General features: G+C 38.8%; 1 protein-coding gene across 4 annotated transcripts; it reads left to right on the top strand.

The window, feature by feature from the left end:
* Positions 1 to 38,631: 38,631 nt before the first annotated feature.
* Positions 38,632 to 128,726, top strand: LOC124719997 (zinc finger protein 160-like). 4 transcript variants are annotated; one of them, XM_047245225.1, is made up of 6 exons: positions 38,632 to 38,785; positions 40,454 to 40,540; positions 55,502 to 55,588; positions 100,319 to 100,411; positions 111,749 to 111,786; positions 124,534 to 128,726. In XM_047245225.1, the coding sequence occupies exons 1-6, from the start codon at positions 38,708 to 38,710 to the stop codon at positions 126,137 to 126,139; spliced, it is 1,989 nt and encodes a 662-aa protein (XP_047101181.1). In that variant the 5' UTR covers positions 38,632 to 38,707; the 3' UTR covers positions 126,140 to 128,726. The 4 variants fall into 4 exon arrangements, with proteins under 4 accessions (XP_047101181.1, XP_047101182.1, XP_047101183.1 ...); XM_047245226.1 differs by having other exon boundaries at positions 38,652 to 38,823; XM_047245227.1 differs by lacking the exon at positions 38,632 to 38,785 and adding an exon at positions 38,835 to 39,023.
* The last annotated feature ends 15,453 nt before the right edge of the window (positions 128,727 to 144,179 follow it).

Below are 144,179 nucleotides of genomic sequence, written 5' to 3'. Positions count from 1 at the left end.
TGCTATTTGGGGAGCAAAATAACTGATGATGGTCGAAGTAGAGAGGATATAAAATGTAGGCTGGCAATGGCAAGGAAAGCGTTTCTGAAGAAGAGAAATTTGTTAACATCCAGTATTGATTTAAGTGTCAGGAAGTCATTTCTGAAAGTATTCGTATGGAGTGTAGCCATGTATGGAAGTGAAACATGGACGATAAATAGTTTGGACAAGAAGAGAATAGAAGCTTTCGAAATGTGGTGCTACAGAAGAATGCTGAAGATTAGATGGGTAGATCACATAACTAATGAGGAAGTATTGAATAGGATTGGGGAGAAGAGAAGTTTGTGGCACAACTTGACCAGAAGAAGGGATCGGTTGGTAGGACATGTTCTGAGGCATCAAGGGATCACCAATTTAGTATTGGAGGGCAGCGTGGAGGGTAAAAATCGTAGAGGGAGACCAAGAGATGAATACACTAAGCAGATTCAGAAGGATGTAGGTTGCAGTAGGTACTGGGAAATGAAAAAGCTTGCACAGGATAGAGTAGCATGGAGAGCTGCATCAAACCAGTCTCAGGACTGAAGACCACAACAACAACAACTGAAGAAGTTAAATAATGCAAGCAATTCTAGTTTGTTTAGAAATATTAGTGAGCTTGAAGTAAATGACTGGTATTACATTAGTGATTGTGAACATTTAAAAACTGGATATCGCGAGATAACAAATTTAAAATTATTTACCCAGAAAGGTTTAATAAAATAATAACTGACTGGGACTTTTAATTTTTTGAAGATGGTGACACTAAACTAAAATATAAAGGAATGAATAAAACTAAAAATAATGAGAACAAATTTCACGATCTGGAGTTCGTTGTATGATTTTGAAGTAGCTTTTCGGAGGGCCTCACAGGGCTCGTTGAGGATCTTTTTTGAATTTTCATTTGCGAGTGTGTTGGGTTTGCTCGCAGACAATCTTCCGATGGTTAATAGTTTAGTCTGACTGTCAAGTATAGCTTCTACCCACACTATTTTGCAGGAACTATCTACTTCAGTTCCACTACAAGGCAAACTACTTCTGACAGCAATAAATACTCCACCAACAACTGAATTTAATCTATCCTTTCTGAACACTGCTAGATCGTTTGACAAAATTTCTGCCCAACTCATTTGCAGCTTTAGCCAGCTTTCTGTACCTATAACTATTTGAGCTTCAGTGCTTTCTATTAGGGCTTGGGCTCTGGTTATTTTCCCAACACAGCTATGACAATTTACAACTACAATACCGAACGTTTCTACAGCTAACGTACTGTGTTTCACCTGCCCCCTTTAAGGTGGACGCCCTTTCTGTGGGTCCCTGTGGCCCTCTAACGTAAAAATTCGCCCAGTCCCTTGCACACAGCCCCCCACTACCCGTATAGCCACTTCCTGTGTGTACTGGACTTCTGACGTATTAAGTAGAACCCGTAAACCCATCACCAGATGGCCCAAGTCAAGGAATCTGCAGCCTACATGGTCACAGAACCGCCTGAGCCTCTGATTCAGATCCTCCACTCAGCTCTGCACCAAAGGACCATAGTCAGTTCCATCGACGATGCTGCAGATGGTGAGCTTCACCTTAATCTCTGAAGCAAGACTGGCAATCCTTACCATTTCCGCCAGCCGCCCGAAACCAGAGAGAATCTCCTCCGATCCAAAACGACATACGTCATTGGTACCAACATGAGCCACTCCTGCAGTTGGCTACACCCTGTACTCTTCGTGACATCTGGAGGCATCCTTTGCACATCCGGAATGACTCCCTCTGGTATGGACATGAAGTGCACACTGGCTTCCTTCCCCTCCTTGACAGCAATGTTCCTAAGGGGCCCCATAAAATTAATTAAGTGGAGACAGATGTAGAATAATTACTGAATAGGTGTAACCACTGTTAGACCGCATTGATTGGTCATAGTTTGAACGATGATGTCTTCCTGCTTCTACTGAAAAGTACTCATGAGCTGCCACACAGTACAAATAAAGACCTCTTCAGCAGATCTAAGGAAATGTAACACAATATGCTACTTTCAATGAGTGCCTAAGAGTTGTAAGCCATTATTTGAATTTTGAAGAAGTAAGCTTTTTTCGAGTACGTTTTATTGTGCAACTGCTTTATTCCATAAATAGCCACATGAGAGTTATGCATATGTGCATTTCAAGTGCTGTGGAAACTGGGAGACTGGTTTCTATTCCCTAGAAAGCTATTTCCGAGATGGAACTCTCACTGCTGATGGCCTTATCAGTGGGATGGTGTACACGTAAAGTTTAATACTTTCATCACCCAGTCGATCAGTAGCTTCATCTCACTGCACTGTAGCTTATTAGTATCGCCCAGTGTTTATCTTCTTTTTCTGGGAGCTATAGATCGTTCTTAAGCACTAAAATCTCGAATATTCTGGTCACAAAATATAAATTTAATTTTCTACTTTTCATCTTACAAACAAGTTCTACACTTCAATTAATTTTTCAAAGATCTTGTCATTATGAAGATATTTTTTAGTTTTTTACATGTTTGTGTTTAACATCCGTTTACAATACAAGAATTCATTCTATTAATGCTGACAAGTACGAACGAACAATGCATGTCTTGAGGGAAATAGCAAGACTGTATCAGTACATGTTGTAAACAAATTCATGGTTTAACTGCTTAGTTCCATTATAGTGTCACTTGATATCCTTAACTAATACCTGTTATGGGACCTGAAACGAAATCTCGAATATTCTGGTCACAAAATATAAATTTAATTTTCCAAATGGAACGTTTATTTCTGAAATATCATATCCTGATTCTTTGAATTTGTTTTTGAAACTAAAAGAAGATATTAAAGTGCAAACTCCAATTGTTTTAACAAATCCAAAAAATTTGGTAAGTACTAGCATTCGCTCACCTTCAAGAACCACTGAATCCTATCATCCACTGTATTAGCTCTAAGATGGTTATCCAACAGTTTCGTACACAATGTGAAGGACAATTTAAAATCAGAGATGGTGACATTGTCTATACTAAACTGAGGGAAAGTCCAAGTCCACAGTAGCTGTTTATTGTGTTTTCACTGTATGACGACCGTTTTCATACCTTTAAAGCTTACATTCAGGTCATATCTGCATATAGAATGAAACTATGTAAGTAAAAGAGCCGATAGCCAACATCACCTACTGAACAAAGTACACAGTAAAGCGGTGTACTCACAAAACAAACAGTTCATATGCCATGAATTCTAAGATGCAAATGTGCATAAAAACATGTCACTCTTCTGTAAAACCTTGGATGAAACAGCAGATGGGCATCTGATCCAAGCCATGCAAGATCAGAAATACACTCCAAACATAGTAAAAAGAGGAACCCAGGCAGCATATGAGAATATTCATATGGTAGGATGAAACCTATGAACCCAAAACATTGAAGAATGAACGTGATGTAAGTTAATACACAGCTCGCAGTTCTCGGTAGAGTATGAGAGAGGAGAAACCTGCCATCGTCAAAATCCGTGTGACAAACAAAGAATTAAACGACAAACAATTCTTGGAACTTGTCAATATACTAAAATATGTTGGCAAGCGTCAAATAGAACTACAAGTTGCAGCACTAGCCACACACTGAATACTGTGAAGCCAAAACACGTCATCCGATTGCAGCTTGAAGATTGCGACATCTAGCAGCAGAATCCAAAATTAAAAGGACACATAGACTGGACCTTCGAAATCACAATCACAAAATGGATCTCAGTGTTAAATAACAATCCTCTAAAAGAGACAGAAAATATTAACCATTACATTTATGAGAAGTAAGATAGACTTAAAATTGCTTACAGCTAGGTAAACTGAACTACCTGGTTACAGCCACAACAAGATAACAGATCCCAACTGAAGTCCTAGTCCTAGATAGCAAAATATATTAAATCAATAAAAATATAAAAATATGTATAAAATTCATAAAAAGTATAAGAGATATAAAAATATAAAAAAACAAAATATCTAAAATGGTGCTAAGTAATGCTAGACCAGGTCCACATAAAAATCGACCCCTACCCTTTTTTAATTTATGGCCACTGTAAGAATGGATGATTTTTGGTATAGCTGACGTTAGTCGACCAGGGTCCTAATCGTTGTCAGTTTGAGTATCTTAAAATAAATATTACACTGACAGGCTGAGTGACACCCATAGCCACAAATGTAAGGTTAAAAGTTCTGCATTACATACGAGATTTAAACACTTGAACTGAAAAGATAAGGAAGACATAGAAGCCCAATTAACGTTCACGGATTTGTTCAGTGTGATGGGTCCATTACTAGCGATGCCTATAACGCAACATAGGATACCAACACGATTGAATATTCCAGAGTATAGGAAGTCATATAGCATCCCAAACCATTTACAACCATTGGTGGAGGAATTCATCCACCAGCAATTAACTGATGTAATCATTGAACACAATGATATCCCTGAGGTGTTAGCATTGTCATCACGCTCAAATATCATTGGATGGTACAAAGAACTATAGATTATGTTGTGAGTGTGACCGCCTAAATGGAAGGACTGTCCCTGATGCATACCCATCACTAAGATTAGGAAATATTCGACAATTTGGGTCAATGTAGACACTTTTCAACCATGAGTTTGAAGAGTGGCTACCACCAACCTAAAGTAGTTAGAAAATATTGGCCAAAAACGGCCTTTTCATGGAGGAGTTACCAGTACAGTATCATAGGATGCCATGGCTGGCTGTATCACACCAGTCGGAAGACTGACGAAAAAAAGAAGTTGCCTTTTGACCTGAAGAATGCGCTGGCTAAATTCCATAGACTCTTGGATGGATTGTTTCAGCAAATGAAACCCAAAAAGAAGTGTGGTCTTCCTTGATGACGTAATTGTATTTTCAAAGGTCATGGAAGAACCACGGTCAATTAGAAAAAGTTTTTAAAAGACTGCAGGTAGCACATCTGACACTGAGTGCTCATAAGTGCCATTTCACTAGACTTAAAGTAAACTATCTCGGCTATTTAATTAATCAGGAAGGAGTAAAACCTGATCCACAGCTATATCAGCAGTTCGAGACTTTCTGGCATTGCAAACTATGAAACAAGTACACTCATTTTAAGGTCTCTTCAATTTTTGACGAATTTTGCACGAACTTCCAAGCCCTTGAATCGTTTATTGAGAAACAAACGAGTCAAATTCGAATGGTCAGCAGAGTGTCAAGTTGTATTTGAGAACTTAAAACATGCATTGATGTAAGTCCTGTGTCGATATTTCCTGACTTTGAGCGAGAGTTCATCCTATCACGTGATGTGATCAATACAGCAATTGGTTGTGTTTTGAGTCAAATTGTGGATAACAGGGAACTTCCAATGGCTTATGTGTTAAGTCAGTAGAACAAGCAGAATGCAACTGTTCCACTACAGAGAAAGAAATACTAGCTGTCATTTATGGCATTATCTACTTTCAGTGTTATTTATATGGACAAACGTTTAAGGTAGTTATGGATCATACTTGCCTTAAGTGATTGTTGAGAGTGAAAGTCCCTTCCAGTATGCTGACACAATGAGTGATGAAGCCAAGTGGATTCAGTTATGAAGTGGTACATATACGTGGGAAAAAGCACACAAATGCTGACACACCGAGTAGGAAGATTGGCACACTGCAAACACTAGATGAAAATCTGTTACAATATCAGAAGGCACAAGCAGCTGGTGTAGACTGTCAGGCATTTAGGTCACAGCCATAGTTTGAGAAGCCTGAAGGTTTGGAAGGTTTGTTATGCAGACGAAGCACGAAATGCAGACCACACATCGTGGTTCCCGCATCATTTAGAAACAAATTATTATGACAGGCTCGTTACCACGACCATCTTGGTGGACATATGACACTAGACAGGTGTGAAACTGACAAGTTTTGGTGGACCACCAGAAAACAAGATGTTGAAGAGTACATGAAAGACACTGTGCCATGTGCACAAAGAGCAGATCTTTGTCACCAGTGTGTTATATTGAACAGATTGTTGGAAGTGTTAAAACCTTTCGAAATGCTTGGTTTTGCTTCGTGTGGATCATTTAATAAGACAGCAGTAGGAAATAAATATATTCTGTTAATACTAGCCACTTTTCGCGGTTTGTAGCAATGGTAGTGATTCCACCAGTGAGTGAGCACATTAGCAAACGGATGGTTACAAATTGGATATAAACATTTGGTATTCCCAATGCTATAATTACAGATCAGTGTACAAATATTGTGTCAGATCTGTTGAAGCAGCTGTGTTGCCAGCTTCATATTAGAAAACTGCACACGAGCTCTTTCAATCCACAGCAAATGGACATACTGAGAGAATTGACCACATAGGTTTTAAAATTTTGAGTCATTATGTAAATAATCAGTGTGATAATTGGGACATGTGTTTTCAATACGTCTTCCCAGAGTATAATTCTAAAGAACACACAGGTACAGGTCTTTCACCGCTCGAGGTAGTATGTGGTAGTAAGATGCCACCTCCTTGTGAGCTTAGGAAACCTAAATTAGGTTCTAATGAGGAATCTGTGAACAAGGTCGTGAAACAGTTAAGATAGGTTCGGTAGAAGATCAAATAGACGAAAAGAAAGGCACTTGAACATCAAGAATGGATGGTACCACTAACTGGAAAATTGCTGCTATATTGAATGGCCCAGTGGGTTTTAGTGAAAAACCCTTACACACCAAAGTGTAGAAGAAAGAAGTTTTCAGTCTATATCAAGCGATAGAACTGATATAACTGGTAAATGTGAAGATGTAGCTTCCAATGAAGATATCTATTATTCATACCACACAGGTCAAACCCGTCAGTGGAGCAATAGATGATTTGCTGCAGATTCGATCACTGCAGCGGGTGCAAAATGAAGTGTCTATGAGGGCAAAGAAGTCAGTATTTTAGAATGATCAGTTTAAATGCAGCATGCCGGATACACTAATACTGCATGATAGGTAAAGAGTATTTAATTCCTTTAGTCTCGATATGTATTATTGTGATGTTTGTGAAAAACAATAACTTATCACTACATCAAATTCCAATTGAATGGCTGCAGAAATCCAGAGCATACACGGTACTGCTAAAATGTATGTGGAGGTAATTGTTGCTTGCTACTTCATTGAATTGTTACTGATCGTCATTCTACCATATTTCTAACATTACTTTCCGAAGATATCTTAATACTGTTGTATTTCAAGCTATTACAGAATGAAGGTATTATATATATAATTTTGCTGATGTACTAAGGTTTCAGCTTTGTTATTGTTTCTTGTTTGTTAGTCATTTGTAGGTGAACATAGGAGAAAATTCGAAGACAAATTTTCCTGGCCAGATTAGGAATGCAGGTTACATAATAATTATGTGTTATTTAAGGTTTGTGTAATAATTATGTATTATTTATGGTTGTTAAAACAGAGATCAGGCAGAAAAATACATTAAGACTTATTATAGGTTGTGTGAACATTTTAGAGACTTTAGTATATTAGGCCACAATATTCAGAAGCAGCCACAGGTCGAATCAGGAGGCCGATGACCAGCAAAGTTTGCACAGCAGCAGTCAGCACTTTGACAGATCAACGACCCAGCAGATGGATAATGCTTCCAAGGAGAACAACAACCAGCACAGTTCACAGAACAGCGGTCAATGGTCCAGGAACTTTTAACATAGTGAACTCACGTGCGTTACGTATCTGGAGATGCAGAAGAGGACGACAGGACAATGCCCGACCACACTAGCATAGGGGTAAAACAAGGAAAGCCGGCATATGTGTCGACATTGGTGACGTTACTGCTCAACGTGAGAAGCATAGATCAATGACCAAAGAGTCTGTCGCTAACCTAGAAACTTTGTGACATTGGCAAAAACACCAAATAAATAGCACTGACAAACGGGCATGAGGGATTGTTTGAGGGAAGAGAGAAAAGACGAAGGAACATCACCTGGATAGATGAACCGATGGTTAGTCAGCAGACGTCATGCTAAGCTGCAGTGACTTACTGGATACACCGCTCGACAGAAGAACTTGTTGGTACCACACCAATAGGTCAGCCTAGAAGATGCCATCCTAGATATTGCCAGAAAGAAGTTCGCGTGGTACTAACCCAGGTGAGGACGAAGGGACTGGGGCCTCACCAAATGGGTCACGAGTGAATCTAGAGGCTGATGATCTCTGCCAGAAGATGCTGACACTGAGGGTCGCTGGTTCGGTCCTGGGATGGAGCGTGCCATGCCACGCAGTAGCTTCTTGTTAAAAACGCAACGAGCGAATTCACAAGCAGCCACAGAGTGTCACGGACGTGACACTGAGGTAAGAATACGCCGCCTGACCCTCCGCTGAAATGAAATGTCGTGTGACGAGGGCCTCCCGTCGGGTAGACCGTTCGCCTGGTGCAAGTCTTTCGATTTGACGCCACTTCGGCGACTTGCGCGTCGATGGGGATGAAATGATGAAGATTAGGACAACACAACACCCAGTCCCTGAGCGGAGAAAATCTCCGACCCAGCCGGGAATCGAACCCGGGCCCTTTGGATTGACAGTCTGTCGCACTGACCACTCAGCTACCGGGGGCGGACACCCTCCGCTGAAACACGAGCCGTCACCGTATCAGCAGTCACTGAAATCTACATGCGACGACCCCATTCCGTTCTGCTGCTGCGAGGAATTGAACGAGTCACAACACAATATATTACTCTGTTTGTTCGAAGGGTCTTATGTCTCAATAAATGACTGTTAGTGGAACCACCAATGTCTCACTCTCACCCACTGAGCCAAGGAAAGAGCCCATCCAATGCCCACAAAGTGTCGCTTTCCGTCTCCCCATCCCTGGTAAAATAAGGACCTTTACTTCAATCTGTCACTAACGATTAATATCTAGTGTCACAAAACCCCGACTGGCTACAGTAGTAATGTTATGTAGTTTAGTAGGCATGACCAGCCACTCATAATAAAAGACGATAAAAGTACACTATATGTATGAATATAATAGTTGTCACATGTTCATTATAACTGCTTGTATGTCATGAAGAAAAACGGCTAGAAGGGGCCGTAGGCAGAGAAGGCAGAGTATGTGTGTGGGAGAACCATTTGTCTGAAGAAATTGAGGTTTCATTTGAGCAGAGAACTTTAAATACCGCAGTCAGCTCTCTGGTGCATCCTACACAAAAGTCTGCACGTAAAGGGGCATCAGAAGATGATCCGCCAGTGACAGCATGTGTCTAGCATGACTATGTAAGTTTCACATATTAATCATATGCCAAAAATCTTGTTTCGATACCTCAAACCATTTATGAGATACGAGGAAATTTTGAATATTTCGTTCTAGTTTTTTCACTAACGCTTGGGTTCGTGATGGAGAGCTTTACATGCTGTATACTTTCTTGAGATTGGAAACAGACAGCGATATCGTTCAAAGTTTAAAGAATGATTCAATATATTATCTACATTTAATACGCATCAACATCTAATCTAACAGGAACCAAACACAGATTCATAGCGGTTCCTATTTTTCACTGCAAAATAAGAATTTCTTGCACAGTTTACCTACTATTGAAATATCACAATAAATGTGACCATTGACGAAATGATAGGCTGTTCATCATGAAGCTGGCGAATTAAACTATAAGATGCTCGAGAATGAGTTTTTATTACTGAATAGTTTCTTTGAAATCATTTCAGAAAGATCGCAGATTGGCCGCCTCGCGCGGCTTGCTGTTCATGCAGTTAAGCGAGCCTGACTGGTTCTGCACCAAGTGGGCCTTTACTGGCGTTACACTGCGGTCACCTGCCCACCCGCTCAGCACACACTGGCGAACTGCACTTCCCTCCACTCGCTCCATACTGAACTATCAAGAGTTGCAACTTATTTTAAACGCTCTTAAACTTTAGGTTTCCGTATTGTAAATTTTCCATATTTTACAGCGATTAAATTTTCATGAATGTAATAATGAAACAAAAGCGATCTTTTTGCCAACAAACTTTCTTTTATACAAAGTGTTACCGGAAAACATTCTTTGTACTTATTGTTTCGCATCCCACAAATGGAAAGGAAGAGACAAACATTAAGCGGCCTAATTCATGCATTTTGTGAGGAAGGATGTCTGTATGGTCATCACAAACAACTGTATCATAATAAAGTACGTCAGCAAACGTTTAGTTCTGAGTAATTATGCATGTAACATTATATCTGTACTTTAGATTTCTATATGTATTGCCACAATTGACGAAAGGTCACATTTGATTTGATTTTACCTTTTGCTACATTTCAACATGCTAGGAAGTAGAAACTTACAATAGTAGGTGAGAGTGCTCGATTACAAAATGAGTAAACAAATGGTTTAAGTCTTACTTCTGACTAGATGAAAGTGTCTCTAACATTACTGTACCACTTGGGTGAATTCCTTCCTGTATCATCGACAGCAGCTTGTCGAAATAAGCCACCCCATTCTCACAAAGTTCCAGAATTCCTGCAGGTCTGCATCAGTTTCTTCATCAATAGGGAATACATGCCATCACCTTCCTCCCTTTTTCACAGCCTAGTTTGAACCCAACGATATCTGGCTTGTGCTCATCATTTTACTGCCCTAATCCTAAGAGTGACAAACATTGCCTGTACAGTTGCTCCAAAAACAACTGCATCCTCCATGTCCATAATGCTGTAACAGCGCAGTTCATATAAACATATTCTTGTGATGCCATATGTCATAACTTAAAACAAACAGTTGAGCCCATAATTCAGAACAGAAGTAATGTAGTTCCATGATAGCTGCATAAGAGAACAACAATTACATAATAAATTATAATAACAATTAATTAATAAATAGAAACTTATAGTTCTCAGATATTTTTAATTTTCATGTACAGCTTTACAAGAAGTCAGGCAGCCTACTTCAAGATTTGCACAGAATTACCATCTAGTGTGACTTTATCTTTTGGATTCCTTTTTGGACTCTATTTATAAACTAATTTGTAGTAAAAATGTGAAAAGGAACAGTTAAATATTCATCTAATGCACTTTGGCCATTTTTAACACAATTATTTTCTTTCAACATTCTAATGTGTTGTGTCACTTTTAGCACTTTTTTAAAGACGACGTTTAAGCTTCATTTGTCTTCTTATTTTTGTCCTGAGGATCGCAGTTCCATGTGACTTTTCAATATAAATGTGTACATCAGTTGTAACAATTATTAACAAAAGGTTTACATGAAATAATTGCATTTCGAATGCTATTAATCGCTTCCTGAAGCAAAAGTGAATCAATCCAACAATAATAACATTTACCAACATATGAAACTACATACAGTTTCTGTTATGCCAATTGCTGTGGTGTCACTTTGGTTGCAAGTCACTCCTGCACCCCACATCAGTTAAATAAGACCAGATATTACAGTTACTCTATAACGAATTTGGAATGGTGCTTCGCACAAGTGCACTTAAAGACAGTCTAATACAATTCACTTGCGTTGTTAAGAACTACACTTGATCTCTCTAATATCGTTGATGTCCTTTTTTAAAGGCTATTTTTAATCTGAAGTTATACTGTCACCAGAAATCTCCTTACTTCCTTCCTCAAATCCTCTAGGCCAGTGTCTAACGCTTTTTACTCTGTAATGGAGACACAGGGCATCTGTGTACACTCACATTTAAATCGCCACCACCTGCTGGCGAGTGCGCCACAGAGAATCGCATAAGCCTCTTCGTGGGAACAGTAAAGTCACTGACCAACAACTAGGGCATACATTAAAACAGGAAGTGCACCTTCATGCAAGCATCTTTACATAGGCATTATAATACAAGACTTTTCATTGTGTGATATATTTTGAAACTCTTCAGGGTGGACTGTCCCCATTATCATTTTAATCGAACAGTTTACAAATGAGTCACTGTGATTATAAAGACCATTGTCATGGAAATCATTGATGTGCTAGTTTCCACTTAGATATTTCTGTATAAAATCTCCATTTTCTTCCTCAGAAAGGATTGTGTATGAAGAACTAGCCATGTCGCACCTACTTACTTGAATGTGGTAATTACAACTTTTCTCTCAACATTATGGCCATAGTTCGACACTGAGTTAACACAGGCTTCCCAAGATGGCAATACTATGCAGCATTGAGGGCTAGTGTAGTCAGGTTCCAGAATGTAAGAGCTACGAAATACAATATTTGGAATATAGAGCGCCACTGACCATTGGAGTGGGAAGGATTGAGAGCATTGAATCTGTCTGCCCTATAATCCAAATATACTGCCAGTATTATATTCAGTTTCAGCACTTGTAGAATTGAGTGAGCTCATGTGAAACTACAAATCACCTTCCACTAACTATCCACTAATAATACTTGCTTACTCAGAAAGAAATCTTAACTGTGCATCATATAAAGTGCAGAGTTTTACATTTCTAAACATTTAAAGCAAGTTGCCAGTTCTTGTATCCGTTTGGAATCTTATCACGATCTGACTGAGTATTTACACGGCTTCTTTCAGACAGTACTTCATTATGGATGACTGCATCATCTGCACAAAGTCTGAAGTTACTATTAATATTGGCTGCAAGCTCATTAATATACAACATAAACAGCAAGGATCCTAGAACACTTCCCTGGGGCACACCCGATGTTATTGCTACATCAAACGACGACCCTTCATACAAAATAGCGTGCTGCATCCTCCCTACGAAAAATTCCTCAATCCAGTCGCAAAATTCAATTAATACCCCATATGACCGTACTTATGACAACAAGCACAGGTGTGCTAATGAGTCAAATGTTTTTCGAAAATCAATAAATACTGCATCTACCTGACCGCCTTGATCCAAATATTTTAGTATGTCATGTGAGACAAGAATGAGCTGGGTTTCACATGATTGCTATTTTCGGAATTTCATTCTGGTTGGCATGAAGGAGGTAATTCTGTTCGAGATACCTCATCATGTTTGAGCTCAGAATATGTTCTAAGATTCTACAACAAATCGATGTCAAGGATATTGGACTCTGCTATCCTCTTATAGATGGGCGTGACCTGTGCTTTCTTCCAACTACTAGCCACAATTTTTTTGAGACATCTGCAACAGATTACAGTTAGAAGAGGAGCTAACTCCGCTGAAAATTCGATATAAAATCTGAAGAGGATTCCATTGGGCTCTGAAGCTTTGTTCAATTTTAACGATTTCAGCTGTTTCTCAACACCACTGACACTAATACTTATTTCCCTCATCTCTTCAGTCTTATGAGGATTAAATTGCGGCAATTCTCCTGGATTTTTCTTTGTAATGGAAAATCTGAAAACAGAGTTAAGCATTTCAGCTTTTGCTTTACCATCCTCAATGTCAGTTCCTGTTTCATGCGCTAGGGACTGGACACTAACTTTTGTGCCGCTAACAACGAGAATTGCTTTGGGTTTCATGAAATAACATTTGACAACAATTCTCGACAATTCCTGCCCATCAGTACATGAGGTTTGCCTGGCCTCGGTTAGCTTTGTTTATTCCTTCACATTGAAACGTCACAGGTTTACGCTTCATTTAACTAACTGATTAATTTCTACATGTTTAATAATTCATTTTACGCCGAGAGCGTCCTTTCAATGTTTCGCCTAGTTAATTAACCTTTGGATTCAAGAATGCTTCCGCGTATATTTTATCTTCTGTTGGTATCGCACTTCCTCTCTCATCCTTTGATCCCGTGATGTATGTGGATGGATAAACGTAATTATGCATGGAATTTATAATAATCTGGGTTAGTCAAAGATGGTAGCAGTAGGGTAGCCTAGCACCAACATAACAACGTGAGCAGATTCGGCAGAGAGTTCGTGATTCCAAAGATAGTGGGGATGAGCAGGGCAGAGTTTGTGAGGTTTGTTCTCACTGAGGTCCTACCCCCACCACCAGTTTTTTTGAACGATTGGCGGTTGGTCATGGAACGCGCCATGTTAGGACACTCTGGGGCCGCCGATTGAACGAGACGGACGCAGGGGTGCGGCGCTCGTCATGGATGGTGAGAAAAGTTATTCATAATGTAGGTCTTTTGTGGTAACATTGATTATGAAATATGTTCAGGTGTGAATTAATACCGGGAAACGTTCAGGAAATTGTTTTTGTAGAAATTTTTCGGATTAATATGTTTCAACTAGCAGACTTGGGCACAAGGTGATTGAGGGCATGAACCAACGGTTCTTGTTCTTAGATCAATAGCAGATAGGTTCATTAATGTTTCATTTGTTGCATAGTTTAGTTCCAGATACAAGCAATATAACTTTTCCATGATTCAACGATTTATTTTACTTGTTTCTTTGTTGTCGAACTTGGCCACGTGTTGCCAGCATTCATAACGGTAGTCACTAAATTTGCCTTTCTTTAATCATAGCATGAATAATGTGGAGTCATGAAGCTTGGGCTGGTTTGCTCACGTTACATTGCGGCTGCATAATACGCGGTTTCAACATGAACTTATCCGCATGGTACTGCATGTGAAGTAACACAAGTAAAGTTTGCGAGAGTTAAAGGTGGTATCCTTCCCTTCTCTGCGCGTTAAATAGGTGTGACAATAACTAAATGGTGTTAAGAGGCCACCATTCAGTAACATTCATTTTTACCCATTTTAATCATTAGTGGATGTAATTGACAACGAAGTGTTGTCTATGTTTCCGGTATGACGAGATGCAAGAGATAGTGAGTGCTTCGTGAAGGTTTTGTCACTGAGAGTGATAGTTTTCTTAAATATAATAGACTTCCTGTATGTTTTGTCACAGAAATTAAATATTATCGAAATAAATCAGAATGATAATTGAAATTCTCTCTTAGCGTTATTTAATATCCTTCATCCACACCACTGAGACAATGACTATATTCTATGAATTTTCAATCCAGGCATTTTCATTTGTAGGGAAGCAGCATACTCACGCCTTATAAAATTCACATCAGTCTTTCCATTGTGTGCCAACCTAGTCCGCTGTAACTAGCTCTGACGTCATAAATATTGTGCAATACTTTAAAATGAAGTGAATAACATGAAACGTTTCTAGCATGTCAGGAGTAGTACTAAATCAATATGTTCCCTTAGCCATCCGCACCGCTGCTTTATATGTAAGAAAGCTGCATGAAGAAGAGAAGGCCTCAGTTCTCTCCAGACACTGATTAGCGCACCACCTGTGCCGGGAGTCGCGTCGCGTCGGTATCGTTGATACAAAAAGCCTCGGATGCAGTAATAAGTTACTCGGGATACGCGTAACCATGAAATCGTTTTCGAGTGAAGTGTTAATTTTGGGATGACGTTAATGATCTATCTTTAGTTTGCATATGACGTATTTTCACATTCTGCCAGATGGCAGACATTCTACCATTATTAGCGTGGCGTTTGATGAACATTATCATCAAATTATGACGAGCATTTACTTAAACATTTAATTTGAACAATTATAGTTGCATCAGCGCATTAGACTCTGAACTGCTCTGGTAGTTGGATTGTGGTCTGTAACTTTCAGAATATAGTGAACATTTTAGAGAGAATGGTTTTTATTATGAATCCCAGACATTCTCCTAATTCCTCAGAGCTATAAGCTGTAGCTATAGATGTATTTCTCAGATGAAGTGGGCACGAGTAATTCTAATTACATGCTACACATTTTGCTAATCACTTTCTGGTTGTCAATATTGTAGTTAGAGAGCCAGTGTTGAGAACGGCAAACAACAGCATTAAATAAATAATAGGAACATTAACAATTATTCCATCCGCCGCCCCACATATGGTGCCAATTGGCTGGGAAAGAAACTGAGTAAAAGTGAAAGTGATTATTAAATATTCGGATTCGGGATTGAAATGCGACACGCAACTGAGTAATAGAACAGTGATAGTGTTACTAGTGCATGTGGACAACGCAATTGGATTAACAACGCATCTGGATTGACGGAGCTGGCACTGAGTCTAGCAGCGCTGCCGGCATCGCGAGAAGCCAGTTTCGGTTCACCGCAGTCATCCGCTGGAGCAACCGGAGCCGCGCCTGCAGTTGTGGGCCATGCAAACACACAGCAGCCGCCAAAGTGCCGTCTGCAGTTCAATGTGCCGCATCGCATCAGTAACCCTGGTACGCCTCGCCGACAACGCCATACGTCGTGCAGAAGGAACTAAGTTAAGTGAAAAGCAGTTAAAATGTTTACTAACCTGCACTAAACGACTGTCGGCGATGGAACCGCCAGAAGAAACTGAGGTTAAACTTATATCAGGACCTATGTCTGTTGAGGGAACTGTAAATCCAGACAATGGTTCAAGTGTAAATATGCATGGAAATAGTAATGTTAAAGTGAAATATGAAGTATTGTCTCCTGACAGTAGTGTGAAAAGGGGCAATGATTTAATAATAGAGACCCCTGTAGTAAAGCAGAAATCAGAAATTGTTTATTTAATGGATAATAGTTTATCTGATGAGTTAAAAACGAAACAGTCATCAGAGGTGGTAGCGTTTAAAAAGGAAAAGTTAGATATGACTGATCAATCAGATGTTTCATTTCGTTTTGATGATTCTGGTATTGGAGCTAGTTTTTTGTCACCTGAGTGTGATAAAAAACCAGCTAGTGAGCAACACAAAGATACTGAGCTATTGATTTAAATGTTATATTACAAGCAATAGCTACCAGTAATGCTAAAATGACAACTGAATTAAAGTCTGAAATAACTGAGGTCAAAAGCAGTAATGCTGAATTAAAGTATGAGATTGTGTCCAGCCAAACTAATTTTAATAAACGATTGGAAGTAATGGACAATACCTTCAAGGCTGGTTGCAATAAGTTGAAAGAGGATCTGGACAGTTTGAATTATAAAATTGATTACAATCATGATGATATTAAGAAAAAGGTTGCTCAACAATTTTCTGAAATGTATAAAACAGTAAAATCCGAAGTTGCTGAGGTTCACAAAGACTTCCAAATGGAAGATGCGAAGCTGGAACACAAGTTAACAGAAAAGATCAAGGCGGAATCTGAACTGTGCTCAGATAGGTTTAAAGATGTTAATATAAAAGTAAGCATATGTCAAGCAGAAGTAGATCCAATCAAAACTGATACTACTCATATTGTGCAAAGAGTAGATAATATTGAAATGAGAGTAGAAAATATTAGTACTAACATTGCTAACATTGAGAGTAAAGTAGCTTCAGTAACTTCTGGTAATGGTAGTATACAACAAGTTGTAGCTGCAAACGCCGCATTTATCGGATGTCGCCAGTTCTTGCGGTTCGATCCAGACAAAAATATCCACCCGCTATAATTCTGGAACGATTTTGAAGATGTGATTCTACCAACTTGGTCTGAACGAGAGAAAATCTCATTTATTAGAAGGCATTTAGCAGCTGACGCCATGCGTTGGTCAGCTGATGTTATGTTGAAGTGTAAAACATTAGCAGAATTTAAAACAGCTTTCATTAATGAGTATTGGTCTAACAATAACCAAAAGGAAGTGTTGAGAGAATTTTGGAGTGGAAAACGCTTCAATGCAGGCAAGGAATCTATTAAAGAGTTTGCTAGGTCATGGATTTCACGTTTGTCACATTTGGCGGAAAAGCTGAAACCTGAAATGATAATACTAGGTCTTGAAGCCAAACTGCCATGGTATTGGCTAACTAGAATTATATCTGCCCCTAGAGACAATCTTGAGCGTTTCATTGAGTATTTGGAACGTGTAGAGCGTGTTGCTGCCAATGAGGAGCTAGCACGTAATAACAGAAATGGTAATAACACTAGTAGTAATTTTAAGAACGAGCAGAATGGCAATGTAAACATCAGAACAGTAGGTGTTCGCCATCCTAAGAGAGGTAGGAATTGGAGAAATAATTATCAGAACCAACAATGGCATCCAAATGATAGTAATTTTGTTCCGAACAAAATTATGCAGGTAAACACCAGTGCAGAAAGCAATGCTGTGCCAGTTAACTATAATGGAAATAAAGGAAACAGTAGTAGGCCGAGGCAGGAAAACTAGTTCCCATCTATGAGGACAATGGCGCTCACCAGGTGGTTACTTTTCCTAAGCCAGTAATTACAGTAATTGGTAAGACAGATCAGAATACTCAGACTGAACATGTGGATGAGGGGTCGGTAGCACCTAAGGATACAGCAGAAATATTAGATCACTCACAGTATTTAATAGATACCATGTTAGAGACGCTTTCTAAGTGGGAAGAGAAAGAGAAGGCGCAGCAGTGTAACGGTAGGGAAGAGCAACAAAATACTGAATTGTCAGGTGAACAAGCAGAAGAAATTCATGCTTATATTTGCGATAAGGATGATGTGCTCTTATCTAAAGTGCCTGTGCAGGATGTTGATACCGTACTAATAGATTTAGGACAAGAGGTAAGTGAGAATGTAGAGGATAGCCTGTTGTGGGTCAATGAACCCAGTAGCTGTGACCAATTGTCACTTGAGAAGGAACCCGACGATAATAGTGAAAGTGGTTTAGCTGTAACTAGTGTTATGCCCGGTCTGGAGGCGCAGAATCGCTCAGACTACAGTAATTTGGGTCATGTTCAGCAAACTAATTGTAATTAAGTCATGCGGTGTTTTGATTTAAAATTAATAGACCGACTGGAAAAGGCAGCTTAAAATGTAATTCAGGAAACCCTTACACATTTTGACCTAAATGTAATGAAGACAGATGTCGATCACTTTAGTTGGAGACAAACCCAAAAGGAACTATTGGATGAGTTTGACGGACCACCTGTACAACCTAGAATAAGCCACCCTATAATAATAGTGAATATGTTGGGTATCAATGTACGTTGTCTCTTAGACAGTGGAAGTGAGGTGAGTGCGATATCTCAGTCCTTCTTTGATGCATTACCTAGTAAAGACAAGCTTACCGTAATGAGGGTATCAGGACTAAGAATAATTGGTGCTACTGGCAAGGTGTCAAAAACCGTAAAACAAGAAGTTTTGCTGCCCTTTAACATTAATGGTAATTTAATTGATCATCCATGCTTAATTGTAAATAATCTCAGTATTGAGGCTTTAATTGGCATAGATTTCTTGTCAAAATATCAGAGTGTTGTTGAAAGAAGCCAGTTAAAAATGGTCTTGCCGATAACCGGAGTAATTACGGTACCTTTTATTGATAAACATGTAGTAACTAATGATGAAACTTGGGAGCTGCCTATACGAGTTCTGAAAAATAGGAGATATTGTGACGAAGGTGTTAATCTTAGTAAAAGTAAGCTAAACACAGAAGAAGAAGAAGAAGCAATTATTTTGGACAAAATAGAAGCTAAATTGCAGGAAATCGATAAAATTTCAGCTAATCAGAAGGAAGAACTGAGACAGGTTGTAAAAAGGTATCATAAGGTATTTTCAAATCGAACTGGCGTTGTCAAAGGTTATGAATGTCAATTAAAGGTGAAACCTGGCCAAGTGTTTTTCAGGAAGCCATACCAAATACATGTAACTTGGAAGGAGGCAGTTCGAAAGGAGATACAGAGAATGCTAGAGTGGGGTGTGATTGAAAAAGCGGTCAGTGAGTACAATAGTCCTCTTGTTGTTGTACCAAAAAGAGATGGGAGCGTCAGATTGGTCTTGGACGCTCGTTGGTTGAATGAAATAATGATTAGGGAAAGTGACAGACCGCAGAACATGGACGACTTATTGCAAAAGTTCCAGAGAGTAAAATTCTTAACTTCTATGGACATTACGTGTGGATATTGGAATTTGCCACTGGCGGAAAGTTCAAGGAAGTACACAGCTTTCTTGTGCGATGGAGTTTGTTACCAATACCGTGTGGTACTTTTCGGACTTAATATCTCTGTTTGCCTTCGTACGTGTGATGTGCCATGTTTTAGGACCATCCTTAATTAATAAAATCACAGTCTACGTAGATGATCTGTTAATACAACTCCTACCTGGGAAGAACACATAGTTTTATTAGAGGAAGTGTTAGAGGCTATTGAGAGAGGTGGCATGAAACTAAAGATTGAAAAGACAGAGTGCATTAAAGAGGAAATAGGTTTCTTGGGATATATGATAAGTGGAAAAGATATTCTGCCTGACCCAGGCAAGCTAGCAGTAATTGAATAATTTGAGGCTCCCAGAAACAAGAAGCAGTTGAGATAGATGTTCGGTCTTTTCGGCTTCCATAGGCGTTTTGTTATTGATCAGGCTTTTAATGCGCCCTGTCTTCACCTCCTGCTGAAAAAGAATACCCCTTGGGTTTGGACAGCAGAATGCCAACAGGCGTTCGAGGTGCTTAAACAATCTTTAATTAATAGTCCTATTTTACATCATCCTGATTTTGAAAAACCATTCTGTATGTCTGTTGATGCTAGTGGCTATGGTATAGCTGTGGAGATATTCCAAGTAGAAATAGAGAATGAACAAGACGTGCACAAGACCATAGCTTCAGCAAGTCGATCTTTACAGGCAGCAGAGAGAAATTATGGCATCTCAGAACTGGAATCATTGGCAATTGTATTTGGGGTGCAGAAATTTGAGCAGTATCTATTAGGTCACAAGATAATTGTTTACAGTGACCTTTTTAAAGACCTGTAAGTTGAGGAATGCTCGTTTGGTAAGACGATCATTGTATCTCCAGCAGTTTCACCTTGAGGTTAGACATATTCAAGGGAAAGACAATCTGGTAGCTGATGGGTTATCTAGAAGTGCGGAGCTCTGTGATGACGCGGGAATTACAGCAACAGACCTAAGTGAAGTACGAATGTTTGCGTTGCACGAAGTAAAGGAAGAAAGTCCATTAAAGAGGGTGATTAAGAACTTGAGACGTGAGCAGAATGCAGATGACCAGCTGAGATTAGTAAAGAGCTATTTGGGAGATGCGAACTATCATAAGGTTTCGCAATACTACCGTCTGCATAAAGGTATTCTGTTTAGGAGGAAAAAGGTAGGTGTTTCTGAGTGGAAGCTGTGCTTTCCCTCACAACATGTAGACTTACTAATCGACTATGTACACCTGACGTATTTGGCACTATGGTGCAAAGAAGTGCATTGCAAAATTAAAAGAGAAAGTTGTGTTTGACAACATGTACCGCCGTGTTGCCAAGCGTCTAGCATCTTGTGCAGTGTGCCAGAAAGTCCGTGCTGCTAACACCAGAATACAAGGGGATATGCATTCAGTAGAGCCTACTGAAACCCTAGAATTACTGGCTTGTGATTTGTTTGACCCTCTTCCTGCTTCGAGAGGTGGGTGCACCCATGTTTTTGTTGTTGTGGATGGACTTAGTAAATATGTTAAGCTATACCCAATTAAAAGAGTGAATGGAAGAACGTTGGTAGAAAAGTTGGAAAAAGATTTCTTCATGAACGTTGGCGTTCCGAAGAGTTTGCTGTCTGACAATGGGCCTCAATTTACTTCTGATAGATTTAAAGAATGTCTGGATGAGGCTGGAGTGAAACATCAGAAAATATCTGCGTATTTCCCCCAAGGAATTATGAGTAAACGTATTTTGAGAGAATTGAATAGGCTTTGTAGGACTTATTGTGCTCGGAAACACTCAAGTTGGGCAGAGCACATGAAGTATTTTGAGAATGTAATTAACAACTTAAGGCATGATGCAACTGGTTTTGCACCTTGCGAATTGATGTTTGGTCAAGAACTGCACAATGTGATTGCAGATATGGTAGAATTCCCTATTCTAACGCAAATATCCACGGACGAGAAGAAGTTAAAGGCTAGGGCAAATATAAGAAAAAGAGCATTGGAAAGGAAGAAGCGTCATGACGCAAAAGCTGTACCCACCAGCTTTGAAATAGGTCAGTTAGTCCCTGTCAAAACCAAGGAAAAATCAAAGAAAATAAATGAAACAAAGAAATTCATGTTCGTATACCAAGGACCTTTCAGGATCATAGGAAAACCACATGTCAATGCATATAGACTAGAGTACCCTAAGAGTAAAAAGCTATTAGGTCTCAGGAACGTGATCGACCTAAAGAAGTTCATAGGTAGTGAATGCATTCTGTAGGGAGGAGGTTGTTCTGTAACCTCTACACAGTGTGGCAGCTGTGCAGTCCCAGCTGTGTGAGATCTTCTTTCCCATTTCAGATTTCACTCTCTCTTCATCTTTTCTATCCACCTAAAATTTCGACCTCTTCTTTCCAATACATTAAATTTTCCGTTATGGTTATCAAGCCAGCATTAAGCTAATGAGTTCTGTAGGGAGGTGGTTGTTCTGTAACCTCCACACAATGTGGCAGCTGTGCAGTCCCAGCTGGGTGAGATCTTCTTTCCCATTTCAGGTCTCACTCTATCTTCATCTTTCCTATCCACCAAAGTTTCGACTCCTTCTTTGCAATACAAAAATTTTCCGTCATGGCTATCAAGCCATGAGTTCTGTAACCATTCTATCCACCGATTAGTGAAGAAAATACCTAATGTGACAAACCTAACAGTGACATAAACAACAGAGAAATATGATGTAATTAAGATACAAAGGTATTTAAGTAACAAGTATGTATAGAACCCTGGTAATCTTATAAGTACAAAGTTGTTGTTTTATTGGAAATGGTCCAGCAACAGTAATTTAAAAATATATACAAATTCGTGTACAAGCAGGATCTGAAGTGGCAGTGAAACCTATTGTATGCTGTAGAGCTAACTAATTAATAGTAAAAGACATTGCTTAGTGTTACGAAAAATATGCAGATAAGTTGTAAGAATGAACTCACCTTGTGTAGCAAGGAATGGCAGTGTAATGGAATTGAACAGTGTTTGTGGTTGAGACGTGAAGGACATGTCCTTGAAATATTTATAGGGTTGGAGCTGGCCGTTATTTGATGTAGTGTGTGACAGGACACACCTACACGTATTGAGGTTATGAGTTGGAGGCGTGAATGCGACCATACGTGCCGGCCGAAGTGGCCGCGCGGTTCTGGCGCTGCAGTCTGGAACCGCGAGACCGCTACGGTCGCAGGTTCGAATCCTGCCTCGGGCATGGATGTGTGTGATGTCCTTAGGTTAGTTAGGTTTAACTAGTTCTAAGTTCTAGGGGACTAATGACCTAAGCAGTTGAGTCCCATAGTGCTCAGAGCCATTTATTTTGCGACCATACATACCCTTATGTTAGATGAGACAGAGCAGCTCATGGTGTCCTATAGGTTTAAGGAATTTAGCATTACGCTTGGCCATAATTACTTAATGCACTTTAGTGGTAGGTCGAGAGAGACTACCTATGGTTTCAGTGGAAATGGATTGCAACGTGAGCAAACTGATCAGCTGCAATACACTATAGATATGAAATAGATGTGCTATCCTATGCGTTAAATGTTAATAGAGTGAGTGTTAAATAAGTACATACACTAGCAACATAGTTGAGTAACATAATGGCAGACGTGAAACATTATTTATAGCTCAGCATAAATACACTTCGATGAAGTAAGTACATAATTGCAGATGTGGAACTGACATGGCGGCAGAGGACCAATAAGTGGATTTAGTAGTCAACTAAACGTAGTGTGTTTTGAACACGCAGAACTGTACTATTACCACAAGTTACTCACATGTACAAAGAGGCTGAGAAGACAACTGCTAATCAAATATACTCATACTATCTGTAAGAATAAGGTAATCGAAGATGAGTCAGTTAAGTAAATAAAATACAGATTTGTCAGGAAATAACCGAGCATTGGTTCAGTGTTCTGGCCCAGCGGGAGTAAAATTGAAAAAGTTCTTTTAACTTTGTTCCAGTAACATATTGAAAGGTAAAATGTATGTATATATCGCCATTTCATTGTGACCCACCCTTAGATATTAAGTGAACAGAGTCTGAGGCACTCTTTTTGTTTGTTCTACAGGACAAACCAGATAATGGCAGCCTGGTACCTGCGTGAAAGCGTGGAGTGACTTGGACACAACTCACAGTGACCCCTCCCCTTTCCCCATGTAATTTAGAGTGAACGTGAAGGATGCACACCATAGCAACTTTCCCTCCCCTACCCTTGTGAATGGAAGTGTTGAACGCCAGCCAAAGTGGCTACAACCATGTGTGTAAAAATGAAATTGTCATGATTTGTGAAATTTTCTTTCAGGTTTAGAAAAGACTGCAAAGATATAATTATCTGTTTATGTATCATGAATAACTGTGTTATTTTCTATGAGTTTGTGTTCGTAAAAATATTTACAGACAATTTAATGGATTTAAGATTTTCGAAATTTTACATATTTTTATGTGTTTGTCTGTCTAAGGCAATATGTATGCCAAAGTGTTTCACTGATTTTGCTTAAACTTTGAGTGATAATGTTGCTTAAGAGGCAGTGAACATGCCAGCAATTTAAAGTAATAAGTTTTCTTTTAATATTTCTATATGTTTACACATTTCAATTTTAATTTTCATAGGGAGTTAAGCTGTACTCTTGCTTCTCTTTTTTGTAATTAATTATTTTGCATTTACATTTAAAAAAATCAAGTAGAGGGTGATGTAGGGGAGCTGTATACTCACGCCTTATAAAATTCACATCAGTCTTTCCGTTGTGTGCCAGCCTAGTCTGCTGTAACTAGCTCTGACGTCATAAATATTGCGCAATACTTTAAAATGAAGTCAGTAACCTGAAACGTTTCTAGCATGTCAGGAGTAATACGAAATCAACATGTGTCGAATATCAGTTCAATAACTTTAACCATTTTCGAAATTTGGACGTTTTTCTGTAAAAATCATTGGCGCAACAGAAAAGAGCTAGAAACTTAAAAATTTATATGTTGATTCCTTTTGCATAATAATTTAGTAGAAACAGTATTCTGGATCTCACAAATTAAAATTTTAGTTGAAATTCACGATTTTCTGGTTTTTATCTTAAAAATTAAGGAAGCAAGATAGATTAAGTAGGCGAATAAATAAAGCTAGGATATTTAAATTTAAGTAGAAGGGAGATCCGCTATAATCATAAAGATGTGAGAATTTTCAACCGAATAACTATAAAACTATAGCGATAGCGTATCTCCAAAGGGCAAGTTCAGAGCTCGTCTACTGCGTGTAGTGTAATTAAATTAATTATCTTGCCCAAAATATTTGACTTAGCCACGTCAGACTTTTATTATGATTACTTTCCTGTGTGCTGATTGCACATTTAAATTGAGAGCTTCATCAGCCATCAGCAAAGGAAGCAATGATTTATTCGATAACTTAAAGTGGTTCATTACTAGCCCAGTGGCTAGTCGGGAGAGCAGATTTGATCAGGCGTTCCCTTAGCCATCCGCACCGCAGCTTTATATGTAAGAAAGCTGTGTGAAGAAGAGAAGGCCCCAGTTCTCTCCAGACACTGATAAGCGCACCACCTGTGCCGGGAGTCGCGTCGCGTCGGTATCATTGATATTAACAGCCTCGGATGCAGTAATAAGTTACTCGAGATACGCGTAACCATGAAATCGTTTTCGAGTGAAGTGTTAATTTTGGGATGACGTTAATGATCTATCTTTAGTTTGCGTATGACGTATTTTCACGTTCTGCCAGATGGCAGACGTTCTACCATTATTAGCGTGGTGTTTGATGAACATTATCATCAAATTATGGCGAGCAGTCACTTAAACATTTAATTTGAATAGTTATAGTTACATCAGCGCATTAGACTCTGAACTGCTCTGGTAGTTGGATTGTGTGGATTCTTTTTGGTCTGTGAGTATCAGAATATAGTGGACATTTTAGAGAGAATGGTTTTTGATTATGAATCCCAGACAATCTCCTGATTCCTCAGAGCTATAAGCTGTAGCTATAAATGTATTTCTCAGATTTAGTCAAGTTACGTGATGTAGGCGAACAGGAAATGGCCGCCAGTGGCGACTTTCCCTCCCTGAGCGCAGGTCGTTGTCCCAACGCTGGCAGCGTTGTTTATCGTTAGGCGAAGCCGCTGCCGAAGAGCGCGAGACGGGGACACGTCTCACCAGGCTCAGGTGCAACAAATCGTGATGTTCCAAGTGAGGCTCATGTCAGTGATGGGCCAGCTCAGATGAGCGTTCTTCTGAAAGAAATAGGACAGAGGTTTGAAGAGATAGATAAGAAGTCTAGCCAGAGGTTTGAAGAAATAGGACAGAGGTTTGAAGAGATAGATAAGAACTGGCCAGAGATTTGGAGAAATAGAACAGAGGTTTGAAGAGATAGGCAAGCGGTTTGACAATTTGAGGGAAGAATGTAATAGACAATTTCAGGAACAAAAAATTATAATAGATTCAGTACAAGAGAGGGTCGAGGGGAATGAAAGGACAGTTAACGAAAGATTAGAGGCAGTGAACGAACGCATAGAAGGCGTGATAGCAGAGGGCGTTGTAACGACGACTAGTGTCGAAAAGAAAATTAACGAATATGGTAAGTGACTAGACGCGCTGCAGGCGCATAATGTAGTAAAAGATAGTGAGGAAGTGCAGTCGTTAATGAGTTTCCGTCAGGCACAAGAAGATATTAAACGCCAGAACAGGGAGGCGATATCGATACTGTTGAGAGATGAGACGGCACAGCAAAATGAAGAGGCAAATTAGATGAATGCTGATGATCCAATGGGCGCTCATAGGCGACGCCACACTGAATTGGAGGAGATAAATGAATTGGAGGAGCGTCTTTGCGAAATAAGAGAGCCAGCAGCAGGCCCCACTGTGGGAACCCGTTCACGAGAAGTCGATCAAGATGAGGAGGAATGCCGCAGGCACTTTGTGTCAGTACTAAATTACTCGGTATATCCTGATAGAATAATCCACAATACCCGCGTGGTTGGTTGGGGCAATTTCAAGATACGATGCCGACTTTGTGGGGTGATAAAATGAAGATACGCTTTGTGTGCACTCACCTTCGTGACGAAGCAAGTGCCAAGATGCAATTAGCGATAAGAGACTGTGTGATGTATCAAGATTTTTGTAAGGCTTTTCTGAATGAGTTCTGGTCGAAGAGCATACAGAATAGGATAAAACTGAACATTTTAATGAAAGAAAATTGCCAGAACCATATTGAGAAGAATCCGGTATGGTGCTTACAAGAAATGGTCAAAGATAACCAATACCTGGATGTGCCGTATGGAGACGGGGAGTTGATCAGAATTTGCCCGACGAAACTACCGTATAGACTACGTAGGGAGATAACAATCGCGGGGAAGAGCACGCATGAGGTGGCTGTTTTTCAGCAATTGTTACAAGAATTAGGGGAAGAAAGTGTGCCGAACCAAGCACAAGAAGTGCGGAGAAATGAGCACGAACGCCATGAGCATAACAGCCATCAGCAAAGATACAGGAATGTACATTATGTGTCATACCCGCAAAACAGTAACGGACGTGGGAGAGGTTTTGGCCCTTTAAATAACCAGGGACGAAATCAACGGTGGCGGAACTATTATGGTAATGGAGCGAGTCATACTGGCTACTCGGACTCTCCTGTTGTCGAAATAAGGCCAGCAGACCCATGACAGGATATTAAGGAGAACGATGCGGCAGTAGTGGCTAGCGAAACAATTTGACAGGCAAGCGCGGCTCCTGAGTCTGATGATAAAGGGGATAATAAGTTAGATTTGTACATAGATTATGGTGAGATGAGGGAAGTTCTTTTGGAAGAACCGGAGGTATTTTTGGGATTTAAATTACCAATTGTCAGCGTGGATGTAAATAACGTAATAATTCCTTGTATCTTAGACTCAGGGAGTCAAGCGTCTGTTATAGGGGAAGACGTACTTAATTGTTGTGGGGGAGATGTGAAGTGGCCGACGTTGCCACTACAGCGTACGAATGTGCGAGGTGCTGTGCCTGGGAAAAGCATCGAAGTAAAAAAGCAAAGTCAAGTTGAGTGTGTGTACAAAGAGAAAACTATTAGTGTTGTGTTCCCGGTTGTAGAAAGAATGACGGTTGAGGCCATATTAGGGGTTGATTTTTTCGGCCGGTAACAAGCCACCTTGGATCTGCAACGTGGATATGCCACCATAAAAATTGGTGACGAAGAAATTAGGATGGGATTCGATGACGCTATAAAAGTAGACGCGCATATAGTCGAGTCTCTTAGACTGTCAGTGGACACAGGACCTTTGGCCCAAGGCAATGCGAGAATCAAACTAAAGACACAGGATGACAAAGAATCAGATGCGACAGATTTGGAGTCTGTAATGAACGAGAAAGTGGGTAACATTAAAGATGATGGGATCCATAACAATGATTAGATGGTTGTTGTTGTTGTTGTGGTCTTCAGTCCTGAGACTGGTTTGATGCAGCTCTCCATGCTACTCTATCCTGTGCAAGTTTCTTCATCTCCCAGTACCTCCCGAGGAGATCACGAATGTAAAATTAGAGAGATTAGAGCGCGCACGGAGGCTTTCAGACAGTCATTCTTCCCGCGAACCATACGCGACTGGAACAGGAAAGGGAGGTAATGACAGTGACACGTAAAGTGCCCTCCGCCACACACCGTTGGGTGACTTGCGGAGTATAAATGTAGATGTAGATGTAGTACCTACTGCAACCTACATCCTTCTGAATCTGCTTAGTGTATTCATCTCTTGGTCTCCCTCTACGATTTTTACCCTCCACGGTGCTCTCCAATGCTACATTTGTGATCCCTTGATGCCTCAAAACATCTCCTACCAACCGATCCCTCCTTCTAGTCAAGTTGTGCCACAAACTTCTCTTCTCCCCAATCCTATTCAATACCTCCTCATTAGTTATGTGATCTACCCACCTTATCTTCAGCATTCTTCTGTAGCACCACATTTCGAAAGCTTCTATTCTCTTCTTGTCCAAACTAGTTATCGTCCATGTTTCACTTCCATACATGGCTACACTCCATACAAATACTTTCAGAAACGACTTCCTGACACTTAAATCTATACTCGATGTTAACAAATTTCTCTTCTTGAGAAACGCTTTCCTTGCCATTGCCAGTCTACATTTTATATCCTCTCTACTTCGACCATCATCAGTTATTTTACCCCCTAAATAGCAAAACTCCTTTACTACTTTAAGTTTCTCATTTCCTAATCTAATTCCCTCAGCATCACCCGACTCAATTCGACTACATTCCATTATCCTCGTTTTGCTTTTGTTGATGTTCATCTTATATCCTCCTTGCAAGACACTGTCCATTCCGTTCAACTGCTCTTCCAAGTCCTTTGCTGTCTCTGACAGAATTACAATGTCATCGGCGAACCTCAAAGTTTTTATTTCTTCTCCATGGATTTTAATACCTATTCCGAATTTTTCTTTTGTTTCCTTCACTGCTTGCTCAATGTACAGATTGAATAACATCGGGGAGAGGCTACAACCCTGTCTCACTCCTTTCCCAACCACTGCTTCCCTTTCATGCCCCTCGACCCTTATAACTACCATCTGGTTTCTGTACAAATTGTAAATAGCCTTTCGCTCCCTGTATTTTACCCCTACCACCTTCAGAATTTGAAAGAGAGTATTCCAGTTAACATTGTCAAAAGCTTTCTCTAAGTCTACAAATGCTAGAAATGTAGGTTTGCCTTTTCTTAATCTTTCTTCTAAGGTAAGTCGTAAGGTCAGTATTGCCTCACGTGTTCCAACATTTCTACGGAATCCAAACTGATCTTCACCGAGGTCGGCTTCTACCAGTTTTTCCATTCGTCTGTAAAGAATTCGCGTTAGTATTTTGCAGCTGTGACTTATTAAACTGATAGTTCGGTAATTTTCACATCTGTCAACACCTGCTTTCTTTGGGATTGGAATTATTATATTCTTCTTGAAGTCTGAGGGTATTTCGCCTGTCTCATACATCTTGCTCACCAGATGGTAGAGTTTTGTCATGACTGGCTCTCCCGAGGCCATCAGTAGTTCTAATGGAATGTTGTCTACTCCCGGGGCCTTGTTTCGACTCAGGTCTTTCAGTGCTCTGTCAAACTCTTCACGCAGCATCTTATCTCCCATTTCATCTTCATCTACATCCTCTTCCATTTCCATAATATTGTCCTCAAGCACATCGCCCTTGTATAAACCCTCTATATACTCCTTCCACCTTTCTGCCTTCCCTTCTTTGCTTAGAACTGGGTTGCCATCTGAGCTCTTGATATTCATACAAGTGGTTCTCTTCTCTCCAAAGGTCTCTTTAATTTTTTTGTAGGAAGTATCTATCTTACCCCTAGTGAGACAAGCCTCTACATCCTTACATTTGTCCTCTAGCCATCCCTGCTTAGCCATTTTGCACTTCCTGTCGATCTCATTTTTGAGACGTTTGTATTCCTTTTTGCCTGCTTCATTTACTGCATTTTTATATTTTCTCCTTTCATCAATTAAATTCAATATTTCTTCTGTTACCCAAGGATTTCTACTAGCCCTTGTCTTTTTACCTACTTGATCGTCTGCTGCCTTCACTACTTCATCCCTCAGAGCTACCCATTCTTCTCCTACTGTATTTCTTTCCCCCATTCCTGTCAATTGTTCCCTTATGCTCTCCCTGAAACTCTCTACAACCTCTGGTTCTTTCAGTTTATCCAGGTCCCATCTCCTTAAATTCCCACCTTTTTGCAGTTTCTTCAGTTTCAATCTGCAATTGTCAATTGTTCCCTTATGCTCTCCCTGAAAGTCTCTACAACCTCTGGTTCTTTCAGTTTATCCAGGTCCCATCTCCTTAAATTCCCACCTTTTTGCAGTTTCTTCAGTTTCAATCTGCAGTTCATAACCAATAGATTGTGGTCAGAATCCACATCTGCCCCGGGAAATGTCTTACAATTTAAAACCTGGTTCCTAAATCTCTGTCTTACCATTATATAATCTATCTGATACCTTTTAGTATCTCCAGGATTCTTCCAGGTATACAACCTTCTTTTATGGTTCTTGAACCAAGTGTTAGCTATGATTAAATTATGCTCTGTGCAAAATTCTACAAGGCGGCTTCCGCTTTCATTCCTTCCCCCCAATCCATATTCACCTACTATGTTTCCTTCTCTCCCTTTTCCTACTGACGAATTCCAGTCACCCATGACTATTAAATTTTCGTCTCCCTTCACTACCTGAATAATTTCTTTTATCTCGTCATACATTTCATCTATTTCTTCATCATCTGCAGAGCTAGTTGGCATATAAACTTGCACTACTGTAGTAGGCATGGGCTTGGTGTCTATCTTGGCCACAATAATGCGTTCACTATGCTGTTTGTAGTAGCTAACCCGCACTCCAATTTTTATTCATTATTAAACCTACTCCTGCATTACCCCTATTTGATTTTGTATTTATGTATTTGTATTATTAGATGGTAGGGACGTGAAATCAAGGAAAGACACATATTGAGTCTGGAACTAAGTCAATATTTTAATTATTTTTTCAAGTAACTACCATGAATGAAATAGTTTGCCAATACCTTGTAATGATGCTGTGGTAACTGTTCGTACAACTATTGTGTTGGTTTAATTTCATTTATTGGGCACATCTGAACCATAAATTTTTTCCACATTTAATTCTTGTATTATCTTTGACGTCTCTGGTTACAGGCGTCTAAAGCTAGCAAAATGAGGGATGCTCAACTACCGGACCTACCGATAGATGGCTCCACCAGCTGATTACTGTCGTCTGTATTGCCCGCCATATTTGAATTTGGCAAGAAGTTTCTCTCGGTCTGTACGGTGTATAAGGAATTACGGACTATCGAAATGGTGATTTCTTGTTCCGCTTTCAATTGTACGAAGCGATGGAGTAAGGAGAGTGACTTACCATTTCACAGGTAATACGACTACCGATACAATACGATAAAAATACAGACTTAGTGCGTTTGCTAATTCGATGTTTTTGAACAGGTTTCCTCTAAAGCACCCAGAGCTACTAAAGACATGGATTCCTTCCGTGAAGCGGAAAGATTTTAATCCTACGTCTTGCAGTTTTCTTTGCGGAAACCGTTTCCGACAAGATGATTACGTAGTGAGCCCTGGAACGTGGGAGAAACGTTTCAAACCCAAGCAGTGCCATAGTTTTCGACTTTCCGACACATTTGATGCACCAAATAAACAGCCACGACGACATGTTGTTAGGATTTTGAGTGACAACGATGATTCTCCACTTGAGGTAGCTAATTACTTTCCTTGCTGTGTGTGCGCTTTTTACTGTTGTGAATTTATTTCGTACGCTACATAGGTCTAAGCCATGTTGTAATACGGGTCCATATTTTTGTTTTTAGCGTTCTGTCATGGAATCCGTGCTCGATTTGCCCACTGCAGAAGCTACTGATTGCGTGGAGAATGTTGTCAATGAGAATTCTTCCGTGGAAAGCATGTCCCACTTATCCAATGCAGAAGCTGCGAATTGTGTCGAAAACGTTAGTATAAGGATGTTTTCACACCCCCAACGTTTTCTTATAATATTTTTTCATCAAACCTTGAGTTATTTCAATCGTATATAACGAAATTATTTCCTTATTTAGAGTGCAGTTGGTTCTTCAGTAATTGACTGTGGTATACAGTCGAAAGTATAAATGGAAGACAAGGCGACCGAAACTGGCATTTTTTTTCTCAGACATTGTGCACGAATTAAAACGTAAACTGAAGTGTGTCCGTGAAAAAATTCGAAGAAGAAAGTGTTTTCCGTGGATGACATCATAAGTTCATTGAAGGAGAATGGGCATCTTCCTGAGAAGTTACATAACTTCCTCAATCATCAGAAAGGAACACAAGTGGAATTAGTGTGCAATTTAGTGAACAACTCTCTCTCATCAAAGGGTAATAGATACACAACAAATGTGAAAATGTTTGCGATGACCGTGTACTTTTATTCACCAGCAGAATATGAATACCTGAAAAAATTAATGCCTCTGCCCCATTGATTTCAAAATGGGTGGCAAGTGTAGACTGTGAACCTGGCTTCTTAAAAGATGTTTTCAAGTACATTGTAAGGGACCAGTTCGGCGATTCATGTCTAATTGTAGACAGTGTGGCAATTAGGAAGCAAGTAGTTTGGGACCAAGGAACTAAGCAGTACACAGGTTTTTTAGACTTTGGTGGGGAAGTGCCTCAGTAAAAGAAGTAATAGAGCCATCTGAGGCTCTGGTTTTCATGCTTGTCTCTATTAAAGGCAAATTTAAATGCCTGATTGCATATTTCTTTATCAACGGTGTACAGGCAAATAATCAGGCCACACTGATTAAATCTGCTTTAGAGAGGCTGCATAGTTCTGGCATTAGTGTTTCGTGTTACATGTGATGGCTGTAAGGTAAATATAAGCACTTTACATTCACTTGGCTGTACTTAAAATTTTTACAAGGGTGATTTTAGAAGCTACTTTCCTCATCCTGTGGAAAAATACAATGTTTAGTGTATCTTGGACATGTGCCATATGATTAAGTTTGCCAGAAATGCTCTAGCAGAAGTATCTGCTATTGAGTCTCCAACTGGAAATACGGAAGCGTCCGATCCCACCCGTCTGCTTTGACCCATGACGTCACAAATATGGCGGAAACAAAAACAAACACACACACTTTCCACAACAAGCCTAATGACACTAATGGGACAAGCGCGGGAAATGGGGTGTTTTGGGTGGGGGGCAAACTAAATATAAACAAATTTAGACACCTTGCGTACCTACAACGTGTAAGTGAAGACAGCCATGCATGAATACCGACCCACCTCCCCAGGGGTCGTAACCCCTGCAACCCATAGAAGATAAAGATGCTTCAGTAGCTGATTAGTGTTTTTTGTCTTTAAAAAAAAAAATCTCACGGGATAGAACGAACAGATCAAAGATAAATATAATAAACTAAAACAGAAACTCGAGGAAACAGATAATTAAAAGAAATAATAAGTGTTTTTAAATTTAAAAAAATCTTACGAGATAGAACGAACAGATCAGAAAAGTAAATAAAATAAGATAAAACGGAACTGGAGACAGCCACACTCAAACCAAACTCCGCGCCGTCATGACGTCACACGCGACACCCTTACGTCACGGGTCAAAGCCGACGCGTTGGATCGGACGCTTCTGTCGACCCCTCCAACTGGCATTATTACATGGCATTTCATTGACCAATTGAACAAGGTACAACAAGAAGGTATGACATTTGCGAACAAACTATCAGGACAACATATAAGTAGTGTAAATAGAAAAATGAATGTTTCATTAGCTGCACAGACTTTGAGTTCTAGCGTGGCAGATAGTATAGAGTTTTTGAGGAGGGTTTGTGATCCAAATTTTAAAGGAAGTGAAGCAACAGTAGAATTTTTGTATTATATTGATAGGATTTTTGATATTCTGAACTCTAGAAATCCATTAGGTAAAGGGTATAAGAACCCCCTGAGACTTGACAACAAATCTTATTGGCTTGGTATTTTCAGACACTGAAAATTATATCAAAAGCTTAAAAATCATTGGTGTTCCATTGCTGCTCTATGCAAGAAATGTTAAATCTGCATTAGAATGTATTTATCTCTATGCTTTTCCCAATATGGCCAATAAAAATGCATTTGTAAATTTTGTTAACTGGGGAAAACTGTTAAAAACAAGTCACTGCGTGTACTCTGTTGTAGAATACTCAGAAACTGTTTCAGATGTTTGTGATTGCTGGGGATATGCGACAGAAATATATACAGGCCAAGATTTTGCATTGTGTTAAAATTAAATTCGTAGATTACCCATTTCCTGCTCCTGCTCTTGGTCATGATTACCATTATGAAATTGGGTTTGTAAGATTGCATCCCTGTATTCCAGCACATGCTTAAAAACATATGGAAAAAAAAGCCCGCCGAGAAAATTTTAAACAACAAATCGCATATAAGGCAGAAGTTAAATAAACTCATATTGTTTAATCATGTATAGTGCTCAAATTGGAAAAGATTATGTATTGGGACATTTCATGCAGATGGGTGTGACATTTTGACAGGTATTTTAAAACTAATTTGTCCATAGATTTGTTGTTGTATAATGATGAACTTCAAACGATGAATCACATTGAAGTAAAATTAACTCTTTACATCCTGTGTAGATATTGTAACAAAATTATAATTATTTATTATATAAGCTTATTTTAAGATGTTAGGTGTTACAAAATATGCACTTGCATTAAAAACAGGTGATTTGTGTGAAATTAATGAAAAAAAAAGTTCTGAGACTTATTTGACAGATAGCTTTCAGTGTGAGAAAATATTTCCCTCAATAACTATGTTACCTTGAATTTTTCACTTTAAGAAAGCAGTTTAACCACAGAATGGGTGTGATCTAATGGAGTATGCAGTGGCCCTATGTTTCAAACAGTAATGTTTGTGGATACTCTGCAACATAAGAGCAATAAAATTGTTACTCTCTTAATTCTTGTTTTAATACTTCTTAGAATGAACACAATGTTCCAATTGATTGTAAGCATTCTTATTACTTTAGAACCATTCTAGAATAAGGGGGCCTGATTCAGGCAAAATCTAATTTTCTTAATTTTGTCTTTATTTTGCTAGGAGGTCTTTCTAGTATATTTTCCTGTGTTGAGGGAGGGGGGAGTGGAAGAGAATGCAAATAATCGTATAGAATTATCTTTCTAGCACTACAAAGTACTGAATACAGTGATTACAGTTACACTTGGAAATCTAGGAAATTTCAAAAAATGGTTCAAATGGCTCTGAGCACTATGGGACTTAACATTTATGGTCATTAGTCCCCTAGAACTTAGAACTACTTAAACCTAACTAGCCTAAGAATATCACACAACACCCAGTCATCACAAGACAGAGAAAATCCCTGACCCCGCCGGGCACCGAACCCGGGCGCGGGAAGTGAGAACGCTACCACACGACCACAAGTTGCGGATTAGGAAATTTCAGTATTCATGTTACATGCCTAATTTTCATCAACATTTACCTTAATTATACAGTTACACTTTTTGCTGATTTGAACTGTGTACTACATGTTAAAAAGATTTTGTTTGGTCATAGTAATAAAAGCATTTCATTTTTTTTGTGGGTCATATGTCCCATATGGAACTGAAATTATCAAGTTACAATGACAAAGGAAGGAATTAACATTAAGGAATCTTACTTCACAGAAATTATGTAACAATGGTTACACTTTTTGCAAGTTAACTTTAACATAAACCATTTAGTTTTCCATTAAGAGTGAAAGCAGTTGCACGAGTCATGTAAAGAACAAAGTTTCCCATAGGGAACTAAAGTATTTTACGTTTGACTTATTGCAGACCCAAAGTATTGTGATCTTCATATTTCTATTTAAAAAAGTTTGTAACTCAAATTCACAGACATTTTGGAATCTGTACATACATGTGTGTAACAAGGTACTTTTCATGTGTCATGTGGAACCTTTAATTTTCTGGTTTAAATATAATTTATTTCATGAATTACCTTTAATACCGACAATGTCTGAATGCAATATTTACCATTTAGAAGAAGAAATATTAGTGTACAGAATAACAAACCTCATGAAAAATGCGAGAGATTGTAATGTACTGAACTTGGAATGGCTCTTTATCAATAACAGGTAAAATAAAGGCTTCTATTAAATGTTCAACGAAACCAGTCAGTACCTCTTAATTCACCATAGAGGTGATACAGTAATAAAAGAATTTACTTTTTTCAGAATTTCTGCTAAGTATTAAAAGTGTGAAGACCTATTCAATAAGTATTTGCTTTACCAATAACCTGTAGTACAAGCACATGTATAAGCAGGTAATTAAGGGAGTCAAGACTTATGTTAAAATTAAAGATACTGACTGGTATTACTTGCTCACAAAACATTGTAGTTGCTGTACAGTTTATGCTGTAAGTGGTGTACCCAATGTGATTCCTGGAGGACATAATATTCTGTTATCCTAAGGGAATGCACTGCTACCACACCTGTTGAAAGTAAGCTTTGCTGTGGAATAGTTGTATCAGCCGTCTGTATCAGAAAACAAATCTCCACTGTGACACCCTCATGTTCTTGGTATGCTATTAGCTATAATTACAGGAATACTCTTCACATGGAGGAGGGAGGGAGGGAGAGAGAGAGAGAGAAAGAGAGAGAGAGAGAGAGAGAGAGATATGGGAGAAAATCATGTTCTTAGGAGGAGCAAGCTTTACAGCAGCATATGCTGTTAAAAGCATAGTGAGATTTTCTTTTTCATCATTTCCAACATTGTACACAACTTTCTTGCACTTTTATTTTATCACATTTTTCCCTTGAGAATGGAGAAGAGAGAGGAAGAAGAAAAAAAAGAAAAAGTAAGCGAGCTTTCATAAGAACTGAAAACTCTACTTGTGTCATTTGTTATTTTCAAAATGTTACTCTCTTTCCAAATGCTGTTCTATTTCTTCAAACCAATTCTGAATGTCTCAGGTTATTACGTGTTATTTACTGTACATTGTCCAGCAATACTTCTGTTGTTACTGGATAGTTTGTAATTTGGCACTACCTTTGTACCACTGGTATTGTCTAGTGTACTTTTGCAGATAAGAAAATCGACTGGACTAGAATGTCCTGTCAGTATAGGACAAATTCAGACAATATGGAACTTTTTACACAAAATTTGCAATATAATGTCACCCTTGTCTAACACAGATTGTAGCAGCCATTGGGGTGCCTGTCTGGCCAGCTTCTACAGCTTTCGCTTTCAGGTTTGTTTTTTGCTTGGGCCATATCATGACAACCAGTCATTCCAGTGATTGACACCATGTCAAAGACTGGAACCAACATTCACAGAAATAAAATTCCATGGTTGTAATTCATAGTCTAATTTTGCTCACTGACATGTTTTGAATTCAATTTTAAAATAAAACCATGGTACCAGCCATTATTTGGGTGTCAGAATTGAAAATTACAGTTTTAAGACACCCCCAACCTTAAAATTAACAGCTGTGATTGATGTTATTTTCAACAAGTTCCTTCCCTTCCTACATCATGGATCAGTCCAATATAATATTATTACTACACTTAACTTCCAAATGATACGAGTTATGCATTTAAGAGGAGCCTTAACATTAGCCTTTGTGTTTGTCTCATTTAAATGTATTTCTTGTCTCGTATCGAAGACTGAAGCACTGTCAAAAACTGGTGCTTCTACCTTATCACTCAGTTGAAATACACTGTGTCATGTACAGGCGTTAATAAAATTATGGCATTTAAATCTCTGATCAAAGAGAGAGCCTAATTCGTAAGTGAATGTTGCAATTACAGTGTCAGCATATATGCAGATCGGTAATGCATCACTTCAGATAAAGAAAAATAACAGTTTTTCCGTTTATAACTAAGTAATACTTTAATAGTTCAGTTGTAATTTCTGTTGTCAGTAAAGATACCCCTAAGCAAACGATGTCAACTTTTTTTCAAGACACGTCTTCACTGTTTTCCACACTTGATTTTCCGAATTATACCTGTAGTTAAAAGCTTTGGCAACCAAGGTAATTTGTTGAGCTCCATTGAATATTAAATAGTATTTTAAAACGGGTAAATAAGTAAAGCACTCATAAAATTAATAGTAAACAATTTATAGGTCAGCTTGTCAAACTTCCGAAACACACTCGAATTTAGGAATTTCATAGCAGAACTGTCACTGTTTTTTCTAACTAGATAAGAAACACTTCATTATGTTGAAGTGTAGATATCTAGAACATCCAATATAAAAGACTTATCAGGGCGCAGAACGAAAAACATTTTCATCTGTGTTTTGACACTTCGTTTTCGCCAAATTCAGATATGGCGGACACTCAATTATATAATCTTTGGCCGGCACGCGCTAGAGCCATCTATCGGTAGGTCCGGTAGTTGAGCATCCCTCATTTCTCTAGCTTTAGACGCCTGTTCTCTGGTTAGTGGTTATGATTTGGAATGCCTTTGAATTGTATAAGTAATGATTTCAGGTTATGTGTGTAAGAACCAAGCACTTGTTATTTTCAGAGAGCCTGTGTTTCCGCATTCCGAACCGGAGGTGATTAGTGTTTAAACAAACATATTAGTGCAAATTACGTACGTATGCTGTGTGTCATGTACGAGAAATACCAGATCGATTTGTTAGTATGTCATGTGCTTGCTGTTTACGTCCTGTCTGATAAAATTGCTAAATGTCTCCCGTGAGTTAGCAAAAGAACCGGCTGAAATTTTGACATGTTGTCTGAAATTACCTGGAAACGTTTCTATAAATGGTATGGTAGTTAGAGAAAGTGAAGGTCAGTGTGAAATACTTCGTGATTGACAGAAAAAAGGCGCTTAATGAAACTCGCACACACGCTACATTAGTATTGTTATATTGACTTTGGGTTGTGCATGCGATGTTCTGTAACAATATTTGTGAAGGGATGACTAGGAACATTAATAGAGTTCATTGTAATCCGGTGCGTAGCTCGTCCAGGTTGTAGCTTGAACAGTTGTATTGTCGATACATCCGATTCATTTGCCCATGTTAAGACAGAACTTCAGGGATTGATTATGTTGGGATGAAAGAGAATGCTGTACAGGGGATTCATTGTGTTCCGTTTTCCGTGGGTTTTCAATGTGCTATGTGCTCCATAGTTTAGCAAATATTGTTAACTGCTTATTGTAGTAATGTGCACGTTGGAAACTATTTTTGTGAAAGAGTAGTGCATCACCTTTCTGGAAGGATATGGGAAATGTAATCGACTGTGTAAGGCCTAAAGGGTATGTGTATTTGCCACTGCCAAAATACGGCACATCACAACTCCACATAAGATTGTCATGGATACTCTTATGTAAGAAAGTAATTTCACTAAGTCTTGTTAGAGGAATTTAATAGGTGTTAAATCTTGACAATAAAAAATCATTTACTTTTCTATGCAACCCGCAGGCTGCAGTGTGCGTTGTTTTTGTAGTGCCTGGGTAAAGAGTCCAGTGTTGCTCTAAACTGGGTTGATAACTTTGATAATAGATGACTGTATAAGGAATCAGTTGTTAAACAGACAAAAAAAATGAACTGTCTGTAGGGGTGGATTTTCGTGTTGTGCTTTCCTAAATACCATGAGCAAATGTGGGTCTATAGATTAAGGATTGAAAGAGCAGCCAGTATGATTGAGAAATAATTCTCTTCTGTTCTCGCATACATTGCTGAGAATATAATTCTGAACATATTACATTATTCTATATATTAAGGCATTTGCAGAATAGATTCTGATATACCTCAAGAGTGTAAGCTCAAGACTCAGTTTAATCTTTTGTTCTTCATTCTTAAAATTGTTGTTGTCTATAGTAAATAGACATATTTGCTAAATTCGCATTGTCTTAGTTGCTTCGCTTGACAGTTAGAAATTTATGTGAAGAAAGCAAGATATGTCAGTTACCGTATTCAGAATGGGATTGTATACCACATGCAACTGTTACTAAGTAACAGCAGCAACTAATAATCTTTTTTCCATGTGTGTGTTGGTTTTGTTTTCTCTCAAATTGAGTTTCGTTTTCCATTAACGACAGTGAGACTTCAGAGTCTTCATAACAAGCAAGTTGTAAACCAGTTCTTTTCATCAGCCATTTTGAAATTTTCCATATGCATTGACTCATTTGCTGCAGCCAGAAAATACCACCTGTGCACCATAACAAATAGTAACAATGCAAACAATATGACCACTTCTTATTTCTCGTTTTTCAGTGGCTTACTAGGGCAATCATGGACTGCAAGGGAACTAATTGGCTGAAAAAAGAGAAGAATGAAGTGTATGCTGAATCAGGCTCGTTGGTAAATAGCTTCATGTATTTCTTACCATTGTTTCATTAATTTTTATGTGCTATGTGGTGTGTAAACAAGCAGATTACGTGTCCTGTTGTTTGTCAAATGAAACATTTGGTATTGGCTGTTGGTTTTGATACATGAGCTGACATAGTTGTGTGACTCTTGGTTGTTCAACATATTTGAAATGGATTGGTGTCCTGTAGTATATGATGCTGCTCTCTAGTATTTAATTTATTTCAAAATTTCTGTAGCATATTGTTAGAGTGTGATGTTGGCATGTCAGCAGTTAATGATTACAGGTCTGTTGTCTACTATAAAATTCACATGTTCTTAAATTGTTGTGGTGTTAGCAATCAGGTGTTACAAATTAATTTTCTAATTCAAGATTGTTTGGTGTGGTGTTGAAGTCTAGATAGAAAGTGGTATTATTGATGGATATGATGAAGTAATATGTGGGTAGGACTTAACTTGCTAAAGTGCAGATGCTATGGCTAGTACGGTAGATCAGTTCTATGGTCTGTTGGATGAACTGATCAGATGCTATATTTGTGGTCAATTTTTAAGTTGACCACAGTTGCTGTCTCAGACAAGAGGAAGGTATATGTGGATTTATTGCAAATACAATATTTGGCAGTCTATCCATCATGGTGCCTGGTGGAGAAATCTAAAGTCATGACCCCTACAATATTCTCTTGGTGTAATTGGTTTTATACCCTCAAAGTTCTTGTCAGCAGTCTTAATATTCTTGGTCGGTTTTTGTTTTTTTCAGTAGGTATTCAGAATCTATTAAATGTAGGGAAATGGTAGGTGGACCAAGAGCTGTTGTTGAAAACATTTGAGGACCTTAAATACCATTAAATGAAAGTGTAGTTGGTAGTAGAATTCACAAGCTTAAGAAGGAAATGGTGCTAATGCTGATTCTAAAAGAATAAGTGAGTGCTACAGTTCTAACTACAGAATGTTTGCAGTACTGTTTAACCAGTAGATCTTCCCATTACCACTCTAAATATTTGGTATGATACAAATTACTTAAATGTTAATGTAATCACAGAATGAAACTGTGCGGGCTCAAACATGACACACCTGTAACACAAAAAATACACCTACAGATTTGATGCTCATCAAAGAAGTAATTATAATAGAATGTCACTGTTAGCTTCCGGCAAATTAAAACATGCCTTAGGCATGGCAATCTCCTCTTATCACTTTTTTGGAACAACCACAGAAGTGAGGATTACATTGCACCTTTATCTCAAGTTACATCTTTATTGTTAACGTATCTGTCTTTCATTAGCTCAAAGCTGTGTAACTGAGCAATTGCTGTTCTACCTTTTCATGTGAGATTGTATCTGAAATGGTCCTATGATGACAGACAAAACTCAGTTGCCTCAGTTATGTTTTCCAAAGAACAAAGAAAGTGAAATCACACAAGAGAAATGTCGGGATAGAATAATGATATACAAAGGATACATTCCTACTCACCATATTGAGGAGGCCTTAGGTTGCAGGTAGCTAGAATGAATTGACTGCTAAATATTTAAGCTTTTCGACAGTCATTCTTATGAAGTACAAAACACACACACATGGCACTAGGGCATGACTTCAGGTAATGCGAACAGAAATCGGTTGAAGTGAGTGGTGGGGTAAAGAGGTGGCATAGGGTGGGGAGGTGAGGGATAGCAGGGTAGGGGTGGGGCTGATGCTGTGCTGCCTGTGGGTTTGTGCAAGGACATGGGGGTGGAGGACAGGATAGGGCTGCGAGGTGCAGTGTTGGGAGTCTGGAGGGGGGCGGGGGAGTTGAGTGGAAGTTAGGCTAGGGGGGTTACGGGGATGAATGATATGTAGCAGGAAGAGTCCCCATTTGCACAGTTCAGAAAATGTGGTTGCATGTATGCATTTTTTTTAAATTTGCTCCCAAAGATGGAATCTTTGCTCTAATGGGGCAACACCTTCAGCCTTTTACAACATACCGTACCACAAAAGACACCAATCATTTACTACACTGAATCTCCACAGTTCCTGTTCCTTTACCACTCGGCGCCCTGCTATGATTATATCCCCAACACTCATGGCTTTCTGTTACTGAACACTACTTTTCCCAGTGTCTGCCACCAAACCTACAGCCCCTTTTTTGTCACCACGACCAACTACATCCTCACCTATAATTACTTCTCCTTTGGAGGCATGGCCTACAAACAAATCTGCAGTATGTAAAAGGGCATTTGTATGGCACCATATTATGCCAATTGATTTATAGGCCACCTAGAAGATTTATTTCTAGCCACCCAGAATTGCAAGCCCTTCACCAGATAAAGATTCATTTATGACACCTTTCTGATACTGTTGGTTTGTTTAGTGAACCTGATCTGATTACGTCCATCAGGCCCTCTATTAAATTGAACCACAGTTTCACATATACAGTACCCTTTTCATATCTTATTTTTCTGAAGATAACAGTTATAATATGACAAATAGTATTAAAATGACGTGAGTGTCTGAAGTAGCAGTGAGAGTAAATAATACTATGATCTAAAAGTTAATATTGGCAGTAGTGGTGATGAAAGAATTAGTAGGTGTGCAAGGTATTTTTTTTTTTCTGGTATAGTGAGTTATGGTGAAAGGAAATTCAAGTAGACTCCACCAGCTAAGAATACTGGGAAATAATGTGGTTTGAAGGAATATGCTAAGGGTCTGTCTGAGGCATGCACAGTCTAAAATTTCCTTTAAAACATTTTCCAGAAAGGGATCTCCCATGCTTTGTTTCGTCAGTCACCTACAATCTCTCACACAACCACTGTTGGCCATAAAGGAACACTCCCATTGCAAATCAGTACCACCCAGGATGAGTAACTGAATCATATTCTCTGCCAGGTTTTACACTACCTCTTGTGCCCCAAAATGAGAAATAATCACTTCACCTTTCCCAGTTGTATTTTGTAACCAACAGAACTGATGAAATATCCGGGTCAAGGGAAGTGTTAGATTCCAGTGGAAATAGTCTTTAATTCATTTTGGGAAGGTTGTGCTCATTTTATTTTATCGTTTGGTTAAGTGGCATGTGTTCATTTTTTGTTTGTCCCACTCAAAAACCCCCAATTCCCTTCCACTTGTCCCATTAGTTTCATTATATTTTTTGGAAGAATATGAATTTGATGGTTTTTCGATCTATTTTTGCATTGGTTGTCATGTTTATGTAATGACGTCATAGCTGCGATATGGGAGTTGTGAATGGTCGTTTCCACCATATTGGTGACGTCATTGGTCAAAGCAGATGGGTGGACTCAGACGTTTCTGTTAACCCCTACATGCAGGACATGCTTGATCCCTCCAGCCCTGTCGGACGTCTCCAACACAAATGCTGGGCTACCTGTGAAAGCAACCATGTCATTGGCAACTACCAGCCTGAAACCACTGTGCTGTTTTCTACATAGCCATGACAACTAACACGCTCTATCTGCATGAGTGACCACTGTGGCCATGAGAGAGCTGGACCACCCACTTGCTGAAAGTGCCCCCAGCATGTTGTTCTTCAGTTCAATGACTGCTTCATGGCCAACACCATCTGGATTCTACCTTCTAACACAACCTATCACTACTTCCTGTAACCCCTCTGGACTTAATTTATGCTAGTCCATGTCCTCTACCCATATGCCCTTCCATGCTCTCACTACTTCAGTACGCCCCCCCCCCCCCCCACACACACAAACACTCTTTCTTGATTTCTCTCCTCCCCTTCCCCTTCCACAGTACAGCTTCCCAACACTGCCTTTAGCATCCCATACTGTCTCTGCCACATCCTTGCATTCTCTCACAGGGAACACAGTATCTTCCCCCTCCCCTCCTCCCACCCTTACACTTCTATCCCTCTCTCCCCCTGCCCCATGTCTCCTCATACCTCATCACGTACCCTAACAGATGGTTGCTCATGCCAGAAGCAGATGCTGTCATGTCCCAGTGCCTGCTGACTGTGTGTGTGTGTGTGTGTGTGTGTGTGTGTGTGTGTGTGTGTGTGTGTGTGTGTTTCCATTCTTGCAAGCATGACATATTAATTGGGTGGTCTGATAAAATTCACACCTGTCAGCACCTGCCTTTCTTCGAATTTGAATTATTACATTCTTGTTGAAGTATGACTGTATGTCAGCTTTCTCATATCTTGCACAAAAGTGGAATAATTTCGTCATGGATGGCTTCCTCAAGTATATCAATGATTCTGAGGGAATGTCATCAACTGCAATGGCCTTGTTACTTCTTCACTCTTCCAGTGCTGTATCAAATTCTGCTCTACACCTACTTCCTTTCCCCTTTCTAGAGCAAGTTCGTTTCCCTTTGCTTTACAACCATTCTTGTTTAGCCATACTGCATGTCCTGTCAACATCATTCCGTATTCCTTTTGCCTGCTTATATAGCTGCAGGTTTGTATTTTCTCCTCTCATCAGTTAAATTCGGTATATCATGAGGTGCCAAGATATTCATATAGGTATTCATACTAGGTCTTACTTTTTACATATGTTTCCTGCTGCCTTCACTGTTTCATCTCAAAGCAGGCTAATCATCATCCACTGTATTCCTTTCCTCTATTTATCACTTGTTGCCTAATGCTCATTTTGAAACCATCAGTGAGTTTTGGTTCCATTAATTTGTCCAGATCTGCTTAAATTCTACTTTTACCATTTCTTCAGTGTTATTTAGCAGTTAATAAAAACAACTCTAGCCAGTCCACATCTATTACTGGTAATGTTTTGTAGTTTAAAATCTGGTTTTGAAATCCTTGTTTTTGCCTTTACATAATCTGTTTGATATCTTTTGGTGTCTCCAGGTTATTCCACATACATAAACTACTTTCATGATATTTGAAACAAGTGTTCGCAGTGATTAATTCATGCAATGTTCAAAATTCTACCATGTGGCTTCCCCCTTTCATTCCTTTCTGCTATTGGTTATTTTCCTGCTATTATGCTTATTCTTCCTGTTCCTACTATTGAATTTCATTCCCTTCTAGAATTGGTTTTCATCTTCCTTAGCTACTGAATAACTTTTTGTCATCAAACTTTTTCCTCTTCCCATCTGCTGGTCTAGTTGCCGTACAAATTTCTACCACTGTCGTATTTTCTTCATTCCTATTTCAACTGTGGTAATTTATTGGCATTTCTGTTGATAATAGCTTACTCATGTTTCTATTTTCTTATTCATTACTAGGCCTGTCCATAGATGGCACCTATTTGGTTTTTTGTTGGTAATCCTGCACTGACCTGACTAGGAATCCTGTCCTTTCTGCCACTGTGTTTGAGATCCTACTACAACTGAGTACAACCTATCCTTTTTTCCTTTCTAAACTCTCCAACCTTCCTACGCTGTCGTCGTCATCTTCTTCTTCTTCTTCTTCTTCTTCTTCTTCTTCTTCTTCCGTCTAGAGACTGGTTTGGTGCAGCTCTCCATGCTTCCCTATCCTTTGCAACCTTCTTCATCTCAAAGTACGTGCTGCAACGTGCATCCTCCTGAATCTGTGTAGTGTATTGATCTCTTGGTCTCCCTCCATACTGTCCTCCTATACTAAATTGGGGTCCCTTGATGCTTGAGAACATGTCCTACCAACCGATCCCTTCTTCTCATCAAGTTGGTCCACAAATTCCTCTTCTCCCCGTTTCTGTTGAGTGTCTCCTCATTAGTTACGTGATCTGCCCATATGATCTTCAGCATTCTTCTATAGCAGCACATTTCGAAAGCCCCTATTCTCCTCCTGTCTAAACTATTTATCGTCCATGTTTCGCTTCCATACATGGCTTTATACAAATACTTTCACAAACGACTTCCTTACACTTACATCTATACTCAATATTAACAAATTTGTCTTCTCCAGAAAAGCTTTCCTTGTTTTGCCAGTCTACATTTTGCATCCTCTCTACTTCGACCGTCATCAGTTATTTTGCTCCCCAAATAAGAAAACTCATCTACTACTTTAAGCGTCTCATTTCCTAATCTAATTCCCTTGGCATCACTGATTCAATTCAACTCCATTCCATTCTCCTCACTTTGCTTTTGTTGCTGTTCTTCTTACATCCTCCTTTCAAGACACTGTTCATTCTGTTCAACTGTTCTTCCAGGTCCTTTGCTGTGTCTAACAGAATTACGATGTCATTGGCAAACCTCAAAGTTTTTATTTCTTCTCCATGGATTTTTAATTCCTAATCCAAATTTTTCTTGTTTCCTTTACTGCTTGCTCAATATACAGGTTCAATAACATTGGGTCTCTTTTCTTTCCCAACCACTGCTTCCCTTTCATGCCCCTTGGCCCTTATAACTGCCATCTGGTTTCTGTACAAATTGTAAATAGCCTTTAGTTCCCTGTGTTTGACCCCTGCCACCTTCAGAATTTGAAAGAGAGTATTCCAGTCAACATTGTCAAAAGCTTTCTCTAAGTCTACAAATGCCAGAAACATAGGTTTGCCTTTCCTTAATCTATCTTTGACGGTAAGTTGTAGTGTCCATATTGCCTTATGCATTCAAAGATTTCTATGGAATCCAGACTGATCTTCCCCAAGGTCGGCTTCTACCAGTTTCTGCATTCGTCTGTAATGAATTCGTGTTAGTATTTTGTAGCCATTACTTATTAAACTGATAGTTTGGTAATTTTCACCTCTGTCAACACCTGCTTTCTTTTGGATTTGAATTTATATTCTTCAAGTCTGAGGATATTTCACCTGTCTCATACATCTTGCTCACCAGATGGTAGAGTTTTGTCAGGGCTGGCTCTCCCAAGGCTATCAGTAGTTCTAATGAAATGTTGTCTACTCCCTGGGCTGTGTTTAGACTCAGACACTTTTAGTGCTTTGTCAAACACATAACACAGTATTATTTCTCCCATTTCATCTTCACCTCCGTCCTCTTCCATTTCCATAATAGTACCCTCCAGTACATCGCCCTTGTATAGACCCTGTAAATACACAATCAACTTTTCTGCTTTCCCTTCTTTGGTTAGAACTGGTTTTCCATCTGAGCTCTTGATTATCATGCAAGTGGTTCTCTTTTCTCCAAAGGTCACTTTAATTTTTCCGTAGGCAGTATTTATCATGACCCTAGTGATATAACTGGACTCGCATTCAGGTTTTCCGTGGTTTCCCTAAATCGCTCCAGGCAAATGCCGGGATGGTTCCTTTGAAAGGGCACGCCCGACTTCCTTCCCCTTCCTTCCCTAATCCGATGAGACCGATGACCTCACTGTTTGGTCTCTTCCCCCAAACAACCCAACCCTAGTGATATATGCCTACCATACTAAGATATCTAATACTCCACACTCTGACATATAGGCTGCCTGTCTTGCTTTTCCTGATAACATTCTCCTGGGTAGTCTCTGCCTGTAGATCTGAATGGGGGATTTTTTATCTCCAGAATGATCCTAAGATAATTTTGTACAGTAGAGATGCATGATCTTGAGAACAAAAACACACAGCTACAGTTGCCCTTTACTTTCAGCCATTTCCAGTATTGGCAAAGGAAGTTATTTAATGCTACAAGGCCAGGTCAGTTGATTATCCAGACCATTGCTCCTGTAACTACTGAAAAGGATTTTATCCCCCTTGAGGAAGCATGGGTTAGCTTGATTTCTCCACAGATAATACTTACTTGTAGTTGCACCTAACATTGTTTTCAGTATCATTGACATGCAAGCAACACTACCTCAGCAATGTCCATGGTATGTTTGGGGTGGGGGCTGTACGCTATATTGTTTAAAGTACTGTCTTTGAGCAGGAGAAATTGTTCTAGCATATATATTTGTAGAATTACTTCCCTATCTATATAAACATAAATAACAGTTCTGAGAGACTTAATTGATACACATACACAGATAGATATGAAAACTGTTGCTATGTCTCAGATTTAAGGCCATAACTCCTGGTTTATGGATCAGTTACTTTAACAATTACTCTAACCAAGCATGCCTCCAGGCCTGCCAAGGGGACGTCACTTGTTTCCTCATAGGTTTTCATCTTAGGTAAAGCAGTGTGACACAGTTCTCCATGAAAGTAGAAACAAGAAATGCATTTGGACATTGGGTGATATAAAATTTATTACATCGTTGTCTGTAGCGGAGTGCATAGGATAATTCTATAACAATCATAAAGTTGGTGGTTCAGATCACACTAATAGAAACCAGTTCTTTTAGTTTGATTTAAATACCATATGTAAAACGAATGGTAATTTTAATTCATGCTGAATCATACTTTATGAAAAAGTTATTTTAATTAAAAATTACATAAAAATGCAAGTATTGTTAAAAAATTAAATTTGGTATAAAAATGGAAATCATCAGATAGAAAATGAAGAAATTGCCCATAAATGTATCAAAATCTTTGTTTTAAAATGTCAAGTAGGCCTAATGTAAAAAGATGTAATTTTTACTAAACCATTACAATTCAGTATTTGTTAAATTTGCAATTTGTTAGTTGACATTGGAGTTTTTAAAAAGTAGTAGTAGTTCCTGCTAGGAGATTTGAACCAGCAACTTTTTCATTACTGCACTTTTATGATATACTCTCAATTACCAGCAATTGTGTTAATAAGTAGGAAATATTTTGTAGTTGACAGCACTCAAAAATCTTCTGATTTTCAAAGTAAATTTTTTTAGTTGTTTGGTAATGGCATAGTACTGGCTCAGGAAATTGATGGTCCAGCACTAAACTCCGTATACTATGAATCTGAAGGAAATTGAAGAGGATGATCTGTAAGATCCCCTTTTCAGTCTAGTTATTATTGTCACAGTGATGTGTCCATAATGGCTAGGGGACAGACCACAAAACGCAAGAAATCAAAGTTTAACTCATCAATGTGGCCCAAATAAATTTTTTCATGTGTTACATAGAAGATTTTCTAATGTTAAACATTCACTAGATCACTTTGTGGACGTTCCTCATTAGCTGAAATCATCTGGTATTCAAAATTGTGTTGGCTGACTGCATTGCAGCAGCACTGTGAGTGAACAGAGCAATCAATGTTACTTGATCAATGACTGTAGGATCCATTTTTATTCTTGCAGAGGAACTGTTTCCTTTCCAAAATCGTTATATTGGTGAACAATTATCTGATGTTAAGGTCTTCAGCTCCAAACATGTTTCCTGCGCCTCTTCTTACAAACCGAAATGACGTGCATTTCTCTATTCCCTTGTGAAGCCATTGTCCCATAAAGTAACACTTCCATTGACAGAGGTGGTTGTACAACATCCACGTGTTTTATTTAATCTGATGGCTGCCCTTTCAGGTCTAGCGGTCTACTCTGTGTAGAATAACTTTGGTTTTTCCTTCTCCCTCCTGTCCCCACCTTAGTCAATTATATATCTGTCATTTTGGTATCGATGCTGTAGTAAAAAATGTGAAACGCAATTTTATGTTCTGAGGTAAAGCAGTGTAATTATGTCTTTCTGTTCCTGTCTTCTCTTTTGCTTCTGTGTGCAACAGTGTCAACAAGCATTTGTAGAGATGCTTTTAGTCCATTTTCAAACATTTTTTTTCAAAAGTTCTGGGATTTCTTTTTCCATTTAATTTTTTGCAAGATATGGTCTTCCTTATAAATTAGTGGAACACTTCTTATATAAGCTGACTTGATGATTCTTATGTTCAGTTTTGGTTGGCAGTGGAGATCCAGTAGATTTGGCTTCATTTGAATCTGTTATACAGATGTCTGCGGCCGTGTAACTATGTTATGTTGTTGTTGTTAAACAGATGCAGGTCCTCACTGTACTCCACATCATTCCCCATAGCTGGGTGTATTGGTTATTATATAGTTTCTAATAACTTTAACAGGTTTGTTAGGCAGAAGTATATTCCTTTCTTTAAAAACTTGTTTTTGACAGTCGTGATCTGTGCTGATTTAGTAGTCCAGTGCTCAGGATCCAATCTCTGTATTTAGAGAATTGATTATTTTGGGCATGTCTATTGCTAACAGAAAAAACATTTTCCTGTTGTTTTTGTTCTCAGAGCTGTGACACCGTCACAGGACATGATTTTGAGATGAATGAGTTCAGATTGTCCTCTGGAAATTTAGATCTTCATTTTCTGTGGATTCCCTAAATCTCTTTGAGGAAATGGAGGGACAGTTCCTGATAAAAGGACGTGGCTCATGTTGTCTGTTTGCATAACCTCATATCATATTGTACATCATTGATTTAATTGTCCTCCACATCTTTCTCCCACTCTCAATGCATGCAATTCCAGTTACGTAGTTCACAGGATATGATGGGTGGATGTTGGAACTCAAATGGTTATTTTTCCACCTCACACTTAAAAATAATTTTTTCCTCACATTTGATAGTTAACAGCATGCAGATTATTTCAGATTTCAGTAACATGCAATGAGATAAATGTAGATTTATCTCATTGCACATTACTGATTTTTCATGATGATAAATGTGTTACTGCCAGTGTTCTGTGGTGCATCTTTCTGATGGGTCCTCTGTATGCAATATGAGATTTTGTTGCTAATTATTTCTCGTTTTCCTTCCAGTGTTGTGTGTGCAGTGCTACTGTTAACGAAACTCTAGATCTTGTCTTGAATGCTTACACATTTTTCTAAGAGTAAGACGATTGCTTATTGAATGTATAAGTGTGAGGCTACAAATTCAAGTGTTTTGGGTTAAGTTCCAAGTATCACCTGTCACTTTTTCACATATGGAAATTGTCTATGTGGAAAATGACAATTTCCATTCCAGGGTGACGCTGTAGGTCCTCGTGTAACTAACTGTGTTAGTGAGTTCAGAAGTTGGAGGAAGCCAGTGGCATACTGCATCCAGTAAGACAGTGCCTGCTAGAGCACTATTGTGTTAATAACTACCTCCAGGTTGAAGAAAGCTTTACTTTTACTTTGCATTTGCATTTAGTTTTTGTGACATTTGACATGTATTTTCCTCAGTACCAAAATTAGGTGACCCACAATGTATCTGCAGCTACCTGCTTATTGTCTTTACCGGTGGTTTTCTAACCTAAAAAATTCATTCTGCATATAACCTACTATTTGGTTAGCATCTTCTTGACCACAGTACCCTCATGGTCTTTACAGGTGTACCCTATCATCTTCCACTGAATAACACAGGTCAGAAAATAGGGAGCTAAGATCACCATAAAATAAAATAAAAAGTTCTTATTGGAGCCTTCAACTTGGCACAGGCATAATAGATAGTGATTGGGACATGAAGATAAACATTGTTTTCCATAAAGTAAAGAAGTGTAGCTTGTGAGTGGAGTTCTACAAAACAGACATGACATTTTGTTGTGCAAAAACATTGTTTCATAGGTAGAGATGTGCTGATCAGCCAACCTAACTCAAAGGAACATAATTTAGTTGCAGATGATGATCCATCAGTACATGGAAAAATATTGAGGGTCATACATAACCCAGCCATGTAGAAAAATTAGGTAATGATGGAACACCACATCTCAGATGGAACCATGGCAAACACAAGATGTTGACATGTCTCTTGTGCCATGTACATTTATACTCAATATATTTTGTTTCTCTAATCTTGTTACACAAATAACTTCTAGTTGCAAGTATCATTTGATGATGTAGGGATATGCATCACTTCTCTGTAGTGGTATGTATTGCCACATTTCTTCATAGTGGTGTGTATCACTACACAAGGCTGCTGTTTGCTTGAGAGTCTTGGCTTTCCCAGTGATGAGCAACCCCTCACTGCTTGATTGGATGCTGCAAGGAGGTATTCTTCAGGCCCAACAGGTGGAGTGAGTTGTGTTGGTTTGGGTGTCCAATCAACAACACTCAGCACATCTTGTCTTATAATAAGGCAAACACGAATAATCTTGCAGCCAGTGTCCTCCCTTTCCTTTTTGGTGAAAAAAGTCAGCAATGTCAAGCACATTGGAAAGCTTATGGGCCTGTGGCATCTTGACTGGAACCCCAGGGGCTTCTGTTGTTTCTTAGGCATTGCCATGGAGACCTGGTAAGTGCAGGTACTTAAGAGATACGTATGTTACTTTGAAATGGCTTTAATGTGCTCATATTAATAACATAGTTCCTCAATCCAACAACTTCTGTGGAGAGGTTTATTAGCTAAACTTTACAAATGATAGTCCACGTACCGCACATGGTTATGGTAAAAAGAAGATATTTGTAAAACGTCTCTGAAGTGGTTTGGTGACAGGCAATGGGAGGATATTATATAATAGACAATGCACAGGTGTTAACCAGCTCAGTCATGCTGTTAACATACAACATAATAATTTTGTGTGTGGCTTTTCCTTCACAGCGTGCTTTTGACACACGCTGATGATTCTGTTAATGTTATATAATCATATATGTGTGTATACAGAACAGATGTGCAACTTTGATTTTGAAATTTTATTAATTATTTTATGTGGTATACAAATCTTGGTTTTGGTGAGTGGTATTGTGTGGATAGTCCTGTCTTCATGTTCTTTTGCTGCTTACAAGTGGTTCTTGTATTGGGGTGTAGAGCAGGTAATAACACTTTCCTCTCAGAGATGGAATCTATGTTCTGACAGACTGACATATAGCCTTCTGTGAGGTTTCAGTTAGCCTAGAAACTGACAGTTTTCTTTTCCATTATTTCCTGTTTTTGTACAGAGCCCTGCAGGATACAAATAAATATCAGAAACAAAAGAGCAAAAATAGTTGCTGAAAACCCAGTGTTATATGACTTTTTGTTTTACTCCCTGCCGGCAGGTTTTTTCTTTGAAAATTCAGTTTGATCCCACTCTGGCACTTGAGATGTCAAGGTAGTTGTTAGGTTGAATACTGTGTTTGTCTTGCCATCGAATAAAAAATATTATGTCAATGGCTACACAAATTGGCTTTTCAGCCATCATAGCTTCCTATTACGGCCTGCAACAGTTCTTACTAATATACACTTTGGGGTTAGAGGAGGGGGCGTGGCCCATCAAAAGTTGTGCCAACTTTTGTTGGATTGTCATATGTTCCTCCAGTGTTGAAGGTGCATAACTTCATTTCTTGTCTGAGGTGTTTTTTAACTTTATAAGTAACAATAACTTTGCAAAGAACTTATTTGGCTTCCTTGTGCGAAACAGAAGTGAGATGCATTGAACTAGCTTACTGCGTCAGTGTTTCCACATTCACACTGCACAAAAACAAAGTGCCATCTTCAAGCTTGTAGCTGTCAAGGCATCTGCTTGCTGCACTCATCTACATTGCACCGTGACTCACCCTACACTGCTGTTAATACTAGTTTTTTCTATTGTGGTGGTTTGTGACATCATTACATGGTGTCAAATGACCCCTATGTCATAATTATAATCTGTTTTATGAATCAAATTAAATTTCATGTAATTTAAGGTTCTGGTGTTAGACAACTGTAATGGATACATTCAAATGTCTAAATGATATTTGGAGTCCTCATAAACAGGCAGTTCTGTTTTCATGTAAATTTTACTGATAGTATAGTGATTGAACTAGCCTGAAAGGGGGGCTGGAAGGACTGAAACCATACAAAAATGAAGTTAACTTGAATTCTTAAATAAAAATCAAGAAATGCTATTGTGATGTATGTCAAGAGATTTGATGTGAATTCCATTTCAACTAGTTGTAGTTCTGACTTGCAAGAAATATTAGTAGTATCAGGTATAATATCTAAAAAGGAAACAGAAAGTGAATATTTGCAGTACACAGTGAGATCTGACATAGTAAAAATAATTTAAATAACAGGGTAGAGGAATAAATTTAAAGCGAATCAAATACTGTAACAAAAAGCTTGGGTTACATAGAACTAACTAATGTTTTGTAAAATTTTACATTTTACTTCATGAAGAAGTTTCCATCTGAATCAATCAGTCACATGTAACGAGAGAGAGCTTGCAGTTGATCTTGTACTTACGAAGAGTGTGGAGAGTTCAATCGAGTTGCATCACAAGCTTGAAGCCATTGACCACACCAGACACTTCACCAAGCATTTTACAGACAATTGGCCAGTTTCGCGTGCTCCTGTGCACTTGGAACATGAAAGGTTTAGGATTTGGCTTCATACATGAGGCACACAGTTCAGTTTAGTAATGTTACTGGAGTTTCTCTGTCATGCAATTGCAAATATATTAATAATAATTCCTGTTGTCATCTACATAAACACTGCGAGTAATCAGCATCTTCCATTCATCAGCAAATATAGTGCATTTCTATGCACATAAATTTATCCAATTCCTCACAATAATGAATCAACTTTGCAGTAAAACAGTAGAAATTTTAGAAATTTGTCACATAGCATGATTTACTCAATGATACAGAAATTTCTACCTGCTTACACAAATCCTGATGTGCTCAGTGGCCTGTGTCAATGCTGGTGACTGCGACCATCCCAGCAAAAATGCCTCAAATAAAATTACAATGGTGGCACACTATTTAAATATTCAAATAAAGCATGAAAATGGATGATAGTGGTACTGGTGAAAAGGAGAAAATTGTCATGATATTTTAGATAGTGTGTGTAATTTTGTCTTGAAATGAAATAGTATTGTATTAGTGCGTTTATCTGCATGAACTGTCTACCCACAATAACATGTCTCCCTTGCAAAGTGAGGAAAACTTTAGTTGAGAAAGATAAGATATCCTGTGCGTGCGTGCGTGCGCGCGGTGTGTGTGTGTGTGTGTGTGTGTGTGTGTGTGTGTGTGTGTGTGTGTGAGAAATAATTTCTGTTGATTTGGTTGGTATATCTCTGATGTGTCTACCTCTAAATTAAACGGTGCTTTAGTTTCAAATGTTTGTCGTGTATTATTGTTTTTCTAACATGTTCCGCATCGTGTAGGACCTCAGCAATATGGCTCAATTGGAATGAAAATAAATCTAATCTAATGTGACAGACGTTTTCTTGTTACCTAAGGCCAGTAAGTGAATACATCTGACCAATAGCTTTTTAGCCCTGCATGATGTGTAACCACCACTCAAGTGCAAGGGACGGTTGCTTTGAATATGCCATCATTCTTTCTTTTTTCAGTTTCTTGAAGATCCACTAACGATGCCTAGTGTTCGTATAAAGCATGACCCAGAACTGAAACAGGATTTGGATGGCACTGAACATCATGTAAGTTTTCACATCAGTGATTCATCGTGCATGAAGTACAGTATGAACATCTTGTAATGCAATGGGTGCAGTAAATCTCAGTGATCATAAATGATGAAACATTAAAACGTAGGATAGTAGCACTTCTCCAGAATTTTTATAAAATTTCAATTGACTGTAGGTATGTTATTCTCTTGTGTTTAATGCGATTTGAATAAAACTTCTAGGAAACTAAGTTTATTAACTGTAACCCATGGTAATTTTATTGTACATGTAAATAATGAATGCCTCAAATTCGTACTTGGAACAAATGTACCAAAGAAGACTCTCCTTTGCAGCAGCTGTCAATTCATTTGTCTCTGTCACAGTTCTACAATAGAAATAGTGTAAGAGCAATCATCCATAAGCAGTAAGTTATCTGATAAGTGTTGTATTTGGCATACATTTCTATTTGCTGAAGTATTTAAAGAAAAACAGCCTGAATTACTGGAATTGTGTGTTTGCCCTGTGTAAAGGCAATGGGTTTATCCAGTACACATGGCATAAATTTACAGTGTAATGGAACATTACTTATCCAAAACAATTTTGCAAAGAGAAAACATCGTGATAGCAAGAATGTTTGTAAATAGCATTAAAATTAGTACAGTATGGTGATGGTCTGTGAAATTCCATATTTATTTGATTAACAATCACCATAGTGTACTAAATTTAAGCTCCTTACAAAAATTTGTAACACCTCTTAGATATCTATTTTAGGTGACAGTAACCAGCTCTGTGGACTAAGATCAATTGTGGTGAGTGTTGATATTTTTACTAGGTAGACGTGATTGGAAAATGAAAAGAAGTGAAACATTTGAGATGTGGCATAGAAAATGCTGCTGAAAATTAGGTGAACTTACGAGGAATATGGAGTCCTCAACTGAACTGTCAATGAAATAAATGTATGGGAAAACTGATTAAAGGAAGGGACAGAATGATAGGATATGTGTTAAGACATCAGGGAATAAAGTAGTGAGGTGTTTCCGTCTCAGTTGGGGGAAAAAATGTTGCTATTACACATATCAAATAGGAACTTTAATGGAGTTTAGTTAATTTCTATGTTCGTTACGTACTCAATAGTGGAACCTCGTCAAGCACCGACAACTCTAAAATAGTAGATTTTTTTAGAAGGGTATAGTGTACTTCAGTACATGGCAAGATTTGGCAGTATACTATTTATTCCGATATATATATTGCAAAACGATTCTAGAAACAAAATAGGAGGCATTAGTGATAATATAGATGCTATCTGGCAATCGTTCTTCCCAAACACCACCTTCAAATGCAATTGGAAAGTGTGAAGTAATGCACGTAGTGGTACCAGAAGTACCCTCTGGCATGCACCATTAGGTGACTTATATAGTGTGTATATATCTATGTAGGCAGTGATATGTACTATAATTACACATTTATTATGGGACACATTTGGGAGAAGTTATGAAAGAATAAGGAACCCATTTCTTAAAGATCACAGTACTTACAGGCAATGATTGCACAGCACTGAGAGTGTGTTGCAAAACAAGAAAGTTAGGTATAGTAAGCAGATGGGCAGGGACAATAGCAAAGGTGATAATGAGAGTGAGAGATGTACAGTAGATTTAGTGCACACACAAGCTTGGAGAAAGGTGGTGGTGGTGGTGGTGGTGGTGGTTGTCGTCGTCATCATCGAAGCACGTTCAACATAGTACTTGAGAAATTAACAGTGATATATCGAATGGGGGACCCTGTGCTTGGCGCAACCATGGCAAATTCAAAAGCTGAAATGGTTGTTTGCAGCATCCATGAAAGTTGGTGTGTAGAGCATTACCTGAGGAAACAGATACGGTGGTTCTTTCTTCTGGAGAGGTGCAGTGTGTCCCACTACACACTGAATTTCATGTTTGCCACCCTGGAGAACTGTTGATACATAGGTACAACATACAGCTGAATATAAAGCACTAGAACCTTAGTACATCACTAACTCCAATAGTATGAAAATGATTGTGTGTAAAATCACAATAGGTACAAGTAAGGAAATTTGTTTGAAAGTAAGAAGAGCATTTATAACATTCACTACATTATAATTCCAACAATTATGATGTGAACAATGAAGATTTCTTTAGTGTCATTAGTGCTGAATTCCTGAGGTGCACTTCATTTGATTGTAGTTGCCAACAACAGCCTTCTTAGTAAGAATTAAAATTTATGAAAATATATCTGCTCTGCAGGTAATTACACCACACGTTCCTTGGTAATGTTCCCAACAGCTTCATTACTGAGTTCCCCAACCGCGGACAGTGTACATTTTTTACTTGTTTCATCACTGTTTTGCAACATAATCTTTAATTTGGGTCCATTTCAAATTCTACTGGCGTTGTCAACCTGTCAATTTTTCTATCTAGGCAACTGTAGTTTATGTAGAGAAATTGCATTTATATGAACAATCTTTTTAAAATTTTTGACTTTCACATTCGGAAGATGAAACCAGTAATTTCCTCCTTTTATTTTGGCATAAGTTTCTCATCAACAACAGTACATTTGGGAGCACTATCAAGAACAGATGTTGATGGTGGAGGCAGATTATGCACAAACTATTTCTCTCAACTGATTTTGATTTTGTATAGCAGTGCTTTGAAAAAGAGTGATATCGATATATCCACTGAATAACATTTGATGAAGCTGCTTTTGGCATTGTTAAGCACTGCACAGTCCACAACAAATAACAGTAAATACAGGTAAAATTTCAACCCTATAACTGTACGAAATGAATGCAAACAGTGTCATAGTGCACTGAATGATTCCTTAGGACAGTAAGCTGCCAAAAACTGAACTACACTGTGCTTGGGAAGTATTTTGGCAGTGTGGTGAAGGTCTATCCCTTGGAATGGACTGAATGTGTGCCCTGCTGGCATTGCATGCCTCACCACACTATTTCATTTCTAGCTGCAAGTCCTAAAGTAATTTAGAATAGAGTTTAGTTATATTACCCTGTTGCTTTCTAGAACCAAGTCCTTGAGCATCATACAGGCAGGGAATGCAAAATAAATTTTGGAGGCTGAAAATCTTGGACATGATCTTGAGTCCAGTGCAAGACACTAATGGGAGGGGAAACCAAAGATTGCCAGAACAAGAATACATTGTCCAGAAATATGTGTCAAATGCCTGAACCCATTTGAGCTAAAGCTGTGAGTGTGGAAAAAGTTCACTTGATAAATGTGGGCAACAGTAGGGAGGCAAAGGCTGAAGACCTGAGATAACAGGTTTGTGGATAGGAAAAGCACAACACTACAACTCGAGGCAAACTGTTAGGTCACAGATGATTGTTAGGGTCAGTAGGTGCTATGCTGTGAAGTACGCAGTGTAGGAGAGAGCTGTTAGTGTGTCTGCAAAGAGCACAGTAAAATGTACCACAAGGTGGAATCATGGGAATGTGTGTTAGAAAAGCTGATCACCAAATTAGGTCTTCTTATGTACAGATTTACACTAGCTGTATTAATTCGAATATTCTTTAATATTCTCGAAGATCCATTGGGAGTATATTGTCAGTGATTCTAACAGTGAGGATGCTAGACTAAATTTGGGGTGGGATGATCTTGAGAATATTGCAAGCATTCACATCACAAATATTGCATGTAGAATGAGAAAAGTCATTGGCTAATTGAAATAAACATAGATTGTGAATTTACTAGTGATCAGCAGTATATTAGTACCCATTTGAGTACATTGCGAGGGTACCTATTTATTCGAATCTGGTAGGCCATCTTCTCCTCCCACACTCATTACATCTTTCCTCTGTTACTCTTTCTGTCTCTTCCTCGACCACCATTTTTCTGTCTCCTTCTCGCCTGCTCTCTCTGACTACATTGTCCTCACCCTTTCGCTCTGCCCCTCAACTCCTCCTTAAGGTGTGCAGTCCACCTACGAGCTACCTTGCAAGCAGAATGACATTCCTGTCTTAATTACAATGTTGTGTAGCCATAGTATTTAAACTACCACATTGAAAAATAAAGTAATGTATTAGTCAGCAGTGTAAACCACATACCTGGCAGTAGTAGGAATCAACTATTTCTAATGACTAGACACAGCCACATTAAAGTTGTACTCAATGCTATGGGATGGTCGAAACTTGTTGTTAAAAATTAAATTTTTTTGTTGATGAGAAAGCAAAGGCATCACAAAGACAATGGGTGACAGAATACACAAAGCAGATTTTAAATGTGCATTTTTCTGTATGCAAGTTATGGCAAGAAGTATGTAATACTGAGATGAGTGGAATTAGAATATCTATGCCAAAGGAAAACATGAATGCCTGGGCAATGTGATAAATGTGTTTTATGGCAGAAATTCTGTGAGGTTATGAAAATACAAGATATACCAACTTTGTTAGAGGTTGACAGCTTATGTTCAAGAGAAATGGACTTCAGAGCTAGTAAACAGTCTTGACACGGATAGGAGAACAGACTGATGCTGCTGCCATTTAAAGTGCTGGGTATCTCACCCAAAAACCATTCGTCATGGCGGCGTTTATTCCACATATATCAACAAATTTAAACCCGTTGAAAAGATTTCAAAAAAATGGCTCTGAGCACTATGGGACTCAACTGCTGAGGTCATTAGTCCCCTAGAACTTAGAACTAGTTAAACCTAACTAACCTAAGGACATCACAAACATCCATGCCCAAGGCAGGATTCGAACCTGCGACCGTAGCGGTCTTGCAGTTCCAGACTGCAGCGCCTTTAACCGCACGGCCACTTCGGCCGGCGAAAAGATTTCACCTTGTGAAGTAGCACAGAAGAGGTTTGTGGTTTTGATCCTACTCCACAATGAATTTTTCTTCTCTTTTCCTCTATACTTTCTGTACTGTCACACTGGATGACAATTGATAGTGTACAGGATGGGCATATAGGCAGGCGGTGGGCGCTATGGAATGATTGTTTATTTTTTAGAGAAAGGCCATTTATTGGCTAAAGCATGTTGAAAGGGGCTACATAGGCCTAGGGATGTGAGGGCGAGCCAGAGCTTAGAGTTTGGCGAAACATAGTTCGCGAAGCTACCGAAAGTGGTTGTCTGCCAAAAGTAAGTCCACAGCGCCGCAGGACTGGGAGAAGCGGGAGATGTTCACTGCTACAGGGCATGCATCCGACTTGCGGGTAAGCAAGAATACAAGAGAGCGGGCCTGGCGACGGGCAGCCGGGTATATTCAATGCTCCACGTGGCTTCCTCCGCCCTGATTGGTCAGGACCGAGCAAACCGTGTGGGCGGCATGGAACATACCAGAGCGTTGTGTGCTAAGCGACGCCTGGGGCGGCATTACCTCATAAGAACATGAGAGAGGTGCGTGGTCAAGGTGCCCTTCCTCGGTGCTGACTTCCTGTTACTAGACAGTGGGAAGAAAGAATTTACAGGCCGCTAAAACTGCGGGCCGTGGCTGGGCCGTAACTGAAAAATGAAGTTACCGTTTGGAGTCTCATATAATAAAGTAAAATCGCCTATTGTCTGGCTCATCCTTTCCAATAGCGATCTTCAGCATATGTCATGATAGGAAAATCACTATCTTACTTTTCATTGCACCATGAACATTGCATGAAGGACAGCTTGCCACAGGTGCGTTTAATTTTCAATAAATTTAAGAAACAACTTACATCATGGACATTCTGCATCATTTATTTTCTGTATCAATTTTACAGGTATTAACTGGTATCAGATTCAAATTCAGCATTCTTAACCCTTATTTTCAGTCATATCGGCCAACACATGATTTCACCAAGAAAAATGTGAAAGTAAGTATGAAAGTAGCATCAAATGTACGAGCTATGGAGCCCCATTGTGATACTACAGCACTCTTATCAGTGTTAGTGAGTTTACTGCACTGTGCGTGATTACGGGATTAGCCATGAATTGTGCGGCTGGTGTGTGTGTGTGTGTGTGTGTGTGTGTGTGTGTGTGTGTGTGTGTGTGTGTGTGTGTGTGTGTACATTTGAACATTTTTGCATTTACTGTTGTAATAGGTGGTAGATAATTTCATCTCATGTGGTTACCATGCATGAAGTTGCTGCATGACACTGAACAGTGAGAACAGGTTTATTGTAAGACAGCTGGCAGCTTAAGACACACTACCATCTATTCTTCTCCAACCCCAATATGATCCACGGCCTCCACTTGTGAGGAAAATTGTTCCATGAATGAAATTTGTTTACACAGTGTACCTGTGTGAACAAATTATCATGCATAAACAAGGCAACACAGTTTCCAAACAGACGAATTACAATAGATTTTTATGAAAATATTAGGCATATTACTGAAGTGGCAAGTGGCTTATTTTGACAAAGTGTGGATTCATGTAAATTGTTCTATGATTAACTACTGCTAGAGCAATAACATCTAAAGATGTGTAGGGTGTTGCATGCTTTGCTTTTTACAGATACCACACTTTCACCATTATGTCCACACACTTCAGTTCTTAAAACATAAACATGGCAGTACTATGGAATAGACCCTGAAGAACTGGATCTCTCTTTCCTCGAGGTACAAGAGCTGTAGACACAATACCTGAGCAGTCGGTTGCAGACCAGTTAGTGACCGACATTGAACTCGGGATGACAGTATTTGCAAAATGCAGTGCAACTGTTGCTGTGATGGTTCAGCAGTTGGCTGCAAACAAATAAGAATTATATAGGGCAGCACACAGTAAGTGGACCAAACATTAAATATAAGGTGGCAGTTACTGGAAGATGTGTCATTGTCTGTTGGAGATTAAACAAGATTTTGGGTTTCTGACATAAGCTGCATTTAGGGGGAGGTACTGATTATCACAGAGAGTATGCTTTCCCAGGCAGAAATCACTATAAAGGTGACCTCAAGTGTTTGATGAAGAAATGGGACCTAGAAAAGGGCTATGTGGGGGTGATCAACATACTACTGTGGGTCAGATGATTACCAGTTTGAATATAAAGGCAGCAGGGCCCTCTGCTGCCAGAACTGTATGGAGACAATTGTAATGCCTAAGACTTGGCACCTAACCACATCCAGTGCCTACCCATGACTCTTAAGTCACTCCGGATATAAGAAGATACCAATTTTGCAAAATTTGTAATAAAAAGTTGTTCTTGTTAGTGTTCAAGGTACAATAATTGCCTTTCAAACATTGTTAGTTTTGTGGCCATCTGGTGTATGTACATACCCATGGTTGATGTTCATTCTATTTATACATCTGTATCTGTACTCTACACTACATGTGAGGGGCAGTCTTAAAAGTTTTTACCACCGCCTCAAAAAAAAGTTGGTTACATAATTAATTTTTGCCTACATGTCTGCCTTGCTGGTACACGTTTTAATTTGCCTATCACAGTAGGCTGTTTTGACGAAAAAAGAAAAACGATGGAAAAGATTTAGTGCAGAGTAATTTATTTACGGCAGCAGCAGGAATGGTTGAGCTGTGTCAAGCTTATCCAGATGACTGACTTAGCTGTGTGGACTGGGTCCCGTAGTGGGCTTCCACTCTGGCAGGTTTGTGCTTCACTACGATGGGGCCCCAACCTTTGCAGCATCTTTTCCCTTCAGTGCTCCCAGTCTAACTTTTAGTATTCTTTTTCCCCTCCCTTGAGGAAAGTGTCTGAGGTGTTTCTGGGAATTGTCCCTAGCTGACATAAGAACAGTCCCTCACTGTTTCTCGTTGCCATCATCTTTCTGCATTCACCTTCTCCTATCCTTCCTCCTCGTTGTTCATTTTCCTCTGTGTGCACTCCTGAAGGCCGGTCCATATGCCTGATGCATAACAGGTGTCTGGGTAACGAGTAATTCCCAGCCCTGAGTCAACAGATTGGTTTTGCAAGTACAAGCCAGGCCCAGGAAGGGGTGGTTGCCTGATCTCCTACGTTCCCAAATTGCCAATTGGTCTCTCTATCAGGTGTTACCTGAGGTGTGAACAATCACCTAAGGTGAGGATGCCCCCATGTGAAGGGGACCTCGAGTTGGAAGGAGTGCGCCCTTGCAGACACTGGCAGTCATGGGGGATTTCTTCACAATCAGCCAATCACCTTCACAATCAATGTCTACTGTTTGTTATGGTCTTCAGTCCAGAGACTGGTTCGATACAGCTCTCCATGCTACTCTACCCTTGCAAACTTCATCTCCCAGTACCTACTGCAACCTACATCCTTCTAAATCTGCTTAGTGTATTCATCCCTTGGTCTCCCTCTACAATTTGTACCCTCCACGCCGCGCCCTGTAGCAGCACATTTCGAAACAATCTATTCTCTTCTTGTCTAAACAATTTATCGTCCATGTTTCACTTCCATACATGGCGACACTCCACAGTAATACGTTCAGAAAAGACTTCCTGACACTTAAAACTATACTCAATGTTAACAATTTGTCTTCTTCAGAAAAACTCTCCTTGCCATCGCCAGTCAATATTTTATATACTCTCTACTTTGACCATGATCTGTAACTTTGCTCCCAAATAGGAAAACTCATTTACTGCTTTCTCTCATTTCCTAATTTAATTCCTTCGGCATCACTGATTTAATTTGACTACACTCCATTCTCTTCACTTTGCTTTTGTTGCTGCTCATCTTATATCCTCCTTTCAAGACACTGTTCATTCTGTTCAACTGTTCTTCCATGTCCTTTGCTGTATGTAACAGGATTACAATGTCATTGGCAAACCTCAAATTATTATTTCTTCTCCATGGATTTGAATTCCTAATCCCAAATTTTTTGTGTTTCCTTTACTGCTTGCTCAATATACAAGTTCAATAACATCAGAGATAGGCTACAACCCTGTCTCACTCCCTTTCATGTCCCTCTACTCTGACAACTGCCATCAGGTTTCTGCACAAATTGTAAATAGCCTTTCGCTCCCTGTATTTTACCCCTGCCGCCTTCAGAATTTGAAAGTGAGTATTCCAGTCAACATTGTCAAAAGCTTTCTCTAAATCTACAAATGATAGAAATGTAGGTTTGCCTTTCCTTAACCTACCTTCCAAGGTAGGTTGTAGGGTCAGTATTGCCTCAAGTGTTCCAACATTTCCACAGAATCCAAACTGATCTTCCCTGAGGTCTGCTTCTACCTGTTTTTCCATTCGTCTGTGAAGAATTCGTGTTAGTATTTTGCAGCTGTGACTTATTGAACTGATAGTTTGGTGATTTTCACATCTGTCAACACCTGCTTTCTTTGGGATTGGAATTATTATAGTCTTCTTGAAGTCTGAGGGTATTACGCCTGTCTCATACATCTTGCTCACCAGATGGTAGAGTTTTGGCAGGGCTGGCTCTCCCAAGGGTATCAATAGTTCTAATGTAATGCTGTCTACTCCCGGGGCTTTGTTTCGACTTAGGTCTTTCAGTGCTCTGTCAAACTCTTCATGCAGTATCATATCTTCCATTTCGGTTTCAACTACGTCCTCTTCAATTTCCATAATATCATCCTCAAGTACATCGCCCTTGTATAGACCCTCTACATTCTCCTTCCACTTTTTTGCTTTCCCTTCTTTTCTTAGAACGGGGTTTTCATCTGAGCTTCTGATATTCATACAAGTGGTTCTGTTTTCTCCAAAGGTCTCTTTAATTTTCCTGTAGGCACTATCTATCTTACCCTTCGTGATATATGCTTCTACATCCTTACACATGTCATCCAGCCATCCATGTTTAGCCATTTTGCACTTCCTTTCGACCTCACTTTTGAGACGTTTGTATTCCTTTTTGCCTGCTTCATTTACTGCATTTTTATACTGAATTTTCTCCTTTCATCAATTAAATTCAATATTTCTTCTGTTACCCAAGGATTTCTACTAGCCCTCGTCTTTGTACCTACTTGATCCTCTGCTGCCTTGACTATTTCATCTTTCAAAGCTACCCAGTCTTCTTCAGTGTCCGAAATGAGGCTAACAACTCAAAGACCCTACCAGCTGCACCATGGTTCCTCGTGGTTTCATGTACTGAACATGGTCAGTCCTTCACAATGGTAAATCCATTTCTAATTCAGAAAGGTGTTGATGCAGTTGCCAGCCCTGTGAAATCCTGCTCTGTTATGGAATGACACTTCACTTTTGGATAGTACTCCTTATTCTCAAGAATGTCAACTGCTTGCCGCTTCGCTTCTCTGTGACATCCTGTTTGTGCTGAGGCCTATAGAACTGTGAATTCTTTCGGTGGTTGTGTAGGCTGCTCAATGATCTGACCGAGGTCGAAATCCAAACATACCTCTCTGACCAGGGTGTCATTGCCATCAATTGGGTGATGAAAGTAGGTGCCTCCTTAGTACACACACACACACACACACACACACACACACACACACACACACACACACACTTTTTCTCAGCTTTGATAGTGGTGCTTCCGTCCAAGATCAAAGCAGGCTATGAAGTTACCACAGTCCAACCATACGCTCCAAACCTGATGCGCTGCTACCAGTGTCATCATTTCAACCACTCTCGAATGTCTTGCAGACATCTGGCCAAATGTGTAACCTGTGGTAGGGATGCGCACAAGGGCAATTGTCTGCCTTCTTCTCCTTGCCGTATCAACAGCATTGGTCACAGTGCTGCTGCCTCTTGAAACTATCCCATGTATCTCAATGAGCAGGCTGTCCAGGACATCCAACTAAGGAATATGTTCCTCACTCAGTCGCTCAAAAGTTATTGGCCAGTCACAAACCCTTTGTTCTACTGTCTGGTACTTGCAGTACTGTTCTTGCTAAGTATCACTCCATTAAGGACACAGCCACGCAGACATGATAGCTGAAATTCATCTCTGAGATTGTGAAATCGCCCAGTGTCAAGGGAGCATCGTCATTCCCTTGTCAGCCGGCCGGAGTGGCTGTGGGGTTCTAGGCGCTACAGTCTGGAACCGAGCGACCGCTACGCTCGCAGGTTCGAATCCTGCCTTGGGCATCGATGTGTGCGATGTCCTTAGGTTAGTTAGGTTTAATTAGTTATAAGTTCTAGGCGACTGATGACCTCAGAAGTTAAGTCGATAGTGCTCAGAGCCATTTGAACCAGCCCATTCCCTCGTCCAGCTGTGCAACAAGCCACCAAACTCTTGCCTCATGGGGTAAAGTCACCAGCTACACAACTGGCAGGCTGCAAAGGACAGAAGGAATATGCCGGTGAAGACTTCATACGTTGTTCCAGCCAACCACTTTCTGAGTCTTCCTCTGCTAAGCAGAAAGATCTGAAGAAGGCCAACAAAGGCAAACGGTATTCTCTGTCACCAACGCAAAGATCCTCTTCAGCGGTGTCACCACATAGTACCTTGGCTGGCCGGCCTGTGTGTTGCTGGTGTGCACCACCGGCTATCTCTCTACGTTGGACTCTGAAGGCCGGCAGCATAACAAAGCCGACACTTCCGTAGACTAAATGGAACAGGATCCTCCTGGTTCTGTGCCCTGTAGCAGTGAGTCTTCACAGGATGGCACTCGGCAGTCTCTGAGATGACTTCCCTTCATTGTTCCTTTATCCTGACACCAATGGATGTTCGTGGCCCTCAATCCTACTAAGCGGATTTACGGCTGTTTTTAGAATTGCAGCATCCATCTGTACTCTGCCCTCAGGAAACAAAATTGTGTCCTCATGACCGCATTGAGGCTTCGCATTTCTTCCTGGTTTGTTTTGACCTCGCCCCAAGGTCAGCATTCTATCTCATGGGGGAGTCATGCTGCTCATAAGGGAAGACGTTCATAGTAAACCCATCTCCCTTACTACTCGTCTTCAAGCTGTTCCAGCTCGCCATTTCCTTCCTCACTTGACCTTCTTCCTTTGTGCCACTTATATATCGCCATCGTTTCGTGTCACCAGGGCAGACTTCCTCAGCTCAGTGGGTAGCTACCTCACCCATTTCTGCTGCTCAGTGACTTCTATGCACACCATCCCCTTTTGGGTTCTCCCAGAACCTGTCAGAGAGGTGCCCACTTGGCTGACCTTAATCAACTCAATCTCTTTTGTCTTAACACAGGAGCACCCACATTTTTTCCGACTTCTCGCACACCTATTCCCATTTGGACCTATACTTCTGCACTGCCCAGCTTGCCCATCATCTCGAGTGGTCTGTTCTTTCTGACACCAACTTGAGTGACCATTTCCTGTGTGCTGTCCATATGCGTACTCCTACCTCACCTGCATGCACACCCAATTGGCAGCTTACTAAGGCAGACTGGCTTCACTCCTCCATGGTGACCTTTGATGAACAAGGTTTCCCCAGTTGTGATGACCAGGTAGAATACCTCACAACCGTTATCCTTACTGCTGCAGAACGTTCCATTCCTCACACTTCCTCTTTACCACACTGTATCCTGGTCCCTTGGTAGACAGAGGCATGTCAAAATGGAATTCGCATGTGGAGACGTGCTCTCCGCGTTTTCACCCATCATCCTAAGATGGCAAACTGCATTCATCTTACAGAGATGTGTGCACAGTGTCTTGTTCTTCAGAATAGCAAAAAAGCTTGTTGGATTTCATTCACAAGATCTTTTAAAAGTGGGTCAACCTGTCTGGGACCAAGATCCATTTTCCAATTTCTGGCCTGACAGTAGCAGATCAAGCTATCATGGACTCTATTGTGATTTTGTAACACCTTGGTCCGCCATCTTGCGGAAATTTCGAGCTTTTACCACTATTCATTTTCTTTCCCCCATCTGAAACGAGCAGAGGTGGCTAGGGCAATACCCTTCTCTTCTGAAAATCGGGTGTCCTAGAATGCCGCCTTTAACATTAGGGAGGTAGTTCATGCTCTCACTTCATCCCGATCCTTTGCCTCGGGGCCAGATGCTGTTCACGTTTACATATTGCAGCACCTTTGTCTTGCAGGCAAGCACTTGCTGCTTAATATGTACAATCGCATCTGTGCAAAGGGCACATTTCGCAGACAATGGAGTGAAGTCACTGTCGTACCCATACCTAAGCCTGGTAAGGACAAACACCTTCCTTCTAGCTATGTCGTAAATGGTTTTCTGCAGAAATCCCAAACTGTAGCTGTCTTTTTCAAATTGGAGAAACCCTACCACACCTGCTGGAGGACTGTTATCCTCTGCATTCTCTACACGTGGGGCCTCCATGTCCACCTGCCCTATTTCCATGAGGAATTTTTAAAAGACATAGTTTTCAAGGTACATGTGGGTTCTATTTTGTCGAACATTTTTTTCCAGGAAAACGGTGTGCCTCAGGGTTCCATCCTCAGCGTCGTCCTCTTTGCTATTGGCATTAACCCTACAAGGCCTGTCTCCCGCCAGGCACCTCCAGCTCCATTTCTGTTGAAGATTTTTCCACCCATTGCCGTTATCCATAGACGTGTCTCGTTGTGTGGCATCTTCAGTGATGTCTCGATTGTTTTTTCTCATGGAGCATCGACAATCGCTTTTGTTTTCCACTGACAGAACAGTTCGTATGAATTTCTAGCATGCAGTTGGTTTTTTCCACGGTCTTTACATCTTGGCCCTGCTGCTCTTCTGTTCGTTGAAACTATGCATTTCCTGTGGCTCTTGCTTGAGAGGAAACTTGGTACTCCCATGTGTCTTTCCTGCAGCCTGCTGTATGCAGTCCCTCAATGTCCTACATGTCCTCAATGGTACTCTCTGGGGTGCAGATCACGCCACCCTCCTCGATTTCTACTGGTCCCTCGTCTACTTGAAATTAGACTACAGGTGCTTTGTTTATACATCTGCACATCCATCCGTCTTACACCCTTTCAATACTATCCACTAGCATGGCATCCATTCTGCCACTGGACATTTTACACTAGCCCAGTTGAGTGTCTGTATGCAGAAACTGCCAAACTACTGTTGTCCTACTGCTGTGGCTTTCTCCTCAGCAGGTCTGCCATGTGTGGCCACCCATCCTGTCTTCCTTCATTGATGACTCATTTGATTGCCAGTATGGGTCGTGTTCCTCTTCTCTGTTACCTCCTGGAGTTCGCTTTTGACTCTTGCTCTGACAGCTTGACTTTGCACTACCTGTAACTTTCCCAGTGGGTGTGAATCCTTCACCATCTTGACATTGTGTGGCAGCCCATGTTCATCTTGGCCTTCATTCACTTCCTGGGGACACTACTCCAGCCTTGCTTTATTGCCTTCAGTTTCATGACCCTCGTATGGTACGTCATGATAGTACCTTTGTGTACACTGATGGTTCTCAGGCCGACCATGGTGTCGGTGCGCCATCATCATTGGCAATGTATTTTAGTATCGGTTTGCAGCACACTGCTCAGTAGCTACAGCAGAGCTCTGCACCCTGTATCAAGTGCTGGAGTATGTCCAGTGACAAGAGCCTTTTCGATTGTCATCTGCACACCCTGTCAGCGCCCTTCAAAGCCTCTGTGCACTGTACATTGTCCATCCCTTAATGCAATGGGTCTAGAAAAACTGTCACTTGCTCACTCTTGATGGAGCCATGGTGATGTCTATGTAGGTTTCTGGTCATGTCGGTCTGACAGGAAACATGGCTGCTGATGCTGTGGACAAGTCTGCAGTCTTCTTACCTCAGCCCACTAGTACTTACATTCTCTCTGATGATCTCTGTGTTGCCGTGTGTCATTAGGTTGTCTCTCTTCAGCAATGTCACAGGTCCTCCCTTCGTGGGAATAAGGGCCAGGTTATTAAGCATCAGGTTGGACAACCTCCTCTCGATCATCCTACCATGAGGAGGTCATTTTAACTATGTTGTGTATTGGGCACTGCCTTTGTAGCCATCAGCATTTGTTAAGTGGCTCTCCCCCACCACTTTGTGCACATTGCGCCCAACTTTCAACTGTCTACCATTTCCCAAGGGAATGCTCTTCTGTAACCATTTACGTGGCCACTTGGGTTTGCAGTCTGAGTTATTGGCTGTTTTTTTTTACTTAGCAAATGATGTGTGTACTGTTGACTACATTTTACTTTTTATCCAGCATAGTGATATGGCAAAGGCCATTTAATTTAGACATCAGTTTCTCTGGGGTGTATTTTGTACTCCTTTCTCCATATCTTCTCTTCCGTCCATTGGGAGTGGTGTGTGGTCACTTCTATCTATAGTGAAAATTTGTTCACTTGCCTTTACAAGAAAGGCACATGATCTCCTGCAAGTCAGGAACTGCAGTCACTGGCAACTGGCATGGCAAGTCACATGGAAATGGCTACAGATGGACTGCTTACCCTTCATAATTGCCACTGTGTCTCAGGAAAGAATTACCTCCATTGGTATAATGAATGGAAACACCATATGGGTCACTATCTTTTTAAAATTACTGATGACATATTTTGATCTGACCAGTAGATCACTTTCAGATCTAAATTGGGAAAAGGAAAAATGAGGCCTAACAACCCAAGAGTGTGATGCTACAAATAACAGAAACAGCACTACTCCAAATAACATTAATACTTCATATACTCATTCACAATCAGTGCTGTATTGTGTAGTTCGTTAGTGACAAGAATGAACATAAAACTATGTAAACAGTACAGAGGATGCAAGGGGAAAAGTTGCATAGTCGGTCATGTGAGGTCTGTACACATCAATACCCAGAACATTAATACAGTGTCAAGAAGATTCTTGTAAAGAGAAAGTATGTTGATTTAATACATTTAATCGTGAACAATTGACTACATGATTCTTCTTTTTGTTCTTCTCCCATGATGTGTTAGGTGATTTCACCTGTGCTGGTCAACATGTTCTAACAATCTCTTCTGTTGTCTTCACCTCTTTCTTGTCACTTGTGGTTTGTAATCTAGAATTAATTTTGGAAGTTGCTTTCAGGCATTCTGTCTATATATTCCCACCATCTGTTTCTATTTCTTGTGCATTGAATCATCTTGCAATTCATTCCTACTGTCATCATTTCTGAAACTATCTTCTCTGTTTATATCCATATGATCCAATAGTAATTTAAGGAAATGAAGAGAATCTTCAGAGAGCTGTCTATCATCTTGTTTTGTTGGCTTCTAAATGTAACATTAAAATCTCCACTAATAAAATAAGTGTTACAGTAGTCAATGGAAAATCATCTACCAGATCAAAAATTGTTATAAATAATGTAATACTGTAACAGGTAACTCACTTTCATGACATGGTTGTGGCATAAGATGAGATTTTTGCAATGACATTGATAGCAAGATACTGAAATTTGAAACAATGTGCCTCCCATGATAAAAGTGAAACCATACATTTAACAACCAAATTGTATGTTTTTGTGTACATTTAGGTATTTTGTGAGATAGAAATTGTACTGTTAACACACATTTCAGATTTATATTGTTCTGATGCTTAATTTCTTAAAACAGAACTGGAAACACTTACCATTTGTAGAATAAAGGAGTCTTACTTGAAACTCTGATTTAAGTGGGAAACAGAATCTGGTTATAAAAAAGCCATGTTTTAGGAAACAATTATACTACGCATTGATTGAGTTGGAAGATAATAGTGATGGGAAACAGAATGGCCACAGAGATGTACCACATACTACAGCAGGTTCTGTGACAAATGAGAAACCAGTGTGTTTAAGCAGGCCACAGTCTGCGCCAACCATCATCTTACCATGGCCGGCTGACATGAAAAAACATTCTCGTTGACAGGAAGAGTGAGCCACTGGGGATTGTACGTTTACTGGAGAATATTGTCATAAATATCAATAAGTGGTGTGCAAAAAGTCATTTTGTTCATTAATATTGTTTTATATTCGAAGTACAAATTTGCTGCTCTTGAAGCAATCAAGATATTGCGTCATGTCAACTACATAAAATCACCATGTTGTTGTCAATACTCGTGATTTTGTGATTGTTGACAAATGTGTACAAAGTGCAGTTTTACTTTGTGTAGCATTATGTTTTATGTTACATTTTTATCACGAGTGACGAACTGCAGCTGGCTGCAACACATACAAATAATTTCATGTTTTAATATCATTTGCAGTACCATTGTCAGTGTCAGTGTTATAGTGGTACACTCATATAACGTTTGGTGTCGTTTCACCTCAGTATTCCATACACCAACCTAGATCTTAAGATGACCTGCTATTCAAACTGAAACTGGCCCTTATTAAGAAAAAAAATAGTGATCCAGATAATTTTATCATTGATTAAAACAGCAATAACATTTGTTTATTATTATCAGTTTCAGACTGTTAAAGCCATGCTCAAATTTTTTTAGGCCTGCTATGGCTGGTGGTGTGCACAATCATGGTATCATGAACTGAGCAGCTGCCAGCACCAGCCATAGGGGGTCTTAAGAGTTTGAAGATGGCTTTAACAAAAGCCAAAACAGGTAATAATAAACAAATGTTAATGTGATCTCAACTGTTGTTATGATCAGAGTTAGCACCAGATTTCTGTGCTCCATAGGCAATGCTGTCTAAATTTATAATGTTTTTTAATCATTACACTGGTGACACCATGTCTGCTGACTCCTGAGTGGGGGAGGGGGGGGGGGGATGCCAAATTGTATCAGAAGTTATTTCCATTTGAGTAGTCCCAGGTGCAGATCCCTTGAGAGTTTTGAGAGGGTTACAAGCCTACCTAGCTTCAATCCTGCTAGCCAAGGTTAAAAGCTCACAAATGTAATGCTTTTAGTCCCATCTTGGTAGAGTCCCCAAGTCTTGACGTGTATCTACAACTAGAGCCAAGATGCAGTGTGTGATGGTGGATACCTTATTTCACCACTGATCATTAACATTGTGTCCCACTAGCAGCTGGAGTGATGGAGAATTGACTGGTTATGGAAATGGAGAGATTAAAGATCGATATAGTGGGAATTAGTGAAGTACGGTGGCAGGAGGAACAAGACTTTTGGTCAGGCGAATACCGGGTTATAAATACAAAATCAAATACGGGTAATGCAGAAGTAGGTTTAATAATGAATAAAAAAACAGGAGTGCAGGTAAGCTACTACAAACAGCATAGTGAGTGCATTATTGTGGCCAAGATAGACACGAAGCCCACGCCTACTACAGTAGTAAAAGTTTATATGCCAACTAGCTCTGCAGATTATGAATAAATTGAAGAAATGTATGATGAAATAAGAGAAATTATTCAGATAGCGAAGGGAGACGAAAATTTAATAGTCACGGGTGATTGGAATTCGGTAGTAGGAAAAGGGAGAGAAGGAAACGTAGTAGGTGAATATGGATTGGGGGTAAGAAATTGGAGGAAGCCGCCTAGTAGAATTTTGCACAGAGCACAACTTACTCATAGCTAACACTTGGTTCAAGAATCATGAAAGAAGGTTGTATACATGGAAGAACCCTGGAGATACTAAAAGGTATCAGATACATTATATAATGGCAAGACAGAGATTTAGGAACCAGGTTTTAAATTGTAAGACATTTCCAGGGGCAGATGTGGACTCTGACCACAATCTATTGGTTATGAACTGTAGATTAAAACTGAAGAAACTGCAAAAAGGTGGGAATTTAAGGAGATGGGACCTGGATAATCTGAGTAAACCAGAGGTTGTACAGAGTTTCAGGAACAGCATAAGGGAACAATTGACAAGAACGGGGGAAAGAAACACAGTAGAAGAAGAATGTGTAGCTTTGAGGGATGAAGTAGTGAAGTCGGCAGAGGATCAAGTATGTAAAAAGACGAGGGCTAGTAGATATCCTTGGGTAACAGGAGAAATATTGAATTTAATTGACGAAAGGAGAAAATATAAAAATGCAGTAAATGAAGCAGGCAAAAAGGAATACAAACGTCTCAAAAATGATATCCACAGGCAGTGCAAAATGGCTAAGCAGGGATGGCTAGAGGACAAATATAAGGATGTAGAGGCTTATCTCACTAGGGGTAAGGAAGATACTGCCAACAGGAAAATTAAAGAGACCTTTGGAGAAAGGAGAACCACTTGCATGAATATCAAGAGCTTAGATGGAAACCCAGTTCTAAGCAAAGAAGGGAAAGCAGAAAGGTGGAAGGAGTATATAGAGGGTCTATACAAGGGCGATGTGCTTGAGGACAGTATTATGGAAATCGAAGAGGATGTAGATGAAGATGAAATGGGAGATATGATACTGCATGAAGAGTTTGACAGAGCACTGAAAGACCTAAGTCAAAACAAGGCTCCGGGGGGTAGACAACATTCCATTAGAACTATTGATAGCCTTGGGAGAGCCAGCCCTGCCAAAACTCTACCAACTGGTGAGCAAGATGTATGAGACAGGCGAAATAACCTCAGACTTCAAGAAGAATATAATAATTCCAATCCCAAAGAAAGCAGGTGTCGGAAGATGTGAAAATTACCAAACTGTCAGTTTAATAAGTTACAGCTGCAAAATACTAACACGAATTCTTTACAGACGAATGGAAAAACTGGTAGAAGCCGACCTCAGAGAAGATCAGTTTGGATTCCGTAGAAATGTTGGAACACGTGAGGCAATACTGACCCTACGACTTATCTTAGAAGAAAGCTTAAGGAAAGGCAAACCTACGTTTCTAGCATTTGTAGACTTACAGAAAGCTTTTGACAATGTTGACTGTAATACTCCCTTTAAAATTCTGAAGGTGGCAGGCGTAAAATACAGGGAACGAAAGCCTATTTACAATTTGTACAGAAAGCAGGTGGCAGTTATAAGGGTCGAGGGACATGAAAGAGAAGCAGTGGTTGGGAAGGGAATGAGACAGGGTTGTAGCCTATCCCCGATGTTATTCATTCTGTATATTGAGCAAGCAGTAAAGTAAGCAAAAGAAAAATTGGCAGTAGGAATTATAATCCATGGAGAAGAAATAAAAACTTTGAGGTTCGCTGACGACATTCTAATTCTGTGAGAGACAGCTAAGGACTTGGAAGAGAAGTTGAGCGGAATGGATAGTGACTTGAAAGGAGGATATAAGATGAACATCAACAAAAACAAAACGAGGATAATGGAATGTAGTAGAATTAAATCGGGTGATGCTGCGGGAATTAGATTAGGAAATGACACACTTAAAGTAGTAAAGGAGTTTTGCCATTTGGGCAACAAAATAACTGATGATGGTCGAAGTAGAGAGGATATAAAATGTAGACTGCCAATGGCAATGAAAGCGTTTCTGAGGAAGAGAAATTTGTTAACATCGAGTGTAGATTTAGGTGTCAGGAAGTCTTTTCTGAAAGTATTTGTATGGATTGTAGCCATGTATGGAAGTGAACATGGACAATAAATAGTTTAGACATGAAGGGAATAGAAGCTTTCAAAATGTGGTGCTACAGAAGAATGCTGAAGATTAGATGGGTAGATCACATAACTAATGTGGATTTACTGAATAGAGTTGGGGAGGAGAGAAACTTGTGGCACAACTTGACTAGAAGAAAGTATCGGTTGGTAGGACATGTTCTGAGGCATCAAGGGATCACCAATTTAGTACTGGAGGGCAGCGTGGAGGGTAAAAATCGTAGGGGGAGACCAAGCGATGAAAACACCAAGCAGATTCAGAAGGATGTAGGTTGCCGTAGGTATTGGGAGACGAAGCAGCTTGCACAGGATAGAGTTGCACGGAGAGCTGCATCAAACCAGTCTCAGGACTGAAGACCACAACACACAACATGCTTCCATAGAAGCCCTGATTTTTTCCCCCTGTCTTCTATAGCCTTCTGAGATGTATTTTGGTGTCTATGAAACCTAACATTCTATGGTGCAAGTCAAGGAATCTTCAACCTACATGATTGCAGAACCATCTCTACCTCTGATTCAAGCCATCCACTGGCCTCTGTAACACAGTCACTTATGTATACGATACTACAGATGGTGAGCTCTGCCTTCATCTCGCAACCAAGACTTGGTCTTTGCTTCTTTAGCTAGCCACTCAGAACCATAGAGAATCTTTTCCAATCCAACACAATACACATTTGTGTTCCAACATGAGCCACTACCTGCACTTGGCAGCACCCTTTGTTCTTTATGGTATCTGGAAGCACCCGTTTCCCATCTAGAATAATTCCTTGCAAAATACCTAGTGATATGCACATGATGCACGCTGGGTTCCTTGCCCTCCTTGGCAGCCATATCCCCTAATGTTGGAAGTCCAAACTACGAGTAAACCCGCCCTCTGTGAATGCCCAGACCTTGTGGGCTGCGAGGCTTGTTCTGGAAAAGAGGAGTGCCTTCACCTGGGTCAGGGATTTCATAAGCCACTAAAGCACCCAGACTCTGTTTGTCATACAATCTGTAGTGGCGCTCAGATAAGCCCCTCAGAATTTATTTTGTTGGAGCTACCAACCACTCGACCACAGGTGAGGAGTAGGCTCCAGTGCAGGCAGTACTGAGGGGGGCCACAGTAGTAGACCAGTTGGGGGGGATGTGTGGGACATGGTAGAAATCTAGTATCCAATAGTGATGCCCATAGGCAACAGCATCAAGCTGTGTGACCGAAGCCATCAGCTGGAGTTGTTTGTTAAGAGTCACCAAATTGGCTCACATCTGAATAGAGCAATCAGTCCTTATTCATACCAAAGATTCAAAACTTTACACTACACAGTTATTAGGATGCTACACTGTGCCTGGTAAGTATTCAGACATGCAAGAAATTAGGAACTAAACATTATCCACACAGATAATTGAAAATAAGTCGCTGCTGTTTGAGGCTTGTAAATAAAATTTGCAAACAAATAGTGTACTCACCTTATCTGCTGCAGTGCGTGAGATGGGCACTCTGGTGTTGCAGCCAAACTGACCCAATCAAAGCAAAGCAAAACCAAGTAAATGCCAGTGTGATACAGGGATCAATAAAAGTGTCAATAGAAGTACTCCACAGCTCACTGTGGAATGAACAGTTCTCATGAAGCAACACAAGTGCTAGCCGTACCTGGGGCATGTGCCACATGGTCAGTTACAGCAACCATCAACTCCATCCAGATAGGACACCTTCCACTTCCAGGTGCTACACCAATCTCACTCCTGTTTTAGAATTTCATTATCATCTCCTTTAAACCATTTAATGGCATTGGTCCTCACCTTGGCTTTTACTCTGTCAATGCAGCACTGTAACTCCTGCTCTTCACAGAAAACAGTTTCACTAACAGACCATGGTCTCACTTGACAGCAATACTGTTCACTCATGTTACATCTTGTCAAATGACAGCATGGACGTCATAGTGTCAGACAATCAGTGTGCATTGTACATTGTCAAATTTTGCACCTGGTGTCCAAAGTTGGAAGTGATTTTTTCCTGTGAAAACCTGTTCCCCAGTAATGCAACTACCGAGTTTTGCTTTGATATGATGATTAATGTCCACACTGAACCTTTGTGAGTAGTTGGTCTTTAATTACAACCACATAGTGCTAAAGCCCCATATTATATCTCCCATTTTTGTCTTATCAAAATTCAATTTATTGCAGCTTTCATGAAGGCATTTAAATAGTCATTCTTCCTGTGCTCCATATGTGAATAGTCTGGGGAAAAAGCCAGTGGGATGTTACCTCTGCCATGCACTTCACAGTGGTTTGCAGAGTTAATATGTGAATGTAGACAGACCTCTCAAATTTATATAACACTGTAAGTACCAATACATTATTTTTACCATGAAGTGCCCACTGATACCTATTGATTCAAACCGATACAATAAACATTCTTCATACTTAGTATTACATGCCATAATTGATTACTCTTAACAATCCTTGTGGACCACAAAATGATTTGTTTACATTTTGTGTTACTTCAGTGCTTAAACTAACATTATTGATTGGAATTATCGCAAATTACATTAAATTGCTACACTTCTTTTCAAAAAAAGATACTTAACTTTGGTTGGTTTCTGTTCGCCCAATATGTACGGTTGTATAGGTGTCAGCACTGTCTTCATTCCCATATCAAAATATTGCTTTATTTTCTCCCTTTTATGTACATTGCCATTTAGTGATGGACTGGTACATGGCATTTTGCATTAACAATGCATAATGTAGTTATCTTAAATTCAATGATAGTTACAAACTCATTCATACAAAATGTAACCATGCATGTATGGATCACACTAGATCCTGGTCAGTTTTTAGTACATACAGTAACTGGCCATACCACAGCAGTGTGTTTTGAAATAAATAGACAAGGATACCATTTCAATCTATCAATTTCTTCAAATAAAATAAGTACTTCAGACTGGTAGCCTCCTAATCCAACCTACGAACAGAACAGTGTATAGCAGTTGTGTTACTTTATGACACAACATACAAGTGCAGTAGCTCAGCAAATATTTCATTCTTTGCTTTATATTGATTCTCCAAAGACCTACAATCCATTAAAATTCCTATACTGCGAAACATCACAGTTTTAGATAATACTGTAAATACACATCGTTTATTATTTTCAGCATTGTTTCCATTGAAAACATGTTGCTTCCAAACTATGTAATGAAAATTCTTCATACCTACATGAAATACAGTCATTGACTTCTAACAATCCTTGATCATAAAATGCTTTGTTTCTATCCTATGTTATTTCCTCAATGTATAAATTAATGTTGATGATGTATACCATCATCTTTTGGAATAAAGAGGCCTGGCAAGGAGTTAGTAATCACTCGACTTACGTTCAGTTGGCAATAAACAGCTCTGTGCTGATCATTGACATGAAGTGTGAGGAAAGTGGCAGTCGACCCTGAACAAGAGAAACTGCGAGGTCCTCCAGATCAGAATGGTAAAACTCCACTAAATTTGGGTTTACGTAATGAAACATACAGATTTAATGGTTGTAGATCCAACAAAATACCCAGAGACTCAGGGACTATAATCACAAAACCCTTAACTTCACGTAAAAAATATTGTGGGGGGAGATGAACTGAACTGAGAGTTTTATTGGCAGTCCATTTAGAAGGTGCAAAAAATCTAGTAGACTGCCTACGCTATGCTTATCAGCTGTCTTCTGGAGTATTGCTGTACAGTATGGGATTCTTGTCCGGTAGGATTAATGGAGGGGACCGAGAAAGTTCAAAGTAGGACTGCATGTTCTGTATTATTGCAAAATAAGGGATAAAGTGTAATGTATGGTATGAGTTGGGGTGGCAAACAGAACAAAGGCATTTTTCTTTGTATTGAGTTCATGTCTTAAATTTTCAATCACAGAGTTTTTTCCACCAAATGACAAAATACTTTTTGACATCCACCTACATTAGGAAAAATGATGATAAAATACGGAGTCAGGGCATACACAAAGCGAATTGGTAACTAATGTGCCCAGATAATCTCAGAACTGCTAGATTAGTCTATGGCTGGCCATCCATACACTTGCAAGTAGTCTCAAGGGGCACACATACACTGGTGATCTCTGGGCCATTTTCTGTACTGCAACATGATTGAGATGTTGAGCTGAGAAAGAGGAAATGGTGTTAGTATTGTCATGCATAGCTTGGGGGTAAGTATTTATAGAAATGGAAAAAAAAGAAGGAAAAACATAAAGTGAAGGTGTTATGTGGAATGTTGGATATTTTATAATCATTATTATTATTATTTATTCGTACAACATTTTTTTATCAAACCCCTACTGTGTTTTAGCTAAGTAATCCTTCAATGTATAAAATAAATTAGCTGCCTTTTTAAGTAAGTGTATTTTTGCAATTCCTTTAATTTTTTGTACAGTGATATTCCTTGGTAGAAATGCTGCTTTGTGTTTTATGTTTATTTTTTCTTGGTAAATGTAAGTTGAGTCGATCTCTTGTTGCATGGTCATGGACAGAGCTGTTTGTGCAGTTACTACCAATGTTATTTTTGATGTGTACATCTGACTGGTAAATGTATTCACATGGAGCAGTTAAAATCCCCATTGTTCTGAACACGTCTTCACAATGAGCTCGACTAGTATTTTTGGTTATTATTCTTATGACTCTTTTCTGGAGTTTGAGTGAGTGTACATATGAATAATATGTAACTAAAAGACATTTCATGTTAACACTGATACTGTCATTCTGATGACATTTGGTTTGCTAGTACTTTTGTGTGTTCACACCACTTCAACTGAGAATCAATATTCATTCCTAGAAATTTTCTATTTGTTACAGTCTATAGAGATGCCATCTACATTTAACTTAACGTTGCCATTTTTCCTCTTCAAATGAAATTCATTGCATTAGTTTTCTTTATGTTCATTGTCACTTTATTACTTATTGACCAATCATAAACTTCCTTGAGATTTTCATTTGCTTTCTCAGCAAGGAGTTCTCGTGTTTTCTCAGTGACTATAACATTGCTGTCATCAGCGAAGTGGATTCTTTCACCATGAGTAACACTACCTGCAAAATCATTGATGTATATCAGGAACAGTATTGGTCCTAATATGCTACCTTGCAGAACCCCTATATTAATGTAGTTTGGTTCTGGTAAGTGTTGTACTAAATCTTAAGATCTATTTGAGGTATGTGTTATCTCTACTCTTTCTACCCTATCTGTTAGGTATGAGCGAAACCAGTCATTAGCTTCCCTTCTTATTCCTAATGCTTCTAATTTATTTAAGAGAATCTTGTGGTCGACTGTATCAAATGCCTTAGATCGACACAAAAATATGCCCATGACACACTCATCTTTATCAGCAGCATCAAGTACAACTTTTGTGAATTCTACTATGGCTGACACATTTTTGCGACTTCGGAAACTAAACTGTGATTCACTTAAAGGATTATATTTATTCAGCTAATTCATTAATCTGCCTTTCATAATTGCTTCTATTATTTTTGAGAATGCTGACAGCAGGGAAATGGGCCAGTAATTTTCATATTCACATTGGTTACCTTATACACTTCATCCCTTGTTTTTCCAGTTTTTTGAAAAGTGTTTTATTTTTATTTCTGATAGTTATCCTTCGTAGGCTTGTTGTTCAGGGAATAATTAGATGCGTGACTTTACTGTTGTTATTTGACAGAAATTGCCTGATAGTCAGAGATATTTTACAGCTACATCACATTTTTGCCTGTCCGTATTTGTGGCCACGTGGTCAGTTACTAATGAAGTCATTGTTGTAACCCTTCTTGCACTGTTGACCAATAGGGACATGCCAAATCTTTGAAGGATGATCATGAAGGTGCTGCTGGATTCATTTATGATGATAGTGCTGATGTTAATGTCCCCACACAGAATTATGTTGACCTCTGTACTTGAGACTTTATCTAGAACTTCTGTGAACTTATTGAAAAAAGTGTCCACACTATCACTGGGAGATCTATACCACACAAAATGATTAACTTCTTGGTGATGTCAAACCATGTTAATTCAATAGCTGGTATTTCAAAGTGTTTGTCTTCACTTACAGTACTGAGGTCATGTCTTGCTTTGAACTGTGTTCCTTTTCTGATATAAATGCATGCTCCTCTCCCCTTGAAGTAGTTCTGCAGTACGTGTTTGCCTTTTCATACAATGATAATACTACATGTTGGATTTCTGTGTCTCTACACCAGTGCTCAGGAATACAAACTACTGTGCAGTTCAAAGATTTGAACTCAACTTCTAATAGTTGTATTTTATGTTTTACTGATTACATGATTTGATGGAGGATTGTTAAGTCTGTAAAATGCCCCATGTTACTCTTTCCAGTGGTTTGATTTTCTTTGTGACATCTGCTATATGTAATATTTGAAGTGTTAAAATCTGTCTTGTGAGTGATTGTTTCAGCATTTTTAGAGTGCTGGAGATACTCTTTAGGCAGGGGAACCTGTTGTCAAGATTTATCCTAAAAAAGACCTACTTTTCGTACCTTTGACAACACGTATTTGACCATGTGTGGCCCGAGATCCACCCCCTATACTTCCATGAATCAGCTGTACCAATCTTCCCTTCCCAGTACTGTTTAGGTGTAGGCCATGCCTAGTGAAGCCCCATCTGTTGATAGTCCTGATGGGCACCAGAGAAATGTGAGCAAAGTTGGCTGTCCTCAAAGCCATTGCAAACCCCACATTGATTTGTCTCACAGCTCCCTCATAGTGTGGTTGATTATGATGCTGGGACAGATCAACAAAGTGTACGTTGGTGCCACGAGTCAGGGAAGCTATCTTGTCCAGTTCACCAGCTATGTCATATGCCCCATCCCTGTCCAAACTGTTTCATGCCCCACCCACTATCACTACATGGTCCTCTTTTGTTGTCCTTGCATAAAGACCCTAGGTTCTCTATCACATGACGTAGCCCTGCATTTGGCTTGAAGATACTGGTGGCCTGGTACGCTGCCCCTAAAACTGTCAGATTGATTTCGCTTCCTTCCTATCCTCCTACCACCTGCCAGTTCCTAACCACCCTCTTGCCCCCTATCTTCCCTGATCCTCCCTTGCTTCCTCCAACTGTGCGTGAAAGGCACAAATTTTCCTTTGCTGTTCCCGAATCAAAATGTTCCTACTGCATACTCTGTAGTTCCAGGTGAGAGAGCCCCTTCTGTTCTCCCAACATTCTCCCACCTGCATCCCCCCCGTGAAAATATTTCCTACATGATTGGCAACAAATCTCTCTACCCTCCCATCCTATAACAGCTCCCACATTTCTCACTCATGGTCAGTTTCAAAAGAATAATAATTATGTCTAAAGAATGTTTTAAGTTTAAGGACGCGAGATTGACAAAAAACGACACAAAGGTCTTACGTGTGGTGCTTGTTTTTCTTTTTGCACTGATTTAGAGATACAATGACAGAAGAATAAATTTGTAATTAATTTGCTTTTAGAGAATTTACGTTATTAGGTGTGTTTGGATAGGTTTTTAAATGTTTATAAGTCAGAAAATTTGGGCCTAGATCGCGTCTATGTAATTAGTAAACAATACGAAATGTTAGTTAAATACAATTTACAAACGTTTAATAACACTTTTATGGCGAAAATAGATACTGATGAAATTAGCAACAGTCTTTTTAAACGAATTTTGCACTGTCAAGAAAATTTGAATATAATTTCTTTCAGTTTGTCACGCAAAATTTCGGGTATGTGGCGATTATCGGAGCTTCAGCTAAAGAAAAAGTTTTTTCAAGAACAAGCACTGATGGGACGCTAATATTCAGTTGTGTGACAAGAACGGACCCTACAGGAAGCATAAAAAACAAAGAAAATTTAAATCTGACACTATTTCCTCTTAAATAAGTTCTTTTAGCGGACTAAGAAAATACCTGTGATCTCACTTGGCGGCCATTTTTGTTCTGACAACCTATTGCATCAGTAATTAGGGTTTCTTTGATTCGATTCACATATTTAGTGCAGGAAAATGACTGTGCACGCTGTAATTATTCAAGTCTTGTCCTTATGCTCCGTGGGGAAGTGATATGAACTGGGGTGTAGTATATTTCGAGATTCATCACTTATAGCTGGTTCTTAACTCTGTGTAATAGGTTTTCCTAGGGTAGTTTGCATCTATCTTCAAGCATGTGTATGTCTAGTTTCTTAGCATCTCTGTGAAACTGTCGCGTCGGTCAAACAAACTAGTGAACATTTGTGCTGCTCATCTTTGTATACGCTGAGTATTCTGTGTTAATCATATGTGGTGCAGGTGCCTCACACCTGAGCAGGCTTGTAGGATGGATAGTACAAATGTTTTATAAGCAATCTCCTTTGTGGACTGGTTGCATTTTCCCAGTATTTTGTATTTTACCAGTGAACCAAAGTCTGTTATACAAGTGCAGGTTTACATTTCTGAGCAGACCGATGACCTCAGCAGTTTGGTCTCTTAGGAACACACACACACACACACACACACACACACACACACACACTCTTCTGAACATTTACAGCAAGTTGACTATCTCTGCACCAAAATATAAACAGCATTATGAATGACCTGCAAGCAACAAATTCGAATTCCTGGCTTTTATACAATAAGTAAACTTTACCATCTAAATCCAATACAGGTGACTTTCTTCTGCCTTAACACTGCATAATATGAGCATGAGAGAACTACAGAGGAATGTATTTGATACCTTGTGAGACAGGAAAATGCAGATTTGTTTTATACACACAGGAAGATCGTGTAGCTTTCATGTTCTGAACAAGAAATTTCTTAACTACTGACTGATGACCTCAGCAGTTAAGTCCCATAGTGTTCAGAGCCAGTCTTAACTACTGCAGTGTTTCCTCACATTTGGTCGAAAACATGAGCTCAGTCCTAGGAACCACAAAAGAAAACGTCAGTGAATTACACCATCAACAAAAAGTTATTTTATAACAAATAGAGCAATTAATGTGAGAGAGGGAGAAACACTCAGTTATTTGAAAATAATTTTTAACCACAGGTTAGTGGGAGGAAGAACAATGAGATGTGTTTGGAATGTCGTAAGAAATATCTAATATCCGAAAATTTTTTCACTTCTAACAAAAATCTCACACGATCTGTAAGTTTGAAACTTCAGTCACTGGGAACTGGTTGCAGATCAACCAGATACTTTCTTCGTAATCGTTTGCACCGATGAAAGCATTATCGCCATTGGTATAATGAACGGAAACCGCCATCTGAATCACTATTTTCTGTAATAAACATGGGCAGTTTACACAGTAGTAGCAGATCAGCTCCATATAGTAGTTAGAAAAGGTAAAATGAGAGAAGGCAGTATAAATAGTATGAGAGTGTAATACTATAAAAATAGTGATAATGTTACAACAAAAAATGTTAAATCATGGGCTCATTTATATCCAGTGCTGTTAGCTGCAAATTGTCAATAATGGTAATATTTTACAGAAAACTGTTTAAAAAGTAAAGAGGATGCAATACATGAACTGAAGAGGTGCAGTGTCAGAGAAAGAAATTGTGAAAACAGTATGGAATTCTGTAAATGATGGTGATACACTATGGTATGCTGTGTTTATTTGTCTAATGACCACTGAACTCTCTTTTTATAGTCCAGTCAGTGAAGCCAAAAGAAGTTCGATTAGGGGAAAAAATCGTGTAGCCACAAATTTTTGTACAGTCTCCTGATCTATGTACTAAAAATCCTGAGTGGTAGGATGTGAGTCTAGGGATGGGGGAGCGGTGTTTAAAGGTCACTTTACATTTCATTCTGAATAACTCAAACTGCAGTTTGTACTGAAAATCTTTCCCAGTACAGAATCAAACTACATGAAATTTGCTAAAAAATGTTAGTGTTTCTTTAATCTGGGACTAAATGTTTCCACAATTCAGGAAATGGAAAAAGAAGATTATTAAAAATAGTGTTTTAACTGTACAAAATTAATTTATCTTTATATGAACAGGTTTAAAAACAAGTTAGTGTACCACATGTAAGTACAATAGAGCCATATTAAGGGATAAATTACATTCTGGGAATGCAACAGAGTGAAGGGGGAGGTACGGGAAGTAGAAACAAAGGAATGATAGATTGCCAGATTATGTTCATGCTCTTCCTTCCTTCACAGGTCTGCAAACTGAAGATAAAGGTAGTTACTCCTTATTCTATCTATCCCACTACGTCACAAGAAGCAACCAATGGGTGTTGTTCGAAGTTATTACAACTGTGCAAAATGTGCCTATGAAGAGCTCACTACAACAGTCTGCAGACATGCCTGGAGGCCGTTTATTTGCCACAGATTATGTTAAGACTTCATGGAGTGCTGATATCAGTTACTAATGACATTAACACAAGAAACACATACAGACAGAATGTCTGAAAAACTATCCAGAGTGATCTATGCTGTCAGGGGGGAAATTGATTGTGTCATCCTGTATGGCAGTTGTTGCCTTCTTCTGGGAAATGGAAATTCCCTCATCATGAGTGCTGCTTGCTTTTCAATTTACGCAGACTATACCTCCCCAGCATTTATTGTCCAGTTCTCTTGTGTGAGTAGACAAAATAACTTCAATGAGCTCATGTTTGTACAGTGGAGTTATTTTCAGTTCATTAAGAGAGTACTTCTTTATAGTTCTTCGGTGAGCTATTATGTAAACAAAGCTCAACAGCTGGAGCTCTGTTGTCTGCCACACTGAAAAGCCTGTCCAAATTGTAACAATATGTCAATGTATATCTGACAATGTCAATATCTTTGTCTCCATTATCAATTTCTGGAATATTTTTCATGGCATGAGGAATATCAAAATGCAGCTCTCCAGCTTTTGCTTACGCAACATTTGAAGAGAGCCAGAGTCTTGAACTGCATTTCTCTACAACTGAGGTTGGTAATTGATGTGTTACAGAACTTCAGCATAAGGCAAGCAATGCATTACAGCACATTACTGCTCTAGTTGGAACATGATCAGTCCCATTCCATCAGACATAGTCACACCTATCTTGGGAGATATACTATGGATGTATGGTAAGTGGGTCCATTCAGTGCAGCCCATTTGACAACTTCCAGTAAGTTCCAGTAATTCCGAATGTAAAAGATGTATGCAACCTATCAGTAACACAGTTAATAGTGAGAGACATGCAACAACTTTCTGATGATTCATTAATTCACCAAGTGACAATGACATAATTTTACAACTGTACAACATGCTTTCAACAATAGACAGCAACAAGGTGACACATTTACCAATCCAGTCCCTTTCCCACCAACACTATCACATTTACAAGTTAAATACTTCTCAGCCCTGCTTACAGGCTTGTATTTTATACAATGGCTCACATAATACATGCAGCAAGTATTGATTTTAATATTTTGAAAATAACACCACTGCATAGGTTTTTTCACTATTTAGAAACTCCAGAGATTGACCGATGAGAGGATACAAAGCAGAAAAGGTGTAATGAACTTACGTCTGGAAATGCATCATTTCCATACTAGACACCATTTGTTCAATCATACATTGTTACAGAGGCTATGGTCTAATATGTACTGTACCATCCAGCCACAGTTACTGTATGCATGGTGTCTTTCTAGAGGGTGGTACTGTTTCTCATACATTATGTGCTAGCATCTTCTCCTGCCATAGTAATTGGTAATGTTGTGTCCGATTCACTTCTCTTGTTGACTCACCATGTAGTAGATATGATAAAGCACTGTACACAATGGTTCCGTATTTGAATTGACAGCTTCCCAACATGGTGTTTACTTACATAAAGGCAAATGAGAAATTGGAGGGGCAGCAGGGTTGTATCAGGAGACCTATTCCTGCCATTAACAACCACAGCATTCAATGTTTGCAGTAGTGTTTCGCTGTTTGCCTAAGACAGGGTCGTTTCAGGAAGCAGGAAATCATGGACATACCAAAGTATGTGCACACCAGATGTGGAGCAAAATGTAATTAACACTGTGGAAGGCAATTGCTGTGTCAGTTCCAGGCAGTCAGGCTGCCAGTACAGGGTAAGCCAGATTGCCATGTGGAACGTTTCTCTGACAATTGTTGCTATCGTTAACACTTAAAAGTGCACGGCTTGCTACCGACAGACTTTCCACATCAGGAGCCGTTTAGTCTCTTGTTTCTACACCAGACAACCACAGTTCTAAGATTTGTATCATCCATCCTATTCACATATGAGGCCACCTTTATGCAGAGTTGTATCTCCAGCTTTCAAACTGTCACCTGTGGGACAGTACGCAGAGCCCCCATGGTACAATGACAATGAATGATCAGGATTGGTGCAATCGGAATGTGTGGGCCATGATACTTCGTGATGATATTTGGGACGTCTCCCATGTTGTCTGACAGGGCAGAAATATCGATGTTTCTTGTGGGTGACTTTGCTGCCCCTGTTGGAAGAAGTACCATTGATGATTCGAAGTATGATGTGTCTGTATATGATGGTGCTTCAGCCCGCTTCACTGTTAATAACTGGACGCATCTCAGTTGTGTATCCCCTGGTCGATGGATTTGATGAGGGGGTTCCAGTTGCATGACCTGCCCATTCACCGGATCTCAACGTGTGCGATTTCTGGTTATCTCTAAAGTATTGTCTATGCAGGACCCATTCGAGATGTGGAAATATTGGAGCAGTGTATTCATGGTGCCTTCGACACTGTTTGGATGCAGCCTGGCCAGAACGTGTGAGACAGAACATGCTGCAGCACGTACTTGCATGCAGTGATGCTCATAGAAACGATTTTCATACTTATTGTAACTGTGGCAGCATGGTACAGCACATACTAGAGCGCATTCTCTGTAACAGTGTATAATTAAATAAATGGTCTCTAGTATGGAAACCACCCATTCTGGACATTAATTCATTAGACCTTTGTTCCATATATCCTCATCAATCAGTCCCTCGAGTTTGTACACAGTGGAAAAAATCACCCTGTATAAATTCGAGCTGAGTGAAGTTATTTTGTCTACTTACACAAGAGAACTAGACAGGAAACGTTGGTGAGGTGTAGACTGTATGTGAACTAAAAATTGAGCAACACTTGTAGTGGGGAACTTGATTTTCCTAGAACAACACTTCAGATGCTGTACCAGATGACTAAGACGCAATTTCCCCCTCAAGCAATATAGAACAGAACAGACATACACACAGATTTTGTCCATTTGTTACTTGTATTACCATTATTTGTGTATATCTGCACTCTGTGAAGTGTTAAAGCATGTTGTGGAAAAGAAATGAAACACCTTCACTCGTCCCTTTCCACCTCGCATGCACTCCCTCCCCCCCCCTTCCCCTCCTCCACCCATACCGTGGGCATATCTTCACACTGTGTCCCCAGTTATTCATTAGCCAAACTGTGGAAGGTTCCATATATTTAGTGAAATAACCTGCTGTTAATTTTTGTAACAGTGCAGTAAAGAAAGTGTGGAATTGCCTACTCACTCTTTATTTTGCATGAACGCAATCATGTGACTTACCTTCCATTGTGCTTCTACTCAACACAGCCTCTCTTCAACCTATTACATACCCACCCACCTTTGGTACATAATTTGTGTGTTAATTTTACAGTATTGCACTTAAATGTGGTACAAACATTTAATATTTGATTGTAACCCATTTCATTTAATGATCAACATTAATTATATATGATTAAAACTATTTTTAATATTTGCATTTATTCCGTCCTCCGCAATACTATCAGTATAAACGTGTCCAGGCGATAATAGCAAAACCTGATGAGGAACGAGTGCTAATCACACATGCATGGTGCATGAGCATCCTCTCTGTGTAGAATGGGGAAGGTGTGTGGTCTGAGTTGGACTGAGGGCAGATTATGATAGCCCAGAGGCTCAGCACGAGCATTTCGGAAACTGTATGTCTTGTCAAGTGTCTGATAAATGCTGTGGTGAAACAACACATCCAGACATGGTGGAGCTGGATGTCCTTCCCACGTTACAGATGTAAGACTTTATAAACTGGGCAGACTGGTAAGAGGATGGGCAGAAAACTGTGGCAGAACTAGCATCAGACTTCAATGCTGGGCAGAGTAAAAAGGTGTCTGAACATATAGTGCACTGAACACTGCTGAAGGACCTCTGCAGCCTACGACCCTTGTACGTGGCAATGTTAACATCATGACATCGGCAACTATGACTGAAATGGGGATGTGACCATTGTTACTGGACCTTGGCACTGTGGCAGTGTGTTGCCATGGTCTGATGAACCTCAATACCTTCATCTTCTATGAGAACTGTTCCTTGTCTTGAAATCTGTGCTGTGGGACGGAAACAGTCTGGTGGTGGCTCCATTATGCTCTTTGGATCATGCATGTGGCCATCCATGTGTCCAATAGAACTCAGGCAAGGCACAGTGATGGCCAAGGGGTATTATGCACGAGTTGCAGACCACGTATGCCTCTTCATAAGTCATGTTTCGTGACAGCACTGACATTTTTCAACCAGATAATACACCTTGTCACAAGGCCAGGAGTGTGATGGGGTGGTTCGAAGAACACAGTGGCGAGTTTGTTGATGTGCTGGCTCCCTTTCCCCCAACATACAAGATCTGAACCCAATCGAATACATCTGGGATGTGATTGAACATAGCTTCCGAGCTCATTCGCCACCCTCCCCATAATTTTTGGGAAGTAGGTGACTTGAGAATGCAGATGTGGTCCGGCTCCCTTCAACGACCTACCAAGGGCTCATCACTTCCAGGCCACGATGCCTTGCTGCTGTTATCTGTGCCGAAAGTGGACATACTAGCTATTACGTAGGTGGTCATAATGTTCTGTATGATAACTGTATATCTTGTTTTTAGTATTAGTATCTGGCTGTGTAAAACAAGAACACCTAGGATCATTACTATGTAGATGCAGGTGTTGTGTTGTTGTTGTGGTCTTCAGTCCTGAGACTGGTTTGATGCAGCTCTCCATGCTACTCTATCCTGTACTAGCTTCATCATCTCCCAGTACCTACTGCAACCTACATCATTCTGAATCTGCTTAGCGTATTGATCTCTTGGTCTCCCTCTACGATTTTTACCCTCCACGCTGCCCTCCAATGCTAAATTTGTGATCCCTTGATGCCTCAAAACATGTCCTACCAACCGATCCCTTCTTCTAGTCAAGTTGTGCCACAAACTTCTCCCCAATCCTATATAATACCTCCTCATTAGTTACGTGATCTACCCACCTTATCTTCAGCATTCTTCTGTAGCACCACATTTCGAAAGCTTCTATTCTCTTCTTGTCCAAACTATTTATCGTCCATGTTTCACTTCCATACATGGCGACACTCCATACAAATACTTTCAGAAACTACTTCCTGACACTTAAATCTATACTCGATGTTAACAAATTTCTCTTCTTCAGAAACGCTATCCTTGCCATTGCCAGTCTACATTTTATATCCTCTCTACTTCGACCATCATCTGTCATTTTGGTCCCCAAATAGTAAAACTCCTTCACTACTTTAAGTGTCTCATTTCCTAATCTAATTCCCTCAGCATCCCCCGATTTAATTTGACTACATTCCATTATCATCGTTTTGCTTTTGTTGATGTTCATCTTATATCCTCCTTTCAAGACACTGTCCATTCCGTTCAACTGCTCTTCCAAGTCCTTTGCTGTCTCTGACAGAATTACAATGTCATCGGCGAACCTCAAAGTTTTTACTTCTTCTCCATGAATTTTAATACCTACTCCGAATTTTTCTTTTGTTTCCTTTACTACTTGCTCAATATACAGATTGAATAACATCGGGGAGAGGCTACAACCCTGTCTCACTCCTTTCCCAACCACTGCTTCCCTTTCATGCCCCTCGACTCTTATAACTGCCATCTGCTTTCTGTACAAATTGTAAATAGCCTTTCGCTCCTTGTATTTTACCCCTGCCACCTTCAGAATTTGAAAGAGAGTATTCCAGTTAACGTTGTAGATGCAGGTGGAAAACAAAAAATAAGATAACCGAACCACCTCAGATGGGTTATTACAAAAGGCAGATCAAAATTGAACTGATATGATTGGGAATAAGGAGGTTCTCCATAGAATTACAGCAAAAACGCACTTATGGAAAACACTGATGAGAAGGAACAGTATAATAGGATGTGTATATGAAGACGACAGAGAATAATTTGCATGGTACTAGAGGGAACTGTAGAGGGCAGAAACTGTAGGGAATACACATTGGAATGTACCCAACAAGAAATTAAAGATGTTGGATACGATTGCTACTATGAGATGAAGAGTTTGGCACAGGATCTCGAGTCATGAAAGAACACATAAACCAGTCGGAAGTATCCTCTCCTCCCATGGCCAAGGAATTCCAATTTTAATGTTATATGAGTCAATTAGGCACTCTAAATGGAGTGTAAATGTGTGTGTGTGTGTGTGTGTGTGTGTGTGTGTGTGTGTGTGTGTGTGTTGGATCCACATCAAGCAGTACAGAGGAGGAGGCACCAGAGTGGTAGATAATGTGTTTCTTTTGAGAACCATATGCCATACATCCATCTGTACAGGAGTTTGTAAGAAGAGTGTGATATAATATTTATTCCAGTATCGCACAACATGACTGTGGTGTCTAAATGAGAGTTTTGTGCTCAAACATATGCTTCCTGACACTTGTTGATACCAAGCACTACATTCACAAATACCTGAACTACAAAGCTGTTTTTGTAATCGTCAGATGTTTCTACAATATTGTCTCTGTGTTGTGGGTTACTGGAAAAAGATAGTTGTAGTGGTCTCACAAATACTCTGACACACGCTATAAAGTGGCTTGCACAGTTTAACAGTAGAAGCAATTGGTGGTTAGTAAGCAGCGATATGAACTGTAAATCACTTTTATAAGGGCATGTTGAAAAGTCATGCTACCAGATTTGTATGAAAACGCATACAGATTTCTGAATAAAATCATATAAACATTCTACACCTTTGTTCTTCATCTATACATAAAAACATTTCTACCAGTGAATGGCCAGTTCTTTGATACTGTCACTGTGGACTGTTCAACTTTGTTGATGGAGCCACAGCCTCACCTCTACTTGCACCACTTCATCACTATATGACTGAATTCCTCAAAGATGTCTTTACGTTTTAGCGAATGCAGCTGTCCACTTTGAGCGGAGGTTAGCAGCTCTGTTTGCTTAATTATGAACATGAACAACTGAGTGTTGGACATTACTAATACTGATATAGTCAACACCATGCACTGCTTTCATTCTTCTATAGATTCTGTTGAAGGCACATTTCCTGCAGTTACAAACTTGATTACAGCACACTTTCTCATGCACTAACATAGTTCCATTACACACTGCACTGTTACATGATAAAATCCAAAGCTGTATAGTAGTAGTGTGTTGCAACTTGTCAGTGAAATGGTAATTTGACCATGTAATATGCATGATAAGTAATACCTCAATTGATATTGAGAGCGGAATAAACAATTTCAGCAGCATTACTTTTCAACAGGCCTCCATATTATAAGACTCTAGGAGAAGTGCAACAAATTTAAGGAACACATATCTTCGGTGTTTATACATTATTCAGTCGCAGGACAATAGTAACAGACAGAGGTTACACAACAGTGGTAGGGAGTGTTGGAATCCAAGAAAATTAGTGGGTGTAGTGGAAGATGTACAGGGACAAGAGGAAATGTACAAATATATGAGAGAGACGGAGAGATGAGCTGTATGTTTAAAAGGTGTACAGATCTGGGACAAGATTATACATCTCATCGTGAATGTTCAACGTAATATTTGACAGATTAATGGAAATAGGGATGCCAACTTGATAGGGCACATGACGTAACAATGAGGTTTTTAGTCTAAAACGCTGAGAAGACAGATGCGTTGATTATTCCTTGAGGTTCAGTGTTGAGTGACCCAATGCAAAGTGGTAATTTTAGATTTATCACCCTAGAGAAGTATTGTTGTGTGGGCACAAACTTACAGCTGGATGTTGAATGAGGCAGTATTAGTACATTAAGAACTGTGAAACTATGAAAATGATTGTGACTTAAAATAGTATCTGCAGCAATACTAAAGTTTAGGCTTATAACACAGTTACAGCCCCAGTGTTGGTTTATAAACAGAGTTCTTCAGTATTGTAAACACAACTGAGAGGAAATCTCATATGTTTTTTGATCCATTCCAAAACTCTGAAGACATCAGGACAGAGAGAAAAAACAAGAAGTGTTGGAAATGAAGCAAAAACGTGAAATTGTTGGAAAAGAGTCTCATATGCCAGAAAATATTCAAACCAGACCTGTGAGCATGAGAATGTGTTAAGCTGATAAATCTAGACAGCAATAAATAGGCAGGTGATATAATTAAAAATTAAGGACAAGTAGTTGTATGAGTGGAGGGAGAAAACAACACTGAAACTGTAGGCAAACCATAGCGAGTAGAAGAGGAAATGTGCTGACTCCCCTAGGCCAGCGGTTCTGTCGTGAGATGTCAGTTGGTCTGCTTGTGACCCACTGAAGTGTGTGTTACAACATCAAAAGCAGCATACTGGCTTAAATTGTGGATTAACTTGAGCCTCTTGAATATTATGTGAATACAAAGGGTTTTTTAAAGTATGTTTTCTGCTCCAAAACTCTGTACTGGTTCTTTTGTTGCAAATATCCATCTAAAATCCGCATTTGTCATACATATGACATCAACGAAAATTCACGTTTGAGCCCAGTTTCTGCAAGAGATTGTGAAAGTTTTACAAGAATGTACTGGCAAACAAATTGTAGCTTGTTCAAGCAGAAGTAGTTTATTACTGACAGGTGACCATTGAAACTTGGAGACCGTATGCTACAGGAGTGATGCTGCTGGTGGGAGAGAAATGAAACATCTTTTCCATAAGTATTTAGGTATTTCTAAGGTGCTCTTAGTGGGTGCTCTTAGTGGGTGCTCTTAGTGGGTGCTCTTAGTGGGTGCTCTTAGTGGGTGCTCTTAGTGGGTGCTCTTAGTGGGTGCTCTTAGTGGGTGCTCTTAGTGGGTGCTCTTAGTGGGTGCTCTTAGTGGGTGCTCTTAGTGGGTGCTCTTAGTGGGTGCTCTTAGTGGGTGCTCTTAGTGGGTGCTCTTAGTGGGTGCTCTTAGTGGGTGCTCTTAGTGGGTGCTCTTAGTGGGTGCTCTTAGTGGGTGCTCTTAGTGGGTGCTCTTAGTGGGTGCTCTTAGTGGGTGCTCTTAGTGGGTGCTCTTAGTGGGTGCTCTTAGTGGGTGCTCTTAGTGGGTGCTCTTAGTGGGTGCTCTTAGTGGGTGCTCTTAGTGGCTATAGAGTTCCTTCGGAAGCAAAGCTTTTACTTTACTAGTGAGAATGCTTCTCTATTTCATAAACGTTTTGTGAGCCTCTGTGTTTTGTACAAACCACAATCAAGAAAATAATGTGTCCACTAAGTTGCTCATCTATCTAATGAATGAACCCATTCATTCTGGAGAACTATCTTGTCGATAAAAACTGTAGTTGATGATGTTATCGTTAAAAAGTACACCAGTTTTATCTCATTAACCATTTCTTATGCAATTTATGACATGAATAGCACATATGAAAATAGTTATATTTTTCTGGTCTTGTCAACTGCATTTGATATTGAGCAAGCAACTTTATTTTTTATGCCAGTAATTTGCAGACACTGCCGGACCTTTTTATTCGGTTGTGTAGTGTACTTTACTGTACGAAGTAAATACAAGAAGTCTCATTTCAGCTTGCTTTAGCTGGATAATTACTTGAATCAATAGATTCTAGACATAACTAAGAGTGGCATTGTGACTCGGGTACACAAGAATAGAGTGAATATGGTAATGCATCAGAGCAAGAAATATGAACACCAGAGCAATCTTCAGTTGAAACTTCCGGGCTGAGAGGCCGTGGTCGATGTCAAAAATTTCCACCTGACGTTTTGTCTCCATCTGTGGGAGACATCTTCTGAGGTCGTCCGGCTACTGCCACTGAGGGTCCAGCTACTCTCGCATTTATAGAGCGCATAGAGGGCACCACCATTCGTCACGTGATGCCGACGGTATGCCTATCTTTGGAAGGCGTCGTTATTCTCGATTAAGAGTAATTGATTGTCATTCTGCTGGTGCAATGTCGACATTCATATTTTGTCCAATTTTAAAACTCTCTCTTTTCTATTAAAATTATTATGGTGTTTGTGAATTTCTATGGCTTCTCTATACATGCGCGCAAGATAATGGGATGTTTGTGCTAGAACGCTTGTCTCATTGAATTTAATTTCGTGATTCCCATCTCGAAAAACATGCTCAGCTACGGCCGATTTTTTGATGTGTCCTAAGCGACAGTTCCGTTTATGTTCGGCTAAGCGGGTGTTTACACTTCTTTAGTTGTTCCTATATATACTTGTCGACAACTGAATGGAATCTTGTATACCCCAGGTGTTGCTAGCGAATGTGGGGCGTCTTACGCAGTTCTTAAATATTCATTAATCTTCTTGGTGGGTCTGAAAATTGTTTCCATCCCATACTTGGCCTGCACTTTCCCGATACGGTCCGTGACCTTATTAATGAACGATAGGAAAACTTTTCCTGTAGGTGACCGTTGTTGTCTGAACTTCTGACTTCTTTTCTTCTTTGATGGAGTGCTCGATCAATTTCCTTGCTGGTATATCCGTTTTTCATGAAGGCTGACCGTAGGTGATTCAGTTCATCTTGTAAGCAAGCCGGCTCGCAGATTTTGTTGGCTCTGCCCACCAAGGTTTTCATGATACCTCTTTTTGCCTAGGATGATGGTTAGATTCCTTGTGGAGGTATCGATCCGTGTGTGTGTGTTCTTTCTATATACCTTGTGGCCCAGCGTCCCATCCACCCGTTTAATTACCGACACATCCAGGAAATTGAGTTGACCGTTGCTTTCTTTCTCCATCATAAACTGTATCTTCGGGTTAATGCCGTTCAGGTGCACCAGGAAGACGTCCAACTCTTCTTCACCATAAGCCCACACTACAAATATGTCATCAGCATTGCGGTACCATTTATTAGGCTTTTTACTGGTAGTCTGCAGCGCTCGCTGTTTGAAGATCTCCATAAATAAATTGGCAACAGCTGGGCTGAGAGGGCTTCCCATCGCCACCCCATCGATCTGTTCATAAAACTCGTTATTATACTGGAAATAAGTTGTCGTCAGGCAGTGTTTAAATAAAGCCACTATGTCAGTCGTAGAAATATCTACTATAAATGAAATAGCTTCGTTTACAGGCACCATGGTAGACAATAACACTACATCGAAGCTCACAAGAATATCACTTGGGCTGACGTTAATCTCCCTCAGTTCTTCAATAAATTGCGCCTAGTTTTTAATGTAACTGTCGGTACTGCCTATGTGTGGTTGCAGCAAGCAGGCGAGATGTCTGGCCACCTTTTGTGTTGGAGATCCTATGGCACTTACAGTCTGTCTGGTCGGGATCTGTGGTTTATGTACCTTTGGGAGTCCATAAAGTCTGGGTGGATAGGCTTCCGTTTTGCAGAGTTGTTTTTTATCATCCGAAGAAAGAGAAGATTGTTTCACCAGTTGATTGGTAATTCTCAAAATTTTGGTTGTAGGAGCCTTCTGAAGCTTTTTGTACGTAGTGGGATCCAAAAGGTCACTAATCTTATTGTGATAATCCTCGGTGTTCAGCAAAACTGTAGCATTTCCTTTATCAGCTGCAAGTACATTAATGCTCTTATCCGCATTGAGACAAATTGCTGATCGGTGGTTTCGCTTGGCGTAATATTCTGGCTGTTTGTCCTGATTTCATCTGCAGAACGCGATGATAACAAATGGATTCCTGCCTCCACATTCGCTATAATGTCCTCCATAGGAACCTTTAGTGGCGTGACTGCAAAGTTGCCTCCTTTCGGTAGAACTGAATGTTCCTCTTTTGTTAATTCTCTCCCAGACATGTTAATCACAGTTCGTGAGTTGCCAGCGACTGATGTTTCACCTCTGCCTTTCTGTAGGCCACCGAATTTCCTCTTCTGCCTATTAGATGACATTTCTGCACTCAGTTCCATGATCGTGAACGTTAGACAGTCCACCTCATTCCAGTCATAACACTGCATTATGTTTCAGATATATAAATGGATATATAACAGCTTACTGCTAGTTTCCGCTAGTTCTCGCCGCGTGTGGTGAATTCGTTCCCGTAGCATCGCTAGTTCCATGCGGTTGTAAATACGGTGCGCTTGCGCCGAGTGAAACATTCTCCTCGCCTTCAGAACCTTCGGCACTGTCGTAGTGTCAAGGCAGTGTAAAGGCAGTGTAGCAGGAAAGTACGCGTACACAGTTGCTGTGCTTTATTCTTGCACAGTCCCTCCACTCACCGAACCAAACCTGACACTTCCTCCTCGTAGAGGCGTTTAATCATACAATGTAGGCTTTCACGGCCGGTGTTGTCTTCAGTTGAAACTTCTGGGCTGAGAGGCCGTGGTCGATGTATAAAATTCCCACCTGACGTTTCGTCTCCATCTGCGAGAGACATCTTCTGAGGTCGTCCGGCTACTGCCACTGAGGCTCCAGGTACTCCCACATTTATAGAGGGCACCACCATTCATCACGTGATGACGACGGTATGCCTATCTTTGGAAGGCGTCATCATTCTTGATTAAGAGTGATCGATGGTCATTCTGCTGGCCCAATGTCGACATCCATATTTTGTCCAACTTATGAGACAAGCGTTCTAGCATGGACATCCCATTATCGTGAGCACATGTATAGAGAAGCAATAGAAATTCACAAACACATTAACAATTTTAATAGAAAAGAGGAAGTTTTAAAGTATGACAAAATATGGATGTCAACATTGCGCCAGCAGAATGACAATCGATTACTCTTAATCGAGAATGACGACGCCTTCCGAAGATAGGCATACCGTCGGCATCACGTGACGAATAGTGGTGCCCTCTATGCGATCTATAAATGCGAGAGTACCTGGAGCCTCAGTGGCAGTAGCCGGACGACCTCAGAAGATGTCTCCCACAGATGGAGACAAAACGTCAGGTGGAAATTTTATACATCGACCACAGCATCTCAGCCCAGACGTTTCAACTGAAGACAACACCGCCCGTGAAAGCCTACCATGTATCATCAGAGCAATGATAGGCAAAATTATATTCCCATAAATTGACGAAACCAACTTTCAGCGAAGTGTTATTGAAATGTAGCTTTTCCTGGGCTTTACTTCATCATAAATCAGTGTACCTTTGTTTTCATTTTTTCCTTCCCGAAAATAATTATTAATTGTTCTACAGCCTCTTCGTTAATTGCGCATGAGCATTTGACATCATTTACAAAATTTTGGAGATATTTTTCAGAAGGTTTTTGCAACAAGGCGTGCTTCAATCAAATTTTATCCATTGAGCCACTAATTTTCAAGAGCACGCCATCCAGAATGAATTAGTTGTCACACCACATAATGCATTCTCTTGTTTCTAAATTGGCATTTATTTAACGTAGTGGCAACTATGATTTTCTGTTTCTACTGAGTTTCAAATGATATAGGACATTTGACTGAGCCAGCTCATGGTTTTCATCTGAGACTTGATTTCGGAAGAAATTGATTTCGGAATTTGCAGTCCTTGATTTTTCAAGTAATCGCACAATTTCCACTTCCTGGCCCTTCAACTTTGTTTTGTTGTAATTACTCCTCCGTTCAGTACTGATATGCTCCCTACATTTTCCTCAACAGAAGCAGCACTGGCAGGCACTGAAACTGCAGCTTGTTTACGGTCTTCTTCTCACAGCTTCCCTTTAGCGAGTGCTTTACTGACTTCTTATTCGTGTAATATTTTCGACAGAGATTTCAGTAAACTGGGAAATACACAAGGAACTGCTGAGCTGCTCCGGGCTCAAGAGAGAGCACCCTTCTCTTAGAATTACAACTTGTTTACCGATAATAAAGATTTGTTGTTCCTCACTGAAATGTATATCACACACAAAACAGCTCTGAGTCATATTGTCTTTCTGAGGAATTGCTCTCAAGCATTTTGAAATTGTCCTTCAGTTTTTGGATACCTACAAAATATTTTCCTTTTATTTCTCTTCACCCAAATCAGTACACTGTATCGAAAAACGTGGGCATTTTTGTTCATTTCCTTCTAAAAATACCTGTAACTATAACTCTCAACACCTCTTTATAATCGCAACCTTCAACTCTTAAATACTCACTTACAGCTCTATAAACAAACTCTCAAAATAAGTTGAGGCAGAAGCAACAAATGCCATCTGATCACATGTCAACTTGAGTCTCAAGTGACAGTGCTAATCGTAGTTCTTGGGCTCGCCACCTTTCCTATTCTACTATGTTAATGCATGGGAAGTAATTATTTTATCTTCTTCTTGCTATGGGCAAACTGTGAGGTTACCAAATGAATGACAAGGGTCAGTAAGCACCTTGAATATAGCGTGTACTGGCTGATTACATGTAAAATTAGTACAGTAGGGCTGTGTGAAATTGTAGTGATCTGTGTTGGCAGAATAGCTGCTCAATAAATTTTTTATTTTTATTTTTTGTGTACAAATGATACAAATCTCTGAAAAGTTGTATGATATTTATAAGAAAAATATTGGGACCAATGTCATAAGTACAGAAGGGTACAAGCAGTTCTAACTCTGAGATTTTCTTTTTCTTTCAGTTTCTTGAAGATGACTTGGGAACCTCTTGGCCAAATGATTTTATCAAGAAGGATCCTGAACTAAATTTGGAGGTGGATGAAACTGAGAATACTGTAAGCATTCACATCTCTGATTTATTGCATGTAGTGTGAGAAAAAGTATTTGTTTAATTGCTTTATGTAAATAATGCAGTACTGTGGGACAGGCATAGATAGTTTTCTGCAATTAAGTGCAATTCCTAATTTTCCAGTGCTCTTGTACTGTTCCACTTGATGTGGATTATCAACTGTTATTTGCTTACTGTTCTGAATAGAATCAAAATAGAATTTGTAACAATATCTTCAATCATATTTTCAGTGACCCTTACGGAGGTTAAACATTTTCTATAAGTTTAAACCTGGGGAGTGTAGATCATTAGAAAAAAATGGCTCCTTTCAATAATTTATGAATAATGGAATGCAGATGAATACATTGGACATTTTCGTCTTTTCTGTGAATCATTGATATTTGCAAGTTCGTACCAAAAATTTTGAAAGGTGCCTAAGGTATGAAATATGATAATATTTGTATATGATAGATCACCCTTGATACATCAGTCTTACAATATTATAATATGGCTACCTCAGTGGTATATGTTGAATTACTTATAGATTCGTCAGTCACAGAAAAACTCTTGTACCTGCGCAGATAGATTTGTGTATTACCTCACCATTGAAGTTGTAACTGATCTAAACAAATTATTTTCCTGGCACACCCTACAGCTTTGTTAGGGTCTGCTTGTGTGAAGCATAAAATTTAACCCGGTAAACTAAAATGTGGTGGTACAATTTTGTCTGTCTTGCGTAAGAGAAAGCGGATGGTTAGATTCATAAACTTCTCACAGGAATAAAACCTAACTAATGTTGTGGAATATAAGATCGAGGACTGAAAAACCTAAATCTAAAGACATATTACACAAGACACAATATGGTGCACGGCAGTGGGTATGGTTCCACCACATTTAGTCATTTCCTTCCCTTTTCCACTTGCAAATAGAGTGAAGGAAAAGCAACTGCCTGTTGCCTCCACACAAGTCATAATTTCTCTTGTCCTTGTCGTGTCTGTAAAGGACCCTCAGGCACATAGATATCTGTTGTTTATGCAAGCATACCAGTCAAGGAACAAAATTCATCATGCTAGGTACAGCGCATATGGTATATAAAAAAAGAGTGCATGTGGAGGAACTGGTTCCTGCATCAAATTTCCTCTTCCCAAATTAAGCATTTGTTTGTTAGGCCGAATTCTGTTGTATGTGCATGAAGTAATAATGATTTTTTGTGGTGCACAGACATTGTAGTTTTTATATATCGTATTCAGTTTAGAGAATGTGCTCAATATTGAAATAAATTCACTTACTGTGTTCCTTTTCCATCACTGCTCAGATATCTTACCACAGTACATCAGTTCACAATATGAGGAAGATTGACACCTTGGAACATTAACTTAGTAGTTGGCATTGCACTTCATAAAATTTTCCATTAGTAAACATGCCTCTGCATCGTTTCCATGTTGCATCTTTCATGCTATTGTGTGGAAAATTAAGCTGGAATGCATAAATTTTAATTCCATTTTGTCCACTATCTTTACAATCCACAGTGCTCCAGAAAAAAGTGTTCGTCTACGTTTACAAGTTCACCTTCGATGACCGTTTACTGCACAACAGCAACCTTACACCGTGATTGGTCTCCTCCCATTGTCATGTCAAAACTCACTATGTATTGGTGCACATCTAAACTCTCGCTCTTCCAGAATGTTACAATAACAAAATCCCGTTAAATGTTTTCAGTTTCATTACACACACTGCTGAACTCCACTTTAGATGAGTTTCAGATACACCATGCTATAGCTAACAAGGATACAAAAATACTCAGTGTAAGAACAAGAAAGGAATTTTTTAGTCATTTCATGGTCTCGTGCATATAAAGATTAGATTTCAGCCTATCAGGAATGAAACAAATCATTAATGCATTAACACCCGTAATTCAATGAGTAAAAATTTTTTCAAGAAATTATTCATTCATATACTACGAATTGTAAAAAAACTTGCAGACATACTGAAAACCATTATGATATTATGCTAACCTCAAAGAGAGAGAGAACGCAGGTAGTGGAACATTGCCTATGGTCAGGGTTGAGTAGATGCAAGGGAACAAGCATTTAAAACTTTAAATAACAACGAACCTTAGAAAATGTCGGGTATTCTTAAAAGTATAGAAAAGAATGTTGAAGGCTATAAGAAAGAGTGTAAACTGGCTCAAAGACACTGAAGAAACCTTGATTAAGAAAAACACCAGAAACTTTTACAAAATGTTTTGAGAGATCTTAAAAGGTATTGGCCACCTACAGCGTGATACTGTGTACCTGATGAGTCACTTGAGACCAACATGAAAATAACAGTAATTTTAGCCAATTATTTTCACTCAGTTCTCAACTGTGTGCCTCTGAAAGACAATTAGATTTTGGAGGCAAAAAATTCTGATTAAAAATCATGTGTTGAGGAACGGAAGGAAATAATCAGTACTTCTCAAAATAACAAGTCATCTGCAGAAGACAGAAATTCATAGCAGAAGCATGGATATTGGGAGACAATAGTCTTGACACAAACAATGCACAGAACTATGTTAAACATTTGTGAAACTGAAAAAAAATTACTGAAGAGTGGAAATGTGCGAAAGTCATCCTCTTCATAGAGAACAATATAAAACCAGTCTGAATAATTACAGATAGTTTCACTGTGTCCTGTTATGTCCAAAATTTTTTAAAAAGCCCTGTGAAGTCAACGGGATGAACAAGTAGACTCATTAATATGAGAGTATAAGGCACGATTTTGTAAAGGGCAATCTTGTATAGAACAGATATGGGAACCAAAGACAATTTTGCGAAGATGGTGATTTGTAAATACTGTGGTAAATTCTGTCAAGTGTCAGAAAGGCTTATGATTTGATAGAAAAGACTTGATTCAGTACTTAAGAGGAATTCAAAATTGACAGGAAAACAGTGGCAGTTATGCAACAGACGTTAATGGGTACAATCCCAAACATTAAATTCATGGGAGAAATTTCAGAAGCATTTCAAATGCACAACAGTGTGCAGCCAGAGATCCATGCTCCCCTCCAATTTAAAATAATTCTGCAAAAAAATTATGAAGATACAGGAGAAGAAGATTATGGAATTCAGCTTGATTCAACAAGAGCAGAGAATCAACATGAGGTGTATAGCTTTTGTAGACAATTATTATTCTGAGAAACAGCAGAGAAGCCAGACTTCTCATTGAGAAACTTCATGAAACGTCACAGAAAACTGGTCTACAAATCATCTATGAGAACTCAATAATGGACAGGAAGGCTACAGATAATCTCTCCTTTATAACTCGATATGAGGAAGTGTCACAAGATACACACATTAAATATCCAGGAGAGATTATCCAAGCACCAAGACTTTTGTAATTTATTTATCCTGCTCTGATAAGGGCCATCAGGTTCTCTTTTGCATCCGACCAGGGTTTCAAACATACAGTACCTTCTTTACATCACAGTTACCCAAAAACAACAGTTTTAATATGGTAAATAGTATTACAATTATTTGTGTGTCTGAAGTGACAATGTAATACCTACTACGAACCAATCAAGTTCACACTGGCAGTACTGGTAGTACTGCAGCTCTTCCCACTGGTGGTGGTGGTGGTGGTGGTGGTGGTGGTGGTGGTGGTGGTAATGATAACAGTAGTAATGAAAACAATAAGAGCAGGCAAAGTATAAAAAGGATTTATAGATTTATAATACAGTTTTCTGATATCGTGAATTCTGTGGAAAGGAAATTTAAGAACTCTTCACCAGCCAAGAATTCTGGGAAAAGAGGAAGATCTGGGTGTAGCATAATTATATGCTCACAGGTCAGTTCAAGAGGTCAAAGACCAGTTCCAAAGCAGCCAAAACTGGTTACTTCAGGAAGTTTGTAGTCGACACACATAAGTCACTTGGTGTTGTTAATGGATGTAATCTCTATGCACATAATCCTCTTGCTTACCTTCTCCATTGTTGGAAGTGTGTAGCACATTGTGATGAATCAGAGCATGTGTGTGTGCGCACCTACTCCACCCAGTTGTTGGTTACATCTGTTGCGTCTTTGACAGATGTAGTCTTCTCAATTTACTGAACTTGTGAACATACTTGGTTTGAGCCACGTCACTGGCAGAAGTATCAGATGTATGTCCATGTCCTGAAATGTGACACAATTTGTCACAGTGAGGTGGCAGAGATTGGATATTTGAATGTGCAGTACGGAATTTAGTGCATTTGGTTACAAGGCTCGTGAAGATGCTGGATAGTAGCAACTTTAAGCTGGTGAGGCAGGGAGAACAAAGCATACCAAAGCGCACTGGTAGGGGAACAGGGTTCCTTGAAGTGAAAGGGGAGTTATCTCCACGAGGAGAGAGGTTTTATGACAAGGCCAGCAGGCTTTGCACTGGTCAGTGAGTGGACGACTGGAGACAGGAGGAGAAAGATCCTGAACAGAGCTAGAATAATCTGTGCACAACAATACCGAAAGCGAGATAAATGGAATAAAAGCAGTGTGTACTGTTACTGGTTCTAATGATGAGTAACCATAGTAATATGATGATAAATTGTTAATAAAAGTAGAAGTAAGACGGTAAATCGTCGACTGACTCAGATCTTTGTAAGGATAGTCAAGTAATAGTGAATCAATGAATTGTATTGTTATTGTTATTGTTATTGAGCAGAAAATTTGTACTAAAAGTAATACTAGACAAATAGATAATAGCAAGAGTGGAGACTGTTTTAGGTAAAATAGTAGTGAAATAAATTGTTTCTTTACAAAATAAAGATATGAAAGTAAATACACGAAATTAGAGGCAACAAGAGTTGACACATTTTTTAGCTTCTGAAGTTTAGACATTCCAGTTCAGCTGCATTGCAGACTGAGTGTTCCTATTTTAGGTTCTCGCCAATATCCTGCCATCATCTGTCCACAAGTTTTGTAGTTGAAATCTTGAAATCACACTGTTCAGTATCTTCAGTCTTTCAAAAAGTGAGATCCTCACTTACTATCAGACCAACTTCCAGAGTTTCTGGCTCAAAAGCATGTCAGCTCAAGTGGAGTCTATTGTAATGAAAAATCTTTGTCAATAAAAAACTACTACTGGAATAACTATTTGCTGCAGAAGTTATTGTGATTCACGGTCAAACAAAAATGACGGGTTGAGGAGCAGGAAAGAAAAATTCTCAGAAAAAAAATCAGGGCCAGTTTCCTGTGAATGAATTAGGATAAAGAGGCCCTTTAGAGAGATCTATATATAGATGGAAACAATAAGACACCTTTAGATGAGGAAGGAAAAATTCTGTGAATGTATCACAGGATGAACAACAGGCTCAGAAGGTAGATCTTTGAGGCAGCAAACACTAGAAGAAGCAGTTCAAAATGGATCATGGATCCAGAAGAAGATAATAAAGAAGTGAGACTCTCACAAGATCACATAATCAATCGAAAAAAGTCTAGAAAGACCGTGAAACATACACTAAAACAACATCACATGGAAAACAGAATAGGAAACAAATGTTCGGAAGACCATAGGAGAGACCATAGTGGACATAAAGAAATTGGGAACAATGTAGGAATAAGAAGAAAATGTCAAATTTAGACAGTATCTTTTAAAAGGTAACATGTGAAATAATAATAATAATAATAATAATAAAGAATAGGCCTCCGGTATGTTCTGCCAGTCGTAAAAGGCGACGAAAAGAACAAACCACTAATAGGGCTAACCCCCCTTTTGGTGTGATTAGTTGGTTCAGGACAGAACTAAAGAAGCCTCGGACAAGCGCCGTCACGGTCGGGGACGATGCTTGAACCCTACGCCCGCCCACAATGGTAACGACACTGCTAGACAACTGGAAAATGATTTAAATCCAAATAGAGGTGTTTTGCAGGATATGCTTCCTGCAACCACCCTAGAAGGAAAACAAAGACAGAGGGTGAGATGGTCAGATGAAGTTAATCGACACCTCATGTTCTGTTATTGCCAAGCAACAAACCTAGGAACCAACACAACTGGATACAGATCACAAGTATACACAACATTTATTACCAGATACCCAGAATTAAAATTTTTAACAGAACAACGACTAGCTGATCAGATCCGTGTAATAATAAAAAATAACAGGATACCCCAGTCAGAATTAGAAAACATCAAACAACAAGTACAATAAATACTGGAACAAAATAATGTGCAATCAGAAGAAGAAGAAAATACAGTAATGGACTCAAACATCCCAGAGCAAACAAACAAAGAACAACTCGCATCAATTAAACAATCAGAGGAAAACGAAATCTTAAGGAAGCCACCAGAACAAGCACAAATAGAACACGAAGTGACACAGATGTTAGATATAGAAAAAAAAATTCAGCTGACATATATAGAATACAAAGACACAAATACAGACATTAGACCATTCTTGCATAGACCGCCAAATAACCCACAAGTCGAAACAACAATAAAAACTATCAACACAATCATACACAACAAAATAAATGAAAAGACAACTATGGAAGAGTTACAACTACTGGTATATATAGGAGCACTCACTACACTAAATATACACACTAGGCAGAGATCAGAACCAACCAACACACGGAAGAAACCCACAAAACCAGCATGGCAACACAGGCTACAGATCAAAATAGAGAAACTGAGAAAAGACATCGGACAGCTAACACAATTTATAAGAAATGAAATCTCGGAAAAAAAACGAAAAAGGTTAGGTAAAATCTCACAACAAGAAGCGACAGAGCAATTAGATGAAAAGAAGCAGAAATTACAAGCATTCGCCAAATGACTTGGAAGATACAAAAAAAGTGAAAACAGAAGGAAACAAAACCAAACATTCAACACAAACCAAAAGAAATTTTACCAGACAATAGATAACACACACATTAAAATAAACAATCCACCAAACATACCAGACATGGAACACTTCTGGAGCAACATATGCTCAAACCCAGTACAACATAACAGGCATGCACGGTGGATACAAGTTGAAACACACACATAAAAGATGATACCACAAATGCCTGAAGTGATAATTTTGCAACATGAAGTCACCCAAGCAATTAATTCTACTCACAATTGGAAAGCCCCTGGAAACGATAAAATAGCAAATTTCTAGCTAAAGAAGTTCACCTCAACACATTCACATCTAACTAAATTATTTAACAGTTACATTGCAGACCCATACACATTCCCTGATACACTTACACAAGGAATAACTTATCTGAAACCTAAAGATCAAGCAGACACAGCGAACCCAGCTAAATATCACCCCATAACATGCCTACCAACAATATACAGAATATTAACTTCAGTCATTAAACAGAAATTAATGACACATACAACACAGAACAAAACTATAAATGAAGAACAAAAAGGCTGTTGCAAAGGAGCACGAGGATGTAAAGAGCAACTGATAATAGATGCAGAGGTGACATATCAAGCTAAAACTAAACAAAGGTCGCTACACTACGCATACATTGATTACCAAAAAGCTTTTGATAGTGTACCCCACTCATGGTTACTACAAATATTGGAAATATACAAAGTAGATCCTAAATTGATACAGTTCCTAAACATAGTAATGAAAAATTGGAAAACCACACTTAATATTCAAATAATATCACATCACAGCCAATACAGATTAAGCATGGACTATACCAAGGAGACTCATTAAGTCCTTTCTGGTTCTGCCTTGCTCTGAACCCACTATCAAACATGCTAAATAATACAAATTATGGATACAATATTACGGGAACATACCCACACAAAATCACACACTTTCTATACATGGATGGTCTAAAACTACTGGCAGCAACAAATCAACAGCTCAACCAATTAGCTCAACCAATTACTAAAGATAACAGAAGTATTCAGCAATGATATAAGTATGGCTTTTGGAACAGACAAATGTAAGAAAAATAGCATAGTCAAGGGAAAACACACTAAACAAGATGGTTACATATTGGATAACCACAGCGACTGCATAGAAGCCATGGAAAAAACAGATGCCTATAAATATCTAGGATACGGACAAAATATAGGAATAGATAATACAAATATTAAAGAAGAACTGAAAGAAAAATATAGACAAAGACTAACAAAAATACTGAAAACAGAATTAACAGCAAGAAACAAGACAAAAGCTATAAATACTTATGCTATACCAATATTGACCTGCTCATTTGGAGTAGTGAAATGGAGTAACACAGACCTAGAAGTACTCAATACACTTACACGATCACAATGCCACAAATATAGAATACATCACATACATTCAGCAACAGAAAGATTCACATTAAACAGAAAGGAAGGAGGAAGGGGATTTATCGACATGTTCCCACATACAAGTATGCACCACAAAATGTACTAGAGAACGATGAATACAAATTATACTGGAACAGAACCATTATAACAGATAAAACAACACCACATAACAAACCTGACATCATACTCACCAATAAAAAGAAGAAATTAACACAACTAATCGAAATATCCATACCCAATACAACAAATATACAAAAGAAAACAGGAGAAAAAATTGAAAAATTCATCCAACTGGCTGAGGAAGTCAAGGACATGTGGCATCAGGATAAAGTTGACATTATACCAATTATACTATCAACTACAGGAGTCACACCACACAATATCAACAAGCACATCAACACAATACAGCTACATCCAAACATATATATACAACTACACAAATCCGTAATTATTGATACATGGTCAATTACCCGAAAGTTCCTAAATGCAATATAACATATACCGTACAGTTAAAAGGAAGTGACGCTTGATCAAGGTCCGCGTCACGTCCCATTTTTAACCATACTTAACGTCTGAGAAAGTAAAGAAATAATAATAATAATAATAATAATAATAATAATAATAATAATAATAATAGTAGTAGTAGTAGTAGTAGTAGTAGTAGTAGTAGTAGTATTATTGTTATTAGTAGTAGTAGTAATGCAATCTGGAAACATCTCGCGTAAGTGTCAGTGTGAGGAAATTACCAATAGTCAAAGGAATCTCAGCTGGCTGCAGTGGCCGAGCTGTTCTAGGCGCTTCAGGCCGGAACCGAGTGACTGCTATGGTCACATGCTTCTGGCATGGCTGTGCGTGATGTCCTTAGGTTAGTTAGATTTAAATAGTTCTAAGTTCTAGGGGACTGATGATAAGTCGCGTAGTGATCACAGCCATTTGAACCAAAGGTACCTCATTGTCAGTAGGCTTTCGCAAAGTAATCTGCAGGAGCAGCTTCTTCTTTATAACATGTGATGTATCACATTCTGCACCCATCGAGATAATTTGATTTGTGGAACACAATGTGTGGATCATAAAACGAAGAATGAATGAACAACCTTCCCTGGCCAGGGTATAGGCTGTAGTGTGATTTCAACACTGAAAGAGAAATTAAATTTATGAAGAAAATACTAAAAATTATGAAATAAATTCAGCACATCAAGACAGAGCAAGATTACCATATTTTACTGAAAGGGAAGTGATGGCTGTGTAACCAGATCGTGTGGGTGTTCAGAAAAGATTCATCTTAATTCACAAGGCTATATCCTAGACACTAATAAAGATATAAATGTAGGATAAATGTTGCTTAGATGTATCACTATAAAGCTTTTATTTCCAAAAGAACCATCCAATTTATCGAGTGTACATATTCTATATGCAAGCAAGTATAATGGGGTACTTTTAAAAATGTGGTTTAGGTTCAATGTTTTCATTTACCTTTGATGAAAGTTCAGTATTCCCTCCACCAGACATGCAACAAATATTGAGGCAATAGACTTGTCCCATACTTACTGAAGTACATTTGGAGTTACTGTGATCAAAGTTGCTTCCTTAGCTATCCCCAAGTTGTAGGATGGTACAGGAAATTGATTCATGCTTTGACAAACCCTGACAAAAAAAATTACATACCGCGAGATCAGACAAACTTCAAGGTCAGCAAATGAATGTGAGATGTGTATGCCCCTTATGGCTGATTGTTCAGAAGTGCTCTTTCATGCAGGTGCCAGTGTGGTGATGCTCTATCCTGTTGAAAAATGATTTTTTTTCTGGATAGTTTCCTTTGCAATTATCTCCAAACCTTTTATTATTTCTATTTATATCAACATTTCATTTGTTGCAAAGTTCTTTACTGTACTGATCGTATTCCACATTAGTGTCACTAAAGTTTTGCTTCATTAAATTGCATAATTTGAATAACAAATCATGACCACTACCAAGAAATTGTTTGTTTCCTGTTGTAAAATATATTACACTTAACTTTGTTATTATTCATTACCAGTGCAGTTGTTGTTTTTGAACAAAAATTAGCTGTTTTACTTAGCTTAATTGAAGTTGCTGTCAGAGATTACTCAGTCTGCACTTTTAATGCACACTAGTTTGTTTAATCTGACATGTTTCACAAAATGTGATCTTCTCTGGGTTTGATGACTGAATTTCTGGGTTCTCCTTGCTGTTGAAGGTCTTCTCCTAGGCTCCAGTAACAGACTTGTTTGACTGCTATTATAGTTGTCCACATTCAGAGTGCTTCTTCATGTATATTCATTATATACTGGCTCTTTATAATCTGCCACCTGAATTTATCAGCAGCTGTATTAATCCCTCTGAAATGTATGAATGCATATTCATCCGTTTGAAGAGGACACTGTCCTCATGTTGACCATGTTCATTTCCTATTCATAATAATACAAGAAACTTTGTCATCTATATTCCTATAAAACACCACCACTTCATGTAATAATTCCTATTGCTTTTATGTCAAGCTGTACTCCTAAATTTCCTGTGTGAATGAAACTGATGTGACATTTAAAGATTTTGATATTCCATGCAGTGAGCTATTTCAAGAGAATGGAATAATATTCAATACTGCAGTTATGAAAAAATACATTTAATAGCATTTCAGATATAATTTGGATTCAGTTTTATCTTTACCTGTTTCATCAATAAAAATGGACCATTTTTTGCATTTTTCTCTGGTATTTTGCCCAACCCCATGTGCATGATAGGTGAATGATATTTCAGGACACTTTTATTTTTCAAGTATCAAGTAGGAAATTAGTATTCAAATGTATAAATTTTATTATAGTTATTTACACAGCTAAAGATAAAGTTCTGAAATGAAGTGTTGATTCTTCCTTTAGCTTTTACTTTATTTTTTACTTTTTACCTTTTCTTCAATTACTGCTACAGTTATGTAGTGTCTCTTTGTTAATACTTATTCCAAGTATTGTTTGGAACAATCAGATGTTAGTGGGTGATAATACAGTTTTATTTATTTACTGTTTCATCAATTTTAAATCACCAGTAATTCTTTGTAACATTTCAGGTGGCAGCCTCAATAAGAAACACATCTGATAGCACAAGGTATGTTTTTATTATTCACTGCACAATTTTTGGAGCAGTATAAATTTTTAGTTAGTCCATATGAAAGCAAAATAAACAATAACCCCTGGGGATCAAAATACTAGAAGTTGTTTATAAAAAGTTCTAGTTTTGGAGTTCAATTTTTTCTACATATTAACTATTTATAGTATACATTATATACACTATGTATGTACATTTATAACATTGGCTTGCAATAACGACACAAACAGCAAAGATGAAAACCAAAACACTTACATTAGATACTGTAGTGTAATTTGAAAAATTATACACTCAGATAATTTCCTTATGGAAAACATCCAGAATATTGTGCCGTCACAGGAAAAACAAAAATGCCTGGTTGCTTCAGGCCATCTCTAAAAACTTCAGTAAAAATAATGATCAATTCAAATGTTTCAGCAAATGTGTCAAAGGCATTTAACACTTAATGGTGGGTAGGCAGAATGGTCTTGTCCTCACATTCTTATGATGCATTTTGCACCTCAGACAGAAACTTTTATACATCAGTTTCAGGACTAACTGCAGGATTTGAAATGTCTTGCAAAATATTCCAGTCTTAGGTGAAGTGACTGTCTCCATCTAACTTGCAACATATCTCCAGGCATTTCCAAATCAGTTCTGCATGTGTTGTGGTGTAACTGATTCCCAATTTGTATTCCATCCAATGCAATCCAAATTGGCATTTCAATCTTGTTTTCAACTATGCAGATTGCACAAGTGGCTTGTGATACAATATCTTCATAGCAGCAGTAATGCCTTGATTCAAAGGCTGAAGGCAACTGAATGTATTTGGAGGTAAAAAGTTAACCTTTACCTTAGTTCTTATTAAAACAAAATAGCCATTTAAGATTAGCTGTCAATTGAAGCGTTCCAATAATGACAGTAAACGCAACGAAAAACATCAGTTTCACGTTCTTAAAACAAATTGGTTTCTCAGATTTACTGATCACCCAAGAATGTTGTTTATCTATGTCATATGAACTACAGACAAGTACATCATTAAACATTGTTTACTGCTGGCCCCACCATGACACATTTCATCTTTTATTTTGTGGTTTGACTTGGTGTAAGTTGTAAAGAAATCCTAATTTTGTCCGCATTGCAGATTTAAGATATAGCAAACTTTTTCTTTCACTTGGTCAAATTCGTGCAACCAGTCCTTGCCCCACCTTCATCAACTTTATTCATTTCACTGCCAATAACTGAGCATGAAATTATTCCACTGTTTTGGAACTTACACAATCGAGCCAACAAGCAAAAACACTGAAGTCTATTTTGAATGTCTAAAGTTTTTGCCATCTCATTTGTTGTTGACTGAATTATAGTTCCACTATAGGGACGTCGGAAGTGTACATATAGATGAACCATTGTAGAAGGAAAAGTTCTGCATCTTCAAACATAACACTGTGAAGTCACTTAGATTTGCTCCTGGAATCCAGTGCCGCAGAGTTAAGAACTTTTCATTTAGGTAGTGTGATTAATGTAGATTTGCTGAGTCTAATCTTTCTGCCTGTTGTGCTGTTGCTCAATACACCATGGTATGCTTCCTGCAGAATTTTTAGTTTTACTTCCTGGTCTAGGCTTTCTGCTTCCTATTGATGTGACTACACTTTTACTGCTTGGAACTGAATGTTACTAATACTGGTGCCATTTAAAGAACATAAAAGCACATCTCAACATAGAATTGCAGTTATTGAAGGAATCTAGTTTTTCACACTGTTGGTTTCATGATTGATTACATTGTTGATGATTGTTGAGCAATGTTATGCACAAAAGTCAGCCAGAGAAACATTAGGAAAAAAAACAGTTCGTAATTCATGCTGACTGAAATTTGTTTAACCAGTAAAACTTTGTATAATATCATGTACATCACTGCTGGACTTTTCTTTTGCTGGTGTTAACCAAGTGTTCACCTTAAGTGAGTTCACATTAAGCATCATGCTTGAAATATACAAGATTGTTTATTATTATCAATAAGAAGCAGTATGGTTGGTAACACATTCTATAAAACAGCTGGTTTGTGTTTCTGTTCCTTAATAAAAAGAGTGCAATTCTTTTATACAAAAAAGAGAAAGAAAGTGCAGGTGAAGTGTCAGCAGCTGTATAGTGCTAACTATTGTAATTGAATATGACATGGAAGTCACAGAAATTCAGCATTGTGGGTACAAACTAATGTAGAACAAGTAAGAGGAAAGGGTGAGTGGTTATAAATGCAAATACTGGAGTCAAGTCTTAGTTCTTTCAGATTAATGAATGGCATGGTGAACAGCTCTTTGAACACTGTGTCAAGGATGTGAATTGGGAAACCTAAGCTTGTTATATTGACAGTTTACAGACCACCATCATGATCTTAATTTTCATACAGCAGCTGTGGGCAGCCTTAGTAAGACCAAGTAGACTTGACTTGTAAGTAGTTATCTTTTGTGACTTTAATGTTGATTTTCTGTCAGAATCTAGAAATTAAGGACACCTGGAATTCCCAATGTCTGAATTTGCGAAATCTAACACAGTACAATTCCCCACAAGGACTTAATGGGCACACCACAAGCTTGGCTGATTTGGGAGCGAAACCGATAGTAAGTGATTTATCTGACCATGACAGTAAAATGAATATTGATCAGTTGTGGTCAGGTCATAGAAGGAAAGTCTTTTCATCACAGTAACTAGAGTGAAATTTCTTGATGAATGTTATCATTAGGTGTATAAGGCACACAGTGTGGTTGGACAATTAAACTTTGTGTTAGTTATTTTCCTAGTCTTCTTACTCTCTTAAAAACGATACTACTGAACGGAAGTAAGAGCAAGGGACGAATAACTTCTTGGACGTAAATACATTGTGTAAGGTAGAGAGAGCTCTGCCTAATTGAGAAGACAACTAATCACGAATAGTGAAATAATTCAGCTGTACTGCCTGTAGTGCACTATCAGATCTTCCTTTGTGTTCAGTAAAGTTCTTTTTTCCTGGCACAAGATGTTCTCATCCCAAATAGTAGCCATGCTTTCTTGGTGCTAGAACTGTAGTTGGTGCTTGACCTGTTGTATAGGAATGCTGGACTCATGAGATTTCCAAATTATGTTTATGAAAGAATTCAATTCCACATTTACTGTGTATATCCATTTTAAACATTTAACATTGTTCGCCTAGTAAATGCTCGCACATCAGTGTGACTGCCATGTTTAGATAAACATCCATTATTTGCAAAGCAATGTGAAGTAAAAGCTTAGTTACCTCTTTTTAAACTTATTTGATATGTATCATACACACTTAAGTAATATTCTGAGCTGAGTCTTGCAGTTGTTTATAGCATGACTGAATTTCTCTGGTATCCTAGCAGTGTATTCTCTGGTATCGTAGCAACTGATCAAATGTGGTATCTCCACATATTGCTACACTCAAGAATTAATGAGAGTAGTGATAGGATACTGTGTTTCTCCTTTCTTTGAACTACAGTTTGTTTAGTCTGAATATTTAATGCTAGTTGCCAATTGTTGCACCATTTCAAAATTTTATCTAGGTACGAGTTGATAGATTCTTTTAATTACTTCATAATTGGCAGAGCTAGTAATTATATGTGCTTGTACAATCGTGGATAGTTTTGCCTTTTTATCTATCTTGGCTATCGTACTGAGTCCAATATACTGTTCATTATAGTTTACTTCCGTTGCTATATTCTTATTTATAATTACTTCTACTCATGCACTACTCCTGTTCCATTTTGTGTTAATAACTCTGTACTCACCTGACCAGAAATGTTTGTTCCTCCTCCCTCTGCACCACACTAATTACCACCATATCAAACTTAAACTTATCCATTTCTCATTTCATGTTCTCTTCCACATCTAATCAGTCAAGCGACTTAACATTCCACACTCTGACTTGTAGCCATATTGTTCTTTTCCCTGATGATATCCACCAGAGTAGCCGCCTCCCAGAGATCTGTCATTATCATTAAACTATTCAGTAGGGCTGCATGTCCTTATGGATTATAACAGGTGTAGTTCCTTTGCTTTTAGCTGTTCACAGTACTAACATAGCAAGGCCATGTTGGCTAATGGTACAAACTGTTGTGCATCTGCTTCTACATAGATACTCGGCAAGTCATTATACAGTATGGTGGCAGCTGGTACCTGTACTACTAGAGAAACCTGTCGTCCATCTTCATTAACCACATGTTAGTGTCTGGACTCTCACTAGATATCCTTCCATTGCAGTTTTATGTACTGTATGTCTCTTTCGTTAAGTCGTGCAGATCACTTTGGCAAGATATATACACTATGTGATCAAAAGTGTCCGGGCACACCGAAAAACATACGTTTTTCATATTAGGTGCACTGTGCTGCCACTTACTGCCATGTGCTCCAAACCAGTGATCTCAGTAGTCATTAGACATCGTGAGAGAGCAGAGTGGGGTGCTCTGTGGAATTCATACTTCGAACGTGGTCGGTGATTGGGTGACACGCATGTCATACATTGGTATGCGAGATTTCCATACTCCTAAACATCCTTAGGTCCACTGTTTCCGATGTGATAGTGGAGTGGAAACGTGAATTGACACACACAGTACAAAAACGTAAAGGCTGACCTCATCTGCTGACAAATGAAGACGATCTTATTGTGTAATAGGCAGACATCTTTCCAGACCATCACACAGGAACTCCAAACTGCATCAGGATCCACTGCAAGTGTGATAACAGTTAGACAGGAGGTGAGAAAACATCGATTTCATGGTCGAGTGGCTGCTCACAAGCCACACATCATCCTGGTAAATGCCAAACAACACCTCGCTTGGTGTAAGGAGCATAAACATTGGACAAGTGAACTGTGGAAAAACGTTATGTGGTGTGATGAATCATGGTACACAATGTGGCAATCCGATGACAGAGTGTGGAAATGACGAATGCCTGGTGAACATCTGTCAGCGTGTGCAGTACCAACAGCAACATTTGGAGGTTGTGGTGTGGTGGTGTTTTTCATGGAGGGGGCTTGCATCCTTTGTTATTCGGCATGTCACTATCACAGCACAGACTTACATCAATGTTTTAAGCGGCTTATTGCTTCCCATTCCTGAGGAGGAATTAAGGGATGGCTCTTTCAACACGATCTCGCACATGTTCATAATGTACGGCCTGTGGTGGAGTGGTTACATGCCAGTAACATCCCTGTAATGGACTGGCCTGCACAGAGTCCTGACCTGCTCCTGTAGAAACTTACATTGATACCTCTTCTCAGTGCAATACTCTGCGAGGAATGGGCTGCCATTCCCCAAGAAACATTCCATTACCTGATAGAATGTATGCCTGTGAGAGTGGAAGCCGTCGTCAAGAGTAAGAGTGGGCCAACACCATACTGAATTCCAGCATTACTGATGGAGGGTGCCACAAACCTGTAAGTCATTTTCGGCCAGAATTCCAGATAGGTTTGATCACATATTGTTCATGCGGGAAATGGGTGCTACAAAACTGAAACGCGTGAAATAACTTACCTATTACCAAAAAGTCACAAAATTAGAAAGACATGACATTGTGCCATGGAGCTGTTAATAGCCTTTTAAATTGTACCATTGATATCACAGTTTCTCACATCCTACCTTAGTGAGTTACTGTTTGTCATAAGTAATTTTTTGGAAGCTATCCAAGAATTAAGAATGGCTGGTAGAAATGAGGTAGCACATATTTGAGGAAAATTATTAATAACTAAAATGGTAATCCACAGTTAACAGACACACAATATTACATTCAAGTCCATAAGGGTTAACAGCATGTGTAACTGCTCATTTAATCAGTCATGAGATGATGCCACAAGTCCCTAATATCATGAGCTTTGTTGTGGGATTTTAAAGGACAAGAACTCTATGAGAAATACTGGAAAGCTGCACATGAATCAGCAACATAGTGTTGCAACAACTGTACCAGCTTGAGTCATGACTATCCATCACTAAATGAGGATATTTGTTATGGGAGGGTTGTTCCAATGAGGCATCTTAGTTCACTAGAAAAGTCTTCAAGAACACATTTTGTGGTGATTTGGGGGCTGTGGCTGCAGATGGGGGTGTTAATTAATGCTCTACTCTATCCCAACAGACAAAGATAGAAAATACTTGAAATCTAAAGCCATCACTATAATCACTGGGGAAAAGACATACAGGAACTAACAACTGTCAAAATAACAAGACTAGAAGCTTTCAGAGCATCAGCTACAACTACCTCATACCATGAATCACAGGTGGACACTTTATTTTTTTTATTTTTTGTTGTTGTCAGCATTCTACTGACTGGTTTTATGTGGCCTGCCACAAATTCCTTTCCTGTGCTAACCTCTTCATCTCAGAGTAGCACTTGCAACCTACGTCCTCAATTATTTGCTTGATGTATTCCAATCTCTGTCTTCCTCTACAGTTTTTGCCCTCTACAGCTCCCTCTAGTGCCATGGAAGTCATTCCCTCATGTCTTAGCAGATGTCCTATCATCCTGTCCCTTCTCCTTATCAGTGTTTTCCACATATTCCTTTCCTCTCCGATTCTGCGTAGAACCTCCTCATTCCTTACCTTATCAGTCCACTTAATTTTCAACATTCGTCTATAGCACCACATCTCAAATGCTTCGATTCTCTTCTGTTCCAGTTTTCCCACAGTCCATGTTTCACTACCATACAATGCTGTACTCCAGACGTACATCCTCAGAAATTTCTTCCTCAAATTAAGGTCGGTATTTGATATTAGTAGACTTCTCTTGGCCAGAAATGCCTTTTTTTGCCATAGCGAGTCTGCTTTTGATGTCCTCCTTGCTCCATCCGTCAATGGTTATTTCACTGCCTAGGTAGCAGAATTCCTTACCTTCACTGACTTCGTGACCATCAATCCTGATGTTAAGTTTCTCGCTGTTCTCATTTCTACTACTTCTCATTACCTTCATCTTTCTCCGATTTACTCTCAAACCATACTGTGTACTCATTAGACTGTTCATTCCGTTCAGTAGATCATTTAATTTTTCTTCACTTTCACTCAGGATAGCAATGTCATCAGCGAATCGTATCATTGATATCCTTTCACCTTGTATTTTAATTCCACTCCTGAACCTTTCTTTTATTTCCATCATTGCTTCCTCGATGTACAGATTGAAGAGTAGGGGCGAAAGGCTACAGCCTTGTCTTACACCCTTCTTAATACGAGCACTTCGTTCTTGATCGTCCGCTCTTATTATTCCCTCTTGGTTGTTGTACGTGTTGTATATGACCCGTCTCCCCCTATAGCTTACCCCTACTTTTTTCAGAATCTCGAACAGCTTGCACCATTTTATATTGTCGAACGCTTTTTCCAGGTCGACAAATCCTATGAAAGTGTCTTGATTATTCTTTAGCCTTGCTTCAATTATTAGCCGTAACGTCAGAATTGCCTCTCTCGTCCCTTTACTTTTCCTAAAGCCAAACTGATCATCACCTAGCGCATTCTCAATTTTCTTTTCCATTCTTCTGTATATTATTCTTGTAAGCAGCTTCGATGCATGAGCTGTTAAGCTGATTGTGCGATAATTCTCGCACTTGTCAGCTCTTGCCGTCTTCGGAATTGTGTGGATGATGCTTTTCCGAAAGTCAGATGGTATGTCGCCTGACTCATATATTCTACACACCAACGTGAATAGTCATTTTGTTGCCACTTCCCCCACTGATTTTAGAAATTCTGATGGAATGTTATCTATCCCTTCTGCCTTATTTGACCGTAAGTCCTCCAAAGCTCTTTTAAATTCCGATTCTAATACTGGATCCCCTATCTCTTCTAAATCGACTCCTGTTTCTTCTTCTATCACATCAGACAAATCTTCACCCTCATAGAGGCTTTCAATGTATTCTTCCCACCTACCTGCTCTCTCCTCTGCATTTAACAGTGGAATTCCCGTTGCACTCTTAATGTTTCCACCGTTGCTTTTAATGTCATCAAAGACTGTATGCTGAGTCTGTCTTTCCGACAATCATATCTTTTTCGATGTCTTCACATTTTTCCTGCAGCCATTTCGTCTTAGCTTCCCTGCACTTCCTATTTATTTCATTCCTCAGCGACTTGTATTTCTGTATTACTGATTTTCCCGGAACATGTTTGTACTTCCTCCTTTCATCAATCAGCTGAAGTATTTCTTCTGTTACCCATGGTTTCTTCGCAGCTACCTTCTTTGTACCTATGTTTTCCTTCCCAACTTCTGTAATGGCCCTTTTTAGAGATGTCCATTCCTCTTCAGCTGTACTGCCTACTGCGCTATTCCTTATTGCTGTATGTATAGCGTTAGAGAACTTCAAATGTATCTCGGCATTCCTTAGTACTTCCGTATCCAACTTCTTTGCGTATTGATTCTTCATGACTAATGTCTTGAACTTCAGCCTACTCTTCATCACTACTAAATTGTGATCTGTGTCTATATCTGCTCCTGGGTACGCCTTACAATCCAGTATCTGATTTCGGAATCTGTGTCTGACCATGATGTAATCTAATTGAAATCTTCCCGTATCTCCCGGCCTTTTCCAAGTGTACCTCCTCCTCTTGTTATTCTTGAAACAGGGTATTCGCTATTACTAGCTGAAACTTGTTACAGAACTCAATTAGTCTTTCTCCTCTTTCATTCCTTGTCCCAAGCCCATATTCTCCTGTAACCTTTTCTTCTACTCCTTCCCCTACCACTGCATTCCAGTCGCCCATGACTATTAGATTTTCGTACCCCTTTACATACTGCATTACCCTTTCAATATACTCATACACTTTCTCTATCTGTTCATCTTCAGCTTGCGACGTCGGCATGTATACCTTACCTATCGTTGTCGGTGTTGGTCTGCTATCGATTCTGATTAGAACAACCCGGTCACTGAACTGTTCACAATAACACACCCTCTGCCCTACCTTCCTATTCATAACGAATCCTACACCTGTTATACCATTTTCTGCTGCTGTTGATATTACCCGATACTCATCTGACCAGAAATCCTTGTCTTCCTTCCACTTCACTTCACTGACCCCTACTATATCTAGATTGAGCCTTTGCATTTCCCTTTTCAGATTTTCTAGTTTCCCTACCACGTTCAAGCTTCTGACATTCCACGCCCCGACCCGTAGAACGTTATCCTTTCGTAGATTATTCAATCTTTTTCTCATGGTAACCTCCCCCTTGGCAGTCCCCTCCCAGAGATCCGAATGGGGGACTATTCCGGAATCTTTTGCCAATGGAGAGATCATCGTGACACTTCTTCAATTACAGGCCACATGTCCTGTGGATACACGTTACGTTGGACTCAGCGAACTAGATTTAAACATTGATGGTTTGAAGATGGAACCACAAAGGTCCACAGCAAAAACCCTCAAATTGTCATCTCCCTACTCCCTTCTAGTAACTATACACGAGCTTATCGTTGGTTTAATTACTCCTATACTGCAATGGAACATTCATAGTTTGATAGCACATGTAGAGTAACTGAAAGTTTATATTTGAAGAAGATCACTGTATTTAACTTCAGTGACTTTGTAAATCTTTCAGTAGTCCCATGCTGTCAGGGCACAGTATCTGACTGGTTCCCACTGGGGGTAAGGACTGCTTGATGGACAACCTGTGTTATTTGTCTGTGAGGCATAAGTGAGGACTGAGATCAGACACTAGCTGTATGAATACGAACAACAGTTTCTCAATAATACTAGATTTTGTTTTAATTTGCCAGGAACCTCTTTGCAAGAAGCATTGCCAATATTGATCTGAAATTTTGACAGCCATTTCGTTTGTAGGAGATACTAATGTCAGTGATATGCAGGGGTAATGCCAGCATCTCCTGGTGGGTCGTGAGACGAACTATGTCTCCTGAATACAGGTGGTAGAATTTGCTGCAACTCAGTTATTTGATTTCTTTAAACTAATCTCTAATCCTGCTTCATTATAATTGTAACCTCAACACACGGGCATGTCAAAAGGAGGTTATTCAGGTTGGTACCGCATATAGCAAACAGGATTGTTTTACCATCTGGTGATTTTCAAAACTGCTTACATGTTGCCATACAAAGATTATTGCAAGGTAAATTCACCACACTGTTGGTGCACTTGTCCTTTTGTGGAAGTAAATGTCAGCCAACATTATTCACCTTTTGCAAAGCTTGGTGATAATTCCAATGTTGCTCATCTCCAGAGCACACTTGTACACTGAATATTTAGCTGAGAACAGCTGTCTACAACATTTCTTTTGTCAGTTGGCTCAACAAAAATGCGAGTAGCAACCAAGAGTATTTATCATTATTGTAATAGCCGATAAAACTGCTTTATCAGGCAGGGACAAGGTTAAACACCAGATGGGAGACAGGGAGATAGCTCAGGCAGTGTAAATATGGTGCCTCAAAGAACTTATATATTACTTTTATTTTCAAGTAGTGCTACGTAACAGGTGAACTGCTAGGAACCATTTATCTTTATGAAAGAAAGCAGTCTTGCCTGTTCTACTGAACCCAGGAGAAAAGATACATTGCACAAAATTACTATAATGTTGCCCTCACCAATTGTATGCCAAATTACAAGAAAAGTTCGATCAGCATGTGGCATACCTGGTCTGTAGAATCCAAGAAAGAATGTACTAACATCCAGCCTACATTTGGAGGATATTTCTGCACCTTGAGCTTGTGGATGGCTGGAATACACTGCCTTTCCCTAATCCAATAATGTCGAAACAGTGTGCGTTTGTGGCTGTGTCTTCATGGTATGTGTGTTTGTATGACTGTTTGGGGAAAGTCAGCGCCTGCCATCTATGCCATACGTTAGCTGTGAAAGAAGTGTTTTCAGCCACTTTGATTACGGGCACACTAGGCATCTATCATTACCACATGGCCTGTGTGGAAGCAACTGTATAAGAAACGTACCTACATAGGACATACCCAAAAGGTGTGTTCTTTTTAATGCAGAATACAATACTGTGGCCAGTGTGATATAATATTATACTTTAACTTAAGAGATGTTAGACAGAAGCACATTTTACTATGAGTTTCTCTTAAAGAACAATTTCTGGTGTATGACATTAGTGACAGTGTATAACTGTTACCTGCACTGGAGTGATTAACTGTAAAGATTTCGATTAATCACATAGAAAATAACTTTTACTGTAATGTGATTAAGACTACTTGACAGTTGACATGTGTCACTCGGCACTGCAGTGTTGCTGCATCCACTGCCAGCTACTGCTCGGTTATAGGCAACACACAAACGCAAGGAGTCACTTCACAAATGTGTTAATATGTAATGCACAGCATGACAGAAATGGGATTTGCTCTGTTGAAAGCTGATTTTAAGTGATCTGTGACTAAACTGAGGTAGATGACAGGTTTTGTAGCCTGTAATTTAAACTCATGTCCTAACCTTACCACAACCGTGTGGTGTGCAATATAACTGAGAAAACCGATCAACAATCTGCAGCACAATTCAGATCATGATCATTTTGTGGAGTCGTTTTAAGGCTACCCACTATCAGCAAACGTAAGAGAGAAAAATTTCCTTATTTTTGTTGGCGTAGCCGTATTCTGCAGCAAAATTTCACTTGTTGAGGAAAGCAAACTGTAATTTTTCAGTCATTGGTTACCTGAAACCAAATATAATACCCACCAAAAAGCAAAACAGCCAGAGCAGCAATCAGGATAAAATAAGAATTGTATCACACAAATGTGTGCATGCTCCTCCTCACCCACACCCACAGCCATATCCACACTCATTGGGAAGCTCAAGAATTTTCGTTTCCATTCTGATGGTATGGGGTAGCTGTAGGTGGAATGATTGGACCCAGGTATCAGACAGGTAGACCATGCACCTACTGCCATTACTTGCTCTCAGAAGACTATGGTAGGCTGTACAGTGTGTGACTTGTGCTGACATCACCACTGACAAGTGTTTGATACAGCCAAGGATGTTTTGGAATTCCCGGTGACCAAATGTTGAGTTGTAAAAATATTCTTGAATGGGTAGCTGTAAGTGCATTGGCATTCTTCCTACCAGAGGGCTACACACAAGCTGTGCTGCTAACAACACACGTCTTATGTTAGAACTATTTGTGTGACATTCACATTTGTTCATCAGTCTGGAAGTTCATGTATGTGTTCCTTCATGTATTGGCCTGACATTATTTCCTATGTATGCACAGATGTTCTCCACCTGGTTGACGGCCTTACTATTAGCCAATAAAGAAGATGTTTGTGGTAGTTTTTGATTCATTTAGAATCAAATAAAAAACCATGATTGTTTTGTGAAATGAATTTATCATATGTGGTTTTAAGAATTTCTACCCATAGCTGAAATTGCTCTCCAAAGCAAAGAACAAGCCACTTGGGAAAATGGTTTTATTTCTATTTTAAAATCATTGCTTACTCTTCTTTTTCGTTTCCTTTATTCTTTGAATGGAAACACCTATGTACAAAACTGGAGGATATTATATTTAATAAATGTAGTATTTTTATAATATTGTGACACTTTTAAATAACGGTACCTACTAGAAAATTTGGAAACGTAGTCTGCACTGAATGAGATTGGTCATTATTGAATTTCCTGTGATGGTTTGCTTTATGAAAATGTTAGTGTTGCAAAATGATATCATTCTGGTAGAATCTCATGTTAATTTTAAACCACTTACATTTACTGAATAAGTTATCTGTGTCCCTGAGTTTGTGTGTGCTCAAATATTGTTCTTTTGTATCTTGTAAATCAACATTTCACACCTCTTTCTTCATTTCTCAGTTTCATTCAAAGTGCTGGTGAGAGCTGTGACATCTCATTTCAAGAAATATTACATCAAGGAGTAGTCAACGACGAGCTGGAGATGGATGCAGAGAAGTCGACAGATTTCACTGTGTGCGATAGCTATACCAAAATATCGATTTCACAAGAAGATAGCTTATTCAGCACGAGATTTAGTCGTAGCATTAGGGAAAAGGATTTTCACAAGTTTAACTGTAATTTCTGCCTAAAGAGCTTCCCTTCCAAATACAGACTCATAATGCATGTCTTCAACCACATTGATGGTGTGCAGGCACCTGCATATGTGTGTAAGTCATGTGGTGAGGTATTGCCCACTGATGACTGCTTGAAAAAACATTTGAGAATCAGTGAGGGTGCTGCCGACAGTGAGATACTTGACTGCAGTGATGACCATGAAAACAATATCTCCATGGAGGGTGTACGAGAAGGAAGCATGGAACAGACTGAGAACCAGTCTTCATCCAAGGAAAGTAGGAAAACTTTCAAGAAATGTAATGCACATAATGTGACACAAGCTGCAGAAAAACCCGAAAGATGCAATGATGATGGAATTTTATCTACAAGTGATAATGTCCACAGCGTCCTAAGTGCAAAGAGGTGTCACAGTTGTGATGTTTGTGCTAAATTGTTTACTCTGTCAAGTGCTCTTAGGAGACATAAATTAATACACACTGGTGAGAGATCCCACAAATGCGACGTTTGCGGCAAATCTTTTACTCATTTGAGTACTCTCAAGTCCCACTACATAATACACTCTGGTAAGAGACCTTATAAATGTAGCGTTTGTGGAAAATGTTTTACTCAATTGAGCAATCTGAAGAAACATGAATTAATACACAATGGAAACAGACCTCATAAATGTGATGTTTGCGGCAAAGCTTTCACTACACTGTACAATCTCAAGACCCACTTATTAATACATACTGGAAAGCTACCATACAAATGTAGTGTTTGTGGAAAATCGTTTGTAAATTCTAGTAATCTGAAGGCACACGAAATAATACACACAGGAAAGAGACCCTACAAATGTGATACTTGTGGCAAATCTTTTAATGCATTGTCCAATCTCAATCGCCATGTCTCAATACACAGTGGAGAGAGACCCCATAAATGTAGTGTTTGTGGAAAATCGTTTAATCAGCCGAGTAGTCTGAAGGCTCATTATTTAGTACACACTGGACAAAGAATACACACATGCATTGGTTGTGACAAATCTTTTTCAGAACTGGGTCATGTAGAGGCACAAAGATTAACAGACACAGGAAAGAGTGCCCACAAATGTGATACTAGTGGAAAGTGTTTTACTTATTTGGGTAATCTCAAGAAACACTCGATACCACACACTGGCAAACGACCGCACATGTGTATTGTTTGTGGAAAATCGTTTACTCGTTTGAGCTGTCTCAAGAGGCATGAATTAATACACACTGGAGCGAGACTACACAAATGCAATGTTTGTGACAAATCTTTTTTATTACTGGATCATCTAAAGAGACACGCATTAATACACGCAGGGAAGAGTTCGCACAAATGTGATAATTGTGGCAAATGTTTTACTCTGCTACTGTTAAGAAAAAAAAGTTAGTACACACTGCCGAACGACCGTATCAATGGAGTGCTTGTGGAAGATAAGTCAACCATTCCAGTAATTTCAAAACACAGGAATTACTACACAATAAAAAAGGCTACACAGTTATATATGTGGGAAATTACTTAGGTTGATCGTTTTGGGAAGCATTCTATAGTACATACTTTGTAGAAACCATTCAAAGCATTGTGGAGATCTATAGTGTTACACATGTTGCAAGACCACACATATGTTATGAAAATTGTTCGCATCTGCTAGAGAGAGGTCATAAAAAGGACAAATCTATTTCTCCTCCTTAACGTTTGAAGAACATTTATACTAAATACTACATATGAATCACACAGTTGTGATTTTTTTGTTCTGATAATGTCTTAATGAACTGGCTACCAGAAATTTGTGCATTGAGAAATATCTTTCACTCGTTTGGGTAGAAGTTCCAAGTAGTAATCAGGACCCCATATTCATCATGAGAATGAATCAATTTGTTGCCAATTTTTTGAAAGATACTGCCAAGCAAGATTCATGAAGCTGTATGCACCAGACAGGTGACATCTAAGATGTGCTTATTACATATTCTTCACTCAGGCTATTTATCTGAAAAATGGAGAAAGATACAAAAATCTCACGATCTTGCAAACACTCTACTGAGGTATGCTTCCTTAATAGTTGCTATTTGTGAAGTTAATAATCTGCACACATGTTAACTGTTTTGTACTAGAATGAGATTTTCACTCTGCAGCGGAGTGTGTGCTGATACGAAACTTCCTGGCAGATTAAAACTGTGTGCCCGGCCGAGACTCGAACTCAGGACCTTTGCCTTTCGCGGGCAAGTGCTCCACCGTCTGAGCTACCGAAGCACGACTCACGCCCGGTACTCACAGCTTTACTTCTACCAGTATCTTGTCTCCTACCTTCCAAACTTTGCATAAACTCTCCTGCGTACCTACTTTCGTACTAGTTTCCCATTAGGAAATAACTGATGTTGGTGAGTATGCAGCGATAAGCCAAAAATTTTAATCATCTGCCTAGTAGCATTTTGATACACCTTCAGAATGCAATACATCACTCCTGCATGGTGTGGACTCATTAGTTCTTTGTTAGTTTTCCATTAGTACATTGGACTACATGTCGAAACATAACTCACACAGTACCCATAAGTTATAGGCTGTTGGTCTGTTGCTGTGTAGACAGTGTACAATAGCATCCCAAATGCGTTTCATGATGATCTAATGGGTTGAACTAGGTGGGCAAGACAAGTGTGAGCTATCATGCTGCTCAGACCATTGTAGTGTGTTTCTGGCCCTGTGACTTGGACAGTTACCCTGCTGCAAGATAATGTCACTGTCAGGGAAGATGTAAAGAGGTTGCAATAATGTTAGTATTATCCACAGCTGTCATGATGCTTTGAATTATGACCAGTTTTTCTTGGTATCTCACATGAATATCCCCCATAGCATGACATTGCCTTCATCTTCCTGCATCTGTTGTATGGTACATGTTGTGAATAACCACTCATCTGGATGATGGCATATCTGGGCACAACCGTTGACCTGGTCGAACAAGAAATGTCACTTATCCCAACATGTGACACATCTTTCTAGATATGCAGTCCAATCTCAATTATTGCATTTCAACTGCTGCTGTAACTGACAATGTTGTTAGATCAACATTAGAATACAAAGCTGTTATGTAACTTGGGGCCTCATTCTCAACAATGTCTGCTGAATTGCTTGAGTCTCCTGTCTTCATAGACTGACATAGATCCCACTTTACAGAGCAGCCAGACTCTGATCTCCCATTCTCTAGGTAAAGCACAAGCATCCTACACCTTCTTGTCAAGTTGTGGTTTCACCATCTTTCAACGATGTTCCATAGAGGCTCACAATAGGAGCACATGAGCAACCAACCAGATTTGCTGTTAGTGAGATGCTATTACCCAGGTACTAGGAAAAACCATCTGCTCTTTGGCAAAGTTATTTGTCTGTTGTTTTTCACATACTGTCGCTAGAATGATTACACATTCATCTCTGCTTGTACAGATTCATTACTATGTGATATACCCACAATGCCACTGCGCAGCATACAGCGCTCCTATGGAAGTGGATATAATGATTTGGATCAAAAGTGTGTATTACGCAAAAGGGTCATTTGGTAAATTGTGTAGTAATTCAGATTTTCATGCTTTGTTAAATTTTATATCAATACACTACTGGCTGTTTGAGCTGTATTTCTTGTGAAATATTTTTGTGTAGTACAAAGCTCTATGCATAAACTACTCTTCATTAACTCAGAATTATGTACAAAGTCTTTTAATTATTTGTCTGTTTCTAATTATCATGTAACTGCTGCACAAACATATGTGGGAAATCTATGTCATCATGTAGTGTCAGATTATAATTCCAATTGTATAAAACACAAGGAGAATTGAAACAGCTCAAAGTGTGACTACTAGAATATAAATTTAATCCAAATGCATAATTTTTATTGTAAAAAGTAAATATAGCAAATGTGGTTTCTTTTTAATTGCTTTGTTTTAATTTTATTTCTTTTTAGTTGTCTTCTTTCATCTACTGTAAACATGATTTCATAGTGTGTGTTTTCCTTTATTTCTCTAATAAGTGTGAGGTTTCAGAAAGCTTTACTAAAGCTTTGTCTCATATTTCATAAAGTTTGTTTTTGATCAGTTTTTTCGATTTTCTACCTCTTTCTTGTTGGTTTGTTATGTTTTGTCATACTCGTAGTAACTTGAGGTAATTGTTATTAAGTGGTAGGCATTTTTGAGTTTTGTGACACTTTCAGCTTTATGGCTTTTGTCTGAAATGAGAATGTATCTGTCATGATGGTTCTTGAAACATAATACTGTGCTGCTATCTGGAGTGTAATACTGCAGTGGCTTTTAAATATTTAGGTAATGGTGATATATTTGCAGTTTGTGGAGTACTATTCTTCATACACACTTGATAAGGAGTTTTTGTTGTGACTTGGAATGAAATTGCATGGATTTTAAAATATATCATTATCCGTATAGCAGTGTTGTTACACTATTTTGTCCAGATATTTAGTTGCATATTTCTGCTTCAGTTCCTTTTGGTACTGCGTGGATGGTCTATTTTAATCATAACAGAAAAATATTTTTCCTCTCAATAGTGCTTGCTGAGACAAAAATTATTATTATTCTTATTCAAGTAAGAACAGAGCCTTGAATTCACAAACTTACAGTGCTTCTACTCAAATGAAGCTTAAATCCTGGCTCGTAACTGTTCTATTTTAATAGTCTCATCACTGAAAATGAGATTCTGATGATTCTGGACAGAAATTAAAGTAACCCACAGTAAGATATTAAAATAGGGTTTCAAATCACAGAATAGGAAATATTGGCAATATAACTTTGTCAAAATACAGTGCCATTAATTGTTGCAGTGTGGTATTTAATCATAAGACCAACACAAATGTCATTATTAGTAACTTTTAGATGTGTTCTGTTGAAATATATCTGACAAATGCCATAAAGGCTGTAATGACCATCTTCACAGTATCACCATTGCCCTTCAAGCTAATATGTGTGGCATTTTCCAACCAAAACGTTCTTAGAAAATTCATTTAGAGACAATAATTGTTGACATTTCTGTTTTGTAAGTGAGCTCAGCAACTCCTTGCACTGTTGTCCAAAATGATTCGTTTTAAAACCTGAGTTGTTAGACATCTGTCAAAAGACAAACATTACTGTTCACTTGAGTCCAAAATGAATCATAAATCAAGAAAGTGTGATTATAATATTGTCGTTTGTAGAATTGCAGTACCTTCTTGTTTGAAATTACTTGAGTGAATGGAGTTTGTTGGAAGATGATACAGGTTTCATTTAAAGCTAAAAAAATACTTTTCACTATAGTACAAAATTGTGAACCCTCCCAGGGGACACCACATTATCGTAGGCACCTTCAGTGTTTGGTAGGAGGGTTTGCATGCTCTGACAAAGTCGAGAGCTGTGCTGGAGGTAGTGTAGCTACTGGCTGTGTCATCCAAGCCAGATTGGTCTCGATCTAGGAGTCAGTGTGTCCCACAACATAGGGCCGGGAGGGGGGTGGGAGCTCTATAGGTGTAGGAAACCCAACCCACCTAGGGGAGTAAACCCTAAAAAATTCAGGTCCTCCAAGTCAGTGGTTAGGTGTGAGGGTAACAACCCCACGCAGGAAAAAAGTGCTGTTGTGGATATTATACATATGCCTCGCAATGGAAAGATTGCCTCTTATGATCCGGCGAGGAAAACGGTTAAAGAGATATTTGGATAGCCACCTGGAATGTGAGGACAGTCAAGAGGCCTGGCAAGACACAAGAAATAGGGAGTGAACTAGATAAGTACCAAGTGAAAATAGCAGCAATACAAGAAACTACATGGAAAGGGCAAGGAATGATAGCATTGGGGGAACATTTTATGAAGTACAGCGTTGGAGATACAGTCCTTTATGGCACTGGTTTCCCTCTACATAGGCGTATGAACGCTAACATAATTGGTTTTATGGCAATGGCAGTGACAGAATATGTTATCTAAGGATAAGGACAAAAATTTTTAATGTTACAATAATGAATGTCTACGCCCCTACTGAGGAGACAGATGAAGATGAGAAGGATATATTTTATGCCTAGTTGGAAGAAGAAACTGGTAAAATCGAAAGGCACAATGTGAAAATAATGCTCAGAGACATAAATGCAAAAATAGAGAAAGAAGAGGTTCTAAAAACACTACCACAACAAATGTCAAAAATTAATTATGATTTGTAGTGTTGCTCATGCTGCTAAATATTGCATTTTCGGGCAACAACAAAGTTATATCATGTGGCAGGTGTCATTAGAGCACAGTTAATAAAGTCATTCCATGAAATAATGGATAAACTAGGCACTTCCTACGCTGGTCTCGTTGTGAACTCATGGCTCAATCATCGAAAATCTAGGTAGTGATGATTCCAAGCTCAGATGCAGAGAGGCCTAGGTGTTATTCTGCGATATTCAAAAGTTTTGTAGATGTTTCATAAACCATTCTTGAAGATTAAACTTCTGCAAGTTACCACAATGGTGCAATATCACGTAACACACAAAACATCACTTCACAATACAAAACATACTTGAAAATATCTTCCTCACTGTTAAAGTTCACATTTCATAAACTGATTACAAGTTGCGTCTTTTCAACATGACGACCAAGACTTGTCTCCAGTAACCACCTATGTGCCCAAAAATCAGTTACAAGTATGACAAGGATCATAGTGACAACAGAAAAAATACACATAAGAATAATATCATTGCAACATAAACATATTGATTTAGCAAAGTATCTCTACATTAATGAAATCAAATCTGAATGTTGTCTCAGAAATATGTTAACTACTTTACAGAAACACAGTAGAATATTGCTGGTATCGAGGTGCATGGTATTGGGTGTCCCAAACAGCAAGATAAGGTAGTAAGGTACACTAATCATTATATAAAATTATAGTATCTTTGAAACAGTACGTAGAGAGTATTGATCCTCATGGTATAATATTAAAGTAATGAAATGTAATAGATTAAAAGTTGCTTTAACCATATCTTTTCAAACTTGCAAAAATTACTAAATTTTGCAACAGGCCTCACTTCACTCTCTTCAGAACAGTACCTATAAATATCAAAATGTAATCTGTTAATCTGTAACATATTGTATGCAAAGAAAAAACTCATAAAAGTTTTGAATCTTCGTTACAACTGTGTACATGAGCACAGAATATGTCTCCTGGCAATATAATAAGAAAAGTATTAAAATTTTTAAACAAGAGTCCAATTGTTATTTTCAGTCCATCATTATATATACATACACACACATCTAAAAACAAAGATGATGAGGCTTACCAAACAAAAGCGCTGGCAGGTCGAAAGACATACATACAAACAAACAAACACAAACATACACACAAAATTCTAGCTTTCGCAACCAACGGTTGCCTCATCAGGAAAGAGGGAAAGACGAAAGGATGTGGGTTTTAAGGGAGAGGGAAAGGAGTCATTCCAATCCCAGGAGCGGAAAGACTTACCTTAGGGGGGAAAAAAGGACAGGTACACACTCGCACACACACGCATATCCATCCGCATATACACAGAGACAAGCAGACATTTGTAGAGGCAAAGAGTTTGGCCAGAGATGTCAGTCGAGGCGGAAGTAAAGAGGCAAAGATGTTGTTGAAAGACAGGTGAGTTATGAGTGGCGGCAACTTGAAACTAGCGGAGGTTGTGGCCTGGCGGATAGCGAGAAGAGAGGATATACTGAAGGGCAAGTTCCCATCTCCGGAGTTCTGACAGGTTGGTGTTAGTGGGAAGTATCCAGATAACCCGGACGGAGTAACACTGTGCCAAGATGTGCTGGCCGTGCACCAATGCATGTTTAGCCACAGGGTGATCCTCATTACCAACAAACACTGTCTGCCTGTGTCCATTCAAGTGAATGGACAGTTTGTTGCTGGTCATTCCCACATAGAAAGCTTCACAGTGTAGGCAGGTCAGTTGGTAAATCACTTGGGTGCTTTCACACGTGGCTCTGCCTTTGATCGTGTACACCTTCCAGGTTACAGGACTGGAGTAGGTGGTCGTGGGAGGGTGCATGGGACAGGTTTTACACCGGGGGTGGTTACAAGGGTAGGAGCCAGAGGTTAGGGAAGGTGGTTTGGGGATTTCATAGGGATGAACTAACAGGTTTTCAAGTTGCTGCCGCTCGTACCTCACCTGCCTTTCAACAACATCTTTGCCTCTTTACTTCCGCCTCGACTGACATCTCTGGCCAAACTCTTTGCCTCTACAAATGTTTGCTTGTGTCTGTGTATATGCGGATGGATATGCGTGTGTGTGCGAGTGTGTACCTGTCCTTTTTTTCCCCTAAGGTAAGTCTTTCTGCTCCCGGGATTGGAATGACTCCTTACCCTCTCCCTTAAAACCAACATCTTTTCGTCTTTCCCTCTCCTTCCCTCTTTCCTGACGAAGCAACCGTTGGTTGCGAAAGCTAGAATTTTGTGTGTATGTTTGTGTTTGTTTGTTTGTATGTATGTCTTTTGACCTGCCAGCGCTTTTGTTTCGTAAGTCTCATCATCTTTGTTTATATATGGACAGTGAGTAATATATATACAGAGATCGAATCGGACTTCATGAAGAACAATACAAGAAACTTCTACAGAACGTTCAGAGAAAATATGACTGGATATCAACCACCCAACTTGTGCTTCAGAAGACCGGATGGAACCCTAGAAACCAATACCAAAAACAATTGTGACATTCTGGCAAAGTACTTTGAAAAACTGCTCAACACGGACCCCCCCATGGAAGAAATGATGACAGAAACGAGCACAGACAATCCAGATAGTGAACCTCCAACTCTAGAAGAAGTTAAAGAAATAATAGTCACTCAAGAATCGTAGAGCACCAGGAGAAGATGGCATCATCGCGGAAATCTGGAAGTTGCAAGACCCAGAACTCACCAAAGACATCCACAGGATCTTGGAAGACCATGAAAATTCCTGGCGACTGGAAAACTGCCCTGATACACCCACTACCAAAAAAGGTGACAAGACTGACCCGAACAACTACAGAGGAATATCCCTACTACCGGTCACATACAAGATCCTCTCTAAAGCTTTACTGAACAGACTAGAATGCCAAACCGACCACTTGATTGGGGAATACCAAGCAGGCTTCCGTAAATGGCGGTCTTGTGCGGAACAAATTTGGAACCTGAAAATGATTTTACAACACAAACAGAACCTGATCATTACCTTTGTTGACTTCAAAAAGGCGTACGACTCTATCGACCGGAAAACTCTCTTCAAAATTCTAGCAGAATACAAAGTAGACAACAAAACACGGGCTATCATAGAGCAAACTTTAACCAACACGACCTCCAAAGTAAAGTTCTGTGGGGGACTATCAGAGCCCTTTGAAATAAACACAGGTGTCCGACAAGGCGATGGCCCCTCACCTCTCCTTTTCAATCTGGTGTTAGATAAGGTCATAAAAGAATGGGAAAAATCACAACAGGGGATAACCTTAGGAAACCTACAGATTAAATGCCTGGCTTTTGCAGACGATTTGGCGATTGTCACGAAAGATATAAAGGAAACAAAAGACGCTATTGAAAAACTGCACGAAATCGCTTCCAAAACTGGACTACAGATCTCTTACGAAAAGACACAGTTTATGAGCACAAAGAAACTCTCATCTCTGAACACAAAGTATGGCACGATTTACAAAACGGCAAACTTCAAATACCTCGGTGAAACACTACAAATGAGTGGACATAACAGAGACTCAAACGAAGAAAGAAAGACTAAACTGGACAAGGCATACAAAGTAGTGTGGAATCATTACAACAAGAAGTCTATCTCACAAAAAGCCAAATTACGCCATTACGACACGGTGGTGCTCCCCGAGGCACTATATGCAGCAGAGACCACACTAATCCTAGGGCATACACGTATCAGACAATTAGAAAAAGTAGAACGGAAAATACTTAGGAAAATATTTGGCGCAACTAACAACAATGGAATATGGATCAAGAAACCTACAAAGGAACTGTACAAACATATGGAGACAATCACAGAAAAGATTAGAAAACGCAGACTACAATTCTATGGACACCTATACAGAATGCCATCACACAGGCTGACCAAACAGATCTTTGACTGGGTAACCACTAGAAACAACAAATGGGTGGCAGAGGTAGAAAACGACCTGAACCAGCTCAACATAACAGCAGACACAATAAACGACAGAATAAAGTTCAGAAACATCATTAAGAAAAGTAAACTACATGAGATAAAATGCGACAAACGAACAGGCATAAAATGGACCGAAGAACGCAAGCAAGATCACAGCCAGAAGATGAAAGAAATATGGGCAACCAAAAAGGCAATCAAGATGAAGCCGAAGACACAAAGCCGACAAGAAGCATGGACAGAGGACCGGAAACAGAAACACAGCGAGCGAATGAGGGAAGTTTGGGCAGCAATGAAGGCAGCAAAAGGAACTGGCCATGTAGTTTAGTCCAAATGCGCTCTTTAAGGGCAAAACACCAATAATATATATACACACACACACACACACACACACACACACACACACACACACACACACACACACACTCACTGTCCATTTTACCACTGTAGTTCTTGTTCTCCTAGTTAAGTTTTTCCTCTATTACCAGGTCTGTAGGTAGTCCCTTTACATAGTTCCTTTTAACTGGTGGGTTCCTTATCTACACAGGTAGTTGACCTGAAATTATTACATAGGCTTTACTCTTCAGTTCAGTATAAGTTCCTACACAAATATTCAGTGTTATATTGTGTCACCAAGAATGATCAAACACTAGTAGAAGGACATAAAAGAAACAATATGAAAGATTATAATAATCTAACAATTACTCATATTCAATAAAAATTCTGTATATTACAACACACATTAAATTTCTCATTTTCTAACATTACTAAAAAAAATCTTGTTTGTGGCATGTCATAAGCAAGCTTTTATTATCCATAGGCCATCAACATTCTGATGTGAAAGTAATTGGAATTTTTACTCTACTATAATACAGTACGATAGTGTGTAAATAAATTTGGAAATTAATTTTAAAGTTATTCAACCAGATACAGTTAACTACATTAACATGGAAATTTGTGACCACCAGACAGCATTTAAGAAGACAATTGCTTGTTGATCTGTATTGAAGAGCATGAGGACATGGTACAATCATAGACACTGCAACAATGGAGGTGCGATACCTCAAAATATGTGGATGGAAAAGAAAAATAGAAATAGGTACTACTGGAGAGTTCAGCCTAGCCCCCTCTCATCAGCAGAAGAAGAAAAATAGAACAGAATCAGTGACAGGCAGTTGGATAAGAAATAAAAGGGGAGAATTCAAAAAATATAACTGAGAGCAGAATATCAACAACCGCCCACCAATATAAAATACAACGCAGACATGGCAGAGTGGCCAACTGTGATAATACCCCTACAGTAGCTTAAGAAACCCATCACTGATATATATTGTCTATCCCAAAATTCACCCCCCCCCCCCCCAAATACAGATCCAATCTAACTGTAGCATAAAAACCTATAATATGACATGTACAAAGGAAGAAAAGTGCTCAGGGGTACACTGAGCCTTACGAAAACAGAAGAAATATTATTGTAATATGCAAAATATCAAAAGGTTTCACACTAATCCTCAACATGTTATATACAAAGATAAAACTAAGAAAAATGAAGATTGTTAGTATCTGTGCATTGCCTCCATAGGCAGACAGAATGGTTCACCAATAATACACAAAAGAATGAATTAATTCCACAATGTGTAAGGTTCTTCTCAATTTCATACATCCCAACTGTCAAGTGGGCAAATAAGCAGGCATAGCTTGTCCATAATATTCCTATTGCAGTCTTCTCATAATGTGTCCAAGCACAAACTCTGGTGGGTTCCAGCATATAGGCTCAGAAAATATAATAACAGCAACAAAGTATTTTCAGCATAAATGGCATCAGCACATGAAGAAAATAGTCACAGATTTAAGCATGTGTACATAATAGCCTTTTCCATAAACATTGTTACCAAAGTGAGTGAGTGTTCATGACTCCACTGCTCACCACACACAACTACCCTAACAAGTCACACTACTAATACTTCAAGAGTATTTTTAAACCATAGTAAGCACAAAATATGAATGTCAAAATGTTCATTAAAATGTCTAATAACTAACATGGGTAAACTACAACTAAAATAGCACATGTCCTACGACCCAAAGAAAATAAAATTCATAAGCAACCATCAAAATATTTTCTTACATATAGGCATATATTCAATGTATAGTACATATATTACATGTGTACATGGTTCATAAAGCAAAATCATTTTGCACTTCCTTTCAGCAATAAGTAAGCTTCAGTACCAGATATAGTTACCATATCACATGATAGGAAACAAACTTCATAAACAAAATAAAATGTGAAAAATTTTCCTTGTATTCCAGGTTATTGAGATTTGCAAATTTCATTCTAGGTATCAATTCAGTCACATTCCTCAAACCAGATAGTTTCCTCGACTTTGGATAGATCAATCTGTAAGCATTTGGGTGAGGATTTTCTTTCACCTCAAAAAGTCCTATATAAAAACCAAAAAAAGTGTAAAATCCTGCCTTTTGCATCGTGTCTTTTCTTTCTGTAATCTGCTTGTTTTTTTCATGGTGTTTTTTACAATTTGTTCTCTCTCCTGAGGTGACAAAATCTGACGAACTGGAAAATCGATGTGTTCAGTAATAAAGCTAGTAGGTCTTTCATTAAACATAATTTCGAATGGTAAAATACGTGGTTCTTAATACGATATGTTCCGCACAACCTCCGTTTCTCTCTCATGTATACCTCTCTACTCGATTACTGGATGGGTGATAAACTGAAATCAAAATGTTTTATTTTTTGCAGTTTCAACAAAATCTTTCCATACTTTTGTTGTAAATTGTGACCCATTGTCTGACAAGATTGCTTGTCGAGTACCTGCCTTATTGAAATTATCACTGGTTAATTTAGATGTAATCTAAATCCTTAATGGATTCAATTTGATGAATATTGAGAATATTTCAACAATCACAAAGATATAACTGTAACCTCCTTTTGACTTGGGGAGGGGTCCATAAATGTCGCAAGCTGCCAGCTCTAAAATTTTGCTGGGCAAAATATTTTGCATCATCCCTCTGCATGTTTGATTACTCACCTTTACTCTTTGGCATTGGTCACAGGCTGCTAATTTTTTCTTCACTCTTCTGGCAATATTATAAAAGTAGACGTTTTCATGAATCTTTTGTATTCATTTGGCAGAACCACAATGTCCAAAGCTCTCATGTATATACTTAATTGTGTCTATGTGCTGTTCAGGCCAACATAATTCCCTGTCATCCAAATCAGGTCTTAATGTTCTGAGCAGAGTCCCTTTGTGTACCTTATAATAATCATCTACCTTTTGCTTAACTTCCAAATAACGTTTTACCAATTTCCAATTTTCATCATGATTTTGGTGTCTCCTAATGTCATTACAAATTTTTAAAATTTCTCCTGCCTCTTTTATCCCCTTCAAAAACATAATTTTGAAATTTTTGTCATCAATACCTATTTCATTATCAAAATTTAGCCCAGTAGGTGACCTTGAAAGTCCATCAGCAATAACATTTTCCTTCCCCTTAATATATTCAATTTCATAATCAAATTGTTGTAAGAATAATGCCCATCTAGTGATTCTACACTCCTGTAAGTGACTTAGTGCTTTGTGGTCAGAGTAAACAATTACTTTGTGTCCAAGATGATAATTTTTAAATTTGTTGAAAGTCCAATGTATAGCCAAAATTTCTTTTTCAGTCACAGTGTAAGTCTTTTCATACTTTTGTAATGCTCTACTAGCAAATGCAATGGAATGGTGTTCAATATGATCTCTTACTACTTTTTCCTGAAATAAGTGTGCTCCTAATCCTGTATCACTCTGCTGTCAGTCATCGAACAGAAAGGTAAAGACATGTCAGGCCTGTATAGAATTCTGCTCTGTGAAAGTTGTTTCTTATCTTATCAAATGCTTTTTGACAATCTGATGACCAATCCCAGACAGTATTTTCCTTTAATAGATCACATAACCAAGAAGTGTTCATAGCTTGAGTACTGACATACTTTCTGTAAAATCCAGCAAGACCAAAAAAGATTTTAATTGCTTTTTATTTTTAGGAACTGGAAAATTCTCTATAGCTTCAATTTTTTCTCTGTCAGGTTCAACCCCCTTTTCCGAAATAATGTGTCCCAAAAATTTCAATTCACTTACTCCAAATTTACATTTTTCTAACTTTTAAGGTCATACCCCCTTCCCTAAATTTTGTACACACCTGCGTTAGCAATTCAAAATGTTCTTCCTATGTTTTTCCAGAAATCAAAATATCATCTACATATACAGTACGTTTAGACAGCAGTTCATCCCCCAAAGCAAGATCTAATGCTCTAATAAACTCAGCAACAGAAACAGTTAGTCCAAAGGGTACAACACAGTAATGATAACTTTTTCCCCCATACAAAAATCCAGAGGATTTTTTAGAATTTATTTCTAAAAAATTTGGTGCAAGCCTGAAATTAAGTTTATCTGCTCATAAATTTTACACATTCAAATTTATTTAACAGTTCATCAATTATTTCTGGATGATCATTTTCTCTTTTGAAAAATTTGTTACGGTGCCTAGAATCAAGTATAAGTCTACCACCCCCTCCACGTTTGGAAACCACCACCAAAGGATTATTATAATCACTGTTACTTCTTTCGATTATACCCCATCTTCCATTTTTTGTATCTCATTCTCTACTTTTCATTTTGCAAAAGGAATACTATAAGGCTCGAGGAAAAAAGGTTCATGGTTTTTAAGGTGTAAAGTGCATTGATAATTCCTGACTCTTCCAGGTTTTTCACTGAAAACATGTTGAAATTCCCACAATAAATTTTCCAACTGTCTCTTTTGATCACTGTCCAAATTAATTGCTTCCTCTACTTTGCTTTTGACTAGGTTTTGATAATTTTGACCAGAAAAATTTAGCTCAGGCTTGTCATCGTAACAGTACAAATTCTCTTCATAGTCAATGTTTTCCCTGACATGATTGCAACCTTCTCCGCAGTGTATAAGAAACAGTTGTGTACACACAGTAATACTGCTTTTGGGTTCACACACAATTACTTCATCTCTCTCCAGCTAAATCCAGCACTTACCTTTAACTCCCAGACCATGCCAAACAATATGTTCTCGTCTAAACTTGGAATAACAAGACAATCCTGCTCAAATTTTACATCTTCCATTCCAAATGATAAAAATACTTGACTTTTGATGACTTTACTGTGTTTGCCTGTAGCTCCTCTTATCTTTACTCCCACCACAGGGACCTCAACAAAATCAACACTGTCTTTAATTTTATTTCTGAATTTTTCTGAAATGGCTGAAATAGGACTCCCTATATCAATTTACCCTCCCAATTGTTTTTTTTAGCTTTAATGAATGGACACCCTAATTCACATTCTTCTACTTTTTCTTTTAATGATTAATATAACAGGTCATTTTCAATTTCTCTAAAATTACCCTCATTATTTTCCTAATAAGTTTTTAATAGCTTCACACACACGCATTGACACATTCATTAACATCATCTATGGATACAACAGGTTGAGCATACATCAGATATTCATTACATTTTACACTTTACCACCAGTGAGGATATAACCTTCTACAAATTTTAGCTAAATAGTTCCAAAACTCTTCCCTATCTGTTTTGTAATTGCAACTGTTCCACAATGTTTTTAAAAATTTTTCACCTTTTCTTTCAGAACTTGTATGTGGATTTAAATACTTGTTACTATTAGCTGTCACAACATTACAGTCCTCTGCTACATTAGATTGGCTACACTGACTTAAGTTTATCTGTTCTTTAGATGCATGAGTGTCCACTTCCTCATTACTAACCACACTTACCTCATAATAATGCTCACAATTATCAACTTCATTATCACATAGCTTCACTACTTGACTTAAAATAATTTCGACGAATACCTGATACTCTCCCACAGCATTTATCTCACCATTACTTACCTCCGTACAACTCTCAACAACATCATTAGCGTCCATATTTTCATCAAAATCAAAACTTTCCTCATCATGCAGCCTATCCACAGTCACATTAAGTTCCATCTCTCTCTCTTCACATAACTTTTCATTTTCACTAAATAACTCGTGCAAATCAGAGCTGTAATGTTTGTCAGATACTTCAGAATTACATAGATTTTCATCTACCCAATTATGAAATTCAGGCACAATTGCAATATCCTCATCTGGCTTGTTCTCAGAAGTAGTTACCTTGTTGCTTTCAATACGATTAGTTTCTCTTATTGTATCCCAAAATTTCTGATCAGAATTTACAGTATTAATTTGGTGTTGAACACGAGTGTCTGTTATTTGTGGTGTGTATTTATTTTGTCTTCCACTGGTTTTATTATAATAGTAAGTTACATTTCTCCTTCTTCCTCTGTCTGTAAATTCCCAGTTGTTATTGTAGGTCCTATTGTGATTAAATTTTCTCGCCCCAAAACTGCGGACCCTCATTGAGGCGGTCCGGAGTTTTCCTGCCTGTTTTCTGTGTTGTTTGATCTCCAGTTTTGTTCCCCCCAGTTTCTGTCATCCCACTTGCTTCTATTTCCAAAATTTCTATCCCTGTCTGTGTCATTACCATTATGATCCCTACTGTTTCCCCTGTGTTGTTCATATCTACTGTCTCTGTATTCTCTCCTCTCTCCATACCTGTTTGAATACCACCCCCCATGTAATTGTTCACCATTGTTAATATTTTGCATATTCCCACTTTCTAATGCCCTATCCAATTTATCCACATATTTTAAAAAATTTTCCAAAAAATCATCAGACCCATGTACTAAATACCAATACAATTTTTCAGGTAGCCTTCTTTTCAGCGCATCTGTTTCTGTCATTTAATCAAAAGGTTTATCTAAATGTATTACTTTTCTCAATTGGTCTTTAAAAAATGCTTTCATGGTGCCCACTGTATAGGTCGCCTAGTCATAGATATTCCTAATTGCTATAATCGCACTATTTCACTCCCATTTACGGAGCTTGTTAGCACTTGATGTTAGGTTGGCACCATTAAAATGCATTGTGGTGATCGCTGCTCCTTGCTCGATCGCTGCTGTGTCTCGATGCTGATGCTGGCTCTAAATCTGGTTGTCTAGGGTTAAAAATATGAGGTCCCGTGTTTTTTATGTGCTTTTGATGATAAAGAACGAGTGAAACCAACAAATATGTAAACTTTAAATATTTATTACTTTGGTGGCCATCTTAATTCCGCTGTCCACTGAAGACCGTGACACAACACAAAGTAGTACTTCCTTTACATGTTCTTTGCATTGTTTATCCACCCCAAACAATAACACACAAACACACTTTACCAAAGTGACATTCCGACTGCGCCCCCGACCCTTCTTGCTGCTGGTATTTATAACATTGTCAAAGAACTACCAAAAAGATATATGGTTTATAAGTCACATGTACATCTGTTATCATAATTTGTGCAGAAAAGTTATTAATTTGCATCGAGTGACATAATTTAATATGTTATTAAAATGACAGACAGATTTGTTGACTTGACAGAATAATTCTTTGTTACAAAAAGGCCGTTTTTTAGAAGTTTGTCAATTGACTTCTCTAATTTGCATAAATAAGTAAATAACATGAATTATTAAGAATTACATTGGTTTTCGTCTAAAATAGGATTGATTACATGAATACTGAGTGAAAACGCTCCTAGTGAACAAATAGGTTTCACTGGGTGATCTTTATTTAAGGAGATCCAAAATACCTAAGTTGGCCACTATTTTTCGTACTTCATATTAATTATTTAAGATGAATTTAATGTTTTTACATGATGACATTTGCTGTATCCGTGTGGGTCAGTTATTCCGTATAATTTAATGGGTTGACTGTTTATGGAGACATGTTATGCAATCATTGTTAACATACACAATAACTTTTCTATAATCATAAATACTCGTTAAACTGGTTGAATTTGGAGGGTATCGCATACTTCGGTAAAGTAAAGCCTTTAATGTGTTCCGTTACAATACCCCCCTCAGGTAATATCATTTACAGAATGTTAATGATATTAGCCGACTAGGGCAAATGTTCCAAATGGTTAAAATTTGGAACAGTACTACTTTAATAATTTTTGTTTTGTTTTACTATGCATAATGTGTATGTATACAATGACCGTTACACCGTTTCAAAATGACTTTTTCCTGAAAATATTTTAGTTGTGGTGTTTCAAATGCACTTTGTGTTATGGCTCTCAGTATGACAGCATAATAAAAATATTTAGTAGTATGTGAAAGTAAAATAATTGTTAATCTTTGCTCCCAGTGAGCCACATGGAAAATGATCAAAAACAGACACAAATATATCACATGCGATCTTAAGATCTAAAAAAAAATGTAAATTATTTCAAAGTCAGCTCTCATTGAGTCACAGAATAATCAAGATAATAGAAGGAACATAAATATATTACATAGATGGACAGGTCAGATGCCCATAGGAAAATATTGCAACTGTCTGCTCTTTTTGAGCCACATAAAGGAAATGAAAACAAAGAACATAATTATAAGTATGGACATGATATATAAACACAAACATTAGAGAAGTCACATGTATGAATATAATATGCATTTAAAAAAAAGAAAAGTTTTTTTTTATATTGTCTCCCATTGAGACACAGTCAAGATAGTACAAGAACATATGAATACCAAAATTGCACACTTAAATTGGTCACAACATAACACAAACATCAAACTTGGTGTAGAAAATTGTGCACAAATCTTATGCCTAAGAAAAGAATAATAACAAAATGATGGGTCTTGCACAACAATTTTTTACATTGTCTTTTATATTTGGTGCAAGTATGTCCCATATTCAACAAAACAAACAGAAAGTAATAAATGTTTGTTACCTCTTTGGGTGCATGGTTAAACGTGCCCCTTGCAAGTAAAGAAGATGTCTCGAAATTTAATATTCAATAGTGAAAATAAAAATATAAAAACATTGTCTCAGAGATCTGGAACTTTTCCAGGGTCTGTAGGATGAGTGGTAGTTGCTATTTGACACACCCAGTAAAAATCTTTGCTGATAACATGCTTTACGGAAAATGGGTAAGTAACTGTATTCAAACAGGGAAATGTGCTTAATCATGATTATATGGTTTCAATTCAGTGATGTTTCTTAATCCAAATAACCTTCTTGATCTGGGAAAAATTAGTCTATATGCATTAGGATGTGGGCTTTTTTTTATTTCAAATGGATCAATGTAAATATCAAAAAACTTTTTAAGTTTGGCTGGCAATTTTGATTTCTCTTGTGTCTTGACGAGTACAAGGTCCCCTGGTTTGAACTTTTAATCCAACAACTGGCAT

This window comes from Schistocerca piceifrons, chromosome 11 (genome assembly GCF_021461385.2).
Source record: "Schistocerca piceifrons isolate TAMUIC-IGC-003096 chromosome 11, iqSchPice1.1, whole genome shotgun sequence".
In the NCBI taxonomy this organism is placed as follows: domain Eukaryota; kingdom Metazoa; phylum Arthropoda; class Insecta; order Orthoptera; family Acrididae; genus Schistocerca; species Schistocerca piceifrons.
Note: the sequence above shows the minus strand (reverse complement) of the source record. Positions and strands in the feature narration are given on the sequence as shown.

Bases quoted from the DNA above. Each gene is read 5' to 3' on its own strand.
- LOC124719997 (XM_047245225.1), top strand. From the start codon at position 38,708: ATGATTTCAGGTTATGTGTGTAAGAACCAAGCACTTGTTATTTTCAGA. The intron at 55,589-100,318 runs GTAAGTTTTCAC...TTTTTCTTTCAG, and splicing joins TGGATGGCACTGAACATCAT to TTTCTTGAAGATGACTTGGG. The intron at 100,412-111,748 runs GTAAGCATTCAC...GTAACATTTCAG, and splicing joins TGGATGAAACTGAGAATACT to GTGGCAGCCTCAATAAGAAA.